General features: G+C 38.5%; 1 protein-coding gene across 1 annotated transcript; it reads right to left on the bottom strand.

Moving 5' to 3' along the window:
* Positions 1-68,450: 68,450 nt before the first annotated feature.
* HGF (hepatocyte growth factor) lies at positions 68,451-136,181 on the bottom strand. Its single transcript, XM_025169403.2, has 18 exons — positions 135,896-136,181; positions 119,021-119,183; positions 115,606-115,718; positions 114,630-114,744; positions 111,614-111,756; positions 110,298-110,418; positions 102,943-103,061; positions 95,667-95,841; positions 88,005-88,132; positions 85,482-85,584; positions 83,696-83,835; positions 81,157-81,195; positions 80,339-80,435; positions 79,772-79,849; positions 78,927-79,070; positions 78,366-78,472; positions 74,125-74,270; positions 68,451-73,494 (listed from the first exon to the last, which is right to left on the bottom strand). Exons 1-18 carry the CDS (start codon positions 135,960-135,962, stop codon positions 73,327-73,329), a joined length of 2,166 nt encoding a protein of 721 aa, XP_025025171.1. The 5' UTR covers positions 135,963-136,181; the 3' UTR covers positions 68,451-73,326.
* Between the last annotated feature and the right edge of the window lie 7,998 nt (positions 136,182-144,179).

Below are 144,179 nucleotides of genomic sequence, written 5' to 3'. Positions count from 1 at the left end.
ATCATAATAATGATGCATAAACCATCAGGGGGCATATTGGAAAGAAAATTATACTTTTTACTTTGGTTCTCAGAATGTTTATAGGCAAGGATTCCTTATAATGCTCAGAGACATGTGGTATCCCATGTTAATTATATCATTAATGCTCCTTACCTTACTGTTTGTAATACTAGCTTCTGTGCTTGATGCCTCTCAGTTGGGTCAAGAAAATAGAAAAACAGACAACATAATGGATTCAGCATAGGTAAGGAGAGCTTGAAGGATCTCTCTCCCTGTCTAGAGAAGATGAGCTACCACTCACTCTTCTTGAACTTCAGAAACTCTATCATACAGCAAGTGCATTGTGATGCTAGATTAATATAGCTAAGGGTTCAGTAGAGAGCCACTTGATGTAGTAGTAAAAAGCACTAGACTATAAACCAGAAGAGTGTGAGTTCTAACTCTGCCTTAAGCACAAAGTCATCTGGGTGACTCTGGGGCAGTTACTTTTGTTTATCGATGCTTTTGTCTGCTACTAAAGTTTTGCATTTTCTCCGAAAACAAGTTTGATTTCTTTCAACTACCATAGTGAGTCACATATGATCTTTCGGTCTACATTGGAATAGACAGTATTCTTAACAGAGAGAGAGAAACATACTGCAAAAAAAAAAAAAGGGGGGGGGGGAACACACAGATTTATATAAAATGTGTATGTGTTTATACATATACACACATAAGCATTTGAAAATAATTGTTATGAATAAAATGAATGTACAGTATAGTACAACAGCCCTTGTAACTGTTCTTACACACATGCTAAACTACACCTCTACTTTTCCTTTTTGTGGTTGTTTAAACTGGACTGAACAACGGTTTGAATAAGGAGACTGCTTTCTGGCAAATTTTAAAATCAGGGTCTGTCTGACCTCTTAAAATACAAGACATAATCATCCAAGCTAGGTTTCAAAGTTAGAAAAGCCTCCTGTACTTACCACAAACCAAAGTAAGAATCTCTATAGGATCATCAGCCAAAGTTTAATGAAAGGACTCAGTTGTAACTGTTGAGGTCAATCAAATATTTCAATAAACAGGTGCTTATATTCTTTTGTTTGCACTGATCTCATTCCTATCTTCTGACTTACCTGTTTATGGACCTTCTGGAGGAAAAGAAGTTGCATAAAAAATAAATTGTGAAAGACTCCCTGAAAATACTGTCTTGGCTGTTCTAATGCTTAATTCCAAGAAAGAGGAGGAGAAGGAAGCTATAAGAAGTGTTTAAAAACGTGCAAGGTTCGTAAAGTGGAAAGTTGGCAAAAGGTTTTGGTAAGCTGATTGGGGAAAAGTGTGAGGAGAAGTACTTGGCTAGGAGACCCACCACAGTATGGAACCCACCATTCTCCAGGTGTTCATAACTCTGTTTTCTACTATGGTGGGAAATAATTTTCAATGGTTAAGAGCAGTTGCAAAGCAGCTAGAAGCACTGTAGGTCCATATGGAGTCAATTTGGGACTTCTGGATTCCACACTGTAACCCGTGAGTTTAAGGAAATCATTATCACTCACTTGTCCAAAACCATGAGCTATGTCCATCTGTATTATTTAGTTCCTCAAAATAAGCCCTTGATCTGGGAGGTCATTCTTCACATGGAACATAAAATAATAGAAATGGGACAGTATTATACAAGTTCTGGCTGTTAAAATTATTATTTTAACTTATATGTATACTGTTTACTAATGTATGAAAAAGTCATGGCTATTAACTAAATATAAAGTTTTGCTGAAGTTGCCTGGGCTTTGCTTTAAGGGGCTCAGTGAAGGGACTACAGAAACATCTGTAGCAGTCTGCAAAGAAGAAAGGAATTCTTCTGCCATATATTTTGGCATCATTCAAAAATGAAAGATTTCCACTAATACATTCAAGGATACTCTGCCCAGTAGCCTATGCAGCTCTACTATTTTCCCACCACCATCCCCACTTTACAGGGGCTGGACCTCCAAAATAAACAGTGATTATTAGAAAGCTCATGGTTTGCCTGCTTTCTCTATTACACTTCTCCTCCTCCGCCTCCTCCTCCTCCTCCTCCTCCTCCTCCTCCTCCTCCTCCTTCTGTAATAATTTTATTAAAGATTACATTCTATAAATAAAAGTAATACACTCTACACAGAGTAAAAATATATAGAAAAGAAAAAAAAGGAAAAAAATTAAAAGTAAAAAAGCAGAGAAAGGAAAGAGAAAAAAGAAGAAATCTTCCCTTTCTTCTCAGCAAGTATAATCAATGTTAACAGCTTATCACCATCTCTTTAAAAAAAACCAAAACAAACCCATTACCTCTTCATCCCATATCACACCCCATTGTCTATAATCAAATCTTAAAGGTTTCATCTCTCCATCTTAAACAGCAAAAGTCCATCAAGAGTCATCAGAACTAACGACATATTTTACAAATTACATTAAACCCACTTTGAATCCTTCTTTTTACATTTATATCTCAAGTTCTATTTAAGCAAATTGCCCCATCTCACTTTTAAATAAACAAAATTATTAAAGCATCATTATCCAATTGTAATAAAACATCCATTAAACCTCACCAGAGATAACATCCCATCTTCATAAACACAGTCCTTAAAGCATCAAACCAAATGTGTTTTTTCATAGTCTATCTCTTCTCTCAGAATTGTTGGTAACCTTATCACACCTCTTTTATAATCCCAGTAACAAGAACCTATGCACATCATTGTTCATATTCTCACTATCAGTCCTCAAAAAATATTTGACAGTTCCAACAAGTCCTTTTTGTAAATCCATTATAGAGAAGTTATCCACATCACTCTTCTGGCTTGATATTTGTACATCTTGTGTAATTATTAAATCAGCATCCAGTTTCATTTGTAAATCCATTATTTCCATCTCTTTCTTATAGGCTGTCATTTTAATATCCACATTCAAATCAATTAAGGTTTTATTCAGTGGAACTTGCTCCTCATCAATATCATCTTCCAATTTGATAATAGCAGATAACTTTATAATTATGTCTTTAGCTCATTCATCAAAAAATTCCTTTAATGACACGATTGATACATGTGTTTCCTTCTAGTACCCTCTAGTATCCAACCTTCAAAGTTGTCTTATTGGTTGTTGTTGTTTTTTGTTCAGTTGTGTCCAATTCTCAGAGACTGCCTGGACAAGTCCCTGCAGTTTTCTTGGCGAAGTTTTTTTTTCCCCCAGAAGTTTGCCATTGCCACCTTCCTAGGGCTGAGAGAAAGTGCCTGGCCCAAGATCTCCCAGCTGGCTTTGTGCCTAGGTGGGACTAGAACTTACGATCTCCCATTTCTAGCCTGATGCCTTAACCACTACGCCAAACTGGCTCTCATAGATTGTTTAAATATAAACAATTTTTTCCCATGATAGAGGATTCTTTTAATTAACTCCAAAGTCTTTCTTTAATTCAAATACATATGAACCTTAATCCATTTAAAACTTCCTAAAATCAACACTACAATCACCCTTTTGCTGTATATTCCAAAAAAAAAAAAGTCTTACCAAACTTTAAACTTATAATTTTTCTTTCTTCAAGGGTTGAAGAAGAACTCATCCAATGAATACAACCAAATTCATAGTTCCAAAGGTATTCAATAAATTCAACAAGCAATAAAAAAAAGTAAACTCCAAAGTAGTTTCAATCTTAACAAGTAGTTAAAAAAAATAAACTCCAAAGTGATTTAAAAAGTGAGGTTGGTTGAACTCTGAGTCCATAAAAGGCTACATTAATGGCTCTGAGATGGTTGGAATCCCACAATCACAGCTGTTTGCAAGAGACCATGCACGTGTCCCATACAGATAAAAAAGGAGTGGGACTTTTGTGTAGTCACAGACACCATGTTGACTTTTTTACACCTGCCCCTTGTTGACACCCCTAATAGTTACCATGGTAATTATCAGTCTGGCCTCCATGTTGTATTATCCACTCTGTGCAGGTTCTAAGATATCAGAAAGGAATGGTGGATGTTTGGTTGACATTTTCCAGTGTGGACTTCTTTTTCTGCTTGGGGAGAATGACTAAAAAGTGAAAAAATCAGGAATTTTGTCAGAAAAATTATTTATGATAAATGATTATTCAGCTCCAAACCTTATGAATATATTAATGAAGCTAGGTATTTAATTAATTTAGAAGGCACCTCAACTGCCAAGGCAAGTCTAGGTGATATACAATAAATTAATTAAAAACAAAATAAGACAACCAATAAACCAATAATAGCCAGAACATCAATAAACACTAAATCAGGAGAAAATAACATAAATATGAAAGTGTTATAGTTTCAAAAGCACATTTATATTGTCACCATTGTAATGAATCCAGTATTGTTTGTTGTTCACTAGGCACATTTTTGCCTTCTAATCCAAACTGTTCTATAGCTCTAATCTATAGTAGTTTTGTACAGATCTTCTTCGTAAAACTAATCCATAGAATCAGGCAATAGGGTTCTATAAATTTAGAAAACTTTTTTTTTAAAGCATAGGTTGAGTTTATTCAGGACAAAATCATGTAATAAATATCATTCTTCCCACAACTAAAATAAGCCTCGTTAGATGTATTTATGTTTTAGTGTTAACTGTTTTTTTTTTACAAAAAAGCCACATTTGGATAACTGAAAATATTAAGACACAATTTCCAATTACCACATCATGTTTACCACATCATGTTTAGCAAAAATGGGAAACCTTATTAGAACAGGGAACAATATCCATTCCATTACAAATCTCATTGATGTGGTCTGTTTTGTGCTTAATAGCTAATCTTTCTTGCTTGAGATTTTCCCTACACACTGTTTTCCCTCACATATACACGCACCCATAAAAGTATGCTGTATATGCTGGAAGTGCTAAGAATATCAATTCTACTGAGAGTCTGACTCAGCCTAAGGACTGACAATGAGTCAGACTAACAGTCTCACTAGGCATACATCAGACAATAAGCAGGGCTTGTGGGTAACCTGCAAAAGCCATTGTGTGACCCTTTCTCCTTCAACTGGGCTGTCTGGTGTATTCCTCTGGTGCTGCAGGAAAGGAGAACTTGAAATAAAGCAAAACATGGCATCAAGGAGACATAATTGAGGCTGACGTCTCTAACATTTGCTAGAATTATTTGACTGTCCTTCAGAGAATACTGTGTCCTAATACTAAGCAGATCTCATGAACAGGTCTGCATTGACTCCAGGGGTGTAAAACCTGGACCCTCAAAATCTTGCTGACGTATCCCAGCAGAGTTACCGCCTGGCCGTGAACATGCATATCCAGATGGCCTCAACTGGTCTTGAAGCATAGCTCTACCTTATTTTGCATGTACACAGAGACCCACACATATAGCTATTTGCATTGCTGCATCTCAGTTCCATTGCACTGATTTTAATTATTTACTTACGTTAGAATATTATTAGCAATGGTTACTCTGTTAATAATTCTTGCATGACTAGTGATTAGGGAGAGATTACAGAATGCCGCTAAGCAGACATGTCTGCAGGGGAGCAAGGGCTGGGGAGTCTGATGTATAGAAACCATATTGTGGCATCGCAATGCAAGCCTTTTCTATGCAGGTTGGGATATTGTGTGCGTATCCAGAAAGGGGTGGAGAATGTGGTTCAGTTCCACAGCGTGTGGATGGCAGTGCCTGAAATCCTCAGTGAGAAGCAGTGAAATTTTTGTTCTGAAGCTTTACATGCCTCTGAGAATTTTCAAGTAATGTTCACCTACATAATAGCTAGAAAATTCTAGCTATTATGTAGGTGAAAAAATGTAGGTAAAAGTCCATTAAAAAAAAAAGTGAGTGTCTCAGCAACCTGAATGCTACACCCCATATTATGTTCTATGCATCCAGAGAAACAGGGCAACATGAGGTCATTTCTCCACTAATGACTTACAGCATCTTTAGAGCATCAATCAGCCATCACAGAAATAATTAAGGCTTACTGTTATTGCTATCATTTTGGCACAATTATGGTTGGATGAATCTAGAAGACACTAGTAAGACCATAGTTGACATTCTAATGAATTCTATTCCTTAAAAAGTAGAATTTTAAAGGATTTAAGTATATTATTTTAGAGTAGATTATTTCTAGAACTTGTGTAAGAATAAACAATGGTGTGGCTTGGTCATATATATGGTTCACATTGCCCTGAGTTGTGTTTTCAATTGCTCCAGCCAAAAGTTTCAAGAAAGATAATCATTATCTTTCTATGTGTCCCCAATATCTATTCCTTAAAGGTTTATTTTCTTTGCACATAGCTTTCCATGTAATCTATTCATTGCAGACGAAATTGAATTATGGGAATTACTGTGCTGGTATGACATGACAAGTTAGACAAATTGGAAACCTGGAAATCCATATTAAAATGAAATAGCTGGATTGCACTATTGCTCATCAGAATTGTTTCTGGGTTATACCACAATGCGTTCTCCCATCTTGATTACACAGGTCTAATTTCATTTTTGCTTGAGGAGTAACTTGCCTTGACCTCAGCTAACAATGGTTGTTTCCTCAGCTTTAGTTCTTAAATGTACATGAAAGTGCAGCAGAGGTAATGAACTTAAGGACTTCTGCAACTCACAGGAAGCCAAGTGCTTTAGTTTTTCAATGACTACCATTTAAAAATGCAGCTGTATCAAGTTAATGAAGAAGCGTGTGATGAAGAAATGCAAGCCAGTTGTTTTATATATGAATATGTGGGATTTTAAATAGAGAGGATGAGCAAATTGCAAGGTGGACATTTATCCTGGAGTACATAAATATGTCTACGCTACATAGCGATGTCCACATTACATATCAGAAACACCATTTTCTAATAAAAGTGTGATTGTGTGCTGCCAGATCTAATGATAGGGAACTACGACTAGGTTAATGGCTAACTCAGGTGTAGTTTGTGTGAATCTAATCCATATATTAGACTGAATATGGATCAAGTAATTATAGTCCTTGTATTGAGGAAATTAATTAGGACAGAATTTGGATTTCTAGGGAGCAAAGATGTAGATTGCACATGATATCTTCATCCTATAAGAGAGGCATTCAACCCAAGGTCTTCCAATATTTTGGACTTCAACTGTCTTCAATCCTATTGCTACTATAGGGTGAAGATCTATTACCATAACTGCAATCAGGTTTAGAATATCTAGACTTGATTAATGGTCATATTGCCCAGAGACTATAAACCTGTTTTAGACCTCCAAAATCTATATTATAGATCTATTAGGGAGGCTAATAAAACTCTTAATAAAGTTCATATATATATATATATATATATATATATATATATATATATATGTAAACTTTATTAAGTTATAAAAAGCATACAGATAAAAAGCAAACAAACAAAAATTAATAATCAAAGAGAGAAATAGAAAACAAGAGAGTTAGAAATAAAGAAAGAATACAAAAGTGATGAAAATTGAAGAAAAGGGAAAAAAGGAAAGGTCACGTAGCATCGAGCTGAAAGAAATATGCAAAACACAAAAAAATCCCATGCTGAAAACATTGAATGGTTTGCACTAAAATGATGCTTAATTTGTTTTCCTCTCTTTTTGCCCTGTGACAACTATTGTTACATCCTATTTAGAAATACCTTCTGAGGCTAAACCAGAGGTGCATTTTATAGCAGCCAATACTTGGCTCTATGCCATGAACTAGCAGAAATTCATTATACACAATTAATTTCAGTAAGATCCATGCATCGGGAAAGAGTCTGATTACTAGAACTCAAAATCAAATCTTTAAGAATGTTTTTTGGGGGTTTTTTGTTTGTTTTTTTTACAAATCTTTCTTGCTGTAACAATGCTGCTTTTTATTATGGAAGAACACACACACATACAGACTCTTTTGGGGGTCTGTGAGGTTGTTCAGTACAAGAAATGTGAGGTCTTTAAGTCCTGAGTTGTAAATAAAACAGGAGACATGGTTATTGTCTTTGTAAAAAATCTAGAATTAAAATGCTCAGTAGTATTGTTCACTTCTGTTACAATGTCATCCCACTGTCTGATTTGATCCTCGGACAGCATTACACTGCTATCCCTCCCAACTTGCCTTAAGGCCAGATCAGATATTAAGGAAACAGTCCAGCCTGACTAAGTCTCAATGACTGAGTTGGGAAAAATGAACCCATGCCTTCCCATTACCAAACTTAGGAAAAGTCATAAAAAAGAATATAACTTATCAGAATGGGGTGCATTTTATTGGAACGGTGGACCGTTATGAAGTCATAAAGCACACTACACTTCACAAAATTGGTCCAAGGACTTTTTGCTTTATACTCTATAGAAATATGGAATCACTATGAAAGTTGTTACAGGAGAGCTATACCATTATGAGAGGACTGTATTTCTAACTCTCAAGATCTTGGTCTCTAACAAAAAAGCTGTAATTGGTCTTACAGATGGAGGTCTACTTGCAAAGGAACTCTGACTGAGAATAGGCCTTTATCAGTTGTTTTCATTCATCTTTTCCTTTTCCACTTTCCCCCTTTTACAAAAGTGCTTTACATGGCCAAAAAACAAGGCTTACACAGCAAATTGAGCACAACAATTTGAAATCAGAGCCAAAATCCATGAAAATTCTGAATCGGAGACACTGAATGAGTTTAAAAAATGCACCTCAAATTTTTGCATTCCATGATGAATACATGTCTCAAAACACAGACCTAAATTTAACCCTTTTAAAAATTATTGTAGTTGGTTCTTGATTATTGATGTATGAAAAACTGGGTAAAATAGCATCATGAAATATATCCAGGGTGAAGAATGAAACCTCCATACCTAGATGCAGTAATTTACCATCTTTTAGAACAAGTTGCAATTTACCAGAAAGTTAGATCTAAAAGAATTTGCAAGCATGGGCTGGCCATTATCATTGTATATATAAATTTTACATTTGGAAATGTGTAAATATACATTATTTATCTACTGTATCTGAAATATCTGTAGGGTGTTCTTTGGGCACATTCTCAAATAGTTTGTTATTATGAACAAAATCATGATTTAGAAGAGACAGTCCTAAGTCATATTAAAACAAAGGGAATAAAATAATAAAATAGCAGCACAAGGCCTCATCAGAGCTATCATTGTCCTGGGTAAATAATTACCTAATACCTAAAAGCAAGAATGGTGCCAGCCTACCATTTGGAAGAGAAAAATCTCTGTGCTGGGGCCACTGCAGAAAAGGCCCTGTGACCTGTCATCAGGAACAGACAGAGGTCTATTTGAATATCTGAATAGCAACTGTAGGAAACAATGCTAAATAAAGTACATTTTGTCTGCTCCAACAAGGCTGTCCATATAGATGCATACAATATTAATAAATTATAAACCTGTTACTTTGTCTCCAGTTTTAGACTTACAATTCTAAATTCTGTCTTTGAATTCTAATTTCTAAAAGACTTGCTATTTCTTTATTCCAATTATCTTTAGAGTGACTCATAGGAGTGTAAGCATTGTCTCATTCATTGGAAAAGAAATGAAGAGTTACTTATTGTCAGCCAGTCTTCTTAAATGGGGATGCAGCCAACATCCTAATAGCTGTTTTGGCAAGCAGATTACACCAGACCGTTATATGATTCATTCAGATAAATTGGGCTTTCTCAACAAGCAACAGGGAGTGGAAAATCTAATAATTTGATCATTAAAATAAAACATAACCTGTGACAGTGGTTCCCTTATTATTATTTTTTAATGATTGTCATAATTCGTGATAATAGAATATCTTCTTGTTTTCATGGACCAAAACATGGTTTTGCATTTGTAAAATTGAACAACGTTATAGCTGCTTCTGCAGATCAATTTTCCCAAAGTGTACTATGAAGATGAGGATTGGGAGGGTACATAAAATATCAAGAACAATACCTTAGACATGTCAATAATAGTGAAATTAAATCTGGGTCCATTATTACAACAGCCTAAATAAGAGCTGGAAAATATAGTCTCTGAAGTCCAGCTTATGCAGAACATTTCATGACATCAAAATAGAGGAACTGCCTTGAATAATCTGTGTGGTAAGTTGGTTGACTGACACTATCTCAACTTCCTGCCTGCTCCACATAAGGAACTAGTAATAGGGACAGTTTTTATTATGTTAATTTGGTGGCATGCTGTTTGGAGCACCAAAATTAAATATAGACATAAACAAGTTAAAGAAAACGAACATTTAAATAAAAGCATAATATTGATTAGGATAATTAAGATTTAATAGAATAATTTTAATAAGATTCATATTTAAACCAAATAGAATTTTGATACTACATGTATCATGGTGGAACTTCAAATCTTCAAACAGCAAATGATTTAAATTGATAGCCTCAGTTACTCACTGGATTGAAGACCAGAAAATAAGAGAGAAAAGAAAAAGAAAAAAATAAAGCAAAACTACTCTATCTATGCTTTTGATAGATAGATAGATAGATGATAGATAGATAGATAGATAGATAGATAGATAGATAGTTTTGCTTTTGCTTTTGCTTTTGCTTTTGACTCGTATTTTCTTTTCAGTTTCATCAAATAAATAAAAGCAAAAAAAAAAGAGTTGAAAAATAAGACAATCACATACAGAATTCAGAATAAATAGGCTATGTTTGAGTTAGTTGGAGGGTCTCCTTTAATCCTGGTAAATGTAGCCATTTCAAATGTTGCAGCCATTTACTTTTGGGGTTAATCTTCCCAATCAGGTATCAGACATTGAACAGGACGTGGTTGCATCTGTGTCTGGCTGCCAGTTGTGGTCTCAGGACAACTGAGAACAACTGAGAACAAGCAAAAATTTTCACAAGGATGGAATAAGTCAACCAACATAGAAGATTTTGTTTTTTCTTTGAAAATGAACATGATCCTTAGCCACATTGTCCTATCCTGAGAAGGCAAACTGAACTCCTGTTTGCCCAACGGAACAAGCTCAGTTTCAAATCAAACACTTATTTCCATGGTTACAATAAATAAATAGAACATCTTTCAGAATCTTTTTTAAAAAACACGCATCAAACAAATGACAAGATTTTAGATAGAGATGGGAATTCCCTTTGCTGGCTGGGGAATTCTGGAGTTGAAGTCCACACATCTTAAAGTTGTCACAGTTGAGAAACACTGGCTTAGAATCAACTCCTACCATATCCATTTAAAATCTTCACTATCAAGGACATCTGCCAAGCCATTTGAGATCTGCTGCCAGTCAGAGTCAAGGATACTTGTCCTGATATACAAATTGACCTTGATAAAGCAGCCATTTATGTTCTTCCTCTCTTCTCTGAGAATGTTGGAATCTTTGGCTATGGTTTGTAAATCCATGGAAAGACTCAACAGAATTCTTGGTTTTCTCAACCAATCTCAAACTGCCCAAAAAGTTCTGGTCCATCTCCTGATACCATTTATTGCTGGTGGGCTATGTCTGTCTCTCTATGCAGCAAATTTGGCAACTTGCACCACTCATGATCAATTTCCTTTGAAATGGCTTTTTCTCCCTTTAAGTGTCAAATGTTAATGGGTGTATTGAGTAAAACCTTTGTATTTGTCCACAAGTTCATAATGTACTTATGTCTTTTCCACTGTGGACGTTCATGCTAGAGATGTCCCAAAAGGCAAATTTTCCAAAATATCCACATGTGTTTCTGATATATTCCTTTAGGGAAAGTAGAAACAATTACTGGCATCCTGTTGTTTAACCAATACACAATGCACCAGAAGAATATCCTGTTCCTTATATGGCATGTGGCAGCCCTGCATATTTTGCTGGAGATTTCAGATGTCCTGAGGCAAAGATATTGGTGACTTGTGAGAATGTCCAGAACATGAAAGGATCAGGAAGGCTTTCACATACACTGCTGGAACATTTTACAGATTTACAGATTTATCTGAGATAAAACTAATTCAGATATATGAAGGAATTCCTGAGCATGGAAGCTAGAGATGGGTGCTTCTTCCCTTCATATTTTAAAATCTCATGTGAGAACATATATTTTCCCAATGCAAGAACAGAATGTATCTACAGACATTATCATCTATCTATCATCTGTCATCTCTCTCTCTCTCATCTCTCATCTATCTATCTATCTATCTATCTATCTATCTATCTATCTATCTATCTATCTATCTATCTATCTATCATCTATCATTGCTGGTAATTAATAAGATACAACCTCTATCTATCTATCATTTCAAAAATGATACTTGAGTGACAGACCAAAGACAACCTTGGTCATAACAGCAAAGGCTATGATCTGACCATAGAACTGGTATCTTGCCTTTGGTGGGCTAATTCCCAAAGGTCAATGGGTCAGCCATTCAGGGCAACTGATACATTCAAAATAAAGCATTTCAGAGGCATTCACATTCACACTGTATCCTGGACTACTTACGCTGCAACCTTATTCAATGTTGCCATGTTATTCACCTCGCATCTAGTGAGAGAACGATCCCACTAAATCAATGACATTTTTTCAAGTTGATACTTTAGGATTGTTACAAAGAGCCAGCATAGTCTAATGGCTAAGAATAGGACTTGGAGCAAAACCTCCATCCCTCTTTTACCATGAAACTGATGGATATCCTGATTTAGTTCAATGTAATTTAACCTGAGATAATTGAAGTTATCCTAACCTAATTTAACTAAGTTTTGAAAGAAGAAGATGAAGATGAAGATGAGGAGGAAGAAAAGGAAGGAAGGAAGGAAGGAAGGAAGGAAGGAAGGAAGGAAGGAAGGAAGGAAGGAAGGAAGGAAGGAAGGAAGGAATATTCTTTATATAAAGAACAGTATATATAAATTTTCCTCCCCTTATTTGTGTTTTTGGATTGCTTCTTGGGCATGAAATTGTATCTTAGACAAGAAAAAGAAAGAAAATATGCATGAAATCTTCATAGAATAACATGTTAGATGAGACTCTAATAAAATCTGAAAGTTTAGGGTGACATTTCTGCTTTTTTTTCAGGATATGGAGACTGTTAAGAGAGGTCTATATATACTTACCTGGACTTCATTAATTTAAATAGCCTGGACACATGCTATTTTCTTATTTCAACATGAGACCCATATTTTCACAATAAGAATATTGCATCAAAGAGCACTTTGTTAAGGGAATTGGCTGAAGGATATTGCTTCTGAGTGCTCCCCAAGTATGTGTTTGAGATGACATTTAATCTACTTCGACATCTCTGTCTAGCTGCAAGGAAAATAAATTCTTTCTGCTTCGATTTCATTTTCAGAAGAAGACTGATCCCCAACTTGTCAGTCTTAATTCTTTTTGCTTTGCTTTGCTTCTCATGTGCATTTTATTAATAAATCTCACCCCCTTTTCTTTCATTCAGTATCCCTGACAAGGACTATGGATCAATATTGAAACAGGGGATACTTAGGGGACAACACCTGCACTTAATTTAATCACACTTGGTAGGGGGAATGTACATCATAGAATCAGCAAGTTCAAAAGTGCTTCAAAGATAGTTTCACTTCTTCCAATGCCAGAAATCCATTAATACAGTATTCCGGACTGGAAAGCATGCTAGCACTGCTTAAGCATTTCCAAGAGCTTCACCACATTATGAGCCAGGCAGAGTCTGCTGTCTTGCTAAATCATGCACACCATTGAAGACTGTTGGCACTGCCAAAAAATCTTCATAGTCAGTGCAATTAATTAATTAATTAATTAATTAATAGCCACTACTATTAGAATCATAAAATCATAGAGTTGGAAAGAGCCCATTAGACCATGATTCCAACCTCCTGCTCAGTGAAGGAATCCAAATTAAAACATTCCTAGTAGTCCAACCTCTGCTTCATCACATTGAGAGGGAAGCCCATCAGCCATGAATAATCTGTTCCACTGTCAAACTGCTCCAACTGTTTTAAAGCTTTTTTTTCTGACAGTCAGTCAGAATCTGCCTACCTGTATCATAAATCTTAAATTTTGTGTCCTATATTCTGAAACGATAGAGGAATGTTTTAACTTTTTTCGAATGACTTCTTTTCAGATACTTGAAGAGCACAATTACTGTATATTCCCATATATCCTTCCCTTCTCAAGGCTAAACATTTCCCCTACCTTCAACCTCTCTTCACAGAACTCAGTCTCTAGTCCCTTGATTATCTGTTTTGCCATTCTCCAAACTGCTTCTTGTTTGTCTGCATTTTTATTAACATTACAGTGCCCGGACATGGATATTCAAAGTGGGATCTCTAATCATTGCAGAAGAAAGTGAAACAGTTACATTTTTGTTTTGGAAATTACAATTCTGTTAACGCAACCTAGACTTACATTGGCCCTTTTTGCAGATGCATGATTTATATCCATGTTTACTCTGTAGTCAACTTCCAAGCTCTTTTCCACAAAAAGATTATCAAGGGAAGTATTCCCTTCCTATCTATGCATCTGATTCTGATTCTGTTTTTTTTTTTTAAAAAAAAAACATTGTATTTGTCTCTGTTACATTTCAGTCTGTTACTCTTAGTCTGATATTGCCCATTTCTCTAACCTATCAAGATTGCTTTGAATTTTATTTCTGTCTTTTTAGCTATCCTATCCAATGCTGTGTCATCTGCAAATTTGATTAACATCCATTCCATCTCTCCATCAACATTATTAATTAAAATATAAGGAGCTCGGGACTAAACCTTGTGGCATCCCACTCAATATACCACTCCAGTTTTAGAAAGATCTATTGAGGAGCACTCTTGAAGTATGATTTATGAGCCAGCCACAAATCCCCTTAATTTTCATGCCACCCAGACCTACTAATGCAGATCTGAACCTGAATGAATCAATAAACTTGTATTGTGTTAATGGAGGACTACAAAATCAGAGAAGGCAGCAACTGAACCACCAACAAATCACAGCACAGGGTTAATGTATTATCTTCTTTTGCCTTACAAATTGTACAGGCTTACACTGGATTATGATGCTCTGGTCTTTTATAGGATACTAACATACCAAATCAAAGCATAGGACAATATTTCCTACCAAGTGTTTGTAGATCTCCCTCATCCCTATGTTTCAGTGTATTCTGCCTGACAACAGCTCTTCCATCTAACAGACAATAGATGATAGATGATAGACAGACAGACAGACACACAGACAGAGAGATCTTTAATTGGGTAATCTTACTGTTGGATCTGTTTCATAATCCAGAGTTGTTTGAGTAATTTCATAGATGCCACTCTCTGTTGGAGACAAGAGAAAATATGTCATGCTGTTGGCTGACAAATTCAACATAGAAAACTAGTAAACACATAGTTAAGAAAGATATAAATTGCTAAGATTATTTGTTCTGTGCTGTTTTAAAGAATGCTCTTTGGAAAACAACAAACATGCGTAGTGACCTTCCTCTTGTGACCACCATTTCTATAAACTAACCCTTTTCTACTCATCCAGTTCCAAATATCAGACTTTAGGACAATTGTTAAACCCTCAGTTGTAGCTTTCCAATTTATTTCTGTTCTCCCAATCGGTTTCTTTGATTGATTTATTTATTTATTTATTTATTTATTTATTTATTTATTTATTTATTGCCTTCTGTGCTTAACTCATACCGTTTTTATGGCTTTGCAAATTGTGGGACTTGTTACCAAGGAGAAAGTCTGCTTCCCATTTGTGCTCTCTACTGCTTGAAATTAAATGCCAGAGTGAGAAATCTGCCTTCCAGATTTCCAGAGGATGACAGGAACTACACACAAGAGTTATCCAGGTTATGGGCCTCAAGTCCAGCAAACAGGGGAAGTTTGTCATGCTGCTTTACTGTTAGGGAACGATCCTTGAGTGTTGGCTTTAAAAATGAAAGGGAACCTAATTATATGCAGATGGCAGGCCCATGTTTATAGGAGCTTTAGCTTTGCCTACTGCACGCTTAAAATTTCAGGGAGCAGTCAAATGATTATATAAGCCACACCACCCAGCATTTGTTTCTCCTCATTGCACAGGGGGATTGTTAACCCCTTGTAGAGGATCTTTCCTGAACTGTATCCAGAGTTCAGGCTTTGATAGAGGGCTTGAGATAAAATGGTCAAATAGGCACCTCACTATCATCCAATTTATAGGTTACATCTGTGGCATTTGGTGGAGGAAACATGGAACGACCCGTTGGTTCCTTTCTCCTGACAATCACATGGGTAGGAGGGGTGTCAGATTCTGGAAGCACCCAAAAATAGGAAGGTGAATTTGGGGTCTCAGCCAAATCCCATGGAACTTGAGAGGACTGATCAAATCATAAGATTCATTTTAACTATAATGTCTCTTCCCTGCTTCCAACCAGTTATAACTATATTGAACCAGTAATGCCTTTATTGTTTTAGTATCTAACTGAGGCTGGCATCATATTAAGATTTACTATTTATTTATTTATTTATTTATTTATTTATTTATTTATTTATACAATTAAAAGAAAGCATTTATAAAAATAAAAATGTTAGCATTAGAAAAGGTGGCACATCTCATACCAGTGGAGGACCACAGATGGTGGCAAGAGATCGCATGGTGGACTTAAATATGATTTCTGAAATTCACCAGATGGCCTTGAGTTAGTCACTTTTTTATTGTAACCTAAGTAAACAGAAGTATTTCAAAACTAAACTGTGATTCTGACCTTCTCAGACCAAGGAAAGTACACAAACAGAGTTGCCAGAAAGGGATAAATATACGACACTGAAAGAACGGTTAGTTTAATTCTTTTGTTGTTCTACACTCTGTCTTTGCTCCAATGAGCTAAAGGCAGCATACATTGTTTACCACTCTGAACTACCCTCACAACAATCCTGTAAGTAAGTTAGACTGGAAAATAAGGACGTTTACAATGTTATCCAGATCCGATCCTACAGCAACAGATGCAGTGCTCTCCCAGTCAGTAGACTCACTATCACGTATGGGCAGCACACAGACAAAAGGGGTTTAGCTGCCATGACCATGTTTTTTTACTCCTCTGAATTGCTACAGAGGAGGTGAGGAGAATATCGCTTTCTGCCCTACATCTCTTTACTTTTCCTTTCCCCAAACCAAAGCTAAAAATAGTTCAGAATAAAATCCAAAACAGCAGGGTCTGTGGCCCACTTGACAGATTTGGGAGAGGCTGTTTCCAATCCCCCCACCATCACCATTTTTCACCCCAACGTGGGCATGGGTGAAAACCAAAACACCCATAGAAATGGATGTCTCAAAGGTCCTTGTTTTCACATGCCCGTCTTGTACTTCATCTCAGTTACTGAGAGTTACTGAAGAGGTAAAGGTTAGTTAACCTTCAGTCAGCCATTTATAACATGGCAGAACACAGGAAGTTTTTTCTTACTCCGAACAAAACTGAGTCTGGTTGGGGCAAAATCTAAGCCCTTCGGGATTAGTTGACCAGGACAACTAACCCATTTTTGGAATGTTTATAATATACTTTGCCCAATGATTCAGTTAAATATGTCATGGGAAGAGAGATGGAGTCAGATTTATGCTTGAATAGGATTTGAACACAACTTTTCAACTAACCTGACGTTTTATAATTGAACTACTATCTACACTGGTTTGGAGGATTGTAAACTAGCTACATCATTTGCTTCATGCTTTAAAAGACTACCACCTCTATGAAGTCTACAGTGCAAACTTGTTTGAACTATTCCTCTCAATGAGATCCAACCATGGTTTGTATTCCTGGGTCTGGGTGGATCCCATGAGCTACAGTTTATTGGTTCAATTATCAAATCAAGCTGTGGGCTGACAAACCTGCATATATCACCCCAACCATTGCCATGCACAGGCAGAGAAACTCTCATTTAAATTATGGGTCTAAGTGGCTCTTGGTGCTGTGCCTTTAGCCTTTTTCTTGGTGCTGTGGCTTTAACCTTTTCTACACCAAGGGAGAGCAATACAACCCTGCCACATTGGAACCATTTGAGGCCAAAGTAATGCTGCCACTACTGGAAATGGGTTCCTACTCTAACTTCGTTTCAGCAAGGAGAGTGCAGTCAAAAATGTCAAGATCTATTCTGCAAGTTTCCAAATGTCCTTCTACTGTAACTTTAAGAGTGGAATTGGGAGTCACGAGGGTGAAGGCCTGGATCTGGATTATTATTTTTAATTCCTGGTTGAAACTGATGTTTAATCCAACCAGCCTGGTTGCTGTGATAACAAGAGACAGTCTCTGTTCTTCCTGGAAGACAGATGTTAGAGATAAATTGGCTCCTTAAGGTCTTTCCTGGGTTGCTCTGCAATCCCCCAAAAACGAGCAACACAGAAAGTTTGTGAAACAGAGAAGTCTGGATGTAGAGGGGCAGCAAGTGATAAATAGAGGCCCAAGCCTAGGTATTCCTATAGTCCCAAGCCAGTTGACTACAGTCATTGACAAATGCCAGACATGACAGCATTTTTTTTTCTTTTTCTTTTTAAGCCAGGCTCAATAACTTAGCCGTTATTGATCCTCTGTTCTGAATGTTCTTGCCCTGTTCTCATGCAAAGCAGGATATATCTTATAATATTGCGATTTTTGTAGAGATTTTTGAGCCATCTTAATCATGCCTCTAAAAGATCAAGCAGATGAAATGAGGTAAATATCTCATTGTCAGATTGTCAAACCAACATTGCATGTTCTGCAGCCAGTTTGCTTAGCAGCCATAAGAATACGTATCCAGACATAGTAGAGAACCTGCCAAATATTTAAAACTGTTCAGATTTCTACTTGCCCTGCTGATGCTGATCTAATATCATCATCTTCATCTTCATCATCATCATCATTGTTGTTGTCATCCAGATTTGTTTAGAGGTAAAAATCCATATAGTCCAAATTAATCTCTTGACATTATATTAACAGGTTAATGTAATCTTTCTTTCCCCTTTAGAGATTTGGTTATTTTTATTTGTGATCCTACTATAATTTTTTACAACTTCTGAACCACTTCTGAAATCCTTCCAAGAAAACTACAGGGACTTGTTGAGGCAGTCATCAAGACTCAACACTGACTTGAAGGCACCAAGAAAAAAAAAAAAACAGAACTGTGATTTTTAATTTTCCATGTTGTTTTGGCTGTATTTGTGTATGCTATATCTGATTGGTCAATAAATGTAAATAAATAATGCTATTACATTACACCTAGTTTGGGAACATAACATTGCAGGGCATTCTTGAAAGTTCCACTTTCTTCTCCAGAACAAATTGATTCAGTTGATATACAGGGTGGTCCAGCAGCTAATCTTATGAACTGGAAGTAGTTTGTGATGTTCTAGATATAAACTCTGGAATACAACACCCAAAACACCACAAGCTACCTCCAGTTTGTTAGATTAACTTCTGGAAAACTGCCAGATCAATCATGAAGTAGCTGGATCAATATGATTAGGATGAAAAACACAATATTCCAAAATTCCAAAGAATGGTTCATTCCTATTGATGCTAAGTTTCCACATCACCTCTCTTTAATTGTCTCCACATTGAAGCAACTCCACTTGCCTAGATCAGCTTTCTCCTATGCATTGCCCTTCAGATGTGCTCACTAGGGTAATGGTTGACAGACTCATAAATGGGAGCCTGAATGGTCAAAGGAAATATATATGTAAAGCTATCCAGGATATCTCAGGAGCAAGGATGAGCAGCTGACAAACCACATTTCTGAGCCTAGTAGTACTAAAGATTGTTCATGTTTTGAATCCAAATTTCACAGAGGCATTTCACTGGTCACAGTTGAAAATGAAAGTACTGAACTATATGGATCTTGCACTGGGTCTAGCAGTGTTCTTTTTAAGCCTATTCCTCCCTGAACCATACCCCCAAAATCCAAAAATGTCCAACAAGCAAAAGCAGGTCAGAGAGCCATCTTGAAAATTCCTAAGACATTTTTTCAATGGAATGCTTTCCTCGTGTTTATCTGGACTAGAAACGTCTCGGATTGTTCTTGTGTTGTATTACCTAAAGAAAAATGGATTCTCAGATCCAGCCTTCTGTTATGACTCCAGACTGCTACATTAAGATGGCAAGAACAGAGGACTAGCATGCACTGAATTCCCTCTAAAATGCTATAAAATATTTCTGAGTCGTTTCTTATCCGCATATTTCAATTGTTTTGCCAGAATCTGGCTGTCTTGGCAGAATTGTGTAGACAGCTGGAGCAGCTGGAAATGTTTCAGAAACTGATAGAGAAATGCCTGAGCCATAGGAATAACAAACCAGTTCCCTTTAAAGAAGGCCATCAAGCTGAATGTATGCAGGAGCAACAAATGGTTGCTTTGAGTGTTGGAAAAGTATATGTTTTTTACAGGAGAAAGCAAAGATTGCTTCCACACAAGAGGCCTACTAGAGGGATTCTGCTGTCTTTGCACCACCAATAGCAGGTGAGTATCCCACTGATCGAATAATAAATACAGAATGTCAAACATCTAAACTGAAAGGAACATTGAACACAAGGGCTAAGTTATTCTCCAGTGAGACTGAGTGACATCTGAGGAGGCAAGACCTGAAACTGGACGTTGTACACTTTCCAAGCAAGCCAAGGAAAACTTGTGCATTGAAGGCTTTAGCAGTTTTGCATTGCAGGCAAAATAAGATACAACTCCTGAGTTCCCATCCATATGTGACAATATTTCCAGTGGTTAGCAGTGCCTAGACTGCATCTTTGTGGAAGGTCACAGCAAATCTTCCATATTTTCCATTTCCCTTGTATTTAAGTTGACTTCTTCATTTCTCCCTTTGGTATCTCACAGCATATTTTCAAACCTTTTGTTAGAGCTGGCTCAATTGTGTTTTCAAAAGAATATCAGCTCAGGACTTAGGATCTTCCTTCTAGATAGACTTTCTTCAGCATACAGCTAAGGCAGTCATCCATGAACATGCATTGATTGGACTTTTGCCCATCAGTGAGGCCCAGACTTCAGTCTGGTTAATGTTTGATCTTAGTTCAACTACATAAAACTTTATGAAATATAAAGATGGATATCTAGGGACATCTGAACCCTTCCCATTAAGTGCTGTGCTAATTTTATTTCTCTCAATGTTCTCACCAACACACCATCTCATTGGGAAATTCCTCAGGTTTTGATTTTGGTGAACTTCAGTGGATTCCCAACCAGGCTAGATGATTTTGAACAAACCACAATCTGTGTGTGAAGGAAAGAAGTTTTCATGGACTGTTATTGTTGTAAAAAGTATTGAGTGCCTATATAAGCAAAGAGAAGGCCTATAAATGTGCTATTATTTGACTAAACCACAGTCATAACATTTTAATCTGCCTTATCAAGCCATAGCATGCTAGCCATATTTGCAGTCATTCCTCTTTTCTCTTTTTTTCTATCTTTCCCCAGAAACTTTGCCTAGGTAAATTATAGATTTATTTCTTTGAAAAATATCCATACTAAGGCTTGCCTGTGAAGGAAAAAAAAAAAAGTATTTTGCAAATACTTTACAACGAAGCTGTGGATAGATCTCATCTGGAATTCTGTGTTTAATTCTGAGTGTTACATTTGACAAAGCAGATAGACAGATGGAAATGGATTAAGCAGTTAATCAACATTAGCAGGTATGAAGTGATAGGACAATTTACACTAATCTGGGCACTCTCTTAATGTGTAGATTTCAGCAGCCTGTTTATTCCTGGGAATTCTGGAAGGTGATATTCATATATTTGAGGGCTGACTAGGTAGACAAATAGGAGGGTAGGAATGCTAGGGCAATTGAGCTTCATAATAAAACTGACTACAGACAAGATAAATTTGCCTGCAGTTCTTGCCACAACCTTTTTAACCTTCTGATCTGCCTCCTGTAGCCTCTTGGGAATAAAAATGTTGCCATCCATTGATTTCTGACTAACAATAACTTCTGGATTCCTGCTGAGAAATCACCCAATCACACCTTCCTGAGAGTAAACATGGTTGAAACTCTGCCAAAACCTCACCCACCTGTTTGAGAGCCTCAAAAGGAAGGCAAGGCACCCCCTACTCCTGCAGGTCAGGATGACAAGATCCTCTGGCCCAACATTCCTTTCAGACATACATCCACCCTCCACTGGAAGCTGTGGGTCCAGCTCAGATGATCTAGGTAGATGGCAGTTTTTTGTTCTGAAGATCACCATGCAGAGGCTGGACAGTCAACAGTTGAGAATACTTGGCCTGATTTCCTGTATCAAACATACAGCAGCACCCATATGGGGAGATCAAAACAGGCAAGGTGGCAGAGATAGGGTTGCAGTGCAAACCCCACCCTTTCTGAACTGATGCCCACTATCTTGCCAGTTTTGATACTCTCCACCCCAACCCAGATGCTATTGCAAACACAAGTTGATCGTGTTGGCTTATAATACATAGTGTATGAACACTAATAGTGGGGACAAATTCTCTCTTAAAGCAGAGGCTAATCCTGAATTCAAGAGTTGGTTTTCCCAGGAATCCTATGTAGACTCTTCCTAGTTTTTATGCATTTTGCTTTACATAATCTGTGCCATCCTTAAAGTTTAATATACAGTTGAGACCAGAATTCTTCCTCTTGGTACTGATGGCCAAACAGCTGGAAAAAAGTCATGGAACTTTGTTTTTGTATATGATAACCACAGCGAGATTATTGTATGCACAAAGATGGAAAGATTTGGCAATACCTACAACGGAGGAATGTTTGGTGAAGATGATGGAACTTGCTGAGATGGCCAAACTGACTTGTTTGATTAGAGAAAAGAGAATATCTACGTTAATTGCTGACTAGAAACCCCTTATAGACTTTTTGCATAAAACAGAAAAAAAATGAACTGATGATTTATGGTTTTGATGATTAGATAGGATAGATTATAGAAAGAAGAGAGTCATGATGTAACTTTAGAGAAAGAGGTAAATTTATAATTGTACTTATAACTGCTGTAAAGAAAATGGGAAGTCATTTCTTTGTATCTTTTTTCTTTCTTTTCTATTTTTCTTTTCTTTTTTTCTTGCACTTTTAGCTCTTTCTCTGATTTCTTTCTTTTTCTTTTTTCTTTCTTACTCTCTATTCATTTGTATTCATTTTTATCTTTGTTTTTCAAACTTTAAAAAATATGTGTACCATCCATGCCTCCGCCCAGCACAGTGACTATGATGGATCAATGTCCCCTTCCTCTAGCTGTGAACAGTAAACAGATTTACTATCAGTACTAATCAAACAATCTAACAGAAATACAAATTAAGGCTAGAAGTCTAGATATTGTAGCTGAAGACATCTAGAGAGGGCTGTGCTTAATTATTTGGAATCTTGTGCAACATTTCTCACTTATCCCTGTAATATAGTGGAAGTTCTGCACATTCTCTCTTTTCTTTTCCGAAATGTTAGTAATGATGACAACCAGATTTCCTTTTCTTATGGTCAACAAACCTCAGCTCAATGAATAGTTCATGCGATATTTTAAGGAGCCCACTCATCAAAGTTTATGTAGCTCTTACAATAATGGATTTTGCACACTTAATTTAACAATAAGGAACCAGGAGAAAATGCAGAGAGACAGATGTTGCTTATATAGACCAAAAAAAGAAAAAAAAGCAACCCTCAATCGATTTTTTTTGTATAGAATTAACAGTGTACTTATTTGGAACGTGTATGTTCACACACATGCACACAAAGGTATGCTTTAGGAAGACATCAAAATATTTATACCGTAGATCAGTGTTGTCCAAACTTGGCCACTTTAAGATGAGTGGACTTCAACTGCCAGAGTTGGCTGGGGAATTCTGGGAGTTGAAGTCCACTCATCTTAAAGTGACCAAGTTTGGACAACACTGCTGTAGATGAACAATTAATAAATAGATCCAGATAGAGTTAGATATCAAAAATATCAAGTTACCATGAATACATATGCAATATTATATAGAAAGACAATATTTTTAAAACATCTATATTCAATATTCCCTCTAAGAAAGAAATTTGTAAAGTCAAGGTTAGTATCTTTGGAAGAATCCTGTTAATGTAGCTCAAAATGTATTGTCAGATTTAAATAAAACTATCCTTGGTTGTGGAGCTTTTCAATACTCTTCATTGTTGGGTTAATTTTTCAGCCAGTATAATTTTCATCATTTTTAAATTCTGCAAAGAATTCAAGGAAATTGTTTGATTTTCTGGTGCTTTACAATATATTTGGCAGCTAATACCATTTGCTGAATCAATTTTTTATGTTGCACCAGTTTATAAATCTCAGGAAAAACAGCAGGATTACTTAGCAAAGACTGTTGATTTTTTTTTAATGTCCTCAAAAACATTTAACCCAAATGAATAGCTAGCTAGGCATAGCCACAAATCTGTTAATATAATCAGATTTTATTTATGTATGTATTTGTATATCAAATTTGTCACCACCCATCTCATTAAAAAGTGACTCTGGCCGGTTTAAAGAGAAGATAAAATCAATTAAAATACAATATAAAAACCATCTTAAATAAATAATAAATATTTATTTATTATTTATCATCAGATTGCTTGCAACACTCTCCAAAAAAGATTCCCATTTACATAATGTAATCTGAGAGGAATGTAGTGCCATCTTTGGATCTTCACAGTCAGTTCTTGGCAATTTAGCAAATTTAAGCAGACGCCTTTGTAAATCTTTTGTAAATCACTTTTGGAACCGATGATCTCTGAGATCCCTTCCAAGTCTGTAACTTGCTGGAATTGATTTAAAAAAAGAAACAGATTCTAGACCATAAAGAGTTCCAAGCAGGTTCATCCAATCAGCCTTCCAGAATCTGTTGAGGTTTTCAAGACTTCTGTTTCTTGAATTACAGAAAATATTGAGATTGTTTTACTGCTTTCTTTATTTCACAGGACAAGGAGAGTCTGTATTTACTTAGAACTTTCTGTGAATGGCCAAAAATGCTGTAAGCATTTCTGCTGCCATTCACAACAAGATCCATAACCATTGACTTAGCATTTTCCTGAAGGCACAGATTCATTCAGATGGATTAGGTTAATGGTTAGAGTGACCTCTGCGGTTCTCTTTACAATCAATAAAAGATAGGGAAAACAAGCAAAACATGCTTATGGAATTCTTCCTAAGACCTTTTTCAGCAGGGGCCATGTTTGTGTGGATACATGTTTTTATTCTGTAATTCTATCTATGTGCTCCAGGAAGCACAGGATGGGCTACATTTCCTGAACTCTGGGAGACAGCGGGCTTAGAATGAAGCAGTTGCCACCAAAGCCGGTGCCCAGCTGTCTTCCCATGGCATGCATTAGGAGAAATGTTCAGGGTTTTTTCCCCTCCCCCTGTCTCTGTCTCTCAACCCAGAATTGTCACTCAAGGCACAAAGGACCAGGCTCAGATTGTCCTACATCAGACACATTCCAGCTCTCTGCAAAAGGCTCTAACACTGGGAAAGGTGGAAGGAAAGAGAAGAAGAGGACAACAAGGAGGATGGACTCAGTTACAGTTGTGATGAGTGTACCATTGAAAGAAAAACAGGTTAGGGATAGACCAGCATAGGGAAAATCTATTTATGTGGTCACTAGGAGTCAAAAACAACCCGATGGCACGTAGTCAATCAATCTCTCTGTCTCTTTCCTGAGCCCCCTTAAGAACTTGGGAGTGTCACAAGGAAAATGAAGCTGACTGAAGAATTCTAATCTCTCAGACTCCAGAGCCCAGCATTTTTATACCTTTCAGCAAAAGTTGAGAGGGGAGGGCACTTATTTATTTATTTAAACGGTTGGTATGGCCACACATACTATATAAATAACTCTGGGCAGATAACAGGAGATAAACAAGTAACGGTACAAAAATAACTCTCTTAAACCACCAAGCCCCATAACAGTCCTATCACAAAATCCAGGGTTATCGGCTCTCCTGACACAGCATCTGCAGGAAAAGCCTTTTGAAGTAAAGAAGGGTGGGTGGTGAAAGGGCTAAGGAATAATACATTTCACTTAGTTTGCAATGGGGGAGGAGACACCTATTTTCATTGTTCAACAGCAAGTACACTTGACCTCTCTAGGTTGCAAGGTACCAAAAAGATGCATGAAACTGGCTCTTTTTGAGCTACCTAGCGATCACCTGGATTTTTGCTGGTAGCCATATCCAAATATGAAGTTTAATTGGTGATTCAGACCCCGCAGAACCCACAATCTATGTTTCTAAGCCATGTTTAATACAGTTACTACTACAGAGCATTGGATGAAAAGGTGATGAGACTTCCCTTTGCTTAATGACTATTGAGCTTAAGTTCATGAGAAAAATCTGGAAAAAATGGGAAGAAGAAGTGAATAATTCTGCTTATAAGGAAATTGAGTTGGCCTAGTAGGTATTCTTGCTGGTGGAGGATGGAAAGTTGATTTAATACTGTCCTCCAACCAGGCCAAGATAATAGACCTTCCCTGTGGCCTGTTAAAATTCTCTCCATCCATCCTTGAGCTGGCAGCAAATTTAAACCAGGATGAAATATGCTGTCCCCATTGCCAATTCCTATCTGGCCTCTGTATCTTGGACTTGGACTGTTCTGGCCTGTTGCTCAGTGGTATATTCTGATTCATGGTGTGTAGAGCAAGTTAAGAAAAGCCATTGGTTAAACCCTTTGGCTTTGCTGTCCTTCATCCAGCAAAAAGCCACCTGTCAATCATAACACTTTTGTAATTACTAGAGAGATTTGATAGAGGGTAAGATCTACCAGGTTAGCCCTCTCTCAAATCTCAGCAGCTCTCCTACTTCTCTGAGGAGCAGGAGTTAGACTTATGTCCAGAGGGTACTGGGGGGCTTCATAGGTAATGCACAGATCAGGCGTCTTGTGCTCAAAGCAGTCTGATTAACAGCTGATGGATGGGGTCAGGACACACCATGCATTAGCTGTCCAGTAGCTTGTTTTGAAAGGGGCTTTAGTACACTTTTCAAATCGGGCTAAACCACACTCAAGACATGTTGCCTGACAGCTGATGGGCAAGGTCAAGGTAACTGACAAAGTGGACTTTACCAGCACCTTCAACCACAGCCATCAGTTACCCAGTGGCTTGTTTTAGATTGGGTTCAGTATGCTAAACTTCTTTGCCAGACAGCTCCTTCATCCCATTGGTCAGCTGTTCAGGAACTGCAGGTATAAGCAGCCTATTTTTTTTTATCTGCACTCAGTCGTTGCCAACTCTGCGGCTACTGCTTTTGGACGAGTCCCTGCAGTTTTCAAGGCAAGGTGTTTCGGAAGTGGTTTGCCAGTGCCTCCTTCCTAGAGCAGAGCCCAGCTGTCGAGCGCAGGAGGCGGGGTTTCCATTGCTTCGCGCCTTTTTCAGGCAAGCGCGGCTTCCACGCTACCGGCAACTGCTCCCGACTCCTTTTTGCAAGGCACCGCCAGCATTTTTCCTCCCACCGGGGTGAGAGTACCCATTTCTCTACTCACGTAAGTTTTCGAACTGTTGGGTTGACAGGAATTGGGGAGGAAGCAGGAGCTCGCTCTGCTGCGCAGAGCTGGGCTCAAACCGCTGAAGTGTCGACCATTTCTGGCCGGCAACTTTCAGCGTCATTAAGCCGCTGTGCCACCGCGTCCCCTAAGCAGCCTATAACCGTCCCCTATTCTTTCTCACACACACACACACACACACAAAAGAAAGAGAGCAGAGGAGAATGTCCAAGATCCTTGGGGAGAGAGCATGCACACCACCCAATCCTCTGTCCTGTGGATCACCTGACTGTACCACACTGACATGCACAGGGAAGTGGAGAAGATTGTCCTTACCATTAAATGACCAATGATTGCTCTCGGTTTAAGGAGGAAATGCTGTTTTTAAATTGGAATAACTAAAGATGGCTTAAGCTGGTCTCAATGATGGGCTGAGGATCCAATGAGAGAAACATCATTGGACATGGGAGAATAAAGGGGATGCATTTTCATCCTGCAATAAGATGCAAATGGTATCTTGTGTCACATCCTGACTATCTTTTCATGTCAAGCAACAGAACCAACCTCTAAGGAAACTGAATATGTGTAATGGTATATGGGAAAGATCTTGGGAGATGGGTCAATGAGATGCTGCCAAGGAAATGGTCAGATAAGAGACAGCATGACCCGCAGCTGAATAGTGAATAGGGCAAGAGGCTCAGAAGAGACCCTCCCTAGTTTCTCAGGCTGTAAAGGCAATGCAAGGTGGGGAGAGACTTGTACTTTCAGACTTGCAAGATTTTGTCAACGTAGCTTTACAATAAAGTAGGATTCATTCATCTGGTCCTGTTTCCAGTCTGGTCTACCTAGTAAGGCTGACAATATGTGGGGAAGCCCAGGACAATGAAATAATTCTGGATCCTGGGGTTATTATGCCACTACTGTTTAGTTTTACGCCTTGAATGAAAAGGATCAGTTTGAATAATTCAAATATTAAATTATACTTTGGTCTCCCTTCATGTGTAATGCCTGGAGCTTTGGTAGGGACATGTACTAGACGTTCTGCGTAGTGTTCTGGGCAACAGAGAGCTTGGTTCCTTTAATTTTCTTTGTCTTCTTGTCCCCAAACTTCCCTATTGGTGTCCTCTGGGCAGATCCTCGGAGGCAGCAGCCTGCTTTTATTGACTTTGTAATTTTGTAAGGTGCCATATATGGAATAAATTTCCTTTTGACCAAGATGCCTTGACAACTCAGCAGCTGGAATAATAAAAACGGAGCAACCAGGTGGCTGTTATCTGTTATGCGTCCAGGCATACGGCAATTATTACAAACTAATGGCTTATCAATTGAACATCTGCTCTGATGTGTCCAAGTCAGAAATGCAAAGGACCTATTAAAACATCAACTCATCTCCCAACAAGGGAGGAGATCAGTTCCAGACAATGGAGCAGATCTTAGATTAATGTGCTGATGATAAGACTCATAGACATTAAGAAGCACAGTTCAGGGACTCCTTACAGGCCTTGTCAATGCAGTAGCATCAATATTGTCTGGGGAACACAGCAGGATATTTGTTTTATGTCGATCTTCATTAGCCCCCACAGGGCACATGTTTTCTTTGGTGTCTGTTTTCATAAGACAGTCCTGCTCATACTAACTATTCAAGAAGCAAAGGCTAACACGATTCCTGTGCTTTCCCAAATTCAAAAGTGTGTGTGTGAGAAAGAAAGAAAGAGAGAGAGAGAGAGAGATTAATTGAAACTTACCACATAGGGATTTTTGTAAAAAGTTCAGTAGCTCTTCCCCAAGACACAAGTATTCAAGAGAGGCACCACAGAATAAGAAAAGCACCTTATGCTAAATCAGAAATGCCTTCCTTCCTTCCTTCCTTCCTTCCTTCCTTCCTTCCTTCCTTCCTTCCTTCCTTCCTTCCTTCCTTCCTTCCTTCCTTCCTTCCTTCCTCCCATCAGACTGTTCTGATCAGTACTATTTCTGCATTGTTCAGAATGAGGGTTGTCCCAATGCAACTTGCAAAGTTATTTCCTTTCAATCAACCAACCAAAGGAAGGGGGGGGGGGACACTTAATACTTGGGACAGAAGCAGGCATCTGAGGCAGAGAAGGGATTATTTTATCATTAAACTATCACACATTCCCAAATGACATCCTTTTAAGATAACACCAGAACATTGCATTAGGCATATGCAGATTTGTGTTTAATACTGTTATCATCTTCTTAGATTCTTTGACTTATTTGCTGATTAATATAAAGAATATAAAACATGCACGCACTCGTGATCCCTAAGGTCACATTCGGTTTCATCATCAAGAGACATTAGAAAGCAAAATGTTGCTGCTCTATCTTATGTATCAGTTGTCTTAGAACAGTGGTTATTTTTCATTTTATTGATCCTTTTCATCCCAGTATCATAGAAATTAGGTGTTTAGAACTAGGACCCTACACGGTCAACTACAGTGTTGATGAGGGACAGAATTTTGGCAGGCTATCTGAAGAACCGCAGGTAGTTCATGTTCTCTTTATTGGTAAGTGGATCTTGCTGGAGCAAACTTCTATGGAAAACAGATTTTCTACTTTTTGTGTTTCTTTTGCTTTCCAGATCTCTGCTGTGCAAATAGGAGTTCATTTGCCATCGTTTTGCAATCAACATGCTTGATTTGCCTGGTTACTTTGCAATTTTGGACCATTTTTGTCCAGAGCAGTGCCAGAGCAAAACAGCATCAATGCATTTCTAAAAGGAATTGAATTTGGATTTGCCTTCTTGTGTTTCTATCTTCTGCCTAGTTTAGATAATTTGCATGTTTAAAACTCTAAGGTCCTCTCTCTTCCTTGGATAATTATCTCTAAGAAATATATGATGATGGATAGGATTTATAATATACTATTTTTCTATATAGAGACCCAGTTTAGTGTAGTGGTAAAAGAAAAAAGGAGACTGTAAATTCTAGTCCTCCCTTAAACCAACTGGGTGACTTTGGGCCAATCATTGTCTTTCAGCTCTAGAAAGAAGAGCAAACCATTTCTAAAAATGTTGCCAAGACAATTGCATGGACCTCTCACCAGGAGTCACAACTGACTTAAAGGCATAAAAAATAAATTCTCCCTATAAACAATAAATAAATAGATAATGGTGGGAGCAAATACAAATTAATAGGATGGCATAAAAGAGAGTTAAACAACTTGCAGTACTCAGGCAATAGGAGAAATCCTTTATGAATATACAGTAGAAGTTCCATTCTTCCTATATTTATATCTTGCATATAAAGAGCTTCATATAAACAGGGACTTCTCTTTTTAGTTTAGTAATACTATTCTCCACCTACAAAGAAATATGAATATTCATCTCATAAGATGTATGATATAAACTGAACCACAGTGCGGACCTTTCGTAGATGATGCTTGCATAGTTTTAGCCAAACAAGAGATTAAATTCTTCCACTGGAAGAGTGTCCTTGGGTTAAAAAGAAAGAACCGTATGTCCTTATCACAGTCTTCAAGACAATACAAAAATGGCTGGATTGGTCATTCTTTCCAAATATCAAAGCAGTTGGTTTTGGTTTTGCTTCTCAAAAGTAACAAAAGTACCCAGATTTTTCCAATTCTACGTAAGATACCAGATTTTTTCTTTTTAGGAAAGTGCAACAAATGATTGTATTCATTCATTCATTCATTCATTCATTCATCCATCCATCCATCCATCCATCCATCCATCCATCCATCCATCCATTCATCCATCCATCCATCCATCCATCCATCCATCCATTCATTCATTCATTCATTCATTCATTCATTCATCCATCCATCCATCCATCCATCCATCCATCCATTCATTCATTCATTCATTCATTCATCCATCCATCCATCCATCCATCCATCCATCCATCCATCCATTCATTCATTCATTCATTCATTCATCCATCCATTCATTCATTCATTCATTCATTCATTCATTCATTCATCCATCCATCCATTCATTCATTCATTCATCCATCCATCCATCCATCCATCCATCCATCCATCCATCCATCCATCCATCCATTTAGTTTATCTTATGATAGTTTTGCCATGAGTTTAAAGGTTTTCATGACAGCACAGGACATTCAGTATTTAACTGACCACAGAAAGGGCAGCCTTAAACTTTAGATTGCACTAGAAAATATAAGTGAGAAAAATAGAATTTTGGATCAATGAATCCATCAAAGTATTAAATTGCTCCTTTAATACACTATAAGCATATTTTTGTACTTTGCCCCTAATTTGCCTCCTGGAGAGGTGGACAAATGGCAGTCAGTTTACAGTGCAACAAAAGATGGGATAAATGCTTGCTATAATAGCCATCAATAACCATCGTCCAAAATAGCTCTCTACCAACTTAAAAAACAGTCTTTACAAACACTGTCAGAACTGCATCTAGATCTAACAACAACGTAGCTCTCTTTCAGATTGCACAAACATGTCATAGAGCCTCTTGGTCCCCTTAAGTCTCAGATTTACAATTTAAGCCCCAGGTTATGTTGATCTGACCTTCCATTGAGACAATGGCTTTGAATTAATTTCCCTTGAAAGCTATAAGATACAATGCTACTGCTAGGAGAGAGAATACAATGGGCAAAGCAGCAGCAAGGATTTAACAATAATAAATGTTAAACAATTCTGAGGACTTAATTCCTACTTGGTGACCTTGGCCCAGTCACTCAGGATCACTCAGGATCACCACAGTTGTTTGTGAAGAGTGAAATATATATATGGCACCATGAAGAAAGGAACCAGATGAAAATAATAATTAAGAATAAGAATAATGTATCAGCTGGTATAGCTGAAGCACAGATGTCTTTTGCCATAGAAGGTATATTGTTTTTTTTGCATAGATACCCGTGACTATGTCTAGATGAATTCAGTGAGACTTATTTTTCAATAGACATACAAAGATGTGTTTTTTAATTGTCCACCTTGTCATATAGCCTCTCAGATTGGAAGGATCTTTTTGGACATTTTACAACCTGCTTACGTTTTTCACCATAATGCACCAATTTAACAAGTGCCTTTTCCTGACCCAAGATCATTGATAGAAAAATAGAGCATAATTAACATTATAATAATGTTAAAATAAAAATAAAGAGCATAATAAACATCCTGGCTGGATGTTCCTTCAGGAACAAACAATTAGAATTTATTTCTAAATTCTAGACTTTACTTGGGTGAACAGTTAAATAACCCCAGAAGAGCTCGCTCCAAGGAAATATATCAGGATCCCTTTTATGGATGTAAAAAATAAAGATGCTTCTTTTCCAAAAGAAAGATGAAACTGAATAATGCCACTGCTAACACTAACAGCAACACATCCAGCAACCCAGCTTCTGACATACACCTTCCTATGGATTTCCGCATGGGCTGGTACATGGGCCATATACACTGAGTGCTCTTCTGAACGTGCTCTGAAGATAATGTGACCCAGGGAGCTGAACCAAGGTCAGAGTGAGCCCACACAGTCCTGCTACAACTTCCACCACCTATTCTTTCAATGACTGGAGATATTTGGAAGTCTCATACAAAGCTCCTTTCCAAAATCTGTTTTGATCCATGCCTTCTCTTTCCTGGGACTGCCAACAGACCTTCAGGGATGGAACCTGAGGGATCCAGAGGCATAAAATCCAAATGACAATCATCACAATCATTAAGGCAGACAGATCATTCTTGCAGAAGCATTCCCATAACAAATTAAATATTTGAATTTTCAGATCAGAGACCAGTTTCTGCTAAATTCTGTACTTCACTAAGATTGTACAAAGGCCAGATTTGATCACTTTGATTTTCTAAACTGATTCAGAAGGGGGAAACCTCTTGAATAATCTGAATAATTTCTCTTGGTCCAATGAGATTTCACAATTTTGTTCAACCTTCCAGTTCTATTTGAACAGTACCACCTCCTACCTCCTCACCCCTCAAGGGTTGCAACTGAATTGGTCTCCAGAATCAACCCCAGCAGCTAACGTGTATAACAATGACAGTCATGCCTCAAATTATTGCTTGGCAGAGGGTGCCAAAATAGCCAAATGCCCTTGGTGCCATCAGAATTAACATGACGGCAACAGGAGGTCATAGAGATGGCCAACCCTATTCAACTGGGCTTTGAAACCCTTCCTAATGAAATGCAGTGGATTATGTAAAAAGGGAAGCTGGAAGCCATTTAGAATGCTGGCCTATGCTGGTAAATAGGTGACCTCATTCATTTTTTAAACAAAAACAAAAGACAGAGACATAATTTATTTCTGATGTTAAATGGGTTTTCTTCCTTTCACTTTAAGTTTCTTCACCCACGCAAAGAGACCACAGGACGGTGTATAGGAAGCAGGATGTGACCTTATTAGTTTCATCCTGGAGATGTTTGGGCCAAGTTTGGTCAATAGCATGAACACATCTACCAGGACAAAAAATAAGGCTTGGAGGTTTCCCTCTTGGTCATCAAGCTGACAAATAAAAGTGTTACATTGTCCAACCAACTATTCTGTCTGATGGTGTGATGGACAGATTGGTCTAATACAACAAGAGTCTTTTCAGTTCTTAAAATTAACATAACAGGGATATGTTTTTAGCAAAGCCTTCTGTCCAATACAGTATTTGTTTATTTTTTTCAGGGAGGAAAAATGCAACTGTCATTTGTATACCTGCTCCAACGTCTGCTGCCTGCACCACAGGATCCACCTTCTGATTTTGAGCTACAGGGATTGATCACGTGATAGGACTCCTCACCTCTCCCTTTCACTGCCACATTGGATGGCACACCCAAAGTGGATTTTTTTTCCCCTTCAATGGGAAGACCATGCTCTCACAACCCACATAAGCTCACATAAATCATGCAGTTGAGAGAATCTAGCATTACTATCTTTCTAGTATGGGTCATTTGTGGAAGACAAGATCAACTGGAGAAAGGTGATGCCACTGTGAGTGTCAGGTCAGGATATCAGAAAGAAGAGGCAGAGGAGAAGGAGAAGGAGAAGGAGAAGGAGAAGGAGAAGGAGAAGGAGAAGGAGAAGGAGAAGGAGAAGGAGAAGGAGAAGGAGAAGGAGAAGGAGAAGGAGAAAAGCTAGCACCCTCCAAGGAAAGGTTGGTCTTGTCAGGCATTATTTGCTGGCTGATCCCACCTATCTTCAAAGGGAAGAACATGAATCAGTTGCTGTCTCTAATGCTGGACATGGTTTGGATTGCTGTTTTTGTGTTAGGAGTGACTTCATTTAGGCACCTAGGGCATTTTTTCCTCTTTACACAGCTGATTCTATTTAGTTGTGGTGCACATGGATAAATCCAAATAGTTAGACAGAGAAAAGTAATGATTTCTTTACATTTCTCAGCTATTTTCTCCCAGCCATTCCCTTCCTCCCCTTATCACAGTAAAAATCCTAGACAAAAGAGATTGCTGTAGCTTTCAGATGACAAATACGTTGATGGAACAGGAGGGTGTTCCAACAAAAATAAACCACATGTCAAGCTGCAGCTAAGATACAGCCCCTACCTCAGCAAAAGAAAGCACGCTCAGTTATAGATCATGGAGTAAACACAGCACTACTTTACTCTAAGCAGTTGGTAGAGAAACAAACAGAAATAAGAGCTAAAGCTGAGTAAAAGAATAAACAGAAAACAGTGCCAAGAGCCGGTCACCACATGTCTCTTTTCAGCGTACCTTCCTGAAAGAAACAGCCTCGTATGTCTATGTGCCCTAGGCAATTCTTAATTAGTTTACCCCAATGATATATATCTTCAGATTACGTTTTGCTTGGCTTCTCCAGATTTTTCACCACCAAAGTGGCCACATTCAGTTGTGCTCTTTCTCACATCCAGAAATGCAACTGTAGCCCAAACTCTTGTAAGCCACACATGGAGAAAGTATATTATTGACTTCATAGCAAATAGGTGGAACATTGCAAGGACATCTATTAGAATGGCCTCTCACAAGCTCATGCATATATACTAGTCTTCTCAACCTGGTGCCTTCCAATTATAATGGGATTACAAGCATCCGAAATCCCCTCCTGTATAAACAACTACAGTAATGCTGACAAGTATTCGGGGACTTTGTCATGATTCTAAAATATCTGGAATTCTAATGTATCTGGAATTCTGAGATGTCTCATCTTAAGATACCTGGAGGCTACTAAGGTCAGGAGGCTGATGTAAAAAGGAATTGATAGGTAACAATATATTTAATTGTGCATTATATAAAAGTAGTAGAAATACAAAGAATCAACAGGAGTAAATTAGAAGAAAAATCACTGTATTCATGGAAAATAGTAATATCCAGTGAAAGCATTATTTGATTTGATACTCATAAGCACATTAAGAAGGGACAGTGCTAGTTAAAAATCTCTAGAGTATACCACAGTATAAATCTTATATTATATCTGGATCAGCACACAAATCTCCAATTAATTTGAAAGGAAAAAATTCTTCAATTATATCAGATTCTGGCCCTCATTCACCAAAACGTTGGATCCCTACTTAGAGATCTGTGTAATGGTCTTTCTCCCCATCTTTCACATGTACCATGGGGAAACAGATGTATCTACTGATTATCAATTAAATAACTAGCAATCTAATTAGCTAGCAATTAAATAGCAAGTAGACAGATGAACCAGTAACAGTCAGAACCATAAGGGTATTCCAAATTCCCAAACTTCACATTTCCTCCTGAGAATAGTTGAATCAATGGATGTCCACATCTATGATCTTATATTTAGTCAGTGGATCCACACAGTTGAAAAAATATGATAACTTTGCAAAGCATTCATTGCAATATAGGTAATGAATTGAAAATTAACTATAGTACCATGCATGACATGGGAAATGCGGGGTGTTATTGTTTCATCCTTGAGCTTGGAACAAAACAGCTCTACTCAAAACATGCTATCGGAATGATTAAACTGATTGTGTTCCATGAGAACAAAATGACTTGAGAATTTAATTCTGAGCTTTAGTTCTGAATTATGTATTGGGTTATGTGAAGGAGCTCAAAATGTTTTGCATATTCCTACTGCAATGTGTCACAGCAAGGACAACCTCTAACAGACCTTGGCTGATCTTGAAATAGCAGGGACAGATCTGACTAGTACTTGAATGGGGGAGAACTAGGAAATCCTTTGCAATGTTGCAAAGAGAAGAAATTGACTATGTCTACATAGTCACTCAAGGGAAGCTCTACTTCTACTACTGCAGTATAAATGGTTCTAGCTGCAAAGCAAACTCTTTGCAATATACACCAAAAACCAGAAGATGGCAGCAAGAAAGTTCCAGCAGCTCCTATTAGTTCTGCATTTTGGGTTGACAGGAAAAGTTAAACCAGTTTAGCCCAAGAACCTTCCATCTGTTCTGATTTCGGCAAAGATGAAATACAGCATTTCATAAAGCAGGATATGGATATAGTTCGGTTCATTTAGAGTCTCCAACAAGATACATTAGCAGCTTCTTAGCTCTATTATTCTTCACTTTATAAAGGAGAGCAATTCTTAGTATCCTTTTTTTGATGGAGCATTCATTGCAGCTTCACTGAGCATGTAGATAAGTTTATATATTTGGATTATTTGGGGCCTTTCTTACAAATAAAAGGGCATGCTTCCCCAATATAGTAGATGATGTTCTTCTCTCCACAGCAGGAGTGTACAATTTTTAGGTGGCGCTGGAGCCAAATTTAATGTTGGAGGAGTTGAGACCCACAGAATGGGACCCAAGGAGTTGGGGAGGCTCCTTGGCTGTTTTCACTTTGATATGTCTATTCTCCCCACCTTTCTCATATGAAAATGATGAGAAATTGTCACCAGTGGTTGTCTACCCCAGCTGTACAACTTTACATTATCTCCTCCCAGTCAAAAAATGGACATTTTGGCAAACCATACACCATAAAGTCATATCTGGGACATAACATCTACAGGCACACCAGATGAATGCTGGGTTTCTTCACAAACCAAGCCACTCTTATAAGTTCTGAGCTAGATGCCAATTAGACAGAGTCTACAGTGATGGCAAACTAAGGTATTATGGAATAATCTAGGATTCTTTTGAGTCTGCAGAGTCCAAGGAAGTAGGTCGGGTAAACAGTGGTTTGAATCCTGCCACCTTCAGGATTCATCCATGTCCTTCCAGGTTCTTCTAGATTGCCAGACAAGTTGTGAGTGGCTGGATCTGGGAGATTGCCAATACTTCTCTGGGGGAAGGTGTACTCGCACCTGCTCTGAAGGAGGTGGTGGTGAATCCTCTTCTGAATACACCTTCCCTAGTTCCAACCAAGTCTGATAACTTTTACCCAGTTTGTTGAGAAGGCGGTGGTAAATCAGCTACCAAGGGTCCTACAGGAAACAGATTATTTGGATCCTTCTCCATTAAGATTCAGGCCTGGTCATGAAATAGAAATAGCGTTGGTCATCCCAGTAAATGACCTGCATCTGGACCTACAGTACATTGGGGGATTGTGTCCCTATTGGTTTTATTATATCTTTTGGCAATATTTGATACTATCAAGCATGGTATTCCTCTGGACCAATCTGCAGCAGTTAGGCATCATGGCATTATTCTGTGGTGATTCCACCACTAGCTAAGTGGGCAGTTTCAGCAGGTGGTTATGGAGGGTCAACAATCAAAACCTTCGGAGCTCCAATGTGAGGTTCACTACATTCTTTTTAATATTTACATCCATCTCATGGGGGTAGTAGAATCCATCAGGTTGGGGTGAGATATCATTTGCATGTTAATGACAGTTGTCTTGCTGAGCCAGAGATACTGTGGAAGTCTTGAATCTGTGCTTGAAAGCTGTAAGGATCTGGATGAGACATAGCAAACACATATTATGTTCTACCACGTCAGAGGTAACACTGACTTTGGTCCTAGAAGTGACTTTGGACAAGCTCAGTCTCACTGGTGACTCTAGGCAAGACTGTATTCTCTCTGAAAGAATTGGTTCATGACCTAGGTGTCTGCCTGGGCTCTTAGCTCCTGCTGATACAGCAGGTGGAAGCTGTGAAGGGACCTTTGCCCAGCTCTTGGTGGTGCACCAGTTTTCACCCCATCCCTGGCAATACCAGCTCATGCCTGATCATTACCTGACTATTGTAATGCACTCTATGCGGAATTATCCTTAAAGAAACCCAACAGTTGCAGTGACAAGAATGTAAAATGATTCCAATTCTGAAATGGCTGCATATGTTACCAGTAAGCTTCTAGGCCCAATTCAAAGTGATAGCTATTGCCTTTAAACCATTTTATACCATAGCACCAGGTTACATCAGGCAACACTTTGCTGAGTGTACTCATCTGCTGTGGACACCTAGAGAGGTCCTGATGAAGATCCCTCTTTCTCAAGAGCTCCATAGTGTATGGACCAGATGACAAGTCTTTTGGGTGGCAGACCCCACTCTATGGAACCCTTTACCCCTGGAAATAGAGGCAGCTCCAACTATCTCTGTTTTTTGGAAGCAAGTTAAAACGATACTATTTCAGCAGGCTTTTGGCCTTTAATTGTGTTTGAGCAGTCATCATAGTTTATTGTTATGGTTACTGATTGTTTTTCATTTATTGTGTATTGGAATTGTTGTTCACCACCCACATTGGGGCAGCCTATAGATATTGTTAAGAAATAAGCTGGACTGAATATGTTTCTAAGCTGATATACCAAATTCTTCATAACCCTGTCTGCCATTTTTCCAGGAAAGTCAGCTGTTTCATTCTGGCTAAGAAAAGTTTGAATTGGTGATAATGACTGGGTCCCTAAAAGCATTCTGCTGTTGGCTGCTGAAATCTCAGATGGATTCAATATATCTATTTGACTCACCCATTGATATAACAAGAGATTCTCTGTTCATTTTCAAATATTTATGGCTTGATATGTGTGCATGAAGGATGCTAGAGATACTAGACACACTTTCTCTTGGAATCCAGAAACTTGCCCACATCAATCCACACTGTCTAGGGATAGTGATCCAGATTGAGCAACGTTTTCTATTTCAGAATAGTTGAACTCATTCCACCAGGTTTCTGAAGCACTGTTGTCTTTTCCCCCTTTCTGTTCCTCTTGCCGATAGAGGCCATGCTAGCTGTGAAAACTAGAAATGATTCTTCATCAGCACATATGGTGACTCAATAAACCATCTCCATTTGAGTGGGGAGACATACAAAGATGGAAGAAATCAGTCCTCGACACTTTTCTGAATCTAACAAAATGAATGTGTTATAGTAAAAGAAAACAGTATTTCAAGGGTTTCAAACCCTAACCCTTATCCCCCCTAAAGCAATAAATATTCCAAGCACTCCCTGGCTAATGCCTTAAAAAAAGAGGGGGAAGGAAGGGGGGAACCACTTGCTCTATAACTGTAGATGCGATAAAGGTTCACATTGGTACAGCTTAGTTTACTTTACGTGATTTAATTTTGAAAAAAAAATCAGCCAATCCGCACTTTCTTCCCCAATTCAGATTACTGAAAGAGCTTTCTGAGAACATAGATGATTTAACAATATATTTACATTCTAAATGAGTACTTAGAATTTGTGACTTCCTATTGGTCTTTGTGCTGAGTCTTTCTAACAATTTACAGTACTTCTTTTCCTCATTTGTCGAGGGCTTCATTATTCATATTCTCTTTCTAGCTCCAGACTGGCTATTTCTAAATATTTACTTTGTGGGTAGGCTTGTGTACACTCAAACAAGCTTCCATCACTGGGTTTCAACTGAGTTTCTTCAAAGATGTATGAGTCACTGAAGCTGTGAATAATCGGTTGTATAAACTTGAGTCATCAAATGCAAAAAGTACCTGTTTAGGAGGTCTACATGTGCATAATTTGTGTTGTTAGACATCATAGCATTTGGTCCATTAGCTTCTGGAAAGGATGGGTCTTCCACCTCACAGAGACTTTCTTTTGAAGATTGCATTAGTCACTCAGAAAATAATGGGGAGATGGTAAGTTCTGGTATGTGGTGAACACTATGTATGTCAAAATAGAAATGAGAGTCAAAAAAATATATATCTCAAAATATGCCCTGCCCATGTGGACAATTATGAGAAAGTTTCAGTGGAAAAAAAGGCCATTTCACAGTATCTTTGTGAAACAGTCTGCTCCTTATTTGTTTGTTTGGTGATGACCACTTTCCTTCTGATGTCATACAAGACAAAATGATGGCCAGGCTGCCATTTGAAACCACAAAGCATAGGAGAAACCATGGTACTGTCTCAGCTAATGGTGATTTCTAGGACTGTGTATGTTTCAAAAATGATTCAGGAGTGTTTCAGAATTTGCATTAGACCAAGCACAGCCCTTTCTGATATTCATGAAAGGACTCTGACTTTTTTTAGACCTCCACAGAAATAAAAGATGGGGCTGATGTAAAGAATCTGTTTATTAAGATTAATTAGTCTTTTCATTTTCATAGCATGCATACCCTAGTCATTTCTCTTTCCCTGTCCACAAGAATTCTAGCTGGACAAAAATGATGATATGGTCCCCCAGTTGCTCAGCCTATTAATAAGGTAGAGAGTTTCAAGAGGCTATATGTTCTATGATCAAAACCACTAGAAAAGGAGGAAGCAAAATCTTTGTTCCTCCTGGTCCTGGAAACCTCCTATGAGAGTTAGTTCTCACACAGTCAGTGAAAAGCAGCATAGTAACAAACCTAATGGTTGCAAAAACAAAGGAGAGATTAAAAGAAGCCAACCTACTCAATATAGGATCTGTTTCAAAGAGTGGGAAGGAGAAAGACACACAAGAGGTTTGAAATACTGCTTTTGTACTTAGAACTTGTTTTTCAATCACAGCATTTGCTGAAATTCTTTAGTTAGGGCTTCCTACCTTTCTTCAATAAATATTACTTATCAGAAGTTCTTGGTTTTCTTGTGAACTTGCCAGAGTGATTCATTCTTCCTGTGGGGTGAAGTTTGATACCTCCTGTTATTCTTAAAATGGGTTCTGAATCTGCTAAGAAACAGTAAGTCTTGAGTCTGTTCCAGACATTTTCTCATGGTTTTTGGAAGCCATACTTTTGACACTAGGAAATAAAACCCCAGTATTTGAGTTTTTGCTAATGAAGATCAAATGAGGAAAAAAATTCTACTTTTACTGAAAATAATATGTATATGTGGAAGGACCTATGCTGCCAATTTTTTTTTTAAATGTGATTTTGGGAGCCCATGAAGTTCATAGACCTTAGTTACCCATGAATACGTCAAAGGAATGTTATAGCACAGCCTTTGTAGTAATATACCTGCAAACATTCCAATTAATATTTTGAGATAATAGTTGCATTTGGGCATATGTCTATGAGAGAAAGGAGACTAAAACATATTTTTGAAAAGTAATTCTTAACATGAGGACTTGCAGATGTTTGTGGAGATGGAAGAAAGTTATGAGGGATGTTAAAGGAAAATAAGAGGGGTTAGAAGTAGATAAATTTGCCCATTGCTCATGGCATGTGAAAATAATCTCTGTTTAAGTGATAGGCTGAGTCCATTGCAATATAGTGGGCTGAAGGGGTGGGGGACTCAATAAGATGCTTTTAAGGGGTGCCATACACACAAACACTATGTATGGATAGAATGGGAGAACCTTCTGTGGGATTCCATTATTTTTTCAATGAAATCTTTAAAAATTCAACCAAGGGTGTGCCAACTGCTTGTACATAGTAAAGAAACTGTGGACCTCCTTGTAAAGCTAGCAAGTTAGGAACAATGCACATTAAGGAGGGAGGCAATTCAGTGTTGAATTTAATAAGATTGTTGAAACCATCACCACGCATGAATTGCCTTTCCTATGTGGTAACTTTTAGTAAAACCGTATGGTGTAATGAGGAGAAGAATGATGAATGTAGTGAAAGACAGCTTCCTGTTCTAAATAACTTTATGAACCTCCCAGGACTTTGCCCCCTCCCTTTTTCTGCATCTGGTGGCTGGTGATTAATGCAGGATAATCAAATTAGAAATCATTCAGACAGCAAAAGGTCTAGTGACCACAACATGGTCCATTTCTTACAATGAGATTAGAAGCCTGGATGTGTAAATCACAACCAATTCTAATCAACTCCAGATGTATGGATTCAGATAGGTCACTCTGAGGAAGATGTTAGTAAAGATTAGCAAGCAACCAAGTGGTTAGAAATAATGAAATCCAATCTGTCTTGGGTTGAAAAATATCTAGTGAAGGCTAGACAAATCTGGAATAAGCTTACAACGGACAATAAAAGATATTTATTATACACACCATAGAGCATTGCTCTCATTTGGGTAATTTATTTTTAAACATTTATTCATTGCACTAATCAAAAAAAGTGATAATTGTCAGCAAGGGGTGTGCTTATGGGTAAATGTTCCCTATTGCTACCTTCAAATTATACTTTTTTACTGTACTGGTTAGCCTCATCAAATGCACAAAGGAGCTTGTTTTCCTTCTCAGGATCATCAACACTAAGAATAATATTTACAAGTTTTGAGAAGTAATATAGGTCAAACAGCACATTAGGTTAAATGCAAGACCGTGTTGAATATATCCATGGATTTACAAAAAAATAAGATGAAGCTAAGAGTGTCAGGCCTAGCCCAAGGAACTCCAAGAGACAATGCAAAATCAGTTCAGCTGTTTATTAGCTACAACCTCTAGCAAGAATCTTCCCAGATTGAAACCCCAGCTCCCAAGTCAGCCAGCCACAACAGTGTGAATTCCTCAGGGAGGTGCCAGTCTCATCCTCATGCTCCTGCGGCGAGGAAAGAAAATGCTTATCTCCCTGAGCCTGGCCTTCATAATTCCATTCCATCACAGAGTCATGTGATGGCAACTTGGTATCAACAATGGAATGCAAATATGAAGGAAAGGGTAGCTCATCTTCTTCAACCACACTGCTCTACTGAAAATAACTGTTTTGTTTTTTTTTTTAATCCGCACTCAATCGTGACCGATTCTGCGGCGACTGCCTGGACGAGTCCCTGCAGTTTTCAAGGCAAGGTGTTTCGGAAGTGGTTTGCCAGTGCCTCCTTCCTAGAGCAGAGCCCAGCTGGCGAGTGCAGGAGGCAGGGTTTCCGTTGCTTTGCGCCTTTTTCAGGCACGCGTGGCTTCCGCGTTACCGGCAACTTAATCCCATCTCCCATGCAAGCACCACCAGCATTTTCCTCCCACCAGGGTGAGAGTACCCATTTATCTACTCATGTAAGTTTTTGAGCTGCTGGGTTGTCAGGAGCTGGGGAGGAAGCAGGAGCTCACTCTGCTGCACGGAGCTGGGCTCAAACCACTGAAGTGTCGACCATTTCTGGCCGGCAACTTTCAGCGTCATTAAGCCGCTGCGCCTGCTACCTAGAGGGGTAATTTCAACTGATGCCAATTTTAGTTTCAATACCAAAAAAAAAAAAAAAATCATTTATTTGAGTTTGTGTGACATGATCAGGATTGCAATGGAGAAGACAAGGCAAAATGGACCTTCAACAGTATGTGTGAAGATCCATTTTGGTCCCAAGTATGATCCTACTCCTTTGAAGATAATAATTAAAAAAAAAAACATGCTTCTTCAATGTAGCAGACGTTACTCTGACTTCTGCTTTTTCTGATCCTTTTTTGTATTGTCCATCTGGTAATCCATAAGAAGCAGAATGGAACGCAGGATTGTATAGATGAGGTTGGACATTTGTGGCCTTCTAGAAGTTTCTGGAATACAGCTCCCAACCGTTGCAACCAGAAGGATCATTTGTAAGAAATACTGGGCGTTATAGGTCAGAACTATCTGGAGGACTACAAGTTCTCCACCCTGAACCAGAAAGTTCTGAATGCTTCTCTGCTTGAGGAGTGAACATCACATTTTGGATGAAAGAGAGACCATGATGCATAACTAGGTAGAAACCTAAAACTTCTACCCATGAAAGCAAAAAATACTACAAAGTACAACAGAAGTGACTTTATATTCCATTTAACCTTTTCGTTTGCTTGTATGTTTTTGCTTACATTTTAAACTTGACAGAGGAAAGTATCTAACTTATATCCATTAGTGGACATTGGCTGTTCTAACCAATTGAGAGGCCAGCCTTCACCTTTTTAAGCATTGCTCTAATTTTGTGAGGCATAAAAAGAAATGCACCTCTAAAAGAAATGTACTTCTTTTTCCTGTTCTTGCTGCTTTGATAGTTTGAGATAGGTGCAGCAGTAGACTTTTAAACAATTCCAATAATTTTTCCAACACTTTCATAATCTACATGCACCGATATGGGTGGAAAAGAATGAGGAAGACATAAAACACCTTGAGTGCCCCTGGGCTGAACATACAATATAAATCAAGTTGACATGAAACTCATGCATTGTTCAAATGAGGAAGATACATACATTAAAAAGATTGTGGGGAAATCACACCTTTAGCTTAATCCCCAAATTTTCATGGTTCCTCCCAATCCTGTATTCAAGTGAACATATGGAAAGCTGTATGCACAGGTGTTTCTAACATTTCACTGTAGCTAGCTAGCTTTCCCTTCCTTCCTTCCTTCCTTCCTTCCTTCCTTCCTTCCTTCCTTCCTTCCTTCCTTCCTTCCTTCCTTCCTTCCTTCCTTCCTTCCTTCCTTCTTTCCTTCTCTAGATCATGAAACCATGTTCTCACAGGAGTTCAGGATTCAGGAGCCACATTCAGAAGATATGGGTGAAAGCTTCTTTATCTTACCTACCTTATTTATCCAGGTCAATATATAAATGACAGAATAATGCCAGGATGAACTGTGTGATGTTAGGTTGTGAAGGTATGACTGCACACTACTCCCCCTTCATCCACACAATGCATTTAAAGAATAAGTTTAAAGCATGCATTCCTTCTCATGTTGGTTCCATTGTAGTATTAATTTCCCTTTTTTTAAAAAAATGTATTTCTTTTTCATTTAAATAAGTACATGTTAATATTTTCTTTTTCAAAAATACACATTTTAAATGTAGACTTATTTGGCCCACTTGCACTCCACGCATTTTAGTTTCGTATCGAAGCATTTCCTACAGGGATTCATGGAGAACTAAATTCCTTAAGCATTTCAATCCTGACTGGTATCAAGATGCTATTATTTTTTTTCTAAACGTTACAGCCGTGTGATTTTATATAATAAGCCAGCCTCAACTCAGTATCATGAGCAAATATTGTCTTTGGGTTCAAATGACTCTTCCTCCAGATCCCTTTATAACTTTGCAACTTGTCAGCTGAGCTTACTTTTGAGTGAGCTAAAGCCAGATGACCTGGGCAAAAATATCTAAGAAAAACAACTGCAAATATTTCACTGGAGCCTTCTTTCTTTCTTTCTTTCTTTCTTTCTTTCTTTCTTTCTTTCTTTCTTTCTTTCTTTCTTCCTTCCTTCCTTCCTTCCTTCCTTCCTTCCTTCCTTCCTTCCTTTTTCTTTCTTTCCCCTTCTTTCTTTCCTTCTTTCCTTCTTTCCTTCTTTCCTTCTTTCCTTCCTCCTCCTCCTCCTCCTCCAGTTTAAGCCTATTTCTCAGTGAACTACATTGCACCCCCACCCACCCTCCAAATCATAGATTCTCTCAGTCTTTGCATGCATAGCACAATTTCAATAGCACAAAATGCCTTGAAAATAGGAATCTCACATGGTACATTATAGAAGCTTGGATCAAAGTAACATCTCTTTGTATGAGCATAAGTAGCTTGCTTGGACTGAAGTGGAAGATTATGCAATAGACTTTTCAGCATCATTTGCAAGACTTACAGAGAATTACAATTTGCATTGGGTAAAGAAAGGCAAACAGGTTAACAAAAACTGAGTGGCCAAGTATGTTATGTCACTGCTGTCACTATTTCAGAAATGTAATTCTCACACACATAACTACCTCTACACAGAAATCCTTACTGATTCCCAAAAGAAAGTGGCTTCTATCCTGTTACATCATGTGAAGTAGAGAAAGAGGTGTAAGACCTTGAATCTTGATTTCATTATAAATAGGGCTAGCATTTGTTACATGGCAGTCACTGAAATTCTTTCATTATGGCTTCATTACTTTCCTACATAAACTTTCCTTAACAGAGCTTGTCCCTTGGAAATCTATTCATGCCAGTTTCTTGCCCAGATAATCAAAATAAGACTGGCAGCAAGGTTGGCTCACTGCATTATGTTATAAACCATGATTTACAATCTCAATGGCTGGGTCTGCAAATCACAATATACCAAATCAAACAAACAACGTTAGGGCTTAGCTTGGGAACCCATCCTCTCTGTTTCTCCACTGTTACTCAACGTGATGTATTGCTGTTGACAGAGTAAGGAAAACTGCACATTTTTTATTGTTACGGTATAAGGAAGAATTCAACACAAAACTGCCATCTTGCAACAGCTTGAGCCATTGTCACATCTAGTACTGTGCTAAGTGTCTACCATTATTGGCATTTGAAATTATACTTTTGTTCAGATATTCATGGGTAGAAGGGGGCAAAAAAAAAGGCCAGTGAAAATTATTTACCAAGGAAGGTTCCTATTAATATATCAGCCTATGTTCCATTAGGCAAAGTCTGATGTGTTAGGAAAAATTAAGATCCACAACCTACCATTCTATGAATTAGAACAGGATATAAATCAAAGCTCTTCTACAATTTTCATTTCCCATTAGATGAAGACAAATTGAAAAGCATTTCAAAAAATACACAAGCTTAAAGTTGTTTGGTTTGGTTTTAAATCACTTTCCCACTCCCACCCCCAAAATGAATTTTAAAATAAGACATCCTCCAACTTCATCCAATGGAGCCTCAGCGGAACATTCGCCACCCACAAAATCAATTACCATCCCGGACGTACATGCTGTAAGTTCCAATACTGTCAATTGTTTCTTAACAAAAGCCTGATGTTTTCTACCACCCAGCCTTTCCCGTTAATATGGGAATGCATCGGATTCCAGAGAGTGACCCAGTTATAGCAGTGTAGTTCATTTTGGCCAGTAGCATGTTAATGACCTATACTAATCAGATACGCCTTGCTGATAAACAACCATTTGAAACATGATGCCTGAAAATTGCTAATAGTTCTGTTTTCCAGATGCCACTGGACATCTGGAAATTCTCTGCATTTTGGCTTTTTGCTGCTCTGCAATGGTTCTCCCTTCTAAACAAAGACTCTAGACTTTGTAGAGTATACATTCCTCTTTTGCTATGTGTTCTCAGCAGGACATTGGGAGAAACACAGTTCAGTTCTTCTAGCATTTCTTTTCTGATGGACCAAATCAATGTCATAAGGAATACACACACACACACACACACACACACACACACACACAGCTTTGCTTGCAAAGGAAGTTTTGCATAAACCACCATATATTACATGTAAAAATGTCTGCTTCCTTCAAAAGATGGAATTCCAGGTTTGAATCCATTGGCTTCACTTAATTGATTTAATTAACCCAAAGTTGTTCATCAATCCTATAACTCAAAAGCTAAGATTTATTATTTCTCTTGCTTAGCCCAAGCCAGGAAACCCAACCTCCTTAGAAGGAAAAGATGTGCCAATCCTGTACAGATTGGCCAAGACATTCAAATTTAGGAAATTGGCATGTTAACCACAGAATAGTTGACCACTGATACCATCCAAAAGGTAGAGGCCAAGTAAAAGATATAAGAAGATGGAAGATTGAGAATAAAATGTTGGGATGGTTGAGAAGTTCAAGTATATCTGCAACCCATCATTGCAAAGGATGAGCAAAGGACTAGTTAACAATAGTTAATATTTCAAACCAATTGCCTTTCTCAAAAAGGTGGGGTGGTATCAGAAGATAAAGATTCTGCAAGAAATGGATGGGAGCTGGGAGAACTATATCCATGTGGTTGAGGGAGATTCATTAGAGAAGAACATGAGAAGCTGAAAAGATTCTTGGAACACAGGACTGGATATATGTTCCAAAGCCAAACTGGATAAGGATTCTTAGTGTAACTGGTAACCTCCTGTCTGCTTCACTTCCATAGGCCAAAATGATACGATCCAAAACCAGGAAAGCTTAGTGAATGTTCTCCTCCAACAAGACTTCTTGCCCCCCAAGTTGTTTAAGCAGAGATAGATTTCTTCCTACCTATGACTTCCTGAATGAGGAAGTCATTCAAAAGAAAAGTGAAAAGTGAAAGTCTTGGAACTGCTAGGCTTAGCCTGAAATTCCCATCTCTGTTTGATGGCTCTTAGGCCAAGAATGTCTTCTGTCAAGGTAGAATGTGTTTTCTTCTAATGATGAGATGCAGACCTGAACCTCTTCCCATCCTTTCTCCATAACAGAACAAGCTAGGTAAGTGAAACTTAAAACAAAAATACAGAAGGCTTTGGAGTAGGTGAGTTTTAGATAACATATGGGACAGAGAAGGAATTCTAATTTTCATGGTGGTTGGGAGGTTAATTCAGGTTTTCTCAGAAGAGCAGAGCTGTTCCCTGATTTTGGAGGGAAACAGATTGGTTTATTTCTCAGCCAAATTGATATGAGTTGGAGGGAGCTCACCCATCTCTAAAAAGAAAAATACAGACAGATTTTTAATTTACGTTTCTGCAGATAGCAGCTGTTATTCTTCAGGAAAGATCCTAACAGAAAGCACACCACTGTTTATGTAAAATTGACACTGCCTAATTCAATATATCTGCTCTATCCATTCATCTGATTTAGCCAAGGAGGAAAAGGTGAACAGGGAATTCCCTGCCTTGGAAAGCTTTCAGCTACAGACTAGTTTTAATACAGTCCAATCAAACAGATCTGTTTAAATTCATCTCATGGATTTGGGTTCGCCTACTGGGTTAGAAATATTTTTTTCTTTGTTTTACTATAGAATACAGTACTTAAAAGTGCAAAGCTATCTGCAGATCCTGTCCCTGGGAATAAGTCCCTTTTAACTCACAGCAAAATGTGCTGTTAAAGTATTTTGGGGTATAGCACAGGAGCATAAAATCTAATAACACTAAATTTAATCTTATTTTTCGAACAGCGGGACGTTCAGAGGATAGTTATTAAGGCAGATCTGTTCTGTAATAAAACAGAAGTCAGCATAAATAAAATAAAATCAATTCTGAGTCACATGCTATAAAGATCAAGGCATTTTTGTCCCATTCAGTAACTTTGTTGGGATTTATATTATGCACTAGTGGATCAGAAATAGCTGTTATCTATTTCTGTGGGGAGAGGGGATAATAAATACGGTTAGCTTGATCTGGCAGGAAAACAAAGCAAGATGTTCTGGCCTGAAAAACATTTCCAAAATTCACAATCAGACAATACCTTTGGGATCTGAATGAATGAATGAATGAATGAATGAATGAATGAATGAATGAATCAATCAATCAATCAATCAATCAATCAATCAATCAATCAATCGGAAAGCATATGTGGTCACCAGATCTGATCTTCAGGCAAAAGGTGGAATGGGTTGGAGAAGCATGGAGAACAGTTATGAACAAGTTCCACCCATAGATTTGTATAGTTCCCACCCTGATGATGTTCAAAACATCATTGAAAACTATTTTTGCAGGCCTTGGGACATAGTGATGGTTCAGCCACATAGCTTATTTTATTGTTATTCAGAGTCTGTGTTCTGGGCACTTATGATCTGTTTTTCCTTTACATTGCTCTTTTTTTTTAATATAAGGGCCCAGAGTCACCTGAAGTCAGGTGGCTAAATTAAATAGACAAACAAATAAATGTCTGACTTGATACTGACCTTATGACATCTTCAAGGTTAGATTTCTTAAAATTGTCCATGGATAAATAGGTTAAATTCCATTGGTTATCATGGTACAGGACTATAATGGGTGAATTCCCATTTTTGAACATATTACCTCCAGTTCTGAAAATATAATGTAGAAATGAACATGAAAATCTGTATGCATTTTGTGCTTTCTTTTTTAACTACAGTAACAGGTACAGAAACAGATTGAGATGAATTTTAAGATTTAGTGAGAAACCAAAAACTGAGCAAAAACATTGACACCTTCACCCACCTCTACTCATATATAGAATAATGACATTAAAATTTTTCACTTTTGGTTTCTTTATTTTCTCATTTTTTAAAATATGTAATTTGGTTTGTCAACCTTGACTTTTTTGAAAGAAAAAAATGAACATATGTGCATATATTGGTGCACAATACTCCAAAGTTATGTATTTTTGCTTGCAGTTTTGCTTTAAGTACAGAGGTTTTGTAACTACTTTCCTTAAGATAATGCATGTTATAGACTTTAAAAGATTCTACAGACTTTTCCCTAATATGCTTAAAAAAATTATTGGAGTTACTGCACTGCAAAATTCCAAGAAAGCAAATTCTGAATATTAAACTAGTTATAAGTTTTGAACTAAGTATTAGTACAGAAATGCAAAATTAGGCAAGAAGTCCTCTCCATCAGTAATAGAGATCCTTTGCAGAAATGATCACGAGAAATCAAAAAGAATTTCTTAATTGGGTTTTTTTCATCAGTCAGGATAAAACCAGTAGGCTGGCAAGAAAGTCAGCATCTTTAGGCATGTTACCTGTTCCGTTTTGAATCTGTACCCATGCATCTTTGTATATATCTCCACTGACATTGAAGGATAACCCTTGATGTAGCAGATGAACTGGGCTCCAGTGCACAAATTCCTACTTTATAATAAATCTGTTAGGTGTCAGAGTGCCAGAAGACTTTTCAAAAATAACATATCTTTTTCTAGTCATCCCATGCTTCCTTTTCTTTCCTCCCAATCCTCTCTGTACTTTATTTATGCTACTTTAATTCATGAATTTATTTTTTGATTCCTATTGACATTTTTCCACATATTCCCTCAATATCAAGATTTTGGAATAGTCCAGTGTCCAACTGGTGTACTGCATTCAGCTCGTGATTGCCACCCAAACCCACTTCCCTACAACCAGGGGAAATCCTCTGTTTAGATGGCCATAGTCCAGTACTTGGGTGGGGAACCTGAGGTTCTGAGCCATATGTTGTCTCCAATTCTTCTTCTTGAAAGCCTTAGAGGCCTCTCTGATCATTGGTGCTGAAGATTGATGGCACCTTGAGGTAGGAAACACATTATTATAGAAACACTTTAATATTACCACAATTTATAGGATGTTCAGATCCAGGAAGGCTTCCAAATCATATAAAAATAAAAAGAATAAGAAAGAAAACATAACAAAAATCCCAAACCTATAACAACAGTACACCTACTTGTCCATTAACAGCCCCCCAAACACAGCTGTAACAGCAACAGTTGCATACAGCAAAGGAAGAACACACCATTGTATCAGTCCCCAAAGGCTTTCTAGAACCGCAAGCTCTTGGTGGCTTTCCTGAATGCTAAGAGGATTGGTGCTAACCAGCTCTCAGCCAGAGCACTATACCAGAGGAGAGATGTAGCAACAGAAAGGGCACACCCTTACAGTTCCTGTGGATGATAATCCTTCAAAGATGGAAGTCAAAGTGTGCCTTCCTACTAGACCTTATAAGATGGTCAGAAACCACTGTGAGAAGATGCTCCCAGAGGTATCCAGGTCCTGAACCACGGAGGTCTTGATTTCCACCCAGAAGAGCATTAGCAATTAGCACAACTCTTGCAGTAGTGGCACTACTCAGGCACTCTTAATTATTTGAGCCCTGTAGTCTTGACCAGCTGTAGCCTCCAGGTGGTCTTCAAGGGCAGCCCTACATAGAATGAATTGTAGAGTGCAGAGTAGGCATGAGCTTTTAAAGAACCAAGGAACCCTCCCTCCTAAAAATGTAGGAGGAGATTGGGAAATCAAACCTCCTCCACATTCATGATGGTGTCTGGACATTTTGCAATATGCCGTCCATTGTGACTCTCACCCAGCTCAGAACAAGCAAAGCCTTCGATCAACAAAACATTGCCTAACCCTGTTTAAATGGAAAAGAATTAAAGCATCTGAGGCCTGACTATGTATACAGTATGTCTGAATCACTATGTATATGTCTGAATCACTCGTCCTGCTTAGTGGATTTTTATGACTAAAAATAGAATCTCAACTCATGGGTCATCCCTGTTCACTATCCTGCTCTTCCTGTTTTGAGAAGTCTAAAGTAAAACTTAAGTATTCATTCAAATGAATTTTGAACCCTCATTCCGAATTGGGAATCCCAGATTATCAGTGTTTCTTTTCTTTTCATGTTTGAACCAACAAATACTACAAAGGGGGAAAAAAACAACAACAGCATACTGAAGCAAAAAAATGAAAAGTAAAATGCATGCAAAAGGAACATTTAGGAGTGTATCTAAATATATTTCAGTAATCTTCAGGAAAGATATAGAATTTTAAAAATTAATGTTCAATATTTCTCTCCAATGAGGTATTTATATAGATGGAGGTAATTTATTAGGAATTACTTTGTTGATAGGTAAAGCATCAAGGAAAAAAATCTGAATAAAACGATCATTAACTAAAGGACTTTTCAAGTTTCTTTGCTATTGTATAAATTTGTCATCAGCGCTATTTCCCTCATTTTAAATACCACTCATGCAAAGAAAAATATACTTTAATTTTCCAATGTTTTGCCAAATCTGGCAGGTAATCATTAACTGTGAAACAATTTCTTATGTTGTACAGCTTTATACGTCTTGGGGGAAATGGGTAACTATCCACACTAGAATTATTAACTAAACGTAGATAAATATTTTCTTCTAATTTCTTTTTTTTTTTTTAATTCAGCCAAAGTGAGTTATTTAATGGATATCACCACCAGAGATGCTAATAAGTACCAGTTTAATTACAATCCTCCAACACAGTCTAGAAAGATTATAAACTGTAATTTTGAGAGAGTATATTATGTCTGTGAATGATTATCACCACTTTTTGAGAAGCCATCAACATGGATTGAAAGGAAAATTTAGTCCAAAAAGACTCCAAGGTGACTCACCAAGTTCAAATTTCCTTTTTCCCATATTTTTTACAAGACATTGAAGAGTTTCTTGTATTTGCTAAAGCACGGCTTTTAAGAGGTTCTTCTAATTTTAAAGGAAGTGGCTAAATGCAGGTTCTTCAAATGTAATTATAGATACTTCTAACATTCTTGAAACTCATATGGTGCCACGGAAACAATGGTGCCACATGTCTCAAAACTAGGTTAGCAGTTCTTAGGCAAGATCCAAAGTTCTGACCACAGCTTTACTTCTACCAAGTTTTAGCCAAATGTATGTAGAGCTTTTATTCACACCTTCTTGCTCAACAACACAAGGAGGATGGGAATGAAATGAAGGTGGTGGTGTTTGATGCAGGAACTTTACAGGTAAAGCCAAAGCATACATTATCACACCATTCCTCCATACTAGTTTGAATTTTCTGAAGAAGACTACTGAAGTCCTGGCTGAATCCATACATTGGTGTGCCTGATACAGAGACGTAAACACTACATGCCTCTTCGTTGATGCACCAGTTGAAGGCCTTTAAATGTTGCCTTCACTGCATAGTTTGTCAGCCAACAAGAAATAAGGCCAGGCAAGCAGAAACCCCAAAGGTGAACAAAATTCAGTTGAAAGAAACTTTGGAAGCTTAACTCCTTGGGATATAATGGCACAACAATTCTATTTTCTTCTGCTTGTTTGTTTGCTTGTTGTACCTTAGTGATCATTTTGGATCATCCAATGTCGTCTTAAAGAGCTAGGTAAACCGTGCAAACTAGAAAGCTTACCCAAAGTATAATTTATTCTTTCATTACAAAACTGATTATCACACCAGATTGACTCAAAAGCTTTTCTTTTTCCTTCTCTTGGGCTCTCTTTCAAGAAAAATCTGGCTGCCTTTATGTGAAAATAAGCTAAAGCTGCATCACAAATTGCATCAGATTGGATCCAATTTACAACTGTGGATAGAACTTGTCATTTGAATGTAACATTTTCAACTGAAAACCCTCAACTGAATATTTACTTTTCTATATGCCACTGTGGAGACCTTGAGAAATCTGTAAACAGCATTAAGTTTCTTCTTAATATAGTTATATAGTCTCATATCATTTCCTTTCTAGGCGGTACATTGTATTTGTTTTATACCATTTGGGTCAGTGGGTGCCATCTGTGCAGATGTGAGCCATGATTTTTCTCTTCTTTAAAAAATGACAAATACAAGAGTTCTAAAAATGTAACATCGATTCAGGCAGGTTTTTCATTTCATACTATGGGATCCACCAGCAGCCATTTGCAAGCTATACAGTGTGTTGTGTAACATCCATTTCACCCAAACCCAATTATTCTTAGATGATGTTACCAATCATTGGACATCTTCATTTCACCAATGTGATTAACTTGGTGAAAATCTGGAGGTAACCTGACCTAACTTACCTTATTTGGTGTTTCTCATCCATAATGGACAAGTGTTGTGTTTTCAGAGCCTACTGGCACTCTGGGTAAGCAAGTGTGTGCTATGGACTTCTTGGATTCATTACTTCCATTTCTTAAACACTTCTCATCATTCTTAGCCACCTTTAGGTATTCCTATAACTTTATAGAACATACTGATATGATGACAACATAATTCCAAATAATATTGGAAGGATCACTCAAACTAGATCCAAAACTAAATTTAACATAAAATGTTGAAAGTTTGGCAGGAATGTCAACAGTCTTCAGGGATAAAGCCTTCCATCTTTCACAGCCGAAGTAAAGGGAAGAACTACGTGTTAGAAAGAAGTATGTCGTTAACTTTACCAAAACTCCTTCACAATTAATTAAGCTGTCATGTTCTGAGAAAAATGCCCACTCTGAGAGTTATAAGAACAGAATATTGCTGTATGCAAGGATAATACCTTGCCTTAATCTTCCAGCAATGAGTTTTAAAGCTAAAGCATAGGCAAACACTGAAATTAAATTATTCAATTTTATTCACAATAGAAATGACGAGAAAATATTTCATTTTTTAAAATGTTATAGAGTTCAAGTTGCACAAAGCACATGTCAAGCCCAAAGAGGTTAAGCAGCAAAGCAATGTTTATGAAATAGGAAAGATGAATTGTCCAATGAGTTGCTTATAAGGTTCAGGTTCAGGTTCCTATCTAAAAGCCTGCAAGACAAAACTGTTACTCTCATTGTTTCAGCACCACCAAAATAGTCCAGACAGAATCTTTTATATAGGAGGCCTAACTCCCAATCAAGCCCAGCTAGTGCTAATCATCATGAATTAGGAAGCAGATCCATCCAGGAAGAGCTTTTGATTTCCCATGGTGACCACCTTGAATTGTGGATTTCTTCCTCCTTATGAAGCCTAACTTTTCAATTTAGCCTTTAGAATTCCTTAAAATTTGCATTGTACAATAAGATTTTAATGAGTTATCTTTAATGCTACTCTGGAGATCTATATAGAACCTTAGAACCTCTAGGATAATTCATGAAAGCGGAACTTTTAATGAAAGATTTCAAATGCTTCTTCCCAGTTTTCTTACCACCTAGACTAGGTTGCCATTGATGAGATATTTGCTGGCAGGCTAGCTTTCTGCTCCTGATTATTTTTCCCATTCATTCCTTTCACAATGTTCTCCTTATCTCTCATGGATTTGGAGGTTGTGTCATTTCAGTGGGCCATAGCATAGAGAAGTAGAGATGATGGGATCTTTGAGATCAGACACAGCAAGCCTGTCACTCCTCCTTGATGACTCATCTGAAGTGGACATGACGGTGAGAATGTGGCCTCTCGGGTAGGGCTATCATACCATAAAAACTATTGTATGTGGGCTGCAATGATACAGGTAGCCATGAGATGGCATGAAACAGATACAGAAAATTCTCACTCTATCCTGACATGTAGAGGTCATCTAGATTTTAGCAGCCAAGATATGTAGCCCTACCTGAGAGTTGTGCAGTGATTATATCCTAGAATGGGACCACAAAAGTTTCCTACCTTAAATCATGTGAAAGTGCTACAGGACAAAGGAAATTATGCTTAAAACAAAGAGAAGTCGGAGAAACAAAAGGTCGCCAAAACCAATTTAAACCATGTGGTTTGTTGACAAGTCCTGCAGATGCTCTTCAATTTCCAAACAAAATTCAAGAATTAAAGAGTGGTCACCGCAACCACTACAATGTGTTCAATTCAGTTTTACTACATTAGTGAAATTTCGTTTTCTGCATACTCTTTCAATTCAGTTCAAGATCTCATAGATACTGGAGGGAATTCAAAACCATGAATTGAGTACCTTCAATGAGCCCCTTTAACTCCAAGTCTTTTCTCCTTTGATAGTTCCCTTCACATCCTTCATATAAGTCAGGGGTAGGAAAGTCAAAGGCCACTTTTTCTTAAGATTAATAGGTAGTGCTTCACATATCAGAAGCCCTACCAAGATGGAAGGCAGACAGACCAAGAGAGAACATTCTTGATCTTTTTCTTCCTCTTTCTGACTCTCTCTGTCTCGCATTTTCATTTCCACAACCACCAACAACACTGACTACATACAGTAAGGAGAGATTTTTCCTTGCCAGCTTGCTAAATTTCTAGCTAGAGGACTTAAAGTCAAGATGGTGGCCACAACTATGACATCAAAGCCCTGCCTCTTTTTAAAATTGCATCACTCATTTTCATGAGGTAGGGCTTCAATTGCATTGTTGTGGCCATTTTGACTTTTTTGACTCCCACCACCCATGGATACCCCTGCTTTTGAAAGAAGATGACAGTAGCTCTAAAACCACAGCAAGCAAAGGCTTAGGATAAGGGATGGTTCTCAGGAAAGACAATCTGGTACCATTCCAGCAGCAAGTGGCAACTGTTTTTATTCCTCCAGATTTTTGCTTTTATTATTATTTTTGAGATTGCTTTTACTGATTGTGTACCAATATTACTGTGGCAGGGAACCATTTTGAAACGTTGCTTCAGAAATCACCATGGGCTCTGTCTTGTTCAATTGCAGTGCAATCCCTGATCCTACCAAGGATTTAAGGGTACGTGCTTAGAAATGTGAGCCAATTCAGATTTTGGAAATTACCAGAGAGAAACACAGTGGTAATAAAAAGTAGAGGGCCAGACTGAAAAAATGTTTCATCTCTTTTGATGCTAATGAAGTTTGCTACAGGATCCCATCCCTTGCAGTTAGTGAATGAAGCTTTTCTACAGGCATAAAGTATGTCTTCATAATCTCATTTTGTGTTGGCAAGAGGAACAGAAGAAAGAACAGGTAACATTGTTCCACAAGGACTTAGGTATTCTCCTTGCCATCATAAAGAAATAGCAGAGCTTCTGTTACACAATTAGATTTTTATAATGATTAGCCTAATAGAGTTGATGGGTTAATCAATGCTGGTCTTGTGAGCCCAGCCAAACTAGGATTTGCATGTATGTAGAGTCAGTGAAAAGCATTCTCAGGCAGCTTTTGTTGATATCATTTATTTTTAGTGTATGTTGCTGGGTTTGAAAGCTGTCTTAGGCCTCATTAAATCATATTCCAGACACCATGGAGCATCTTACACAAACTTACATTGTCATTTCCATCCTCCTCACTGCCAACAGCTGTTTTGGGTTTAAGTTATTCATGTGGACATGGGAATGAAGGAGAAAAAGAGAAACTGCTCCAGACAGTACAAAGGCAATTTGCTCTCAAGGTTTAGCTCAGAATATTAAAGTTTAGATTAGATTAGATGCCAGTTTGCCTGCTACAAAAGAGAGAAGATTACATGTAACAGTAAACAGCTTCTTTGGAGTATTAAAAAGCTGAGTTTTACAGGTCCAGTAGGGTACATTTTCTGAAGCAAGTCTTGAGGCAGCAAAAGTTCAGCTTACAAAATTTGCTTTTATTAGAAATGCATGACCAGCCTTAATAGGATGGCAGGCAAGCAGCGCACAGTTAATCAGATGGTTACTTCAATCCAGTGATGAAAGAAGATGTACAAATTTAAATCTAGAGGATAAGGCAAGTACCTCTGTTCCATCTAAAACAAGGAAGTTCAGAAGTACCCCACAACCAAATGTATCACTTTCAAGGCAGATTATGAGCTCTCTTAAACTTGGCCCTGTTTTTGTTTTTGTTTTCCAGATTGAGAGCAAATCATCTAATCCAGTTGGGCCAGAAGCCTGGTTAATTTTAGTTGTAATCATCATAACTGCCAAGATGGTACGTAATCCTAATCTGATCCTATAATTCTAACTGATCCATAGTTTGGTAAATGAGAGTTAGGGTAAAAAAAGGTGGGCATATAGCAGTATTGATCATGAATAAATAGATTAAAGACAGTACCTACCATCAACTCTAAAATTCTGCCATTATCTTGAACACCATTTCCCTAGTCACAGAGTTTCCTTTCCCAGAGTATATTTTAATAGCAAAACCTTCTTTAAGGGAGACTGCTATTTATTCCAAGACTGTCCTGAGCTAGTACAGAGACTTGTGTTTAACACTGAATTAGTGCCATGAGACTTGCAGAACATTTTGATAAAAGACACACTTGAGTCCTTGGTGAATTTGAACTGAAACAGAATGTCAAATGAGTTTTAGGTCCTGGAATTCTCATTACCTCCATGTGTAATCACATATAACCTCCCTGCAACACATACACACACACACACACACAGAGAGAGAGAGAGAGAGAGATCCATATTATATGCACCTAAGCTTTGCTTTCTTTGCATGAATGCCAATAAACCACTCCAGCTACGATTTACCAAAAATTAAAGGAAATCATGTAGGTAGAAGTCATGCATGTTATTTTATGTTATCCATTATGGCCTAATGGATTCCTTTTTTTTTTCCAAAGGAAAACATACTTTTTCTCAAAGAATTATGAACCTTTCTAAAGGCGATTGAACATTTCTACTATAAACATTCTGCCCCCCCTCTTCCAAACATGCAGTGTTTTTAGGATGAAACTTCCTAATGGTGTGTTGTATGAAGATTTCTTGTGTCTAATCTCCTTGCAATTAGTTTTAATGGGTGGCCTGGAATTCTCTGAGAGTAACAGAAAAAACTCTGTATCCATATTCAAGTAGTGCCCACTTACCATCCGCAACTGGGACCAGCAACTCAGTTGCTAAGTGATGCAGGCATTCAGTGAAACATCACATGACTGCATCCAACTTACAACATCACTTCCACTGTGGTTGTTAAGTGAATCACTTGCAGTCATTAAGCACAACTTCACGTGACCGCAACTTGTGACTTACTGCCAGCTTCCCCAATGACTTTGCTTGTCAGAAACCAGCTGTGAAAGTTGCAAATGGTGATCACGTGACTGTGGGAATCTGGAAAAGCAGTAACTAAGTAAGTAATCAGAAAGTAAGACCAGTAATAAATCTACTTTTTCTGTACTGTTGTAAGTTCGAACAGTCACTGAACGAGGCAATTGTTAACCAAGGACTACCTGTATATCTCTGTCAACCTAAATTCTAACCTGAAAGCCCAAAATATCATACCTTCCTTCATAGGGAAGTTGCTCTTAATCATTTTGGTTGAATTTTAGTCCTTCCTTCCTTCCTTCCTTCCTTCCTTCCTTCCTTCCTTCCTTCCTTCCTTCCTTCCTTCCTTCCTTCCTTCCTTCCCTCCCTCCCTCCCTCCCTCCCTCCTTCCTTCCTTCCTTCCTTCCTTCCTTCCTTCCTTCCTTCCTTCCTTCCTTCCTTCCTTCCTTCCTTCCGGAAATGTAGTTAACAGAACTATGGACAGTTCTTCAACATCTCACCCAAAAGATTTTCATAATCAGATGATATATTGCCTGTTTTGTTTTCTAATGATTTGTAGTATAGAATTGGCCTCCTTTACAACAGTGTATGGCTGTTCCTCGCAATCTGTTTTGAATAGTTATTTATTTGTTTTTATTTATTTATTTATTTAATTTACTTATTCAAAATATATGGCTGCCTGGCTCACATTTGCAACTCTGGACAGCTAGAAAATGTTTTACTACTCTGAATAAATTGCTCCTATCAGCGAATTTGGCTGTGCAATTGCTCACTCCTAATTCCAGATCATTTGTAAACAAATGAAAAAGAACTGGTTCCAACCATTGTCCCTGGGGAACTCTTCTTGGAATATTCTCCAGTTTGAAAATTGTCCACTTATTCCTAATTTAAGGTTTAACCCGTTTTCTGAGAAGGAAAGGGGAAAAAAATAAGAAGGCGGTGGTAAACCACTTCCTTAACAGTGCCAGAAAATGGCATGGGTGAAGTCAACAGGTGATGAGCTGAAGATGAAAGCATCCTTGCCTTTACTTTATCAGTCTACTTGTCCCCTTATCCCAGGACTGCTAAATTTGTGTAGCCTTTGGTGAAAGACTTGCTCCAGTCCTGGGGTATCTATATACACACTACTGATTTTTAATGTACAGTACTGAGTTAATGGTTGGGTTTTATATGTGTATTTTGCTTAATTGTTGTAAGCCACCTTTAGAGCTTACATAAGCAGAAAGGGAAAGTATCTATTGAATGATATGTATGGATGTACCCAGAATAAAAATGAGCATCTCCAGAGTGGGTGGGGCCAAATTTCAGCCCCTATTTTGCATATTCAGAGCAAAATGGGTGCTGGAAGTTACACCCCTAGGAGGAACGCATGATGCTCCTTGAAAAGTCCCTTAATTCCACCAACAGTTGTGTGGGTTTTTCTCAACAGGGAAGGAGTAAAGGATCAAAGGTGATTATTTGAGCCTCTTCGTGGCTAAATGTGCCAATTTCAGTCCTTAAACTCCCACCAAACAAAAGAATCCAAAAATAACTACCCCGCCCTCTCAGCTTATATTACAATTTTGCCCGCTACACCTTCTGTAATGTTCAGGTAGGCTAGAAAGTCAAAATGTGGCTCTTACCTGGAAAAAGCTCCTCATCTCCTGCCTTAAACTTTATTCAAAAGCAGTGTTTTCTCAATCTCATCAACTTTAAGATGTATGGACTTCAACTCCCAGAATCCCCCAGCCCACATGGCTGGCTAGGGAATTCTGGGAGTTGAAGTCCACACATCTTAAAGTTGATGAGATTGAGAAACACTGCTCTAAAGGGTAATATAGAATAAGCTTTGAATAACACACACCGTTTATCTAGTACCCTTTATCTAATTATTTTAAACAGAATTAAACAAAACCCCTTCAAAAAACATCTCTCTCTACCCCCTTTTACCTTCTCCCAAATGTCCATTACACACACACACATACAAACACCCCTTTTTTCACTGTCCTTCCATGCCATCAGAGGTCTTTGTTCCCATTTCTCAGTTGCATCACAGATGTCTCCACAATGCCATCTACTACGTTCCTTTTCATCTTAAAGAATTATCCTTCCCAGCTCCCAGACCAGACCTTTCTCCATCTCCATTTTGGCTGTAAATAAGTAAATAAACCTCCCTTGTCTCTCCTTCCTTAGCTTCATCTTTCCACCACATTCTCATGGTCCTTTTCTTTCTAGACTCCCACAGCACTTCTCCACTGGACCCTCCCTTTCATTTTCACAGAGCCATCCCCTATCTGACTAATCTTCACTTTCTTTTAAGCTTAGATTGTCTCTCCTGCTCCTCTCATTGACTTTGGTGTCCGCATCATGCAGGGCTTTCACTACCAGAATTTTTCATATCACAGGAGGCTCTGTAGCATGGCTGGCAGATGCCTAAACTTTAAAACCTGGCAGCTACTATTTCCCTCTTCTAATCACCCCAAGCAATTTACTAGAGCGATTTGGGACATTGCGTACCACAATGAGATGCTCTCATCTTCCCACTCATAATGACTTCCTCCCAAAGGAGTATTGCAAATAAAAAAGATCAGTGCTTTTTAGGCCACCATTTATGTGTTATGTGCAGATTGACACAATCTAAACCAGCTAGTGCGCTATTCTAAGAAGAAAATCAAGAAAAAGAAAACACACTAATGCTGTATATGCTCACTGAAACTTAATGACGCTAATCCCAAGTGAATAAGGTTTTCAGATGTGCAGAATAATTCTATGCACATTGACTTTTCAGTAACACCACTTTTCTTTTTTCCAAAGGACTTGACTTCCATGGTTGTTTTATTGTTGGAGCCCATCATGAAAAACTAAAAACGCATGTAATAGAATATAAAAAGTAGTTTATTTTTCCATGCTTTTGCTGTTCTAAGCCACCAGGAAGAATCATAAACTTAACTCTAACTCTATCCCTAATCAGCAAATTAACCAATGAAATTCATCAGATATAAACAGCCATTCGAGTTAATCTTAGAGCTTATGTGGTTCAAACTCCTCTATGGTACCCGAAATTGAATTCTTAAGCCATTGTGTTTTATACAGTGCAAGTATACATTGCTTCTTGGTGGTCTTGAAAGCCTGACAGTGTTTCTTCTCATATCCGAAGATATAAAGATGGGGCAATCTTGAGTTTCTGTCTCACATATTCCTGTTTCAAGCTGCTGTTTTCTCAACCGTTAGCACATATGTTCTTCAAGGCCCTTCCCATATTCTGCTGCAAATATATATTGAAAATATCTCCCCTGTGGAGTGGTGAAGTCACGGAACCTCTAGTACGAGGGCATGGCATAAGATAACATCTCTATTTCTCTAGTCTAAGAACTCAAATAAGGAAGGTGTACACTAGTCATAGATTGTCCCTAACTAATAAATAAACAAATAATAACTAGAGGCTCACAGGTTTTGCACCAGCTATTTTTAAGAACAGAGTAGCGGAGAAGATAGGCTTCTTCCCTTCTTCATTGGTTTCTTCTGTGGTAGTAGTTTGTGGAACATTTTGAATCTTCCTTAAAGAAAAGGGAGTGATTTAAACTTTAAAGAGAGGAAACCAGACCACTACCAAGGCACTGAGAGAAAACAGCAGATATACAAGATGCCAAACAATCTTGAATAAGCAAGGGTTGGCAGAGAAATGTGTAGCGAATGAACCTTGGATGGTAAGCAGTTCCTCTACGGCAAACGGCCATCATGGAGGCCTCAAAGAGGCTGTGTACAACTCTGGTCAAAGGCTGCACATGGATCTTATAAAGCTTACCACCTGGCTCTCATATTACCATAAGTGCTTATGGAATAAACATGAGAAACCAGGCTGTGAGCCAGCTGAAGACAGGTTTCCACTGCCTTCAACAGGGCAGCACTCCGAAAAGAAATTCTACCCTTAAATGGTTTACTGGAGACAGATAAATTTGTTCAACCTGCTTCTGCCGCATAGTATCATTGAAGCAAGTGGGCCAGTCTTAAGTGGCTGACTTTCCCCAGTGGCATGGAAGATACGCTTTCAGCATGAAGCAGAAAATGATTTTACAGGCAGAGTATATGCATAATGCTTCTGAATAATAGGCATGCCCTACCATTTCTTCAAAGGAACATTTTAAAAATCCAAATGTTACAGGGCTATTGTGCTGTAGATTATCACACTGTAAAAGTGCAAAGCTACATGAAAGGAGTTTTCATGTTTCTCCCAAATGACTTACTATCATATTCACCTTCTTATAGTACCACATTTCTTCCTCCCCTGTAATATTTTTCTCATTCAATTGAATAGAGTTGCCTAAGAGCCTGGCTGTTCATACTTGAAGAAAGTATTCTAGGCTGAAGATTTTAAAAAAGGACAGCTTCCTGGGCCTGATTATACCTTTTCCGTTTTTGATTTTTAAATATAATGATGACCTCTTGAGCCGAAATATGGAGGCTACATTTATGACACCCTTAAGTCTTACATCGGTTGGAGTGACCAAAAACCTGAAAGTCACCAGTCTTCTAGAATGGCAGTGAAAACAGTAGGCATCTTCTTAATAAGAAGAAAACCCAAAACCCTGATTTTTTTTTTTCCTCAGTTGAATTTAGAAGAAGCCTTGGAAAGTCCACTGTGCAGCTCTTTCCAATGAGCATTTTCTGTTGAAAGTAGAATTGCAGAGGTAGAAGGGGCTTGTGTAGGCTACTAAATCCAAATCCTTGCTTGGTGCAGAAATCCAGACAAAACACTCCTGACAGATGTTTGCTTGCCTGAACACCTCCAGTGAAGGAAGCCCACCAACTTTCTGAGCAACACAATTAAACTGCTCCTACAGTTAAGAAGTTTTTTGTTTTTATTTTCCCCTTAACATTCATGTGGCATCTACCTTCCTGTACCCTTGATTGCAGCTATTTAGAGCTGAAGCAGGAAACATGCTTCAGATCTGAAATGGGTGTTTGAACCCAGAAAAAGGCACAGCCTCTTGATAGGCAAAGTGGGCATGTCCAGACTGGATACAAAGCACTTTTCCTGCTTCATATTCAAATAATGCATAGCTCTACTTCAATCCATTATTCCATGTCCTGCACTCTAGTATGAGAGAGAACATGTCTTGACCTTCTTTTGTATAACATCCTTTTAGGTCTTTGAAGATTTGCTATCATATCCCCACCCCACCTCCTCAGTCTTGTCCTCTCAAGGCTAAGTCCCTTCCATCTCTCTTGATAGAAGTTAGTTTTTAATCCCCTAACCATCCTCGTTGGCTTTTTCTGATCCTGTCCCAGTTTGTCTGAGACCTTCTTAAAATGTAGTTCCCTGAACTGGACACAGTATTTGAGCTTTCTGACCCAAGCAGAACATAATGGAATGATTGCATCCTGTGATTTGGAAATTATATTTCAGTTAATGGAGCTTGAAAATTGCATTTGTCTTTTAAGTAGAAAGATAACACCACTGGCCCATGTTCAATTTGAAGTCAAATATTATTCCAGATCTTTTTCACAAGATCCGTTATCAAACCAGATAGCCTCCATCTTTTACCTGTTCATTTGGTTTTATTTCCCTAAGTAAAGTACATTGAATTTGTCCATATTATATTGTATTCTCTTTAACAATTTTTATTAACATTTAAAAATACACAGATAAAAAACTAACACAAACTAAGAAAAATATAAAAAGAAAAAAAAAAGGAAGAATAAAAAGGGGAAAGGGGAAAAAAGAAAAAAATATAAAGAAAAAAGAATATATAAAGAAATGATTTCCCCCTTCATCAAGACAAGCACAAACAATTTCAGTAACTTATTACCTTCTCTAACATTTCAACCAAAGATCTCTTTATCCCATATCTCATCTTTTATTTATTAGTCTTAATCAGCAAAAGTCCATTAAGAGTTACCAGAAATAACAATATATATAAAATTTAAAAAGTAAATCACTTTCCTTTCCTTTCCTTTCCTTTCCTTTCCTTTCCTTTCCTTTCCTTTCCTTTCCTTTCCTTTCCTTTCCTTATTTTACTTTTTACTTTCCTTTCCTTTCCTTTCCTTTCCTTTCCTTTCCTTTCCTTTCCTTTACTTTACTTTACTTTACTTTACTTTACTTTACTTTACTTTACTTTCCATAGTAACTTATCATTTTCTGTAAAAATACAACAAAAATCTCTTCTTCCCATATTTTATCTTATATCTATAAGCAAAAGCTCGTTGTTCAGACTTCTCTTCTCTTCTCTTCTCTTCTCTTCTCTTCTCTTCTCTTCTCTTCTCTTCTCTTCTCTTCTCTTCTCTTCTCTTCTCTTCTCTTCTCTTCTCTTCTCTTCTCTCCTCTCCTCTCCTCTCCTCTCCTCTCCTCTCCTCTCCTCTCCTCTCCTCTTTTCCCCATATCTTATCTAATAGCAAATCTTTAAGGTTTCATGATTCAGTCTTGGTCAAGAAAAATCCATTAGAAGAAAAAAACATCATAAATTTTAACTTTGATTGGACAAACTACTTTATAATCCTTCTTTTTGGTTTTAAAAGCCTCGAAGTTTATTCCTTTTAAGTAATGTTCTAAAACCTGATTTCTTTTCATTCTCTCTTTATATTCTCTCAGAAACTTCTTCATAAGTGTAACACATCTCTTTTTTAAGTTCAAAATAAGAAAGTTGTCCAAGTCGCTCTTCTGCACTGAAATCACATATCCAATCACTCTTCTGATTTATTATTTGTATGTCCCTTTTAGCCATTAAAACATCAGCCAGTTTCATTTGTAAGTCTTGTATAGTACATTCTTGTATTCTATCATTTTAAAATCCATATCAAACCAGCCTGATTCTCAGTTGTATCCTCTGCTATCTCCTCTTTTAAACTCACTTTTATTGTAGCAGACAGTCTTAAGAGAAAGCTCTGAGTACATTGTTGCCAAATATTCTTGAAATCTTCCAGAGTTAAAATACTTTTCTCCATTCTGTAGTAGTGGATTTTCTCCTTTAACTGTAATCTTTAGTTCTTTCTGATTGCCTCTAGTAACCAGCCTTCAAGGTCTCCTCTTATCATGCTTTTCTCTAATCTATACCATTTTCCCATGGAAAGATTTCTTACACTTAACTTCAAGATCTTATGTTTTAATAGGATTTTAAACAAACCATTCTTATAGTTAATTTCAAAATCTTATTTCCAGTCAATCTGGCCTCTTAGTCAATTTATAACTTTCCAAATCAACATTCTAATTACACTTTTGCTGTTTATTTCCAATTTTTTTAAAAAAAATTCTTTAAGTTCTTAAACTTACATGAAACTTCTTTTGTTGAGGATTGAAGGAAAATCACCCAGTGAAATAAAACAGGTCTTTCTGAAGGTTCTTAGTATCCAAAAAGCATTTTACAAGCCATTTACAAAAGTGATTAAGAAAAGAAGTGGGCAAACCCAGTGTCTCTTTGAAGGCTCCAAACCGCAGCTTCGGCAAGCTGACTCTCCCACCTCCCAGAGCTCTAAAACCCGCCAGAGACTGCTGTTTTGAGCAGGATCTTGTCCCAGGAAGCCTCTGGTAAGGACCCCAGTGAGTGCTCCCAACTCCTTCCCTTTGTCCAGGGAGGAATTTCAAGGCACCAATCTGTTCATCAGCCCCTCGTTCTCCCATGGTTGTGGGCTCCACTAAAAGTGCAGCTGTCTTCAGTTCGCCATTGCTTCCCCAGAATTCCTGTTATATTGTATTCTCTTACTTTCATTTCAGCCCATTTCCCCAACTTATCAAAATTGACTGAATTTTAGTATGACTTCCAGGATATTTCTTATCCCATTCAATCTTGCTTCTATGGTAAATTTCCTCTAGAATCCTTTCAGTCATCAGTGCCATATTGGTCTGAGGTTTCTTCTCCTTTTTGAAGCTGGGGACCATATTTGCTCTCCTCCAGTTCTCTGAAATGCTACCAGTTTTCTAGAATTTCTCAAATATAATGCATACACCATCAGCTAGATCTTTCAGTACCTTGGTCAGGTGATTTAAGCTCAAACCAGAGCTAATTTGGTCTAGTGGTCAAGGTGATGGACTAGAAGGAAGGAAATCTGAGTTCTTCATCTGCCCTAGGCATGACAGCCAATTGGATGCCTTTGGACCTGTTATTCTCTTTCAGCATTAGGCAACGATAATTGCAAACTACTTTTTAATATGTCTAGAAAACTGCATGGGCTTGTCCATGTAGTCTCCAGGAGTCAAGTTTGATTCAAAGACAAAAAGGAGAGACATTTCTTGACCATGCTTCAGTCTGAAGCTTCAATTCTGTCTCTTCATCTTATTCTTCACAATGTCCTGGTGGACATTTTTTTTAATTAGAGAAGACTGAACCAAAATAGAAATAGGTCTTCCTTTTCATTATTAATTATGAATATTTTGACTTCTTCATTAAGCAGCTGGGTTCATTTATTTTTTTGTAAATTCCCCCCAATTTAAGTATCAGACATATTCTCTTATACCAATTCTTTTCTTTTCCTTCAACTTTTCTGCACACAGCCACCAGATGCATTGAAATGGTTATAGCGGTGCCATTATCCAAGATCAAAGCAACTTTGGACTATCCCTAAATAGGATCTGTCTTAGGACACATTATGCCACTGCAGCCTGTGAGGCCCTGAGCTACTTGGGACCAGGTTCCCTGATTGACCTGCTCTGTAATAATGAAGATGGTCTATTGTTAGGCCCTTGGAGAAGTCCTATTGCATATTCCTAGAACTGTAGGGTGCCATTTTTGTGGTCACTTATGGACAGGCTTTTCTGTGGTGGGATCTATGTCCTTGAAGGACCCATGCTCTGAAATCTGCATAATGCTTTCATACCTACTCAAGACTCCTCTGTCACCAAGGGCTTTGGATGAACATGGAACGAACATTATGCCTTCATTTTCCTTTCCTACCACTTTTTACTGTTCATATATTTGTGGGAAATATATTTGTATATTTACTCTGTGCACAGGCACCCATACATAGACACCCATATGTACATATATACACCAACACGTGCATACATTTTTAGTTTATTGTTATTATGTATTTGACATTTTGTATAAATGCATAAATCACTTGGAATTATTTTTGTATAGGAAATGGCATAAATATATTAATATATTATGTATTAATGGTAATATATTAATACATTATTGAGATTTTCATGCCATTCCTTCTCAACATGTTGGCCTTTATATGATAAATAAAGGATATATTCAATGCTTTGATAAAATATTTTATTAATATTAATCAAGATACAAAAATATCAACTTTAATGGCTAAGTGATGTCTTTACTTACAGAATTATTATAAAGTCAGAGCCATAGTTTTAATACATTTCCAAGTGTCACATCAATAAGCAACTTCTATTGGAAAGTATCAAGGAAAACAAACCACTATTATTTACAGCACTTAAAAAAATGGAGTGACTCTGTGAATAATGAATTTGCAAAAATTAACGAGATTTCTTTCACTGGTGGGCCAACATTCATGAATTAATAATATTCCCATCAAGATGGAAATGTTTTGTTTTGTTTTTTAATATGGCAAAGTATATATGAATCAACCCTTCCTGGCAATAACCTACTCTAATTTCTAAACTAACAGGAGTCAAATATTTTTTGCTTCAAATGACAGTACAGTCTTTTAAAAACACTTTCCCTCTCTGTTGCCTAAGCAGGTATGTAGTAGCAATTAAGAAAAACAATAAATTAAAAGATTTTTCTTTAAAAAAAATAAAACTTAAACAATCTATGGAGGACAAGTTCCACCCTTAAGACATGTCAATGCATTTGAAACAATGAATTATACTTTTAACCTTAAACAAAATCTCCTGTATAGCCCCTCAAATGGGCCCAGGTTTGGAAAGAAGCTGTACAATTGTTGGTTATAATTTTCTCTGCCAGGGAAAAGAGAGAAATTGCCTTTTTCATAGGAAAATGTTCCATCGGTCATCCAGGTATGACCAAAAAAAAAAAAAAAACTTATTAAAGACATGGGTGCAGGTTTTAATTGCAATCCTTGCATCATGCTGAAGAATCATGGTGCTAAAGCAAATATGGACATGAATAAATGAAATATCATCTGTTTCTTTTGCTTTCAGGTACTATCTCTACAAAAAGCTTAGGGGTAAGGAACGATAAAGAGGCTCATTTTTACATCATCTGATTCTTTCTCATTCACATGGGAAGACTTGGAACAAAGCTAGAGGTGGTTCAGGAGGCCACCAAGAGGTTCACAGACAACCAGGTCTAAGATACGGTATTTTTTATTGTCCCCAATGCTCTTTCATTAATGAATATTGACCTTGCAACTTCGGGATAGCAGCTTGGCAGAGGGGAGAAGCCTCTTCAAAGAAAGAATAATTGCTGATGGGTAAAAGAAAAATAGCAGGACATGCCTTCTTTATCCCATCTAACGTGGCCCACAGAAAAAGAAACAATGATAATACTACTTTTGCAAGCCAAACAAAGGAGCATTTTGATTGGTTTTTCTCAAACAGCTGCTGACCCCCAATATTTCTGAAAGGGAGGGCAGTTTTAAAATGACTTCACTATGTGGCTGTGGGTTGTTTAAAGAAAAGCAGGAGAATTCTAGAGTCCAAGCTAGGAATACACCAGAGGTGATTTTGAAGCCCTATCTGTAATTTGCAGAAACCAGGCATGATAATTCTTATGGCGTTCTTATAGAACGTTCTTCTTCTTCTCTAGCATGACCCAGGAACACATGATAGCCTGCAAGAGTTAGTGATGACGTTTGCAACTGACAGGAAGACATTGAAATAATGTATACTTTGGATTCCAACATTAGATGCTTTTGAACATTTCTGGGCCTCAGCTGCCTGAACTGAGAAAGTTCACAATAATCTATTCATCACAGATTAATTCACCACCATCTCTCTCTCTCTCTCTCTCTGTGTGTGTGTATACACACAGAATCCCTGCGATCTCCAGAACACATATTACATTTCTCCACATGACAGTATACTAGAAGATGAACAGGACAGGAAAAATAACCCATGAAAATGAATTCCAGAAGATGATCTGATGGACCAGGAATTTCAGAAGTAGTCAATTCTGAATTATGCACTCTATACAACTCATTCTAATGAGACCCAGTTCATAGCAAATATTTTAAGAAGCCTTACACATCATGTAATAATACCCCTATACATATTTTATATATAAATTCATATTGTCTTCTGCCCAGCAGAAGCTTATAATATTTTAGAATAATTTTTATTACACCAAACAGAATGCCTGCATACATAATACAAAATGCCTGCACATATTACAGAGAGTACATCAACCTTGAAAAAAAATGCAAAATGAATTACATTTATAGTGTCATGAATATTCTTTTCATGTACATAATACAAATATATACAATTGAAGAGGGATAGAAAAGCAGAGAGGGAAAACATTTGCCAAATAGCCTACAATTTGGAAAAGTGACATTAATTTATCCCGGCTAAAAAAACTGGCTAAAACCAAGATTCTTGGTGCACAAGTTATTTCTTGCCTTGGATTATACCCCAGTTCAGAGCTAAGTTTACACTGAAGTATTAGAAACATTAATTTCACAACTCCTACCCCATTTTGCATTTGAGGTATTTTAGTTCACTGTTTTCATAAAATTCTGAATATGTCACAACATCATGAATTACAAGTCCTTTGAACAAAGGCCAGGAGAAATATGCAAAACCCTTATATAATTCTTTAGTTGATTTTTGTCTCATTGTTCTGATATTAGGAAGATGATATAATAGAACATCCATATACTAGGAACTGGTGGAGTACGTATGACTGTACTGGAAAATATGGAACGCTTCACACATTACATGTAGAAGTGTATACTTAGAATATATTTAAAATGTGAAGGCAAGAAGGACATGTTTGGAAATCCATGTATTAAACAGATACATCCACTAAAGAACTAAGGTTAGCTATGACTCTCTTTCAATTTACACTTGCTGTCACATTCGTTTGCTTCTGTACTATAAACATCTGTGTGCTTCTAAAATCTGAAAACAGTCTTTCAGGATGTGATTGCAAATAGACATAAATATACTGAAGAAGACGCATCATAGTTCTTTCAAACTACAAAATGGATGTCTTTATCATATTAAAAAAATAGGGTCCAATATCTGACAGTTTTTTGTTTTGTTTAGATTTTTTTATCCCACCTTTATTATTTTTATAAATAACTCAGGGCAGCAAACATGCCTTAATACTCCTTCCTCCTCCTATTTTCCGCACAACAGCAACCCTGTAAGGGAAGTTGGGGTGAGAGAGAGTGACTGGTCCAAAGTCACCCAGCCAGCTTTTGATGAGAATCCACATATTTAAACCTTTTATCTTGAAAAACTAAAGCTTTAAAGTGCAAAGGTTCATATAGTATCCTTTAGAAGGGACTTACTGTGGTTTACGGGTAAGACATACTCCTATTTTTATAAAATCAGAATCTTGCATGTTGAAGGAATGGTAATTCCTAATAAAAAATAAACTTTGATCTAGTTATTTTCCTTGCCTAAAGACAAATCAACAAACATCAAACCAGGAGGAACTAAAAGAAATCCTAGGAGCTCTCATCAGATTCTGAGTTCTCAGTAAAAAAAAGGTCCGAGTATTTTATTTTATTTTATTTTATTTTATTTTATTTTATTTTATTATTTTATTTTATTTTATTTTATTTTATTTTATTTTATTTTATTTTATTTTATTTTATTTTCTGGGATTGAAATTACCTGCTCCATGATGTGTGTTGGAAACATGACTGTAAAATAAAGGTTTAATTTAATTTTCATTCTTGATCTGCTGGAATTTTATATGGACAGCACATAAGAGGTGTTAATGCTCTTGCCATTTCTATGGCATAACTGAAATTTCCATCTCTAATATTATGTAATGGAATGATCAGCAGTTTAGAAAACTCTCTACCATCCCCTGCTTTTTCTCCACCCCCAAATCCTAGATCTATCCTTAGATTTAGAACCTCATGTAGGTCTGGCAAACATGCAGGAGTGGAGGAACGAATGAATGAATGAATGAACTAATCTTTATTACAGCCAAAGGTCAGAGATAGTGGGAGAACCGTTTGGAAGGCAAAGTGGTTTAGAAAGTTTACCTTCTAAAGGAGAAGCAATAGCTGAACTTAAAAGAAATGGGACAGAGTGAAATTTGTAGGTACAAAAGAAAAAAAAAAAAAAAGCTTAAACAATACAATATGCTTGGTCTCCAAAGAATTCCTTTATGTATGCCTAGCAAGATGTTTGCCACTTTCCCCCCACCCCCCTAATGGTGATCCTTCACCTCTCTTTGTCATGCATCAAGAGCTTTTTAAAAGGAGATTGCTCTCAAAGTAACAATAGGTATCCATTGTTCAATCACCACCCAACCATAATAGATGTTGGTTCCATTTATGGACTCCTCTAGAAAAATTACATTCTCTCTATTGGAAATATGTCCCATAAAGAAATTGGGATGACTTTCACTACCATTATGGAATGTACTTCATGAGTTAATCGCTAAACTGGGTTATAAATCCACAAAGCCATTGATAAGTGTATCAAAATATAATTAAACGATTAGGGGACAACATTGTCCCTGGCTTATGCACACATTAAATGCTGCTTAAAGATGAATTCAGAGCTGTGAATGGTAAGGAACAATACTGCAAAGGGTGTTTATGTCTAATTAACACGCTATCCTAACCAGCAGCCTAGAAAAAACTGGACCAAGGGTAGAGAATGTATATTTATCCAGCCATCATATTAGCAATTTTGCTTTCCCATTCAAGTATCTTCAGGAAATAAGTCACCACATTTGCTTACCCCACTGTTCACTTCACATGACGTAGCCAGAGGCAGAATGGGACAGGAAGAGCCATAAATATCAGTTAAACTTGACTATTATCAAGTAAATATTTGATGGATGACATTTTTTTAAAAATCAAGGATTTCTCTATTACACTGCAATTTCCCACTTTCCACAAATGTTCCCAGAATGGGCATTTTCTTTTCTGGCTGGGATCTTCAGCTATGACCTGTATGTCATTAAGATCTTGTGTATCCATTTGGAGTAGAAGGCCACCTTGACAAAAATCCCAGGCCGTTTGGGAACTGCACATCCTCGCCCGGGGATGATCACTCCCATGACTATTTTAATTCTATTCTGTTCGCAGACCAGTGGACCACCATAATCCCGCTAGAAAAAGAAAAACAGAAAATCGATCACACATACATGTTTATAGAAGAGAGAACAAGAGAAGAAAAGTACCCCAGACATGCCTTATAAAACAAGGAAGGACCAATGTACTTTTTACAGTATCATGAGAATGTTTGATGGCAAATTAAACTTGATAGACTAAAATGAATAACAAATCAATGGCAATAGGTCATCTCTTCAAAGAGACTTCTTATAGATTCAGAATGCAAATATTAGCCTGAATCTCTTTTGCTTCACTTCTAATCTGATCTGGGCTGGGGGCAGTGGTAGCTAAATTAACTATATACAAATTTATCTTATACAAATGTTGTATCTTCTCTTCTTCTGATGGAAGTCAGAAGGTCTAAAACTTTCTAAATTAATGCCTTCATTGGTGACTTGACATGAAAAATAAATTCTACTTATTTAAACATAAAAGAAGTTATTCTACAGATTTTTAACATAGTTATGTATACAGAAAATTCCATATGGGGTCGTGATTAGAGGAACTGAGGGCAGCCAGGTTAAAAGCTCCAGTTAGCTACTGGGTGAACTGGAACCTAGCTCAGTCTCTCACTGTTTTGAGGATTAAATGGTCTGCTGGAGGAATGGATATCCATCAAGAAGTACCTCACAAGTTCCACTGCCAATGCTCTCAGCTCGAGCACACATTTCTGATTCTTTCAGGACTACGTTTCCTCCAAAATCCTGATTGCAGCGCTCATTCCCCATAATGATCATATTTGCTTCTTGAAGTCGCCCATCAAAGGTTCTTGCTGAAATTTTGAAGAGAAATGACTGTGTAAGAAACTGCAATGCTCAGTTCCCAATCAAAGCAACTCCCATTGAAACCAATGTAGGTTTGAAGAAAAGTTCATTTATTGAGAAGTAGTGTACAGTTCTAGAGCATTGCTGAAACTAAAGCCTGCATGCACCAAAAGTTGATTTTATCCCCTTCCCAGTGCACCTCCCCACTACTGTCTCTCAGCCCCTCTTGCACATGTTCACGGTTCTCTCCCGGTCTCACGTTGGCACGACCTTGGGCATTCCTGAGAACCAGATAACAGTCCAACTGCGCCTAATAGTTCACCTTCCAACCTTCCCCCCCACCCTTTCCTTTGTAATGGCAGAAATGAACCAAGCAAACTAGCAAGCCGGTTGATTGATTGTGAGGATTCTGACAGACTGTTCTTTACCCCATCTCATTGATTGATTGATTGATTGATTGATTGATTGATTATTTGCCATCAAGTTGGTATCAACTTTTAGTGACCGCATAGAAAGATATTCTCCATGACAAACTGTCAACATCTCCAAAAGACATACTTTCCCTTAAACACACCCTACTTCCACCCATGAAAATGTCATTTACACTGGTCCAATTAAACCAAGAGTTAGTTCAAATAATGATACAAATATTTCATTGCAAAATACTTACGTGATCTGAAGAGAAACCATTCTATGCAGCTTTCATAGATTTTAAAGGAGCTTTTAATTTGATTTCTAGGTCCAACCAGTGGCACAAATTACAAAATTCTTCTATAGACAGAAGGCTATTATTACTAATCTATGATAAAACCACCATAAAAGTTAGATGTAGTTCCCAGGGATCTCATTGACACTATACCAATGAGATCCCTGTTAATAGGATCTCATCATCCACCAAAACTAGCAGAGAAACATTTCAATCCTATTATATTTTGGATGACAAAGTGTTACTTTCCCAGACTCTGGGAAGGGCACTGCAGGCATTGGCCAGTCATTCTGTTTCTGGAACTCAGGATATTAACTCAACAAGACCAAGGTGGTCACCTTTGCGAAATGCTCTAAATGACTTTAAATCATCATCCTAATTGAGCAGCTTAATAATTTATATACCTAGGCACAGTTTTCCATGCCATGGCTTCAAGTAGACTACATAGAGAATATATTGTAGAAAACATCCAGAGAGCTGCTGCAGCTTTGCAGTAATTTTTTTGAATTTTAATAAAGGGACTTTATTCATCCCAGCTGCACTCTGAAGGTACTCAGTTAAAGTTAGAGCACTGCTGTTATTTGGTGCCCAGTTAGGCCCTATCATTCAGAGCAAATTTCTTAGGCACATACTTCAAGTCCACTGGACTGTCTCAAATATATTTTTCACCATAAGCCTGGCATCAGCAGGATTGAAACCAACACTTGGTTATACATTTTAACACACTGGATCAAAATATACTTTACCCTTGTAGGTCCAACCTCTTTATTGATTACTTTGGCCCAAAGCAATAGACAAAATGTTGGAACTCCTTGGATTGTCATTAACCCAACTTGGCACATTCAGGTACAAGCATGCAATAGTAATATTGAGGCAGTGGATTGAGGACACTGATATTCAGGTACACCTGGTATCTCTTCCCAAGGATATATTCCTGGCCAGATCATTCATCCTCCTTAGATCTGCTAGATACCTAGGTCAGATTAGAATCCTTAAACAGTGAACGGCATTCTCCTTGACTCAACCTGATGCCCTTCCTACTGCGGTCATAGAAGGGAGATACAAACGTATCCCATTTAGGCGAAGGTTTTGCCCGTGCAGCAAAGGGTCCATCAGAACTGTTAAACATGCTTGATTAAATTGCCTATTTTATGCTGCCACATGGTCAGAGTTGATAACTCCACATTTCAGCAAATTTCCCAGTAGTTCTAATCAATTTCACTTACAGTTTTTACTATTCACAACCCCATTACTCTAAACGAAGCTGCATTCTGCTACATCATATGCAAAATACATAAAATTGTAAAATTAACTGGGACTATCAGTCAACTGGCGGCACATTCTGCATATGATATAGATATGCAAAATGTGCAGTTTATATGATATATATAACCTGTTTTATGCCATTTAGTTTCATTATGTACTAGTCTTTAACCATAATAAAGATTTCTTCTTCTTCTACATTTCATTGCCTTTCTTGAAAAAGGGAGTGGATTTAAGTTATATTTTATTTGGAGCCTGTTTAAAACCATGTCTATAAAAGCTATCCCCATATACACAATTTCACTGAAACAATTTTATCCAGTCCTGGAAAATCAACCTCATTAACCTACTATGAAAAATTAGTTACCATTCTGGCTCAACATTTAGGAGAATATTTTTTCTGGATTGTACACTGTACAAAAGTATAACCAGTAGCGCTTTTCCTGCTGGGTTTAATTAGCTGAAATCATAAAATAAATTTCATGATGCACACAGTACATTGTAATAATATAATATATCTTAGCAGGGTCCCTGGTAAATTATGCTATGAATGTGCTATGTTTATTATCTGTCTGTCTCTATTCCTCTGTCTCCAGCATTAGGTGCATTGAAAGTGCAGTGTGGACAAATGAAGGGCCCTACATTGGTCCCTGAATGTCTTTTTATACTGTTCTGTCCATCATAGCTGAAAATTAGCAATGATAAACTTAGCAAGCCTTGTAATATGGAAGGAAGGAAGGAAGGAAGGAAGGAAGGAAGGAAGGAAGGAAGGAAGGAAGGAAGGAAGGAAGGAAGGAAGGAAGGGAGGGAGGGAGGGAGGGAGGGAGGGAGGGAGGGAGGGAGGGAGGGAGGGAGGGAGGGGGGAGGGAGGAGTCCATCTAAAGCTAGGAGGAGGAGGGATGGGAAAACTCTAACTGTGGCTACATGACTCCCTTTACTTTTTATCATTACCCCACACATTGAAGTAATCACCCATGGAATATCTTAAGGCTGGGACTGAACTCCAACATATTCCTCTCCCTTAAGACATAGTTGATGAAAGGATCTTCTATGCATTGAAAAAATAGAGCTGGAACTGGAATTACTAAAATTGTTGCGGTTCTTTCATAGGGAAAAGAAATCCATGGGACTTCAAAGAAAGCCAGAGAAAGAAGAGGGAAAGACAATGGATTTCTTTAACATTGGTGTGCAGGGAGAAAAAAATCCAAACAATTGATACTTGATGCTAGCAAGCGTATAGTTCTCAAATCAGCTTATTACCAGCACTTTGAAAACTTATATGAGCAATTGCTTAAATCCAAAAACATCTGTTGCCCCACAGTTGCGGTTTCCAGAAAAGATAATTTTCTTCTCAGTCTTTTGAATAGTTCCTTAAACAAAGGCCAGATTTTTGAAAAACAGTGCCACTGAATTCAATACTTAGGGCACAGAAATCATTTGATAAGGCCAGGAGACCAGGGAACACCACCTATCTTTTGATGGCATCAAATACTTTCAGCACCAAAACAAAAATAAGTCACAAAATTGGTCTCTTTACGCTCCCAGGAAACAATCATGTTAAGTGAAACCTATTTCTGACACGTTTACTGCCCGACATAGGGTTGCCCTTTGATTAAAGAATGATGGGAAAATGTAAGGTACCTTTTAAAATCAGATTTAAGAAACCATATGTATGTGTGGGCTTGTGTGTTTTCTTTCACAGATTAACAATGGGGGGGGGGGATTTCCCACAGTAATTTATATCATCTTCAGAACATCCTTTTTTGCCTCTCAAAATTCCTTGGATTTGCCTCCCAAACAGGAACTTCCTAATTTACCTTCTAATTTCCTTTTTACCAGGTGTAACTACTGCATGTCCAAACCATTAACAGCAAGTTTGTCTAGCACTTTTTTTCCCCATGCATAGACCTGAGGAGGAGCATCTGCAAGGTGATGGCAGCCACAATAGTATATTCAAAACCCCATCCATTTTTATATCTGCTGCTTGAATGACATATGTAAAAAAGGGGTGGGCTTTGATTGCATATATACAGCCACCACCTTGACTCCCCCTCCCCCATCCCACAGATGCCTCTACACATGCACACATACAAACTAGGATCCGATGTGCCTATTCAGAAGTTAAATTACTTACTTCCTGTGTGTCCCCATCCATAAACACTGCAAGTGGTACCATCTGGAATGGTGCAACCAGAAATGGGCAGGCGGATAATAGCTACAGCATTATTGCTTACTGCTGGCCTAAAAAAAAAAGTTTTTTTTTTTTACAGATGGAAATTCTCATAGGTAGGTAAATTTAAGGGAGACAGTCATGAGACAGGTTAGTTTTACCCTATTGATGATGTGTTGTTGTGCTAGCAATCCTGCTCACTATGAGAGGAACTGCATGTTCAGACTTTGGTCTATGTGTTTGGCTGAGGAGCCAAATGGGCGAAGCTACCATCCTGTGGGATCATGACTGAACATCTTCTAGGGGCATTGTCACATTATGGACTCCAGGGCATATGTAGAGTCAACGGGGTAGGTCTTCAATTGTGTGACTGTGACTGACAATTTCACTTTTTTGACACCCCTGGTTGCATACAACTTAAACCCTTCAGCTCCCATCAATAGCATGGTTCTACACTTCCACTGACTCCAGTGGAAGTGGTCAAGAGAGAATTGCCTATAAAATATTGGCGTAATTGCAACCAACCTGGAAAGTTTTAGCAATACTAGGTCTGATCCTTCAGGGCCATAGACCAATTGGGAAATATTCAGAACTTGTTTATGCTTTTCTTCATGAGCTCTTTCCACATTATGTATTCCAAGCCAAGCCTGATAGTCTTTGAGATTATGCCTAAAGAAAGCAAATTTCATTGGCAATTGGATTATGGGTCAATAAAAAAATAAACCAGGATGGAAGGTAGATTAGATATTATCTCCTCCATAGGCTACTTTATCTGCTTATTTCCTTTGTAATAATATACTTAGAGAACCACTGCTCAATTTAAAGAAAGGTAGTTAAAGTAGAGTCAGTCTCCCCTCTCCCTGCAATAAAATAAATCACTGAAACCATGAAGATGTTGCCATATTTTAGCCTCCAAAAGTGGAAACTGGAACTATTCCAAAGTTCACATTGTGAAAATGTGTCATCTGTACTAACCCCTTGAGTTTTTACTTTGAACATGCATTGAAATAACAACAGTAGTGCAAACAGTTTTAACCCTGCCATTATTGAAGAAAAACATGTTCAATTCCTAGGCATGCACTGGCTAACCAAAAAAAAGGAAACTTCTCTAGACAGAATGTAGAACATTTCCAAGAAAATTCACAAACTAAAATAAGTTTATGGTTCTACAGTCAAATGCTCTGAATGTTCCAGAGTTGCATCTAGATACATTATTATATAGAAGTTTGGGATATTTTAACATCCCCTCCCCCCGCCCCATTGCCTTTTTGTGATATCAGAAATTCAGCATTGATGCCACTCTTGTGTCAAAATTCAACTGTAAAAGATAGGATCCTATTACAAGCTCTTGTAAAAAGTGAAATAGATACCTAGAGAGAAAACACTGTTTTGCTGTCAGGACCCAATCTTCTTTCACCAGTGAACCTCCACAGAAATGTCTGCCTCTGCTGGAGAAACCAATGCATGGAAAAGTTACTTGGGGTCCAAACTCTAATATAAACTTCACATCTATATCATACCATTTGTACTTATTCCATTTTGCTTTAGACATTAGACATTAGGCTTTGCTCAGACATGGCTGGGAAAATGTAAACAGTGGATTGCTTATCTGATGTTAGCCAAGTGGGCAAATTTAATGATTGCAAAATTTAAGATGGCACTGCTAATTTGGATTAATGGAGAGAGCTAGACAATACCTAAGCCATTAGTTGAGACAGATTTGGAATGGTCCATACACCAACCTGAGAAACAATCCTTGAATAGTTGCTCCTCAAGAGGGGATAATTGGCTTCTTGCAGAAAGAATTTAAAGCTGCTATGCAATCCATAACTAGAATTTCTAGATCTCAAAAATCATTTGATGTAGGAATTTGTAATGTGACTTTATGACAATGGTGGGAATCAGCCTAGGGAAGAGAGCTATACCTCGGTTCTTACCTGTCTTTCAAACTAACCATCCATCCTTTGTCAGGTTGGGTAGGGATTCCATTAACAACTCTTAGCTGCTTAGTAGAAGCACAAGGAATGATGGCAACTGAAATATTCATAATTGATCAGGTTACATAATATCCCCACATGAAAACTCACCACATTCAGCAGTTTATAGAAATATGTTTAAACTTTAAAAAAAAATGAACAAAGCATTTTCCCAAAAATTCTGTAAGCTGTTAACCAACCTAATGATTTCTGTATTAAACTGTCTAAATCAGGATTTCTCAACCTCAGCAACTTTCAGATGTGTGGGCTTCAACTCCCAGAATTCCCCAGCCAGCATGCTGGCTGGGGAATTCTGGGAGTTGAAGTCCACACATTTTAAAATTGCTGAGGTTGAGAAACCCTAGTCTAAATCAGTAGTGTCTACCACCATGCAGTTCTTATTGGGGTAAGACAACCATAACACAGATCTTACGCTTAAAATATAAATCAGAAAGTATGAGTGAAAAAAAGAGTTGTTGCTACATAGTAAAGAAAATAGTGCGATAGCCTTGGTTAGAATCCTCTCATTCATTCACTGGGTTCCATATTTTCTAATTTATTGGACTTACATAAGCCCCGCTTAAATTTACAGCCATAACCAAGCCCAGTCATAAAAAATGGCATGTCATCATCTTCATCACATCGTGATGGAATCATGTACTAGAGTCATGATGTCAGACGCAGTACATAAGTGGTGTCATCTATGAGATGATGTCATTATTTGTGTCATCATTGACCTCCCCTTGGCCGTCCCATCATGGAAATTTTTGATTACTTACTGTCTAAATTGCTCATCATAGGAACTGGATCATTCTCACCTAAACAGACAATGCAATGCAATCATGTCATGATTAGCTTTACTGAAGGCACTTCATTTAACAGCAGGAAATGTTTCATGTCATGCAAATGGTATGTCTCTACTGCCTTGTCTGGGACATATGTTCAAGAATTCCTTCCTTTGTAAATATTTGTGTGTGTTTCCTAAGAAGAAGAATCTGGTTTGTATTGTCAGAAAAAACCATTTAGATGCATGCACTAGCTTCAAGTGGAAGAACCACGCTAGTGTAGAACAAAGACACTCATTTTTATTACTTTTACAAGTGGCCCTCGGTGTGTGTTTTTCAAATTGCAGCTAGGGAATGTTCTTCTATCTGGGTGACATTTTTTTCCTGAAATATCCCACAAATGGATGTTCAAAAAAGCAAGGGTAGACTATGTGTAAAGAAAGATCGGTACAGCAGGAGAAAAAATTATTTTCACCTTCACAATGCTTTAGTATGATGCTTCATCACTGCCAAAACTGCTTTCAAAGGACACTACTATTGTTGTGATTGTTGCAGAAGCCCTTTGCTATTTTCAAATAATGACTTTCCCAGCAATTTTACAGCCATCTGTCCTCACTGTCATTTTTTCATCCCATTTCCCTTTCCAATTTTAGCTAAAAGTTCTGCAAAAATTTTACACTCCACACAAACAGCCAGTATTTTAAATTTTCTACACATTTTTACATTCATCAGTGTGGGCTCTGTATCTATTTCCACACTTTCTAAGAAGCACACCATATTCCTTGAGAGATATTCCACAACACAACACACAGGAAAATGAGGAAATGTACACTTTAGTTGGTGGAATTTTCCCACTATGATATGCTTGTGTAGAAACTAAAGATATATGCTATATTATTCACTCTATACTTTGTAAGTGGAATGATGATGTTTGAGTTGCTCTAAGGTTTTTTGGGGGGGGGGTCATACAATATTTATTAGAATTAATTGAATTTTGCCATCATTTGTAGACAAATATATTGTGCTGGATTTCACAATGCCCCAAATAATATCCCAGAAGCACATAAATGAACTCCCAAGAATTACTGAATATTTTGGTGTAATTATTAGATAATATCCAAAGCAGATTTGGAAAATGACCATGGTGAGTAGTATATGTATCTCTATTCCTGAGGGTGTATACCACTTTTTGGAATAAGTTTCAAAATGTTGTCTTCTTATTTAAAGTAAACTAAAGGATCTGTTCATAATCCGGTACTTGCCGTTCATTTTCTTTTCTTTTTTTTAAAGAAAACTGTATCTCCTTGAGGAATTAAATTGACAAGAGCTAAAATAGGTTAGAATTAGTGCCATGGGGGTAATAAGGAAGAACTAAGCCGCACGCCTGCACCTAAACAAATTTGTATTACAGGCTGATAAATATTCCAGAGATGGTTGGATAAATAGCTACAAAGTTCTCCCAAGAGTCCACCACCTCACCAATCCACAGAAAGCTATTAAGAAGAACCAGAGAAAGTCTCTGCCCTGAGATATTTCAGGGGATAAATTAGTTCTGTTTGAGTAATAATTCCATTGCTGAAATTCCTGTACCCCCATCCTTCTCAACTTAATAAATCTTATTAATGAAAGCTCTGCGAGATTCTTACTTTGGAAGTGTTACTTTCAGTTTGAGGTAGCTGCCAATGGTAACAGCAATTCATATTGAATTATTACTCATATTGAATTAGTCGATACCCTAAAATATCTTAGGGCAAACAATTATTCCATTTCTTCTTAACAGTTTTCTTAAGGAAGTGGACCTCTTGGCAGATAATGAACAACCTTGCAGCTGTCTGCTTACCAACAGTCTTCTGAATATCAGCCTGTGAGCTAACCATTGGACCACAGCCCCCTTCGAGCCTTCTTCTCCTCCCTCATCCCTCTTGGAACTGAAGTATCCATTTCCCTCTCCCTTATTTTGGGAAAAACCTGACTGAAACCCAACAGAAGGCTTGAAGAGTGACCACACATTGTACAAATCTAGCCCAGGATATATTTCACTGGGTCCTGTATACTGTAACTGCAACTACTAGACATCTCTTAAAGAATCACAGAAAGTTCTTATTGGCTTTCATTTCCCCTTTTCAGATTAGCAAGTTTAAGGGGAATCTGTATTTCATATTGCCAGTCCTGAAGATTACCTAAGAAAATTGCTAGTTGCTAAGCTATTTCTCTTTCTTTGAAAATCGCAGAATATGACGATTTAAAGAAAAAAAATTTTTTTTAAGTATTTGTGCAATATTTTTCATTGCAATAGTGTATATGTCGAGTCCCATTGCAAACTGCGATGATGTCAAAATGACCACATCTGCATCATGATGTCATAAAGCAAATGCCACTCTTACATATTTTCATCCTTGCCATAAGACACAGCCCTTCCTTGATGGCATTGACAAGCACAATGCATAATTCCTCCCATCAATGGACCCCCATGTATATGCCTTGCATTGACATTAGGCAATTCCAGCTATTTTGGTGTGATCCAGGTACATACATCTAGATATACGACAATAATCCCAAGGGATCTGAGGATTACTAGTATAACACCAAGGACCGTGTGCATCATCATCGGGATTACGACAGTAATTTTTCTTCAACTTGCTTATATCTGGGTCTTTATATATAGGTAGATGCCTAGAAGGAAAAAAAAAAAAAACCACACAGCTCTAATATCAACAGTTTTTCAGAAGTATATACGTTATCTAATTAATAATGTAGTTATGAAATGAAACAAATAAATTGAACCTTGCTGGCATTTGGCACAATGTTAAATCAAATTATGATGAAGGCGATTCAGAAACCCAAGAACCACAGAAGCCAGAAGATTGTTTCAGGAAAATAGGACAGCAGAATTAGAAATTAAGAGTGACAAGATATGCCACTTGCTATATAACCATGATTTAAAAAAAAGAAAAAATCTGTTGAAATGCAGATGCACACACATTAAAAATGTATTTCATGCTCTTTGAGATGGGAAACATAAAGAGTGAAATCCTTTCCAACAAGTAGAAGCCACATTAAATTTAATACCTCTTCCAAATAAAGATGCAGAAGAACCAGTAAATGATCTGGAATAATGTGTGTGTGGGGGGGGGGGGACAGCCCCTTCATGAAGCCACTTCTCAAATTTGAGGCCAAGATGTTGTGGTGGAAAAGAAAATGCATGTATGTACGTGTGTCTCAGAAGTGAGGGTGCCTTGGTCTGAGTGTGCTGAAAGAGTTGTGAATCTATGTTCGTAAGTGTACTGGAGTGTGTAAGCCACAAAAGAACACCATGTATTCAAAAGTATATTTATGTAAGGGCCAGCAAACTGTTGATAATTGCATCAAGCAATGATTAGTTTTCTCCCAACCACATTGTAGAAGACTATTGCACTTGATTCAGAGAGGCATGGATTCAAAGGTAGCTTAATCCTGAAATAAACTTGGACCAGTCACTATCTCTTAACCCTGGCCTATCATAGAGGAATGATAAAATAGGATACAGGCATCTAGTCCGCTGTAGTTTCCTTGGAGAAATGCTGAAATGCCACTGTAATAAATGAGCCAGGGACAATAGATAGCCTTGGTAAGAAGATCTACGTATGAAATCCCACCTGAAAGAGGGAATCCAGCAACATGGATTCGAAGGTGCTCACAATACCTCCAGAAGCCCTCAGTGAAATGCTAGGTACAGTGAAATCTCAGAAGATTTTAGGAGACAACTCTACAATCTTTCAAGCTTTGGGGAAAGTATTCTTGAGAGTTCAAAGGGTGAGCGAGCTGAAATCTCACATGATTTACTAGGATTTTTTTTTTTTAAATAATATTTTAGAAATTGCCTAAGATTACATGATGATACTCCAAAAACAGTGAAAACTCTGAAGCACAAAAGGGAATTTGGTGTTGACTACTGAATTTAACTGTAACTCTTCCTAACTCTTTTCCTCAGACATGTAATCTAATTTTTTTTTTTTGGGAACGACCATCCTATCTATCTATCTATCATCTGTCTGTCTGTCTGTCTGTCTGTCTGTCTGTCTGTCTGTCTGTCTGTCTATCTATCTATCTATCTATCTATCTATCTATCTATCTATCTATCTATCTATCTGCGTTGACAAGAAAGAAAATAAATGAAGGCTGGTGTGGGTCTTCCGGGCTGTGTGGCCGTGGTCTTGATGTCTTGTAATAAATGAAAGCTAAAATCGGAAACCTGGAAGCCATCTGAATGATATGTTACAATTTTCCACTCTGACTAGGGTAGAAAATAAAACATTTCTTTTAATTAATTTTGTACATACCTTCTTAAATCTTGAATGTTTTTATCCCACATAGAGCAAGTCAAGCCAAACCGTGTCTGGGCTAAATTGCCCATATAATTCGTCCCATTTCCTCGATAACAATCTGTGTGTTTTTGTTTTAAAAAAAATAACGTCAAATTCATTAAGAGAAACTATTGAATTATCATTACTACTATTTGAGATAAAGAAATTCTTTCTAGACCTTTGTGAACTGAAGTTCAAAAATGTTTAAAATATAGAGTACACTGTACAAGATAGTATAACACAGAAATACAGATCAGTTGAATACTTTAATAGGAAATATGTAAAAATGTATAAAAATCCATATGTATATGGATACAAGAGAGGTCTGTAGCTAAATAAATATGTCTCAGGATATAAATAAGTAATCCAGGAGTAAGTAAGTAACTTGCTCTTGCCATCTACTGCAGATACACTGGAGATGTTTTAGTTTAAATGGTAATTTGTTGACTGTGAACTTGACAAGGTCAGCCAATGCATTAACGTATCTGAAAGCTGCCAGGATATCTCATCACTGTAGTTTAAATCCAGATGTTCTCAGCAGGCTGCAGCAGAAATGGATAGTTTTTACATTTGTAGGAGCAGCTTTGCTTATTTGCTAAAACCCAGAGACCACCAGCTAGATAAAAGTAAAGAATCCCTTGAGTCAACTTTGGTTCTCGGTGACTAAATGGGCAGGTCTATGTAGCTTTCTTGGCATCAGTCCAGAAGTGGTTTACCAATGCCTTCTTCCACGTTTTTTTTTAAATTTACTACTTTAGTCTGGGATTTTTGGGTGGTCTCCCATCCAAATATAGCTAGGTCCAACCCTGCTTAACTTTTTCAAGATCAGTCAAGGTTGCCATCAGCTATAGCCAAAAAGTAAAGATTCTATAGCAGTGTTTCTCAAACTTGGCAACTTTAAGATGTGTGGACTTCAACTCCCACTATTCCCCAGCCAGCTTTATAGGTAAAGTCTTTCTCTCCCTTTCTGTGCCACTCAGTTGCTGTTGGCCACGTAATTTGCTTCTCAAATGGATTGCTATTTCCTTCTTCCATAATATTTAGATACATAGAGATGCATAGATGCACATACACACACACATTTTCCCAGGATAGCCTACAGCCATAGCAGTTCACAAAGGTCTCCCATGCAAGTCCAATCTTGGTAGCTTTCTGACAACAGCTAAGCCAAGATCACAAAAGTGTTGCCACCTGATTGCTGAGCCTATCAACCAGAGCTGTTTACAGTATCTACTGAACCATTTGCTAAACCCTTCAAGAAGTGGGCATTTATCCCTCTTGTTCTACATCAGTGTTGTCCAAACTTGGCCGCTTTAAGATGAATGGACTTCAACTCCCAGAATTCCCCAGCCAGCATGGCTGGCTGGGGAATTCTGGGAGTTGAAGTCCACTCATCTTAAAGTGGCCAAGTTTGGACAACACTGTTCTACATCTAATAGCAATCTCTAAATAGCTCTAAATAGAGCTGTGTAGACCACAGACTTTGCCACAGGCAACCAGTTCATATCCAGCCAGTTGAGGCACACTGAAGCCAAGAGAAAAATGCTTAGTAGAAAGAAAAGCCACTTTGTTACTTACTATTATTAAGCGACTAGGTAACAAAATGGCTTTTCTTTCTACTAAGCACATCAATCAGGTACAAAACATTCCTGGCTCTTACCAGTTCATGTATTTTTGCCCACCACTGTCCTAGAGAACTTTATTCCATAAAACAGAGGTTAAGAAGCAGAGGTAGTAAAAGACACATGAATGCTAATCTTCATGATAAGGCAATGGTGCCGGGGACAAAATCTTTCTATCATCACAACATAACACATTATGGTCTATTTTAACACAGATGACTAATCAAATAACATGTAACAGCTTTGCAATGCTGATGAATGTATTATGCAACCGCATCATTACAAGCAGTTCAGCACAATATGAAAAATGTAAAGTCACGCTGTGAGTCACACTGGACTCTTACTGACTTCATGGCCATGTAGTTTTCTTGGCAGCCAAACAGAAGTATTTATTGACTTCCCAGTCTAGCCTTCCATACAACTCAAGCCCAAACCTGTTTAGCATGGTTCAGCCAGATGCTACATGCACACTCTATCAGGAACACTGAGTCAAAGGGATATGTATTTTAAGAAGTATAACATGATATGTTGATGCAGTACCCTGAAATTTCAAGTGTGCAAATATGCCCATTGCTTGTGCAGATGAGGGAACAATCCAGGCCTTGGATACTACCGAATCTGAACTGCAATACGTGTATATCAAATACTATTCAGGAAAACTTAAAGAAGTATCTGCAAAGAAATAACTAATTGTCATAAAGACAAAGGGTTTGTGGGAGCTTCAGCTTAACTACAGCATTATATTCATTTTTCCTACAGTCATCATGCATAACAAAATCTCTATCATACTCCAAGTCTCGAGGATCACTTTGGGGGAGATTATAATAATCCTTAGTATGTTATTTTAAAGTATTCTTATCTAAGTAGCTGGTGTTACCTTGCTCAGTGGACACATTGCATTTTGGTATTTGGGAACAATCCCCAATCCGAATGTTTGGGTTGGTTGTAAAACACCAGGGTACCTCAGCTCCGTCTGGGTTTCGGCAATAGTTCTCTCTTAAATCCCTGCAAAAAATAAGAAGAAGAATAAAGATGAAAAATGTGCTAACATATGTCTGGCAAACTGCTGGGTTTCTCTCACATAAGCAAGAAAAGTTACTTGATAACTGTGTCACTAACTCTGTACTGCAGAAAAATGAATGTGTTAAAACAACAATAGCAAGTGTGCACACACATTTTTGTAAAACAGGAAATTCCAAATGCTAGACAGCTAATAACATCATTTCAATTCATAGTAATATAGGCTTCTGCAACACTGACAGAAATATTTCCATTCTGTGCATTCATATCCAGAAACTGTAAAATCAGTGCTGCCCAGGATATTTTCTCTCTTTCTTTCCAAGATCTCTATCCTACCTCAATGCTAATGGGTGAAGATAAAAGATGTAATACAGAAACCAAAGGAAAAAAAGGGAAATGCATAGCATAACGAGACACCATGAACAACTAAGGGCCAAAAGGTGCTCAAATAAGATGATTTTAACCTATTTGTGGAATAGGTTAGAGTAGGATCATCCATAGCCTGAGATGGCCACCGTAGAAATGAATTATTACTTTGTTCCCTGAACTTCCAAGTACCCTCTCCAGCTATCCAGATGGACTATCAGTTCCTATCCTGCAAAGCATTGTTTGATACATCCCAGTGCTGTGCTGTATACGTTTTAAAGATAACCAGCACTATGAATTGAGGCTAGAGAAACAGCAACTTAAGAACTGGTGATACATTATTTTTTTGCCTATTGCAAAGGCTTCCATGCAAACCTCAGATACATCTGAAACTGATTATTAACTCCTGCCTTCAGGTTTACATTAACAAAATAAGCTCCCACCTATTGTTCTGAATGGATCTTCATGTTATATAATCACCCACACACACACACACACACCCTTAGTTTTATCACTGATTTAACTAGGAAACTGGAACCTGTGTGCAGAAGATACAGCTTCAGAAACTTTCTGCATGTGTTACCATTTCAGCCAAGTCTCTAATCTTTGGGTAATCTCTTTAAAACAAACTCTCTGCTTATATTAAAGCATCAATCTCTGGAAAACGCAAATATTACTCTCCGTTCCCCCACAGAGTTCAGTAGAGCTTTCCATTTCCAAAGACTCTTTTGTCACCATCCAGGACAATGGGTGATAACTGTCTATAAAGGAAATGTACCTCTAGTCTGAGTCTGTTTCCAACATCACATTTCCCCATATGCATTTTTAAAGAAATTGTATAAGGTAACCAAAAATCCATGAAGACTGGAAGTCATAAAACCCCTCAACTTTCAACACTTCAGCACTTTATATATTGAATATTTGAGCTTGAATTTTCTTAGTTTCAATAGCTGAGACTTTTTTTTTAAAATGCAGCTAGGAAAATACTATATCATCAAAAGGACACTGAAATTGACAGCAAGATTGTAGAGTTATACCACTATTTTTGTTAAGATACAGTCCAAATAATATTTCAAAGTTTCTAAGGGATTCCAAGAGAATGAATTGTCTGAGAAAACTACAGGACTAGGTCCTACCTTCCTTCTTGCATGGTTTCAAAAGGTTTCTGAAGAAAGAATTTATAGAAGATACACAAACTAATAACTACAATTTATTAAATTTGGCTAACTATTATGAGGAGGAGAAACACTCTCAGATTTGTACATGCTTTTCTTTAAGGCAAAGCGTTACACACATCTGGCTGAACTCTTGAAATAACTCACTCCAATCCTCCATGATTGATTGACGTAGGACAGTGTTCAGAGTAAAAGCCCAGAAGACTACAATAAGACTTTTACACCCTGGTTCCTTTACACACTTAATCTGAAAGAAAGGTCTACAGAAAACCACAGAATTTACTGAGCAGACATCTACAGGACTGCAGTGAAAAGAATCGAGTTCTGTGACCTGAACATAGGTCTCTAACTCCTCATTTTATTCCTGCATGCAAACATCATCAATCTAAAATCTGGACTCTAAGTAGAAGTTTCTAAGAAATTCTCTACCCTTTGGTGGGACTTACTTCCTTAAACCAATCTGAACTCCTGCTGACTATGCTGTTTTCTTGGCAATAGGTACGGAAGTGGTTTTCTATTGCCTTCATCCAGGTTTTTTTTTTTTTTTTTAATTTCCCAATCTCACCTATAGCTCTGAAATTTCATGGTGGTCCTTCATTCAAGTATTAACCAAGTCTGACCATTTCTTAGGATCAGTCAAGGTCGACTAAATGTTGCCACCTCTTCTGGGTACTCCTAATAATTGTGCTTAACCGTTCTAAATTTTGAGCAGCTGCATAAATTATCTTCAACATTCATTCACCAAACCAACTGAGTGGAGTTCCAGAGTGGTAGAACAAAAGTTTATACGAATACAATGGTTGTATCAATGTTCTAATTGACTTGTCCTGTTTTGAGTTTTAATTCTTCAACATGTACCCAACAATAGCATCAAGGCAGTTTTTGATGTTAACTTTAAATCATATGCTGTAGAAAGCAGATTACTGTTTTCTTTCCCAACAATAGTCATAGTAGAAATGATTTTATCAGGCTTTAATTGCAAGTAGGCAAATGAAAATGGAAAATGCAATGCCAAAATGATAACCTTATATCTACATTAAATGAAATATGATATCATAGATGAATGCAGGATTGTGCCCTCCTAAGTTTTCTTCTAATAAAGTATAAGTACATAAATCAAAGTCTTGCTAAATGGCAGCACCTAGCCAATTTGGGCTGACCTTGAAGACCTAAGCAGGGTTGAATAGGATTGTACTCAAATGGGGTACATTTTTTCCAGGGCTGTAGGTTTCAATAGGAAACAACTCCTATATTTTTGCCAAGGAAACAACCTGGAGACACCAGGAATCAAGCTCAGTCTGAGGAAGTCGTTAGATAGATGAAGCAAAATTGCTCATCTGTGGGTTCCTTCTCCTAGCAGGGATAATGTTTCTTTGGAGATAGTTTGTGGCTTAATATCTAGGAACTCTTCCTCAACTGATTGACCTGCAGGAGTATAGACTATAACATGCTCACAGGATAAGACTGGAGCTGTTGGGCATGGGGTTGGTTAGGGTGATGTATACTACCTATTCCACCACCAGCAGTATTCTCAGAGCTATCCAATCCTGTTTGTTCCCGCAGCATCATTTTTCGGTGACATCAATCATCTTACACACATAAGCATTCTGCTTTGAAATCTATGCCATTCCTCTCTCACCAAGGCAAGAGAGGGAGACAAAACCCTTCCACGACAATGATTTACTTCACAAGGAAGTCTATTCATAATCAATAGGACTTCTTCCCACATACGAGTGGGTAGGACTTTCAGTTTTAAGTGAATTTAATAACACTGAAATGGAACTTGGAAAGAGAACCACTTCATGGAGAATAAAGACAGTTTACAGCACCCTAATTGTAGCATCCCCCTAAATAACCTCCTACCTATTTTTCAAACAAATGTTGGTAAAGAACGCAACAACAAAGGTGCACAATGCAAGTTCATGCTAAGTTTCCTCATTAGTCCATCTTTATGCACTGCATGAAGATATTGCTCCATTACCACAACATCAGTGCAGTGCAAGAAGTTAGCAATAGGACGGAGTTGCACGCAAAGACAACAGATACCACCCAGAGATACATGGGAACAACAGAACATAAACACAGGGCTGGCTCCTGCAGTGGTGCAATGGGGAGTCTGCCCAAGAATTTTGGGCCACAAGAACATTCTCTAGATTATTTCAGCCAAAATTGAGAGTGATGAATAAACACTGCAGATATGAACCTAGAGCATCCCATATGATAAGATTCAATAGGAGAGCATGTGATGTCATTCCTTTGCTGTACTTGATTAACATCACACTAGTACCACCATTAAAAGCAACCTATTTGAAGGCCAAGGATGGAGCCCATGAAATGTATGCATCCAGCAAAACCCAGAAAGAAAATGCATGCCATACTTTCACTTCCACCTTATGGAAAAATGTACACAGTTGAGTTTTTTCCAGTGTCATGTCACAGGAGTTGTGTCAAAGGACCCATGTTATATGCCATTGTAACAGTGTCATCCATATGAAGTTCTGCAGCATTGTGACTGATATCACAACTACCAGAATAAGTTATAGTTGAGTGTATGTAAGCAGCCTTGCAGCCCAGCCATTCCTTGGTGATAATGAGACCCTTGATGAATATTTGTTTGTCTTGATTCTCTTGGGTGGATAACCTTTCAAACAAAAAGGGAATTTAAAAAGACTTCCAAACACAGTTGCACTGTCTAGGATCACCTCCATGCACCTGTAGTTCCATGATATCCTCTCTTTTCAGCAAATGAGCTGATTTATTGTTGACTCTTTGCAACTCTATGGAGCTTGTGGGTGGCTATTTCCCCATTTATAGAAATCCTTGCTTCACTCAATTTTCTGGTTCCTGGGCTGCAGCCTAGCTGAGAGGGTCTTTGAAGGGGAAAGGTAGCTTGATGGTTTTTCAGCTCTCCCCATACAAATTGCTGATTTTTTGGGGGGGAGAGGGCTGTCAGCCATACAAATAAATGCAATGTGAAGTAATGATGTATATAAGAAAATACAAGTATTTTTTTCTACTTCCCTTTAGTGTGGAATGAAGCAGTTTTGTTGTTGATGTTGATCCTATAGTGGTACAGGATGGGGAAGTACTTTCTTCTTCCTGTTCTTAACATTTCTGAGCTGGCAGAAGTGAAGATGTTTGCAAACTGTCTTCAAGCTATTTTTTCAGGGATCCATGGCAAAACAGAGATGCCCCAAAGTTAGTGAGACAAGATGATCTGTAATTGGTTCTTTCGTCTTCTTATATATAAGAGTAGGAAACACAGGTTGCCACACTTAGCTGAGAGTAATTGTAATGAATGCATATAATTAACTAAAATGAATATATTGAGGATGCCAAAAACAAAGAAGGCTCATTAAAAAACTGTGCATTGCTATGCCAGCAATTAAAAAAACAATCAGGGAAAGCTGTTAATCAAATGCTTAGTTTTCTTTGAATGTGTATGCACTGGAGACTTAACACCATATTTGTAGCTTTCTTTTTATTTAGAAACATATCAAACTCTAGAAACAGGCAACAGACCTTCCATCAAGTTCCCAAAGACCCAAATTGTTGAGAGGTTCCATGCCAGTCACAACTGATTCCAACTAAAAAGTGTCTCCCTTTCTTTGTTACCAAAATTCCAAGTGCAAGTTGCTTCCATTCCCATCTTCACCTGTGGTATTTAACCTTCCAAATTTTGATGAGTGTTGCATTTCAAAGGATGGACAGAGATTCCCAGCTATCAGTAACATCTCTCCCCTAGATAAAGCATTCTGGGAGATCTAAAATCCATTAATGTCCCTAGCATCCACACCATGTCTTTTATTCAATTAGCGCCACTAATTCCACTGTATTCAGCCTGGTTGGAAACTGATGACTGGGTCCACAAATGGAGTAGCTGAAAAGTGCCCGGACATAATGTTCAGTGGAAGAACAAGATTTGAACAGAACCTGGATTGTGACAATTGTATCCTAAGATCTGCATCTTGGATGTAGACAAATGGCACAATGTTACATTGAGCGTCCTGGAAAAGAAACAGAACCACGATAACTTCTTGCTTACAACTCTTGGTTACGTTCCCCAGATTATATGAAATTTGAATTAAAAATACTAGAACTTCTCTGCCATTTCTATTCTGGAGCTACAATGATGTCATGGTTCTAATTCTGAATCACAATGGATGACGGGATGAGTACCTTCATTCACACTTGTCTTTCTGTGTGCATTGGCTCCCCAACCTTCACCCTTTTCTTCCCCATACAGAACCAGATCCTAAGAACTAAAGTTTTTTTTTTAAAAAAAAAAATGGGACAACAACAGATTGAGCTGGGGAAAGAATTCATACAACAGGCCCCATAGTTAATCCACATCTTTCCATTATTTTTGTAAAACTCAATATAAAATGGAGCATCCTTAGGTGAACAAGTGGAATTTTTGACAAGGCTAAAGCACTCATAACAAAAATAAAACTGTCTGCCCATTTTGCCTAGCAAACATGCTTTCACAAAGTCATTGGTCACACTTTTGGATGATCTCTGGCGAGAGCAGGATGAGAGTAGTACATCCATCCTTGCTCTTCTTGACCTCTCGGCGGCTTTCAATACCATTGACCATGGTATCCTTTTGGGTCGGCTGCAGGAGTTGGGGCTGGGTGGCACAGTTCTGTGCTGGTTCAGCTCCTTTCTCCAAGGCCGAACCCAATTGGTGTTGATAGGGAGCGAGAGGGCCAACCCACGGCCCCTGCTCTGTGGAACAACCTACCCAAGATGCAATACTCTCATGGCCTTCAGGAAGAACGTGAAATCTTGGCTATGTCAGATGGCCTGGGGGCCACATGAGGGCTCATACCAGTGGAAGTGGCTTGTGGGGTAATTGATTTTACTGCCCCGTCATCTTGAAGGTTTTTAGTTTTTTATGTATAGGGCTTGTTTTTGTAGTTTGACTTTTTAATTAATTAATTAATTTTAATTAAGTAATGGGGGTGTTTATTTTTTAACTGTTTGTGGGTTTTACTTTCATTGTGAGCCACCCAGAGTCACCTGCTGGGGGAGATGGGCAGCATACTAAATAAGTAAATAAATAAATAAATAAATAAATAAATAAATAAACAAATAAACAAACAAACAAACAAACATATTAAGCCTCACTTACCCCCAAGCAATATTCTGGCCACTGTGATGTCATGCTGAAGATTGAAGATATGGAGAGTGAAGCTTTCACAAGAAACAGCCAATCAATTTAAGTGGTGAAGTATGAACAGCTGCAGGAGATCATGGTTCCACACAACCAGCAGCAATCCTAATTAGGAGGGGAAGAATTGATGGTGGGGCTTGCACCATTTCAACTGATTTATCCACAGGTGAATAGGGTTGAGAGAATGGAGATTCCTTCAGAATAACTAAGCATCCAGTGATGGGAGAAGGCAAAGCTGTACCTTCTCCCAAAATACAGAAAGATGGAGAAGGAAGTTGCTAATGTCCAAGATCAGAAAAACCATGTGTCTTCACATAGCTCCTGTGCCAAATAGCTCTCCCAGCTGTAGTCAACTGTGGGAATGTTGGTCCATTGCCCAAACATGCACATATACAAATAACCACCATATTGCAATTTACAAGACATACTATGAGAAGTCATCTGCTCAAGGAATTTGCCACCAATGAATATAAAGAACACAAGATATTTCTGCCAATATTGTTGCCCCACCCCAAAGGACCCATTAAGAGTGCAAATTGGATTGCTCACAAGTCTATAACATTACAACACTACACAGGAAACTATGAACCATCCCCAAAATAGATATAATACCTAGAAAGAGAGAGTTTATTTCTTACAGCACAAACTACATGTCAAATTGTTGAAGAAATGTGTTGACAAAGAATTCCAAAAGACGTAATAGCACTAATTTCTGTCTTTGGATTAGAAACCTCAATGATTGCTTTCAATATTGTGGTCAATCAATTATATTTAACTTGTGTTACTTATATGGGCAACTCACTTGCATTTAAAGTTCTCCCATGTGAAGTTATGTTGGTGAGGCACCTGAGAGTCCCAGCGTTGACATTCAATCCCACTCCAGATGGTGTTCACAGTACCACGGTAGCCTTCTCCTTGCCCTTGTATGCACTCAGTTGTTTCAATTACTACTGCAGAGTTGTGCACCACATTCTGAGCTAGAAAGAGAGACAGGACAACGGTTGTTTCTTTCTGACAGCCAGCTGGATGTAAGAAGGCCTTTTAGAACTTTCCCTCATTCTTGCAAATCCAATGAAATAAATTTGAGATCTCCTAGAGAAGAAGGCAATCCTTAAAAACAGAAAGAATTATCTTGTTGGAGCAAATCAAAATATAAGCCAACGTTCTCCTCCAAATTGATGTCTTCCAGGAATTTAGGGTTTTAGCTCCCATAATTTTTAGAAAGTTTGGGAGATATGGGAATCATAGGCACTTAAGTCTAAACAGATTTGGAGGGTATAAGGTTGCCAAAAGTTGGTCTAAACTTTTTATTTCCCCAACAATAAGTCATAAATGATGGATATAAGTTACATTTTTTTGTCTAATACAGAGGCAGGTGGTGTTTTTGCAGCTGGGGGAGATATTAAACAAACAAACAAACAAACAAACATTAAGGGGACTTAGAAGACTAAGCAAAGAAGAATGATACTGAAGTGGTGACATCTCCATAAGGAGTAGGGTCAAATTTGGTCTCTTTTTCGGGGGAGGAAGTTGGATTTAGATTTGATCCTTTATGTTTGTCTCAAATTAGGTCAACTGAGCCTACTGAAAGCTTAATCGAACTATTTTCAGCCTTATTTCATGTTCTTTTAAACAATCATGCTGCTCACACTTGATCGTTTCCTGCTGAATTTCAATGACACAACCTTGGGAGGCATAAAAATTACATCAGGGATATTTGCATCCCTCGGGCTACGCATTAGCTACCCTACTCTAATCCTTATTTTAAAAAAGGATTTGTACCTAATAGATACTGCCATACTAGACAATCCTGGAATTCCAATGCCCTGTACTGATGAATGAATTAAATTAAATTGAAAAGTGTCTGCTGAAATTCTTCCGCTCTTTAGGGATAACATGGATAATTATTAATTACATAGGTTCAGTTCTAAGACTGAATTGAAATGAGCTACTTATTTCATTATTTTTGCTGTTTCGCTTTGGCCCCTTCTTTTATTAACCAGAACACCAATATTTGATTTGATTATTGCTGAACAACAACATAAAACCCTTGACACTAGTCATCTGAAACTGGACAGGACATACACCTTTAGAAGAGACAACAATGCCCCCCCCCATTTCTATTCTGCCAGTAAATAAATAAATAGGTCTCTTTAATGGTGGAAAAACATCATGTTGTCTTCAGTTTGGAAGGGGTCACTGTCTCATAAGAGGCCCTGAGCAATAATGACCTTGCCTCATCTACAATGCTCTCCCCCCATTTTCAGCTGGGGTTAGTGGAAGAAATGCTCTGTCTGAGGAAAGCTTTAGACCAGTGTTGTCCAAACTTGGCCACTTTAAGATGAGTGGACTTCAACTCCCATAATTCCACAGCCAGCATGGCTGGCTGGGGAATTCTGGGAGTTGAAGTCCACTCATCTTAAAGTGGCCAAGTTTGGACAACACTGCTTTAGACAGATGAAGCAAATGCTCCAGGAGGGAACTTAAAAGTAGCAGGCAAATGAGGATGCCTCCCCTTTCACTCCCAGCAGCTTCCTCCCACCCAGCCAGAAGGGTAGGAACAACAAAGTGAATGAGATGTGGCTGGTGTCATTCAAGACTTCCTGGTGCACCACCATTGAACAATGCAGGACAGAAGTAGGAAACAAAAGAGGTGCAGCCTCTCAGCAAACCAGCTCTCAGCTCCCGTTTTAGCTTCCTATGAGGACCATGTTTGTGTTTTTTGGTATTAATGACTCCTGCCTCAAAATGTAGGAAGTTAATAGAATTATGTGCTTGCTTGACATCTATGAGGATAATCAGGACCAAATGTTTAACTGGGAGCACCGATCAGCATTTGCGCTTGAAGGCTGCTGGTCAGCACAAAGGAATTCTTCAGGGGCAACATTTCTTGCCATAACCTCAGTCCAAAACAAACAAGCCTATTAAACCTATCTGCCTCCCTTGAGTCCAAGGAAATGGACATGAAACATTAAAGTCCTGAATTCCTGTTTTCGTAACTGCAGAACCTGGATGTGTCACATGGAGATACCTAGTAAAAGAAATCCTCTAAATTAATGTTCCAAAAGAGTGACTGAGCTAATATTTTTGCACATGAAAAAATGGCCATGCTTCTGTAAGATCTGATATCAAAATTCTGTGTAGAGCAGTATCTTTGGAGAAGCAGCCAATGTTGGGGTCTCAAGATCTTTTTGCAGCTATCTCTGCAAGCTGCAGTCAGTCTTGGAGAGTGTTTACTGCAGGATCCTTGAAAATGGGAGTTAGAATGGCAAACCACTTTCAAAATACTGTCAAGAAATCTACAGGAACTAGTCCAGGCAGTTACCAGGAGTCAACAAGGACTCAAAGAGCACCCCCATGCACACACACGCACACACAAATCTTGCTTATAAAAGCCCACATTTTAGGTAAGATTGTCTCCTGCGTTTCTGCAGTCTTGATATGCATTTCAGCTGCTATTCGGTTTCTATTTTCCCTGAGACGTTACTCTGGCAAAAGGCAGAGGCAGCAAACAGATGCCATTCCATTCACTTACTTGTAACTTCTGTTTATAACATATATTCCCAACCCCACTAGTGTTTGTCAACCCCACATAGCACTGTGCCATTCACTCCAAGAGCCTCCAACAGGAAGGTAAAGCAGTATTATTGCACTTCCATTCCACTATTGCTCTGCCCCTTTTGTATATGCACCCTAACATCACACACTGGTATGAAATGAGTGGAACTTGTATGATTTTGACAAAAACTGTGGATCTTGCACACCCACACACACCCTGCCATATTTTTTCCAATTAGTTACATTCATGTTTATGTGGTGATATTGAAGGAGCAGGACACAGCCATCAGTTGAAGAAGAAATTCGATAAAAACCAAAACTTCCTGCAGAGAAGCACGACATACTCCTGTTGCTATTCACATGTATCAAGACACTTTGCAGTATATTGATGCTTTCCTGAGGCTCAATTTTATGTTTCCCCAAATGCATATAAATGCTTTATCACAGTCGTCTTTGCATAATTTCCTGCCAGAATTGTTCAGCCTAATTTCCTAAGGAGAGTTCATGATAAAGAATGACATGTGTACCTAAGGCTTGTGAATTCCCAATGCATTCTGAAACAGGAAGGATAAAATAATTGCACCTAGATTCTCAAGGGCTTACAAGATCAACATACTTTAAAGTGAGATCCGTTTTCTGGAGTTTTAAACACTTCTTTTTTCGACCCACCTCTTCTACTCATAAGTTATTATTAATGCTGCCACACTGATGGAACGTTTGCATACAACTTTTGATTTTTAAGCAACTTCTCTCTTTAGATCGGTATTTTTCAACCTTAGCCATTTTAAGATGTGTGGACTTCAACTTCCAGAATTCCCTAGCTAGCAAGCTGGCTCGGGGATTCTGAGAGTTGAAGTCCACACATCTTAAAGTGGCCAAGGTTGAGAAACACTGCATTAAATAAACAACTGCTTATTATTTAACAGAGTCCAAAAATGAACTTTGCACAGAGATGTAAAGTATCCCAAAATTTCTTCAGAAAGCCTGCAATTAAAGCCCTGCCCCTTTTTTCTCATATATGGGACAGAGTTCCAATTACATGGTAAAGGCCTCCATTTTGATTTTTTTAACCCACCTGGTGGATGCTCCTATCACATTTGTTTCCTGATGTCCTTTCATTGGACATTCCAATGGAGCTGCTTGAGTTACTCTGCTTGTTCCTACTACAACTGCCTGGTCTTTTTAAACTGTTTCTGCTGCTGGATTTTTACTAGATTCCATTTCTCTGGAGGGTTTATTTTCCAAATTTAACATCTTCTCTAAATCATGTTAATGATAACTAACAAGACTTAAAACCAAGGTTCAGTTCTACAAGTGTCTTAAGTTGTTTTTGCTAAAGGCTGACTAAAACAAACACTCAACATCTGCTTTGAGACTGAACACCGAACTCAACATCTCAACAACTTCTGAGCAGGTAATGAACATGTATTTATTAGTCAAAACATAACAATACCAAAAGAATATGTAAAATAAATATATTAAACCCCAAAACAATATAACACCTGGTGTCACATCCTCTGGAAAAGATCTGTTTTCAATTTTTTCCAGAAGGTAGGTAACGTTGGGGACAAACTAACCTCCAATGGGAGGCCATTCCAGACAGCTGGGTCCATCACAGAAAAACAGCATTTCCAGGCTTCCTTACCCCGTAACCTTCTGAAAATGGGGACAACCCGTTGTTTCTCCAAAGAAGATGCAGTCCTGTAGGTAAGCTGGTGCCAAGCCATAAACTGAATATATATACGCACACACAGACCTCCCTACACACAAATCCATTCCTTAGATGGGGACAACCTGCAGATATGCAGGTTAGGTGCAATATAATTGGAATATACCGAAGAAGAAACAAACCATAAGCAGCAGTGTGAGCAGGATGGGATGAACTCTGGAAAAAAGCAATTCTACAACATGCCAAAGAAATCTAAAGATAGTTCTGTGACAGGTGAGTATGGGCTGCCTTTTATCTCCCTGTTAGCAGGCAGAGGCCCAATCCATACTGCTATAGACCCAAGATGAAATACATTAGAAGGACTTATGGCCTTAGCCATGGTTGCAGCAACTCTATTGGCTAAGGCACTGGGAGGAAGAAAGCAAGGGCAAACTACTTCTTCACATACACCACAAAAACTCACAGAAAGAAACTCAACAAGAAAGAAAGTCTAGTCGATAAAATATGGCACTGGAGGTAACTAATTGGCCACTGAGGAAGAGCAAAGAGCTCTAAGTCTAGGCAGTCTGATGCAACTAGAAGAAAAGTTTGGAGCTTGGTGAAAACCCTTAGGATGGGAACAGTATCAACTAAGAAAACTAGTATATTGTCAAAGCAGAAATAACATGGACTGGAATAAAAAATCAAGAGTCTGGTAGCACCTTTTCTGGCTAACTCGTTTTATTAAAAGGCACAAGTTTCCATAAGCTCCATCAGATGCATAGAGTACATCTATTAGTACACACATAGAGTACTAATGCAGGATTTCAGCTGGGGGATGATGGGGGAAAATGGAGGGAAGAAAAGGTGACTATGCAGATCACACCTGAGAAAGATCACTACTACCTTATCAATAAACCACTGGGTTTATTGAGACCTTCTGAGATGGCCTGAAACCTTTTGAGATATGCAGGTTCACCAATCTCTTGCTCCCTTCCCCCACCATACCCCAATTTAAATCCTACACCAATCTAACCACTCTATGCCTCTGACAAAGTGAGCTCCAGCTTTTTATAACAGAAACTGTAGGTGTAAGTGAAGTAAAATGGACAGGACTTGGACAATTCCAATCACATGAATTCAATTTTTCTATTCGGCATATGAAGCTCACAGAAAAAAAATGCGGTAGCAATTATTGTCCCAGCTTGTGTAATGGGACACAACACAGTTAATACAAGTTCCTCTCCAACTTCACATTTCTAGGACAGCTGACAGACAGACAGACAGACAGACAGACAGACAGACAGACAGACAGACAGACAGACAGATAGATAGATAGATAGATAGATAGATAGATAGACTTTCATCTATTTGACTGAAGAATTCATGAATCAGCTCTGATTGCAATGGTATAGAGACATCTCTCTCTCTCTCTCTCTCTCTCTCTCTCTCTCTCTCTCTCTCATCTAAATTATATGTCACCACAATCACAGGACCTCTTGGTAGCTAATAAAATAAGAAAATGTAAGAAAATATAAAAGCATATCAAAACATAATAACAACAACAACCATCTTTAGAATTCATTGCTAAAATACTGAAATTAACAAACACATTCTTCATAAGCACAATGGCACGCCATACGAAAAGGATTTATCTATAATGCGGATTGTTCATGAGGCCTCTTGCAGATGTATATGGAAATATGCAGATAATTAAACACGAAGAAAATGCAGATAATTTCAGGATCACAGTTGAAAAACACATGCTTAAAATCTCTCATATGTATTGTGTTAGAAAAAGTCTCTTAGTCTGATCAGTTTCGTTTAGAAGTTAAACACTGAGGTGCATAATATCCAGACATCCATATATGCACCAGATGTTTATATTCTCAAGAGAAGTCTTCCAACTTTGCTTTACGTGTTAACAGCTAGCATAAAAATAACACCTGTTAGACAAGGCATGTAACAATTGCTTCTCGGATTTTTGCTACTTCAATAACTTGTTGATAGACTGACTCATATGCATTGCGCAGACTGCATGGGAAAATTCAGCATTTGCTAGACAGATGCAAAACCCTTATATTCTCTTACAGCTGAATCAGTGGTGTATTATACTAGTTTCCTCTATTTTCAGGAATGTCAGAATACCTGAGAGCCATGAAGGATTTTTTTTTTCCTTTTAAGAAGACTGGGAACAATGCAACCATTGTTATAACCCACACACACACACACACACACACACAACAGCTTTACGGAAAGCTTTTAAAGACTGTCTGGTGCTTTATTGGAAGTGCAATCTGGAATATGTTCCAGATCAAAAGCAAGCAGATGGAATCTGAAGAGCAGTGAGCCATGGCTCTTAAATAATGAGAGGCAGAATTCCCTTTCCCATATGATCTGGGCAAAGGGATCTTCATGTGCTTCTCAGGACTTAGAGCAGTGCTTGGCATGGCCCAACAGCCCATCTTATCTGCAAAGGAAAGGTCAAAGCAAATAAAGCTCTTCAAAGGCTGATTTGCATGAAGCATCAGCCTTGTGTTTTGGGGTTCCTGCTCCCAGAAAAGGCTAAGTATATGTACTCTTTACCCTGAAGATGCTAAATGTATAAGCATTGATGGTGGGACTGGGGAAGCTTTGAGACCACAAGGGATGAGCTGGTGACAACAATTCTCCAACAATTGGATATGGACTATTTTATACATATATCACATGTGTCAAGTGTGAAGATACTGACAATAATAGAAGACAAGACTTTATAAAATAAACCTAGGTTATCATGCAATACAGCACAGACAGGATCATAATGAGTTTACTGACATTTGGGCTTTGGAAGAGAAAAATGTTTCAAGAAAGCATCTGAGGTTAAACTCACCACATGTTTTAATTGAGCAAAACTCCCAGGGGGTGTTTGGGTCAAGAGTGTAACACCATGGCCTCGGTTTACTATCCGGATTGCGGCAGTAGTTATCATCAAAGCCTTTGTCAGGGTATCTGCAAGCCACACCAACAAGCACGTTAACTGAGTCAGCTGCCAAGAGAAGTCAAGCAGATGCAAGATACGTTCCCAATGACCTCCAGCCTAGAGAAGAGTCCAAACGCCTTTGCTACTGATTGCCTACAGAAGTAGGAGGAATATAGCCATCAAAACAGTCCTCAGCAGAAATAATATCTTGACAAGAACCCATTTTGGTATGATGTAGAACATCCAAAAGGGTCAATCTGCTGATTTCTCCCCATTAGTGCCCAGTCTGACACAACAGCCTTAATTTGCTTCCTTTGGATGGCCCAATTAAGTGTGGACAATATAAACATTTCATGGCATGGTAGACTCATTAAGCAAATGGATTCTTTAGTTCAATAGCCCTGGGTTCAAACCGAAAGCTATTTTCAACAAACTCCGCTCTATTTTTAGAAGCCAGCGTTTGTAGAGGCCATGACCTCATTTCCAGCACTGTGAGGGGAAAAAAGTCAAGAAGAAATTAAATTTCCCTTTGCCCTCCTTTATCTTGTCAGAGTTGTTGTTGTTTCCCCCCTGCTTTTAATTACTTCGATACTCTTTTCCTAGTTATTGCTGAAGGAAATCAAGGGGTGGTAGAGTTACAAGACAATAGCAAGCTTCTTGTATGAATAGCATTTCATCATTCATTTAGAACTAATTGTTTGTTTGTTTTACATTTATTACTTCTGGTCTGCTGGTAGGTGAAGATTAGATTTTTAAAGGAAGGCACATAGGAACTACCTTTGACCTGGAGGCCTTTGGGAACTTCTACAGATGTGGTCCTCACAGGAGGATCAAAACTTGATTTACAGTTGCCTACTGAAGAAGGTTCTTTTATCCTCAGAGGTCTAAAAAAATGCCTTCCCAAAATTTGTTTGAACACTGTAGAATTCTGCTCCTTTAAGAGATGAGACTCAGCACGTTTCTTCCTTTGTAACCAGGCTAGGAGGACATGATCAGAACCTCTTCTGACACTATACTTTTGTCCCAGAACTTTTAAGCAACCAAAGCAGCTGTGCTCCAGGGATATACATGTGGCCTCAATGTTGCTGACCCATAGAAAATTATCCATTTAAAACAGTCTGTCTTTCAATAATGCAGGCTTTTATTAAATCTGTTCCAAATCAGGATTGTAGCCCATCAGTTATATCCTACTTGGAAAAGTCAGTCCCAAAATAACTTCCTTCCAAGTAAATGTGCCAGATGGAAATATCTATGAAGAGTAAAGATTATCATGAAATACAAGCAATGCCCAGCATTAAATTTGATTGCCAACTTATCTTGACAGAAGGCTGCTGCTAAAATATATAAAGACCTGGACTTACATACCTTTTCATAGATACATTCTACTGACATTTGAGTCTATGGGCTAATCTCGCCATATAATAACATATCTCGAGGTTGGCCATCATTTTGTGTTTCTTTAGACAACTTGTCATATTCCCTACTCTTCATTTATCATTTAAGGAAATATTGACTCATGCTAATTTCTAATCTTAAATAATTCCTTAACATGAGAACCAACATGTTCAGAAACAACTATCTACATGTCTCAGTTATTCCTTTCCTTAATAACTGTTACGCCTACTGTTGCACTTAATTAAGATATTCAAAATTGTAATCCTCTCCGTACTTCGCAACTGTGATCCTCAGTGATCTCAGTGGGATTCAACCACAGGCATCATGGGAAGAGTAAGGGGGCAAATGACATCATGCATGTTATGACATCATCACATTATGTAATTTGCATCTGTTACATTATCTGTGATATCATCATGGCTTCCATCAGATGCCTACAGACTCAGCCACAAAGTACATATTCCCAGGGCCTGACTGCAAATGAAGTTGGTTGAGATCCCTGTGAAATGCATTCATCTTCTGTGTATGCAAAGTACAGGATTAACATTTGTTTTTTTACCTTTTTTATGGTTCCCACTCTTTTATTTCAATTTACATTTTGTGTTAAAGTTGAGTAATTTTTAAAAATTTTCCTTTTTATATAATTTTATTATTTTTTTATATAATTGAGTAGATTTCATGCTTCCCTTTGGTTCTCATTATTCCTAGATTCCAGAAAGAATAATTAATCTAAGGCCTCCTCCTTCTTTTGCTACTTAAGCTGCTATCTAGTTAGTCACTGCAATAGGATAGTCAGCCAAGCATAATTGATACTTCTTTAGTGAGTGAAATTTAAAGTGTGCACTGCTGAGGTCAGCCCAAATGATAATCCACCAATACAAGAACTTAAAATAAATGTTCTACAATCTACATTAATTATTAGGATTCAGAACATGTTTTTTTTTTTAATTTGCATATCCAGAAAATACACTTTCTGCCAAAAGACAATTAGCAATGGTAAATCACAGATCATAAGCAAAAGACGCAAGCAATTTTAATTTGTGCAAATGTGTCTTTCCAACCCTCTTCTGCCATCAGGAATGCCTACAGGAGGAGTCAAAAAAGTCAAGATGGAAGCCACAACCATTCAGTCAAAGCCCTGGGTTACATGTAAAAAAGGGCAGGGCATGGTTATAGCTGCCACCTTGACTGTTTTGACTTCAGTGCAAATTCTCTTGCCCGCAATAAAACCTTGTTATCACCCTCCCTATATTAAACTAGAAAAACCAATACCATCTGCTCTCTTAATTTAGGATTGGGTAAATTGGTTGTAAGAGAGAGAAATATTAAATGCCCTCAAAAGATTCCTGAGTCTGAACTAAGCAAGACTGTCTCTGTTGTACCAGATACTCCAATTGTGACTACTCTGCTGCCCTTCAGTTCCAAAAAGGTGCTCCAGAGGGTGCAAAAACACAAACAAAGCTCAGCAGCTCTTGAAAGCAACTGCATCCTTTTCACAGGCACATGGTCTGCACACAATCACAGGAAAAGACACGGCTGTTTTAAAGAACTTTTGGAAGAAAAAGCAAAGCAGAGCAAGGACGACAAAGATTTTCCTCAAGTAAGAGGGGGTTCTTCAGCTTATTAAAGTATCGATGTGCTTTATTTGATTCATGGTTTGGCCTTACCTTCATTGCATTGGCTTTTTGGTAGTTAAAACAAGCAGGCAAAATGCTTGTCTGTCTGTCTGCCTGTTTGAGTATGTCTAAGTCACAAGTGTATTGTGTTTCCAATGAAGCTGTAATTGTTCAAAGTTACCAAAAAATGAAGATAGATGGATCCTAGGGTATGACATAAACTTTCTGCTCCTCTGCGCCTGTCCCAATTACTCATTTCTGTATTAGTATTATTAAAACTTCTTGGCATTACTGTTTCTCCAGACCACTTGGAAGCTAGAACCTATAGCTCTCATTGTTTATTTCCTTCATGAACATGCTTATCCACTTTTAACTCCCAATCCCGTTTCAGGTTTTACTTAACCCAAATCTGTACTAAAGAAAACAGAAGTGTTAATTAAAGGTCCCTGCAGCGTGATGTTTCAAATTCTCAGATTTTGGGGGATGTTTCACCCAAAATTGCAGATCCCAGTGACATCACCAATACCCTTGGAGTGCACGATTGCAGTGCACAACCCAGCTTCGCTGGCCTAGCTACGTCATAAGTTCCCTTCTTTTACAAACTCTTCCCACAGATTATTTTCCCCTCATCTAATCCACAACATTCTACTTATCTACTTTGCAGTTCAGCAGCAAAGCTTTCATATTAATTTTCCTATCACCCTGCTAAAGTCAGCTCTGTTCAGCCACTGTGGTTGAGTACCGACAATGTTTTGCCCTGTTCAGAAGGTGGTACCACCAAACTTTCATTGTTGCTCTTTATATTTAATGGATTTTATTTGTCTTGATTTGATTTATATACTATCTTTTGTACAGGACCTCAAGATGGCAAACTTAGTGCTCCCCTCCTCCTATTTTTCCTCACAATAACAACCCTTTATGGTAAGTTGGCCTGTAAGAGAGGGACTGCCCCCAAATAATTTGCTGAGTTTCCATGGCTAGGGATAGGATAGAACCTGGATTTCCCAACTCCCAGTCCAACACCTTAACCACTATACCACACTGCCACACTGGCTCTTCCTTGCTTATGACCTGTCCAAACCCATTTATTCATTTTCACAGTATGTAAGAAAGGAAAAGCTTGCTCTCTGAAGTAAGTTAGACATACCCCAGTTTCAGTTCAACAGTCATTGAGCTTGTAGCTTGTCATGAATTATTTCATCGGTTCTGCTTTCCCAAGGTCTGAAAGTTTCTTTCCTCTGGGGAAAAAAAGGTTCTGTTTTTCCACTTTATTTGGGGGAGCTTGAGAATTTATTTAAAATTTCTCTTGACAGTGCTTTTGAACTGACTTTATTGTTGGAGTTGGCCAAGGATGTTCCTACAGGAACTGCCATTTTCAATTACACATTTTCCAGATCTCCAGTGCCTGGGATTTAATGATAATGTGGGAAGTAATGAGAGATGATTGTTTAAGGAAAGACAGGTCATTCTCACACCCCACTTTGTTATCTCATAGCTAAATATGTGTAAAAACGCCACTCTTGTGAGAATGAGAACACAGCATCCATGAGAATTTTGGCAAAACTCTTCCCTGCTCTAAATGAAAACAAATTATGGAAACAAATTACTTTGCCCTAAATTTAATGGGAAGTGGTGGGAGAAAAAGCAGCCATGTTTCTACATGGCACTTATATTTAGTACATTTAGGCAAACAGAATTAACTGTTATACCAGCCTTAATATGCATTAAAATGAGACCTTTCTTGGAAATAAAATACCTCAGTTGGCAGGTGAGAAAATCTGATATTTGGGAAAGACCCACGGATCCTCAATAATAAATGCATGAATTTCACCTTGAATTTCACCTGGAAGGATCCTGATGAAACCATCATAAACTACCCCAAACATTGGTCTACCACCAGAAAAACTCACCCCATGGTTTTTTGCATCAAAGGTAACACATGGATGATATTACCATGGGGCATTATAGCTTATCTATCCAGAAGCAATTAGTGAAACTCCATATAATCTTAGAATAAGACTGTATCCTGTATTTCAGGTACCAGGTGTTAGAGGAAGAACAGGGCTAGATTTGTGTCCACATCTGAATAATGATGTCTGCCTGGTTCAGAAATAAACCAGTTGGGAAAAGGAGCAAAATATGCAAGGGTCATAGCAACTCTTAAAATTTGCTGTAGGACATGACCGACCCTGTAAAGTCATAACTGCAAGAGTTTTCCAAGTAAGTCACAATGCAGTTGGAAAGCAAAAGCCAAAGGGTAAAAAATCAGATACAAATTCCTTTATTTCTAGTTCTGTGGGCCAGCACTGACTATATAATGGTCCCCTGTGTTTGAAATTGCCAATGGCCTTTTTACTCTATAGTCTTCTCACGCCATCTCTGACTCTCACTTTGGTATTCAACTTCATGGCATGTGGAACACTGCACTTAGCCATTCATCAATACTGATTCTGCTTTTGAAGGAGGTGGGGGAAGAACAAATAAATAAATAAGTACTGATTAGACAATTTGGCATGAACATATTGTAACTTTCATAACAGAGATCTCAACATTTGACAAGATGAAAGTTGGAAGTATTTCTATAGAGATTTGTGTGAAAAGGTTAAGATCATAAATAATGAGAATCATTTCAGTATCTTCAATAAAGTGCTTCTTTCAAGTTATTTTTAAGTCCTCCTTCCTGAATCTGTGACTGTTCTCTTTCTCTTTATTTTATTAAAATCCAGCTATCTGAATAATAATTTGCCTTCATGCCTTTAATTAGACATTTCGTGAGTGCCAGCTTAAAAGAGATTTCTTTCTGGTGTACAATTAATATTAACTGTGAAAATCTTTAAGATGGAGCTAGATTACTGTGTCAAATTCACTGAGAGAAATGTATCATACAAGATTTAGCATCTGGTAGACTTCATGGACTTTATGAGATTAGATTAATAATCAATTAATAAAATAATTATAATGGATGACCATTAGCTTTGGCTTGTCTTTCGTGGATGGAAATGTACGTGGAGTTTCTGAGGATTCCACCAGTCATCTCCCCAATACACTTTTCAGACCTTTACAAAATAGTATTTCTGATTCAACTCCTCCTTTTATTTGTTTTCATGGTGAAAGTCCATTTCTCAGCTAGTTGAAAGAGCTGGTTTCAAGCTTGACTTGGGACTGCATTTAATCTTGTCCAAAAACTAAGTGCTTTTTTTTAGATGCCCATTATTAAACATTCAACTAACTTGGGGAACCTTTTCACTGGTCCCCAGTTACTGGATTGATCAATCAGTGTTCATTTGATCCTTAATTTTCTAAGGGGATTTTTCACATAGCTTCATTGGTACCTAATAAGTATCCTCCTTAGATTCTGCTGATGATATTTTGGTAGTTTTCACAGTTAATGTTTATGTCAGGATTTTCATTCTCATGGGAAAGGATTCATCCCGTTATCTTTACAACAATAACAAATAATATTTTGGCTATAGAGATCATGTGAAAAACACCTGTTATTGTGTGTTGTGTATTGTGCTATTTACTGCCACCTATTGGCGTGTGTATGCTAGGTACCCAGTGGGGGTGGCATAGAGCTATAATACAAGGAGAGGAAAATGTGCAGCCTCTCTGAGTAGTTGTTAGTTGTTTTAGTGTTAGCCACTATGTAGGTTTTATGGGCTACGTAGTTGTAACAAAGTACCAAGTAGCGTACCTCTTCTCTTAAGAGTTTGTAGCTAGAGATTTTGTTAAGCTTGTGTTGCTAATAAGTCTTGGATGCTACAATATAATGAGAAGATGTGTTTTTCTTTATATTTTGTATGATATTTGCATTTTATGGATGATTGCATTTTTATCAATAAACACCAGTTAGTATATATTTTCTGACTGGATTTCTTTGGGAAACAAGAAATGGACATTGTATTGTGTTTGCTTTCATGGCTAATATTTTCCTGGAGTTTTTGCTGCGCTCTGCACAAACAGGAGTGTTTGTGATTATCACTCTGCCTGACAGTTTACTATATGTATAATTTTCTTTTTTCCTTCTTCTCTGGGAAGAATTCATTTGAAGGATGGGGCTTAAGTAGTATAGGAATGGTATCAATCTATGGAGCTGTATTTCACTAAATAAATGATAAAGATGAACTTGTCCGGGTGCTCATGAAATACTCTAATGCTTTAATTTCCTACAATGCATAGGTGCTATCAGTGCAAAAATTGAATGCCACTCTGTTTCACGGATTTATAAAAATGCAAAAGAATTAGCATTTTTACTTCTCTGGACGAAAAGGATGTCTGTGTGGTCTTTGAAGGTCCCAGCGTTGACATTCCTTGCCTGTTTCAGTATGATCCATTGGGCCTCTATAGCCTTCTCCATTGCATGTCATGCACTCAACTGAAATGCAAAAAATACAACAATCTCAGTTGTTGTTACAGTTACAGTACAATATTTCATTTCAACAACAAGAATCAGTCAGTTGAAATGCATAGGTTCATAGGCTTTTCTATGGAATCAAGACTAGAGTTATCACTGAATTTTAACTTGAAGAAGGTCAGGATTTTAATTTGAAGAATTTAAATTTAGACTATCAAGGGGGATCCACAAAACATAGATTTGAAAAAAGTAATTAACTTCAATTTAGGGTCTTTTCCACACTTGTTACTTCTTCTAGAATCATCCAATCTCTGTTGTGTCAACCTATCAGTAATGAGGACACAGGTAAAGTGCATGTTATATCCACACAGATATAACAGTCATTAAGTCAGGCTTCATGTAGCTTCTATGATAACTGGGTTAATTAAATTAAAAGATCTACTGTGGAAGCTTAAAGGACAAATGCCCAAGTATGTATTTTTATATTTTATAAAAATATTAAAAAATATATTTTATAAATTCACCAGAATCAAGCCTGAATTCTCCATAAGATGGTAAGAATGATCAAATATTTTTGAAACAGTAGTGAAGTTTTAAGATGCATCAAACTAGCCCCCATAATATGATTTGCAATTACTGGGGAAGGGAAGGGAAGGGAAGGGAAGGGAAGGGAAGGGAAGGGAAGGGAAGGGAAGGGAAGGGAAGGGAAGGGAAGGGAAGGGAAGGGAAGGGAAGGGAAGGGAAGGATAAAAATATCATCATAATTGGGCTTAAAGTCTCTCTCTCTCTCTCTCTCTCTCTCTCTCTCTCTCTCTCTCTCTCTCTCTCCTTTAAGCCCAGTTATAACAATTTTAGAAAAGAGCTCCTAATTTTGAACATCAGTCCCATTGCTCCAAAATAGCACTGCTATATCTTCAACATGTTTTCTGTGAGTACTAATGCCTCCTTTCTTATGGAAGAGATGGGAGAAACAAAAGAGACTGAGGACCAGGTTGTGCAACGTAACAACAATAAACTGATTACTCAACTATGTAACATAACTTAAAATTAAAAAGTCATATCAAGTTGTAGAGACGTGCATCTGAACCCAAAAGCAGAATGGGATTAGTAACTGCTAACATAATATTTGTGATATTCAACATTTGGTTATGCTCGAATAGTTTCCAGTTTTCACACAAAACTGAGTTCAAACAATAGCCAATGTTCTGAGCATTACCTTCAGAGCAGAGGGGGATCTCACAGACTTCATGACGTATTTTTGGATTGCTTGTAAAACACCAAGGGCCACCTTCTTCTCCCCGTGGATTCCGGCAGTAGTTTCCTTGAAGATCTTTACCTCGATAGCTCGAAGGTAAAAAGCTAGTTTTAAAATGATAATCATTACAGTATAAGAGCATGCACATTTTGATGTGAACCTTTCCATCTTCATGAATTAACTATCTGACTATGGGCTTCCTTATCCCACATATATGTGGGTGTGGATGTGAAAAACATTGTCAGATTCAGACATTCCCAACTGAAATGTTCCATCTGACCTCACTGAAAATGTCTATTCTTGTTCAGTAAGGTCAGAATTCCTATTTCCACCAGTGAAGTCAAAACAGGATGTTGTAAGGTTGGAACATCTTGGTCTTGAACTATTGTGCACACCTTTAATCTCTACCCCCCACCCTCCAAGTATACACACACACAAATTCACACTCATGTATTACATTTAGAAATTTAAATTTAGAAACCATTTTAAACTTCTGGAGCAAATCAGTAGGTCAAATATATGATCTAGGATTTAATGAGTAATTTTCATTTACATGTATTTCTAGAAATACACACAGAGACCAACTTAAATTGTACCTCCCCTGAAGTTGCAAAGTAGAGGCATCGGGGTACTTTACAGGTTAAAAGGCAAGCGGTATCATAACTATTACTTTATATTACCAGATTGATACTATTTAGAAGAACACATCCAATGAAGTTGGTTAAGAAGTCCTATTGCTATGCAATAAGGGTAAGGGAGTTTCTCTCCAAAATAACATGCAACCTCAGTCAATTTAGCAGAATCTTTACCCAAATATGGCACTTTTGTGCTTTTACAATGAGTTTCTTCCCTTAAGGGATGCAGGTCTAAAAAGTAAAAGAATGTTTCATCTACCAGCCAACATTCCATGCCACAATGGGTAACTCTAAGATTTCCAAAGCCAACTTATCTGAAAATTCACTACTTCTCCCAGATGCATGTTTTAAAATACCATCCTAGATGGTACACTTGGCTGTGTAGTGTAGTGTAGTTCATCATAGCTTTGTGTAAGGAAACTTCAGGGAAGTTCTTTTGATAGATAATTACATTTCATGTTTGCATTTAACTGTGGTTTGCTCTTGTAGGGTAGAGTATAAGGGGAATTTCCTTCTCCACCTCTCAGCCAAAACTCCTAGGCTGGGAAAGATAAGCACTTGCTTCAAGTTAGCAGCAAATAATCCAGATTACCCTAAATACATCATTGTCCTTCAGCCTTGCCCAGAAAGATTCTAATAAGATTATCTACAGGAGCAACAAAAAGCAAGGAATTTGAGAAGATAAAATCCCAGCAGTTAGGAGAATTAGAAACCAATATATGCCACAAGCTTTCTCGAGCTCTGCTGGGGTCAGAACCCGGGTCATCTTGCCAGTGGCGTGAACAACCTTTCAATATGCCACTGCACCAGCAGGATTTCAGGGAAAGGCAGTACTCACATTTTACTGCTGTTGCAACCTGAACAACTGGACTGGCTCATGAAAGGGACTGCAAACATGGTGCGGGCGGGTAGTCTTTTACCCTCATCACTGCACCTCTTTAACTCTGCCTGCTTCAAAACCAGTGATACGGAGCAGGGATCAGCAGCTTTATCTGTCCTGCTAAAGCCGAAATCTTAGAAAACATCAACATCTCAAGAGATGTAGGCCTTCTGCCATGAATCCTCATGATATTTCACAATACTTCAGAATGTTGGCTTTTTTTTTTTAATTACTAGGGAATAAGGCCCTCTTGGGGACCTTCCAATTTCCACAAAGCTAGCCTCTGTTGCAGAGTCACAGACGGGTAACTATTTGTCCTTGTCCTTTTTCCTTTATCTAACTCCTCTGAATTTAAAGCGTAGAGCCTGATAGAGACAGATAGCAAATTCTAAAAGAATGAGTTTCTTAAAAAAAAAAAAAGTTTTAAATCAATCATCCAGCCTGTAAGCATCTTGCTTTTCTCTTTGCCTTATATATTGAGAAAATTAAAAATCATAAAAAGAACACATTATTTAGCTGAGTCCTTCTCCCTCCCTCAATTACTTTTAAGTGACAGGATAATAACAAGCAATAAAATAATGGCTTACTATCAATACAGCATTTTTGCCTAAGCCAAATGGTAATAATTTACTCAAGGCAGTCTGCATGGAACAGAGCATGGGCTGCACACTATTTATTCAAATTCATTGATTTTACTCCTTCTCTCTTTTTTTTTTAAAGGTGTAAAGCATGATGGTAGGGTTATTTCCAAATATTTCCTAGCATGCTAGCTTTACATGTTTATCTTTTTATTTATGAGAAGAATGTGGATGCCATCTGATTCACTAGACTCTGTTGCACTTTCTGAGGGCCACTTTAATGATTAGCTCCAACAATCTAAAAACTTAAATGCAAATTCCAACCAACCCTTCAGGACAAATAAGGCTCATCGATTCTTCCAGATTCCTTGGAATAATTTCCCAAGTTACTTTGTCACTGTACATTCTTGAAAAGAAAAATGACAAAACTGTTTTCCTAGTGTAACAGCTGATCTAATACTGATCAGTTAACCCTTTTCCTCATGGAATAGTGTTCCTATTTTCGTACCATGTAACATATGTGTTGGTCAGCGCATTGATGCAAGAATTTTCTGTCACACTCAAACGTGTGCATAGAGGAGTCAAAAGCTGTGGAGTCCTGGGTTCCTTCTGAGCTTGGTGGTTTACTAGCAGGCAATGGAATGTTGCAAGCCAACCACCAAGCTTAGAGAGCACCCAGGACTCCACAGTTCAATCCTGAGCTACAGATGTTCTCTTCTATTGAAGGAATCAAAAAAGGCAAGAAGTTGGCTGCCACCAAATGATTACCATCTTGACTTTTTTCACACACACCCCTGCAGACACCTATGATCATAGTCCATGTATTTAAATATTCAAAGAACAACCATTGATGGAAAAGGTAGGGCTGATCCTACCAATCTTACCTGTGTTCGTGAGGTATTGTAGAATTCCAGGCTTGGCACTCGATCCCACTTTTTGTGACTGATATATTTCCCTTATATGTTGCTCCTTTACCAGTGATACAATTTCTAACATAGTCTGTTGGAGAAGAATCAGTAAAACAAAGCAAAGGAGAATGTGATCATTTTCTGAAGAGCAGGGTGTAGAAACCTAGCGGGTGATAGATAGCTTCAAAAGTCTGTTCCATTCAATTTCTGCACATTTATTCAAAACCCATAAGCATGCATTTAGTTTCATACAACATTCCTTCATTGTATACATTTCTCAATGCCTCTTTTGTACATATATATCACACTGGAAAACTGTATCACAATTTTGGGAAAGCGTGCAGACCAAAGGAAAATTGTCTTCCTATCCATGTATTGTTAGCAAAAGTGAATAGAGGAGAGTGTCAAAAGCAGTTCAAAGAATGGTTCTGATTTTTTTTTTAGATAAATAACAACAAAAATTGTATCTAATACAGATCACTGGTTTTATCTATATTCATTCATGGAACATTGATTATGGCCAAAGAACAATGCTCTGTTTAGTTTCATCAATCTTCCTTTAGTTTCACTTCATCCAGCAGAAGTTTATTTTCTTACAGGAACACAGAGCTTTTAGGCAATATTTTGGGGGGCCACCTGCTCTTTGTAAAGCTTTAGAATAGATATAAAGGAGAAAATTTACAATTGCAACAGTGAAGGTTGGGCATTTTTTGTCCTTGGGGGCCCTCCAAGCGTTCCCCCCATTTCCCACCATTTTAAGGCAGGAAAGAACACAGTGGTGTAAGCCTGCAATAAGCTTCAGTGAGGACACAGAAAACCCCCGTCTTCTCCTAACCCACACCTATGACCTAGTCCTCCCTGCTCTGCATGATCACATGACTCACCGAAACCCTTGTCCAACAAAAAAATGGTCTTATCTCTGCAGCATGGCTAACCCAATTGGGCCACTTACCTTTCTTTTCATAGAGAACGAATGCACTGTCATGTTTCTTCCTGACTCCATTTTCTAGGCTAGTAAAAGATAACCAATGGCAGCGTTTGGTCGTTTTGTCAAATGCGAAAGCCCTGGATAGAAAACAAAATAAATTGAACAGTCAAGTTCTCCTGGGATATATGGTTTTCATTATCACCATAATTACATGGGAGAAAATCTCAGAGACTAGACAGAATTAATGTATCTTCAGATAACACCACATTCTTACTTTTTTTTTTTTCCAGTTTACTGGACATTTATGAATTTGTTGCCCTTCTTTCAGACTCAAGAAGATTAGGGTGTTCAGATTCTACTTTGGTACAGATAAATGTAAGGCAGTTTTTAATTATGAAGGTCGTATGGAGAAAAAATTGAAGAGGCATTTGGGATGCATAAGTTGCTTTGCTGGATATACATTTATATATACATTCATGCATATTGATGTGAGGCTCACTAGTACCATGATCTATAGAAGATTTTCCTCAGTGCTTTTCTCTAGCTATTTTTATTTTAGCTGAACATGGATGAACAGCACTCAGCACACAGGGAATTCTAAATTAAAAATATTTGTAACTTAATATTTAAGTTACTATCCTTACCAATATTAAAATGAAAAAAAAAAAAGATCTTCTGAGTTTTGGAAACAATTTACAAATGATATTGCTAGCAATAATTACAGAGTTGCTTTCAAAAGGCAGGCATTATTAATATTATTAAATGAAATCATTGATATTACTAATATTATTAACATGAAGTATAGTTACTAATGATCTCACTAAGAATCAGAGGCATAAGTCAAATTCCAGTTATGCAGGCCATGAAAGGGCATAGTGGAGAGATTCGGGTTTGTGTCCTCAGTACGGCTCTTCACCAACTTTATCTGATCTCAGAGACCACCAGGGAATATTATGGATGTCAGCTGGACTGAGAGGTAAAAGAAAAATCCCCCCAAAAGACAATGGCTCCATATTTTTGGGAAGAAAGCCATGCGCATATCTCCATGAAGTCACCATGAGTCAAGTACAATTCAAAGGAGAGTTTATCTTTTGTAGGATTGTGCCACAAACGTTTGTTGACTTTCCAGTTGCTCAGGGATGAAAAAGAGTGACTTCTGATTCTGAAAGAGATCACAATAATAGTTCCTGAAATAAAAAAGGGGCTTGAAAATCCCTTTTTAGGATCTAGTGTTTTAGAAGAGAGACAGTGTGGATGCCTTACATCAGTGTTCCTCAACCTTGGCAGCTTGAAGAAGTCCACACATCTTCAAGCTGCCAAGGTTGAGGAACACTGCCTTACATGGTGGCACTTCTCCGTGACAATTATTATCATACTAAGTTGAAAAAGTGATTCTGCAGGACAAATTCACTGCCTGAAATCAATTACTGAGAGGTACAGTAATACTGAGGAAGTTCTCCGCAGATGGCAGTACCAGGCTGACCTTTCTGCTCATGGAAGGAAGCAAAGCATGGTTGGTTCTGGTTAGTTCTAAGAAATGCCAGGACAGTAGGCAGTGACAAAGAACTCAGAAGAAGACAGTGCCCAACCACTTCCAGACTGTTGCTAAATAATTTCATAGTTGTGCTCATGTAGTTACCAGGAGTCCAGTGTAACTGTACCTTTTTCTTTTTCTGGGAAACAAGCCTGTTTCCCAAAAGATCCTTTATTGATCAGGCCCATTTCTCTAAATTCCACAGCAACAGGATGACCTTTTAGTGCTTTTGTCTTCCTTTTGAAATACAGATGTGAAGTTTTGAATCTTTGTATTTTTGAAAACAATTGTCCATATAAATGAACTTTTGAGCAACTGTTTCATCCTATACCTTCCTTCAAATCTGGAAGTGGCTAAGAAATAATGGTGACCACCATCAACTTTCAGGCACCAGACTAGCAAGATTTTGCTGTATTCAAAATGTCTGGAAAGGTCACAATGCACCAACAAGCTTTGAACAAGCTTCAGATCCATCATAGCTTTGCTCAGCCAATGATAGCGGTCAAAAATGTACTTTCTTTGAATAAAATGAGGTTGTACCTAATAGACAGAGAAAGCACAACTCAAAGAATGTAAACAAGCATCTACTTCACTCCAGCTGGACCCAGTAGGAAGGACTGTGCTGCCGAGAATTTAATTTATTAGCAGAGGAGGTCCCAATGATCTATCATCGGGAGCTTTGACTCTGATTTCAGAAATGATTATATGAAAGGCAAATATTTTTTTCTTTAAAAAAAAAATCTTGCACAAGAGTAAACTGTGTGGGAGTAGAAAATGTTACCCATAACTGCTAGAGTCTTATTATCCTTCACTCATTCTCAGTCTCAGCAAGATGAAGTATCAGTTGCATCACAAACTACTTCTAGTTTTAGCCCAGAATCTGTCATACTCAATGAAGTTTGACAATCTCAAGCTTTTTATCCACCCCCACATGGAGTCAATACTATAAGCAGTGTGTATTTGCTATTTCCACTGGATATTTTCAAAACAGCTATAGACTTTGTTTTTGTTTCTAACCACTGGATGCATGAAAATCCAATCTCTACAAAGCTAAATGCAAGGTAACAAGCATTGCTCTAGGACAGTGTTTCTCAACCTTGGCAACTTGAAGATGTGTGGACTTCAACTCCCAGAATTCCCCAGCCAGCAAGGCTGGCTGGGGAATTCTGGGAGCTGAAGCCTACAAATCTTCAAGTTGTCAAGGTTGAGAAACGCTGCTCTAGAATCTTGAAATCCCAATTCTTAGATCTTTCCTGTCTGTGGATATGCGGATATGAGTCTGTGGATACACACAGGCTCACTTACATATTTTTTAAAATCAATTCCCCCTTTTTTCTAACTGGGTTGAAGGCCTCAAGCCAAGGCAAGCCAGAAGTAATTTGGACCCTAGCCAGATTGAAAAGAAGACTATCTGGTTCCATGGGGGATCTAAGTTATCTACTGCTATAGGTAAACTAAAAGGACAGGCAGGTATTGCAATACTTCCAATGTTACAAGAACTGCCTAAGAAAACACAAATGCACAAAGATGAAGTTGATCTGGTCAAGGGCTTGAAAACACTTCTTTCTTGGCAGCTCTGAATTCTGAGTTCAGGGCTTTGAACCATTTCTCCAATTCTCTGTTTTCTAATTAAATTCATAGCAATATGAAGACCATAATAATCATAAATGCAGATAGAACCAAAGGACCTAAGAGCAATGGCCCTGTTTAGAAGTTATCTTCACTCACCTTCTGGACTATATTCAGGGAAAAAAGATAGAGTTGTACCATCCTTCCCAGAAGGAAGATCCAAACAAAGTCCAAGTCATACAAACCTCTAGCATTGGGTCCATCAGCCTGCTTCTTTTTTAGGCTACTCTCTTAAAAAGCAGAACCTTTAGAGATGAAAAGTACAGTATTCCTTACTTGCAAATGAATAAAAGTCCTTTACTTCTGTTGCATCTCTTGGCACACTGTTCTGCAGTATTTAGCAGCTTCGTTTTCACTTTCAGTGTCTTGTCTATTCTTATTAATGAGGTATCAGCTGTTTTCCGGTAATCATGAAGGGCATTTCTTTTCCCTTTGCTCTCTGTGAAAGGAACCAATAAACAAATCCATGCATTCATCATCCAAAGAAAGGGAACTTGATAAGGAATAGCTATATAATATTAATAACCCAAGTAGTGTTTTGTCCTCACTAGCAACTGGGGACAGGTAATACATGTTTTAGACCAGAGTTCCTCAACCTTGGCAACTTTAAGATGGGTGGACTTCAACTTCCAGAATTCTCCAGCCAGCAAGGCTGGCTGGGGAATTCTGGGAGTTGAAGTCCACCTGTCTTAAAGTTGCCAAGGTTGAGGAACCCTGTTTTAGACTGCAGCTTGTAGCATTTCTGGGGAAGGGGAGAACAACTTATTAAAAGCCCAAGAGTTTCCCTTTAATCACTGTATTTAAATTGCAAAGAAAAACTAAAAATCAAGTCACTGGTGCAGGCTGGAACTCTGTGTGGGAGGAATGACAGACAAAAGGGAGGTTGGACATGATTGGGGAAGGAAAGTAGAGAAGGTTGCTTTTACAGAAAATGCTCAAGGTGGTTTGTTCAACAAACAATTCAAAGCCTCCATGGATGTTCTAGGCCTGAGGTCTCTAACCTGTTCCAGGCGTGTGCATATAGGAAGCCCCCCTGAGAACACTCCTTCTCTTGTCTTGCTAAATTAGGGCAATACAAATCTGACAGTAAATGCATGAACTGAAGTTATGTGGTTTTTCAGGGAGGGATCAAGGTTGCTCTTCAGGTTTCTGACATGTCATGGAAGGGAGTTAAGTGTTAATTCATGGTCCCAACTAAACTGACCCTGCCCCCATGTTTTTAGTTAATACCTGGAGGAAACTTCCACTGGCACCAGTGGAGGCTATACCAGTAGGGATGTCAGCAACTACTAAGATTGTGGAAAACTTCTGTCAAATCATCCCATCAAAGGTGATTCAGACATCAAAGGAGAAACCTGCTTTCCTGCAGCAAATCAAATCAGGTGGCCTGAGAGGACTTCTCATGCATGCAAAGGGCTCTGCAGATTTCATGGCTTCCCTGATTCCTCTGGGGTTGTTACCCTATACAGTGCCTAACCCTAAACTGAAACTAAAACTATAATAAGAAATAATAAGACACCACGTTGCAATTTTACTTCTGTAAGTAAGCAACAAGGAAGAAAGGATTTGAATAGTATGGTGGGCTCGCTGATCTTGACACACATTGCTGCCAATGAGTTTTACCACCTTCTTAATAGTTTTATTCTTTATTCGTGTGATGTATTATTCCTCCTCCAGGAACTCAAGCAACATAGATCATACCCCTCCTCCAATTTCCCCCCACAACAATAACCCTGAGAGATAGTTTGGGTTGAGAGCGTGAGTGAATAGCCCAAAGTGAGCTTCTGGGACTAAGAATGAGCTTGAACCTGGGTTTCCCCATTCCTAGTCCAACACCTTCACCACTATACCCCTCTGGCTCTCCGCTAAATTCTCTGCCAATTTGGGGGTGACAAAGCTAACATTGCTTTGGTCTTTCTTCACTTTTTCAGTTCTCAGCTTCTTGTGCTAATGAACTTTTACTCTTCTATGCTGGTCCTGCCAACCAGCCAGGAGTTGAAGTCAGCTCTTAGCACTCTAAAGATGGACTCAAGGAGGCTGGTCCAATCCAATACATACTCTTGAGTCAAATCTGCTGGATGCCTGAGGAAAGTCTCTTATTAATGAGTCAGTGGATGCCAGGCTAACATTTCTGGGCCCTGGACCAAATGTTTTAAGAATACAGCATGGCAAGATAAAAATGGCATGTTTTTCATACCAGCTGCTTTCTCTGCAGCCTGCCTGTTTCTGAGGCACTGTATCTCCCTACGTCAACCTGTTTCTATTGTCCTTATTAAGTAAGTAACATGGAGGAGATTATAAGTGAGACTTGCTCAAAAGATGCCAAACGCTACCATTGTGCCTTCCCAGTTTGGCATTCCTAGAGCTTCCTAACCAGCTTAGGTTATTTCCCTGGCACCCCACAGAAACCAGGGAATAGAAACACAGCACCATACAACAACATCTCAGAGCATTCTTCAGTGTCACGTTAAGCCTAGCATCCAAGAAAATTAAGAGCTTACTTGTTGAATGCTCTTGGAAAATATATTTTTAACTTAGAATAGAATCCTTCAATAAAAGATCTCTGCCATAAGATCTTTGTTAAATAATTCAGGGATCACTGCGCTATTTCTGCTTTAAAAGAGGTACAGGGAAACAATTCCAGCAGTGAAACCCTTGAAGAGCTGAAACTTGGCACAATTAATGTTCTCTGAAGGATTTCTACTACTTTCATCCACTTCTGCCAGAAATGAAGCAGCTACAGTTTTGATGTTTTCCCTTTATAGCCCAGGGACCAATTTTTCCTTCAAACTGAATCTCAAAGTAGATCAGATCAAATCAGATTACCTTTGAATTTCAAACAGCAAACTCAAATCAAATCATGTCTTCTTTCAATCTCAGAACCCCAGCTAAAATCAAACCAGGGCTGATTCATGTTGGCTTAGCATCCCTGGGTGGAAATGTTTTCAACAGGACCACAGTAGAAGAAAAAAATACAATTCTTTTCCCCATACAGTGCTATTCCAACAAAATCTTCTCTAATTTCACTATTTCTTTGAAAAATCCAGTATAAAATAACAGATAAAAGAACTTTTGACTTTCCCTCTGAAATGGACAACCACCATTTTGAGAGTGAAAATAATACAGGGAAAGATATAGGGAGAACAGTTCTGGGTGCTTGGGACTAATTTGTATGATGTTGGAAGTAGCACTGGCTTTAAAAACCCCACAAATTCTTTTTCCTGCTGTATCCCCATGAGATTGCCTTCAACTTGTCCTTCACCCATCAGACAGGCATAAATCCTCTGTAGGATTTGTCCTTACAACCTGCTAACTGCAGTCTAAACTGCTGTCTTATCCTCACTAACCATTTTTAAAGGGCATATCCTTATCACGTTGCCTTCATTTCATCCCCAGCCCACTGTGTAGCCAGTGTAGATTCAAATTTAGCTCTTCCCATAGAAGTAGTGTTTTCCCTCTTCTCCTGACAGAAGTATGACCATACAAACAATCTACCCAGCTCTTACTGGCCACTTGAAGCTGACTTGGTCACTCTGCACTATCCTCCATATCCATCTTGACTTGGGCTACATTTGGCCCAGAAAGGAAGCTCAGAAATGTGGAGGAGCAGCCATGGAAAACCTTTATTTAAACTGATACAGAAGCTTTGCTAAGCTCAGAACTCAGGAAGCCCATCCTTGATGGAATTCCAAAGGGTTTATTCTTGACTAAGCTCTTCTCTGAATGACAGTGTTAAATGTTAAATGTCCAGCGGTACAGATAGAACCAAATGGGCCATTTTCAACGTTTGGTAACTGGTTTTGTTGCAATTAAATTTATTTCTTTTTCTAGGGTTACAACTGTGGTCATCTGGAGTAAGTGATTTCTCCATTTTGGGGGCAAGGCGATTTTCAAAGAAGAGTCTGAATGACTGAAATTATTGGGACTTCATGCAATTTACTGTATTATTTTGAGCAGCTGGAGTACAGATTTGATCCTCACCCCCACAGAGCAAAGGGCACCTCCTTTTAATCTGTCAGTAGGCACTAGCAAATCACATTAGCATAAAAATATAAGGTTAGGATTGTGTGGGTGGGCTCAGAGAGCATCGGCCTTTTCAAGGCAAGTTTAATGCTCTTCTGGAGCAGCACTGTTCTGGCACTGCACTATTCTAAAACAGCATTAAAACCCTTTGAGCACAACCACGTAAAAGACTTGCACAAAAACAGAGCGAGGTTCGACACCTGGTTAAACTCACAGCTCTAATCCTCTGTTAAAACTCACCTCCTTCTCAGACATTCAGGAATAGAAGTGGTGAGTGTTTTCCTGATGGCTAATGACTTTTGGTGGGAGGGCAAACAAGACCAGTGGCACCTACCAATTCCTTTCTTTAAATTATCCTACATTATAACTATTTAAAGACAGCATCCCTTCTTGGCCACATTACTGATTTAGCAATGGGAGTAGTACAAGCACACTGCCATAATTTCCTGCCTCTTCAAAGACTGGAGGATGTGGCCATGAGGATGATCCCTTAGCTGTACTAATGCTAGTCTTTTCTTCCTAATTCTCATGGGGACCACACATGTCATGCCTGCATGGTTTTCTGCTGATTGAAGGGTGGGTGGAGAGCACTTCAGTACGACAGCACGGAAAAGTTCTACATTCCCCTTTCATATCTTGTCTAGTCTAGTCTACCTGAATTTCTGAATTTGTAAATAAATAGCTTTCCTTGAATATGACATCCTTCTGAAGCTCAGTTCAAACATCAAATTCCAAATTAGGAAAGGATTCCTAAAGGCCTTGTACTCCACAGGAAAGGAGAAACACTAGAAATACCCAAGTATTTAAAAAAATTAAATAGCCAGGGAGGGCAGAGTTTTACATATGGAAACTCCAGATTCACATCTTCCCTTAGCTGTGATGTTGAACTCACTGGGTGGCCAAGACCCTTTACAGCCTAATTTATTTTTCCAGGATTACTGCAAGGACAAAATTCCACTCAGAGGTTCTCAAGGGTAGAATTCATGCTAGTGTAAGAAATAAACACAACCAAGAACTACCAGCACTTACAAATGGGAAAAAGCACCCAAATGAAGCTGTTTCTTTTATTCCCTGGTTTGCGTTAGGATCTTTGGAAGATCAAGCTGATTTCATTGTAGCAAAGAAGCTACATAAGATGTTAATCTAGAAGCAACTTAAAAAGAGCTCAGTGCCAAGAAAATGTCTCACTGCTGCTCATAAAACATACTCTTGTTTCTCCTTTTGCAATCGTTCCTTCCTTCCTCTAAAGAAGTTGCAACAGTAATAAGCCAAGTGTATGTCAGAAGTAATCAGATTTCAACAGAAGTTTCCTAGAAGGATTTTTTTTTTTAAACAAAGCAACAAACCGTTGAATTGCTTGTATCACTGCCCCATTAAGTCTGAGTATACCAAGGAACCATGATATCCTCAGAAGCTGAAAGGTAACACTAAATCACAACTCAGGGCTCACAATGCACCTTGCAGATTATACCAGAAGTTGCAACTTGTTTCAGATTTGGCCCTGGGCCTGGGATTCCATGGAAGGTTAGAAAGGTTGGCTTGGTTTAACTACAGATACTACCATAACATTGGTGCCACCATTTTATTTCCCACAATAACCCGGCATTAGCTGCCTTTCAAAGCACTCAGGGCAATGGAAATGACTAAGCCAAGACTCCAGGCCTGGAAAATTCCAGAGCAGTCATTATCCAACACAACAGTGGATCTTGGTAAAATTTCCAGAGGAACCATTAAAATTTAATCTTTACCATCTATACCTAACCCCCTCAATATTAGGGCACCAACGCAGGTGTGAAATTTGGAACCATCAAATCATGGGCACTCACATCAAATGGTTGTCACAGTGGGTGGAACAAATCACAAAACACAGTTTCAGCATCTAGGATTCTCCCTATCAAACAATTCTATCAAGAATTGTTTCTGTTAATCTTTTTCCCAGGGAGATGGATATTTATTTATTTACTTACTTACTTACTTACATATTATATGGCCACCCATCTCACAACAGTGACTCTTCCAAAGAGCGTCATCATTTTAATTTTATAAGAAAGCTTCTAGGACTCAGAGATATTCTTGGAAATCAGGATGATACTGAAGGCTGGTACTTTGCTTGGCAAAATACCAATTTCCTGTACATTAATTATTTTCATGAAAAGATTTAAAAAAAAATTAGTAGTGGCACACAGCAAGGGCCTTACAATCTTGTAAAATCAACTGAAGCCTATGAAAGTGAAAGCTGGACTTTGAAGAAGCAAGAGAGAGAGAGTATGGATGCTTCTGAACTTTGGTGTTGGAGACCACTCCTGAGAATACCTTGGAGAGCCAAGAAGACAAACAGATCAAAGAACAAATCAATCCAGAGTTCTCACTGAAAGCACAAATGACAAGCTCAAATTATGATATTTTGGACACATTATGTGAAGTCCTGGTTTACCTGAGAAATGCTGGGAAATGTGGAAGGAAAGAGAAGAAGAGGACCACCAGCAGCAAGGTGGATGCACTCAATTATAGTGATGATGGGGGCATCACTGGAAGTCCTAAAGGGCCAGGTTGGGGACAGATCACCCTGGGAAAGATCTATCTATGTGGTTGTTAAGAGTCAGCATTGACTTGATGGCACATAATCATAATTACAAATAAGTGATTGCACTCCCCTCAACTTCCATCTCGTCCTCCCCTAGCAGTCAATGTATATTCAGTGAAACAGTGAAAATTATGAAAATAAATGAAACAATCTGTACTTCCAGGAGCCCACAGACCTCTTTTGGCCAAATGGAGCTGGGATCCAGAAGCACTTTTGGTCCAGGGGCTGTTCTTTATCTTTTAAAGGGTACACTCTAGAAAGTGGGCAGAGGGGAGGCATAGATATTGGTGTGGTTGCAACAAAAGCCAAACTTGATTTAATTTCAATTTAATTTTCAGTACAAGGTTGACCTTAGCTGATCTCAAAAAAGCTAAGCAGGCTGAGACTTGGGTAATGTTTGGATGGAAGATCCAGAATGGTAGGTTAGACTGGGAAGTAAAATATATCCCAAAAGAAAACAATTATAATTTTTTTCCAGATCAGTACCCCAAAACCTACATGAATGTACCCATGTATTCAACAGGAGCCGAGCTGAGGGAGAGTTTATCTTACATTTAACTTAAATTAAGATGATGTATTTAACAGGACTGTTCCCTCCCTTGTGAATTTATTTATGTTTCTCATATTAAATATTATTATGTAATGCTTTCAGAGGGGCACTTGGGGCACCACAGAGGTCTGGGAGGATCTAGGCATTCGTATGTCCCCAACTATATATTTTAGTATGTCAGAAAATTAATATTTGTATCACTAAGTGCACATTCCCGTATTGATGTTGCTGACATAAATCAGGATTCCAGAGATACATTTCTGAATAAACATGCACAGAATTATGATGTTATCCACTCATTCCCATGCTTCATTGTCATATTTTTTTCTAAGATTGCCTTTGGGCATCAGCTTTTTTTACATTTTGTTTCAGAAGAGCTTTTGACAATTCCCCTGTCAACCCAACAAGATAGACCAGACTAAGAAACCAATGCCACATAGGTTAGGTACTATGGTATCTAACATATGTTAGGTTTACTTTTATGGTAAAGCTACAGTAACAGCACCTTGCAAGTCTGCAGGTCCTTCCCCCACCCTCACCTTATCTTCATGTGAACTAGGGAAGGGCTTGCCTGAGACATTTTCTCATGTTGCTTTTTGGTCCAGGCTCAAGCCCCTCTTATCTGACTATTGCCCTGGTAGTAGCTCTTCCTCTGTCTTTCAAGGCCATTCCCTCTTCCCCCTACACTCTCAGTGGAGATTGGAAATCAATAACATGCCACTCTTGTTAGGTGCTCCATTTTACTCCTTGTTCTCTATCTGATGTCAATACTGATCTCCACATCAATACATTTTCAATATCATTAAAGAAGGAATCAGCCTTTATCAGAAAAGGAAACAATTATTTTTTGGTATTTCAGAAAAATATTCCTTTGTGGAAGTTCCCACTATGTCCTTCACCACCAGCATGGTCCATGCCAAGGTGTACAAGATTATATTCTTTGGATCATTTTCATCATTTGCATAGACCATACAGCTGTGCTGAATATTTATGGCAAGGATTTTCACTGCAGACGTTCAGGCATGCCTTTGGAGAGCTGTCCCATGTTTTTGACTGACTCCTGAAACAGGATTAGAGAAACAAAAGGCTGAGAACTCGCTATTATCACTAGCAAACTCAATCGACAAGTACCAAGGGCAGCCTAAATGAAACACAGGAAATCATCAGAACCCCAATGTTTTAAAAAAATGCAACATGGCGGGGAGGGAGGGAAGAGAATTTACTAAAGCAAGAATTGTACAAGATACCCCACCATTTGAGAACTAAGCATATTAAAACAGCTAGGGGTCTCTGCAGGCAGAGGCCAAAAAAATCAAGATGATGGCTGTGGCCATTCAAAGTCACACCCCTAATTACCATGCCCATAAAAAATGGGGTAAGGCTTCCTTTGGGTGGTCACTGCTACTATTGTCTTTTTTTTCCTTTTTTTTTTTTGTGATCCATCGGCAGATCCTCCTGTAAGTTTGAGTGTAATGGAAAGGAAAAGAAAAAAACTAGACAGGAGGGAATTGGATGCGCTGCATGAAATCCTTCTGGCTACATAATCAGTAAATGATGTCGTGTTTGGAAGCAGGAGAGAGCGATAACATTACTATTTTTTCTAACCTAATGGGATGCTGGAAAGAATGTACGGAAAGGGAGTCTTTGGGGCAGAAGCTGGGGGGAAAAAGAAGTTCAAAAATACTTTGGATCTATCTAGGACCTGCGGTGAAAAAAAAAAAATGCAACCCCCCCAAAAGCTTCTCCAATGAATCCCTATGGAAAATGCACAGGAAAAAATGCAACCCCCCTCCCCCCAACAATTTCTCCAATGAATCCCTATGGAAGATGCAGAGGAAAAAATGAAAAAAAAAAGAAGTTTATCCAATGAATCCCTATGCAAGATGTAAGCGGGTATCGACTCAGACTGCTGCTGACTGCTCCATTCTTAAACTACTTCCCTTCTGGTCACATGACCTCCAGAAACTGCTATTAGTTTGCTTTTTCTGCCTTGTATTACATCATACTTGATGATGTCAGGATGAGCTTCAGTGTTTTATGCTGGAGTTCAGATAACTGAAACCAGTCTTCTGAGGAAACTTAAGTAGCTTATAAGGGAAAGTTCAGAAGGGGAGACACAACCTCTCTCAAATTCCTCAGCCTACAGGCAACTATAACAGAAATATAGAAGTGGTCATTGTACACAGCTTCCAGATTTTTCTTGAAATTCAGCAAAACTGAAGGCATACCAGACCAAAAGATTATATCTTTCACGTTAGTGGCTGGAATTCCAGTAGATATTTATCTACAGGGAGGGTTACTGCCTAGCCAGTAGCCATCAGTTAATGAACCTTAATCAAAGGCACTTTCTTTTTTTAATTAAGAAAAGAATGTCAGTTGGTGCTTTGGAGAGTCTTTGTCAAATGAGAAGACTGATCCATTTTGACCAAGCCGATTTGCAGGCGGATAACAGATGGATAATTCAAAACCCAGTGACCTGAGGTGAAATGAATCATTCGGTCCCAGCACAGCTACGGCATAGCTTTATAACAGACATTTAAATGCAACCCCACAGCTACCCCACCTGAATCCCAGCTAAGTCCATTTTCCTGGAAACCGTCATGAAAACACCAGGGAGAAAATGCGGGAGATGCATGAAGTCTGTCAAAGCGTTTGCATGTTTAAAAATGTTACCTCTTTACATCCAGGAAATGCATATTTGCCTAGTATTTATAAGGTGCAATTGGGAACAAAATCCTATTTTGTCTGTTCATCAGGCTGACGTTTTTTAAAAAAGCGTAATAAAACCCTGCTTTGAGCAATTGTGTTGCTGCTTTTGGGTAATGTGTCTCTAACCAGATTTGTGCTGCTAGATGCAGCCTGGAAATACAGGTTTCACATCGAGCCTGCCTTCTCCCCCAGCAAATGCTTGCTTTACCATTTTCGTCAAGAAGATTGCCAGCATGGAAGGCACCAAAGCGTGATATTGAGTTCTGCACCTGGATGTTACCTGCATTAAAAGCCAGCGCCTTTTCTCCTTCCTGGAAGGAGATATCTGGGCAGAGGGATAATCAGATCTTGGCAGAAAAGTTTGTTATGACTGTATTACTTTGTAGCATCTCCAACGTCCAGAGAACGCATGCCAGGCTGATTGTCCCAGACCCGTGAAATTAATACGATTGCTAAAAAGAAAAATACTTGCCACAGCATCAATAACTACAATCTCTTCATGTGCTTTTATCTTTTCGTAAGTGATGGTTTCTAGTAGGGAAAGGCAGTACTAATAAATACGAGATTTATTTACGATGGTTGCAACATCCTGGGGTCATGTGATCACCGTTTGCAAAGATTTCTGGGATTTTACTTCTCTGCTGCCCAAGGCCTTATCTCCATTTGAACCTCACCTGGACATCCTGGTGCAGGGGGGTCTGCAGGGCATGGGCAAAAAAGTCAATATGGCGGCCGTGACACTGCAATCAACATTCTGCTGATATATATATATATATATAAAAATGGGCCAAACTTCGATTGCATCATCATGGCTGCCATATTGACTTTTTTGCCCAAAGCCTACAGATATCCCTGATGGAAGGGACTAAGAAGCCAAGGCATTCAGAGTCAAGAAGAAACTGCAAACATCACCATTTCCCATTGTGCTCAAGTGGTTCTACAGTGCTCTCACAAAAATGGCTGAGGGTCCATTTGGTCCTTCAGAATCTGAAAAGATGAATTCTTCCCTGATGCCTTTTCCTACTCCCTTTCCCATCACCCACTCAACTTTGTTGAATGCAGGTTTTTGGTTTTGTTTTTTTTGGCATGGAAAAATGAAGGCTAGCAATATATATATTAAAAAAAAGAGGGGGGCATCTGAATCTACAAGATGAGTTCCATTTTCTATTACCACCACAGAAGGACTTCATAAAAATGTTAGCTCACCAGAGCAGTTTCTCAAACTATGTTATTCAAACAATAACCAACCACAATCATGCATACCAAATTAAGCCTCAGAGGAGGGGAGAATGGAGGAAAGGGGATGAATCAGTATAATCTTTCCTCTCTGCAAGATCAGGAATAGCCAAATATAGCTTCCATCTTTCCTAGTATGTATCTTTATAAGCAACAAGCTTTCTGGTTGTATACTTAATATGCTCCTGTATTTCATACCTGCTTCAGTCCTTAACAACAGCAAATCCAACTGCTGCTCTCCCTTAAATTTGTGGAAATCTGTGAAATGCATGTACACACACACACACTACCATAACATTTACATTCCCCTGTCTTTAAAATCTGTCACCCTGCAAATGTGATTGGTCACATTCAGACATCAAGCTATGGATTAGGAGAATGAAGGTCCTTTCTCCCCAGCTTCTTCATCTGACTCCAGGAAGATCAGAAGAAAGTACAGGTAGTCCTCAACTGATGACCACAATTGAGTCCATAGCTTCCATTGCTAAGCAATGCAGTCATTAAGTGAGTCACACCCAATTTTATTACCTTTTTTTCTATGGTCGTTAAGCAAATCACCACAGTTGTTAAGCGAATCTGGCTTCCCCCATTAACTTTGCTTGTTGGAAGCCTCCTGGGAAGGTCGCAAATGGTGATCACATGACCCCGGGATGTTGCAACCATTGTATACATGCCGGTTGCCAAGTACCCAAATTTTGATCACATGACCGTGGGGACACTGCAACAATCATAAGTGCGAGGACCGGTTGTAAGTCACTTTTTTCAGTGCTGTTATAACTTTGAACAGTTGTTAAACAAATGGTCGTAAGTCAAGGGCTACCTGTAATACAAATCTTCCACCAGTTTCAAGTTAAGCATATACCTGGTTCACATGTTATGGAAAACCAGAGTTTATTAAAGAAACTGCAGTTCATAGCTGCTAGGCCTTCACAATGGTTAACAGAAGGTCTGAGGTTCACGTATTGCAACCACAACTGAGTGTCATCTGGACACTGAACTTTGGTTGATCTTAATATTGAATAATGAAAACACGCCAACTTTATGAAGTAAGCCTTGATCTTGCTTTTTTTGTCATGAGTAACTGCAATCTACAAAAAGATCCATGAGAAATCCCTTTACTTAAAAAGAAGCTATGCTTTTCTTTATATTGAAGGCTGTGGATGTCTGTTCCAGCTTTTGATTGTGCTGTAGAAGGAGATATGCTTCCCCCACTAAGAAGCTTTCTTTTTTAAAAAAAAGTATAACATCAGTGCATTTTTTTTTTTGCGATATACAAATATTGACCCCTTCAACTCTAGGATGCTCATGTTGCTTTGCTCCCAAAGAACAGGAAAAGAACAAAGAGGCTGTGTAAAAGTGAACTAAGTGGTTGTTATGCTTTGTGGTAGAGGATACCACAAGGACACTAGGTGTCCTTGACTGAGTATATGAGACGGGCTCTGTTAGTGAGGTGAAGATTTGAAACTGGCAGAATATCATTTTCACTGCTGACCGCATATGACATAATGGTAATCTAAAACTGAGATGATAAGTCACACCAGGGCAACAAATACATGTGGTCACACGAGCAACCCCTGCAAGAGAGAGATCTACAAAAATGAGGAACATCCTTCAGCATTCACCAAATTCAGCTTGTCTTTGTCCATGAATCGTTATCGGGTTTGGCTCCTGTAATGATTTCCTACCCCTTAATAAAACTGTCCTCTGGGTCACATGACCTGGAAGAGGGAGGGAGGGGCTTAGCATGGAGAAGCTGGCAACATTTCCAGCCACAGCCCAAAGGAACCCATGGGGGTATTTTTTCCTGAATGTTCTTCCTTGCAGCCCCTGGCCAGATCCAGCCTATTTTTGAACTTAATCTTTCTTTTGTCAACTTTTGTCTTCTCCCCAACACCAATTTTGGTTCCATTCTCTTCAGCTTTTGGAGAGTGGTTAAATTGGTGAGAGGCAGAGAGAGTCCTGAGTCTCTTTCCATAATTTATTTCCAGCGTTCTTTTGGATTGGAAAGAATAACAAGGAAATGCTGCAAAAATGGGATTTGATCTCAGCATGTTACAGGAAACTCAGGTACATACATAAGAGTAGTTTCCTCTCTCCTTTCTGGGGCCATCAACTTTGTCATATTTATGGAGGAAAGATCCAGATGACATTGTTCTCCCTGTGTCCTCCCACTGATTCTTACACATTTCCCTTTTCCCTTTCCACTGTGCAGTCTATTAAGGAGAACAAAGGCAAACAGCTGCACGGTGCAAAATACTTTCATCAGCATCAAAGCCAGCAACTTTCACTGCTCAGATATGATCCAAAGGAAAAATTGGGCTGCTTAAAGATATGAGGTTGGTGCTTAACTCAGAATAATCTAAGCACCCATTATATGTAGAATGACTGCTCAGATCTCTGATCTTTCACTAAAAAAAAGTCATAGTAGAAAGAACCAGAAAACTAAGGATTAGAACACTAAAGATTTAAGACTAATTACTCCTCTCCAAGGGTGTTATGAAGTATAATTCCATACAGAGCTCCTAGCAGGGTTAGGGTTAGGGTTAGCATCATCAGCAGTTCACAGGGTTGTTATGATGGTTAAACTGGTATGCAAACTGATTTTTGAGTGCAATCCTATGCCCTCAGAAAATAAATACTTCTGAGTTCAAAAAGACTTATTCCCAGAAAATATGTGTAAGATTGAGGCCATACAATCTGTCCTTTGTCTCTTGTGCAAAAATAAACTGCTACCAACAATTCCAAAAGTCAGACTTTTGAAAGCAAAGATATCATGTTGTTCTTTGCACTTGCTGAAAGTTTCACGATGCACACTAAAATGTAGCTTCTTTTATACAAGATGAATGTCTTTAAGGTTCAAATTCCTGATCAGATGTTTAATTCCCAAGATGGCCTTGACTAAATTGTTTTCTAACCCTAATCTACCTCAGCAAGTTCAAATAAGGCTATAGTGTTAATCCAGGATTTTAGAAGATAGAAAGTTCGACTGATTTTGACCCTTATGATTTAACTGATCAGAGATATTTAGTTAGAAATAGGAAAGTGTTTAAATAGGCAATCACAAAAATCTCTCCTAGAGTGATTATAGCCTGCAGATTTTTGTCATATGGAAAAAGAGAGAGAGAGAACAGATTGCAAAAGAAAAAAAGGGAAAAATATTCAGGCCGATTTGCACATATATTCCAACAACTTGAAGATACCAGATTTGAGCTGCAAAACTCCAGATGTCCACATGATGGCAATGAAGAGATACAGAAAACTCCCTGATGCCACCTTGGAATCATTCAGGGTTTTGCAACCCAAATCTGATAGCTCTACATCATTTAGTTTATTATATTAAAAGGAATTTGGGAAACCACTAATTAAAACTTTAGGAAAATGGTGAGCATGTATTTGGTTCAGGATATTTTTTTTCCCCACTGTGTGGTGCAGCTATATACAAATCCTGCTTTCAGCTGTAGCAAATCAAAACCACTTTGGAAACATGAAATTACTGCTTTTTTACAAAGCCAGTACCAAATAGAACTATTCCCCAGCAGCAGAAAACTTCTAAATGAAAATAGCAACACTCTTCTATTTCCTATTCTGAAAGTTCTTATTGATTTGGTTCTAATTAATGTGAATAATGAAATGTTCTGAAGTCTTACCATCCATAATATAAAAATAAGAAAATCAGTTAGGTGTAAGAGTGGGCTCATATTGTACACACACCTCAACTTATTGTTAGATGTTCTTCTGTCCCCCACCATGTTAAAAAAATGAGGTACTAAGACTGAAATAACATCCAAGGGATCCAAAAGAAAATATTGAGACTTTGATTCCTCTTAGATAATGTTAATAATGGCATTGCTTAGCTGGTGAAGTTATTTGGAAGAGGACAGGATGAATAGGGAGGAAACCCCATCTCCAACCTCATAATAGATCCATGCCACAGGAGTTCAAGGCTACGTGAGCAAGCATCCACTAATATTTTGAAAGAGCATAGAGTTTGATTGAGAAAATTGTTGAAACCGCATAAAATTATCAGCACAGTTTTCATGGTGCATAAACTATATTTTATATAATGGTTTCGAGGGTGAAAGTAGAGCCAACCCCTGGTACCTTCATGGATGCAGCCATGTAGTCTTTGGGTCAACAATATGGAAGTAGCTTTCTCTTGCCTTCTGGGAAGCTCTTCAGCTTCCCAGTCATGACCACAAGCCTGGGATTCTCCAGTGGTCTCCCATCTAACTCCCAACTGCAGGGTTGATCACAAGGTATGGTCAAAAAAGTCAAGATGGCAGCCACAATGGTGCAGTTGAAGCTCCACTTGGTTTTCACATGTGAAAACCAGGCAGAGTTTTGATCACACCATCTTGACGTTTTCGACCATCCCCTGCATTGTAGACCTGACACACCCTCAGCTAACTAGACCCAACCTCATTTTGCTTTATGAGACTGATCAAGGTTGGTGAGATGTCTCTACCCAGGTGGCATAAGACAAAGTCAAGTCCTGATGACTCCTCAGCATGAACACGTTGCTACTATTTTTGATGAGGACCTCCCCCCCCCCAAAAAAGTCTTCCTAGTCTAGCCCACAACAACAAGATTTCATCAGCAGCATTGATGGGTCCCTTACATGCTTCCTGTTTTTTCCCCTTTAAGCTCCTGTCAACAAACAGATCTTTCCCTGCGCTTCGGGTCCTGTCTTGTCTTAACTCAGCCCAGTGGAAAAAAGAGAGACAAAGAAGCAAACTTTTTTTTTTGAAAAGGTGCACCGTCGCGATTCCATTGAAGACCCTCAGAAAAGATATCAATCGAGCGTTTGCGCATCGCTCCCGGCTTCGCGTTCCTTCTTCCTACTTTCCCGAAGATTGTGATTGGCTCAGGGACGAAATGTTAATTAATTGGCTCCCAAAATAGACAGCGCCGGGCACGCACAAGGACGCGCCGGCCGGTTCCTGCCAAGCGCTGGAAGCTGGACCGGTAAAGTTAGGAGGGTCAAGGTCCTAAGCCCTGCGCCAGCGGACAGATCCCTACGGACCGGGACGGAACAAGCCAGGGAATCCTTGGCTTCCTTCTCAAACGGCTGAAGCGATCCCGCCCCGATCGGAGCGCGGAGATGGACCCCCGCGCAGGCAGAAGCGGCTCGTCGAACAGCTGGAGGAGCTCGCTCGCCTATGCACGTGTAGGGCGGCCGGCCGGCCGGCCGGCCAGAGGGAAGATCACCGCTAGCGTTACAGCCGTGCGCCTTTTTCAAATTACTGGTGGGATGCACACACAGACCCAGAGGCACGCACCCATATACACCCAGGCGCCCATTATATAACCCCCACGCGCGTATGTTTCTGGTTGTATACACGCACACACATACAAACACACACACAAACTCTGCAGGAAACGAAACACACTTCGGCTGGGTCTTTTCCAAGACATCCAGCCTCTCCGTAGCGCGGAAAAGAGCACACTGGGGGCATTTCTCTGCGATCCCAACGGGTCAAAGTTTCGTTTGGGGACTCGGAGCAGGTCAGCTGCCCAGATTTGCCTCTTGGGTCCCGTTCAGCTGCTTTCTCCGGCCGCCGCCACTTTAGAGGGAGTCGCTTTTAAACCTGTCCCGGGAAGAGGCGTCCCACCACAGACTTAACCCCTGCGCCGCCAGGTTTCTTCTCCCGCTTCTCCGCTCTCCGACTCTCTCCGCAAAAGCTGGCCCGGCAGCAACAGCAGAGGACCCCAGCAAAGTTGTTGGACCCCGACCTCGCCCGACCACAGACCCTGACGCGGTTTCTTCTAAACGCCCAAACCCCCACAGACACGTGCGTGCGCGTCTCCACAACCGCAAGAGAACAGCCTCATCGCCCAACCCAACCTGGTCGGACAGATGCTTGCTCTCCACCCAACGCACCTCGCGGCGTTTACCTCGACACGCCCGCGAGCGCCCAGACCTCCCCTCCCCCCGCGTACACGCGTGTGCGCGTCTCCACGACCAGCCCCCCGCAGGCTTTACCTCGGCGAGCCGAGATCCGCGAGCGTCGGATCACGAGAGCGGCGTCTCGACGAAGAGCAAACTAACCTGCCAAAGGGATGGCCAGAACGGAGTGGAGGAAGAGTCCGAGAGGCAAAAGCTGGTGGGTCCACATGGGTGGGGGGGGCCTGGCTACCTGGCTTGGTGTGGAGGGGTGGGGACCCTGTTCCCTCTTGGGGGGCACTATCCACAGGTCCCCAAAGGTGGCAGAGACGGCAACAGAGAAGACCGAGAGCGGCGAGCTGCTATTTATTGCGAGCAGCCCAGTTTTTGGTGTGTGGTTAACTGGAAAGCACTGGGTCCCAACTCCCTCTTACGGTAAGAAAGCGCTTTAACAGCGTCGCCCCCACCGCCGCTCTCTCCCCGCCTTTCCTCCGAGCCAGCCCAGGCGGGGAGGGAGAACCGAGGGGCACAGGGACCACCGCAGCGCAGCCAGCAGGCCGGCGAGGGCCCACGTTTCCAAAGGGGGCTGGCGCAGGGGGGACCCGCGTCCCAGTCCTTCAGGCGACACGGAGAAGCCGCTCGTGCTCACGGACGGCTGGGATCTCCGGGGTTGTAGCAGCTTAATCGATCCGGGATCATAGCTTTGGAGGATTTATATTTTTTTAAGAACTCCCTGCGTGTAGACAGCTAGCACGTCAGCCCAAAGGGGTTGATTTGGCATTTCATCCATCATGCTCTCCCGTCTATTGAGAAAGTTGGTTGATGTTGAAGATTTGAGATTTACTTGGTACCCAGTCGGATCAAAAGTCCTGGTATTACAAGGAGATCCCTTGTGATACCTGGATTAGTTCTAAAAAAAGGTGACGGGAAGGGGGTGCTTTGTAACAGAGGTCTCTGCTATTTCTTTGTAGGGCATCAGATCTGGCTGGGCTGCAAGAATTCAGACAACCAGAGAGAAACAGGCAGACAGACAGACACTTCTCCGTGTCTGTTTGTCCAAAGTTCTGCAGCCTCAGGTAGACCCCATATCAGCCAAATGAATAGCAACTGGCTCAATCCACAGCTGGCTCAATCTGGGTACAGAATTAACCCAGTTCTCAGATCCACACAGCTCATGGAACACTTATGAATAACCAAGCTTAGTGTATGGTTCAAATCCATCTGCTAGGAGTTTCATTGTTCTAATGCCCATGACTCTTGTCTGCATTACAGTACATGCCTTAGGAAGAGAGGGGAGGATGGAGTAATGCATAACTATTTATTCATTTTTATTTACCGTTGTTTATACCGATAATCAGCCACTTTCAAAGAATTGTTCTTCTGAAAACCAGCAGATAAATAATTGTGATAAGTAAATGATAATCCAAACCCACACATCCATTTCTTCACCACCTGTAAAGATTATTTTAACTGCTTACTCCAAAGCCCACACCTGAATTCTACATAAAAATATTAAGTTTCCCTTGAGTCAACATAATCCTGTTGATTATATGTCTAATTATCTTGGCAACATCATCTTCTCAGACTTTTTTTTTTTTTAACTTCCCAGGCTAACCTCAAACTTGGATTTCCTTGAGGTCTCCCATCCAATTACTAACCAACTCCTATCCTTCTTACCTTTCTGAGATCCAATGATGTTGGCTGGTGCTGCCAGTCAATCATTTTATTTGCAGCATGAGTGCCACCCATCTTGTTTGCTTTTTTCTTTTGTTGTATTTAATTCTCCTTTTATCCAATGTCATAAACGGTGTTTCCCCTGCCAGGTAAGTACTGTATAATTTATGTGCAATTTTTCCATTTTTAAAAAGATGATCTTTTCTACAAATAAAAAAAAAAAAAGATGCAATATTTTCCCTCCGGCACAGATTTTATGATATTTTACAATCAGAGTCTTTTTTTCTTTTAAATTTGAAATCTTCATATACTGTTTAGCTAATACTGTTTGTAATGTTCTCCCTTTCCTCTCTCATTTCATTTGTTATTGTTTAACTTTGTTTATTTTTGTTTATACTTTGTTTCTGTACTTGGTTTTTTTTTTCTTTTGCGTAATTTGGTTGTTTTTTTAAAGCTTGCAGTAAAATAAATAAAGTTTATTTCTTTAAAAAAATCAACATTTTTTTCCCCTTGATTTCCTCATAGATAGGGCAGGAGAGGACATAAGGAATAATGTCTTCTCCTTGGCCAGAGGTACTATTCCACTGGATGTTTACAAAATTTCCCTTCAGGGTATATGAAAGGCATGGTCTGAAAACAAACATAAAAGCCTTCCTTAAGGAAACATGAGTGATGTTGACCAAATTTTGGGACAGGCTTCTCTGTTTCTTATAAGGTGGTACCAAGATGAAGACTTTGAAGATTGTACCACCATAGCATCTCTTCAAACATCCCATTTGAAAAGTTTCTCTCATGTTTTCACTGCTCCAAGAACTAAGATCCTCTAAAGAAGACAGGGAATATAGATATAGGATAAGAAACTGGAATTTGCTGTATTGATTTCTACCCACACGATACATACATACATACATATGTATGCATGTATGTATGTACAATTTAACTAAGTACAGGCTTCTAATTTCTTGTAGCACCTTAACAGTGCCAAGCTATTTTCAGGACCATCTGTCTCCAGTTGCTTCTGCTTGCCCTGACAGATCTAACTGGGAGGACAGGCTTCAGATCTCCTATATTAAATAACTTCATCTTCCTTAACATCGGAATCATGACTTCTCTTCTACAGCGTTTGCCCTGTGAAGCAGCACCCCCCCCCCCCCCCCGCAAGATTCACAAGGCCCTCACCCTCTCAACCTTCCATAAGGCACTTAAAACCTGATTGCTCTTACAGACATTGGGCTGGGAAGTTAACAAGTTCTGCTGATTGGTGGGCTTTAACTGCTTTGTGTGTGTGTGTGGGGGGGTTGTTTCTGGCCCTGAACCTTGGGTTATGTGGATGACAGGTGAATTATTTTATTGTGGTTTGATTTGAACTTGCTATACACCATCCAGAGTCATCGTGATGAGGTGAGCGGCCATATAAATTGTTTAAATAAATAAGTTTTGCAAGGTGAATTCTTATGGCAAATTAGCTCCCATCCTAAAACAGGCAGAAGGAGACTTTTAAAAGGGTCCCTGAATCTTCTTCCTTAGGAAACTGTTCTACTAGCTTTGCCCCAACTGGGCAATGATCTTCTCATCCCACACCCAAATCTCATCCCCATATAACATCTGACTTTTCACCTTGGCAGGAAGTATTCTGAGTATGGTTGCTCCTTTTAACTGATTTTTATTGAAGAAGTTTTTTACAAAGTAAAAACAATACAAATGTAAAGGAAAAAGAAAAGAAAAGAAAAGAAAGGAAGGAAGGAAGGAAGGAAGGAAGGAAGGAAGGAAGGAAGGAAGGAAGGAAGGAAGGAAGGAAGGAAGGAAGGGCTTCCAATCTTTGTGCATACAATAATCTCGCTGCAGTTACCATGTACAAAAACAATTGTCCATAAGTCTTTTCTAGTTATCTGTCCATTAGTCCCAGCAAGAAAAGTTCTGATTTCATTTGAATAGCAATCTTTAACTTTTTTGTATCACTGTATATATTTGAACCCAAAATTTTCTAGCTTTTTTACAAGTTCACAATCCATAAAATAACTCTTCATGTTTTCCACATTTCCAACACAGATTTGAAGTACTGTTATACATAATAAAAAGCTTTTCTGGTGTCATATACCAACAGTACATCATTTTGTAAAAATTATCTTTTAAATTATAACCTAATGTGAAAAAGGCACCTTCCTTCAGGAGCGCCTCGTCTAGCTGGCTGAGTTTACCTGTGAGATTTTTCTTAATCTCTCTCCTTTTGGTACACATTTTTGTCCAAGATCCAGCGGGGATGAGATGCTGGGAAAGCCTGCATCGATATGTTTTCCTCCAGAAAGTCATTTCTTTTCTCCTTCATTGCTTTTCTTCCATCCATGTTGCAAGCCTCACAGAAGAACATCCTCCTGTGTACAAACTGTGAGCCAAAAAAGAAAATTAAATGGAAGTGAAACTTGTAGTGCAATACTAGAGTTGGCTAGAACGGATAACGTTCATTGTTTTCATTTAGAACAGTCTCAGATTTCTTCCTAGTTCCACCCCATACTGTAGCTGGCAAGGAAGTTAAAAACAAGACAAACGTGGATGCCTTTATGTTAAATCACTTATTTCCTTATTATTGGCCTTTTTGTTATTAGACCATTGGCAGTACAGAATTTAAAAAGTAAAGTAATCCACCAAAATAAACGTCAGCAACTGGCAGTTTTTCTATCTTTCGTAAACTTCACACGAGTCTTTGCTAAGGCCTTTAAAAGAAATTGCAAGTTTTTTTACATATCCTAAAATCCTTATTAAAAAAGGAAAGCTACCATATTTACAAGTACTGTATAGGCAACTTAGAACATATCTGAAGTAAACTGGATAAACAATAAAAGGACTATTAAGTAGTGCAAAAGGTATCTCACTTGGAGAGTTGATTTAGATACTTAATTCTAAATTTAAAATCATGTATTTTCTTCCCCAAAAGACACCCAGCCAAACCAGCAGTCTCCGAGGAGTTATTGATACCATTCAGCATCACCACTTTGATTGTCAGTCACAGCGGGGTCCCTAAACCAAGGGAGGCAATTTCCTTGATATTCAACAGCTCCCTGTTTTCCATGACATTTTCAGGAATTCTTCAAGTTGGCATTTATTTCTTTGATTGCATTTCTAGCCATCCCAATCTCCAAAGATTGATGCTTTCAAAGCAGTTTAGAATTGTACCGAAACTGCCATTAGTTCCGCAGATATTCCTTCTTCAAGAACATGTTCTTCTCGCCTCTCTGTTCTTCTCAAATAATGCTTTGTACTCATTTATCCAAAGGAGACAATCCTTGGCCTTTATTTCCACAAATGTCTTTTTTAAAGGGGAAAGACAATTGTGGATGCACATACAAGTTCACATGAGAATTCTTCAGAAGCCCTGGAATGTATGTTGTATGTTGTCATTGCCTTATTCTCCTCTTGTCAGTAAAATGTAGAACTTTATCGATTCTCAGCACTGTTCGCCCAAACAACAAGCCTGAAAATGTAAGGTGAGACATCGGTTTCTGCCTTTCATCTTCTGTCAAGCATTCCTTTAGCCTCTACAATCTCTGCAATTTATTTGTTCTCTCTTAATTTCCTAGACATCAATCTTAACTATAAACTCCCATCCAAAACAAACCACAATGATTTCAATGTGACATGTACATCATCACCTCGTTGTACAAACTGCATGCTTATCTAGCAATGGAATGACATATGACCTAAGTGCACAGGTCATCATGTTTCCTGATGATTTCATCCCATGTTCCCATGTTGCCATTCATCCCCCCTCCTTATCCCCCCTCCCCACATGCCCCACATGCCCTTTAAACTATGTTCCTATGAATTTAAATAGCATTTTATCGCTGGTCTTAATGTTATTAAGAATATGTTCCTCAAAATCTTGGCGGAGGGGGCTTTTCATCTGCAAAGCTGGTGTTCCTTCTTGTTCTCTTTATTTAGGCAAGATGTCCATTTTCTGAAGGAAGTGAGCTTTCTCTAATAGCTTCTTTGACAGCGCTCATTAATCAAGTTGGTGACCTCTTAGACCTAACGCTACTAACCTGAACTTGGCTAAGTATGGTTTTGAGTAACTTTCAGGCATTCTGGAAAGCTTTGAAACACTTAGTATTTCTGTCCAATACTATGTTTACCAACCTACCCAACACAAAACCTTTCAATGGATTGTAACTATATTTAAAGATGCTCATCACGAAGGACTTTTAGCATACAAGTACATTTTGTGATGTTCCAGGTTTAATCATTATAATTTGCTCATTCAGTATGAATGTCTAAGCTCAGACGATATAGGATGAGTTATTTTTGATGACCACTTATATATGCTAGTAATCATGATTTTACAGATGAGAAATTATCAGTGTCTGTGTATGACTTAGACATTCTTGAATGAGGGACTTAATTTCCCTGTCACTTGAGACTAGATGAAATTTCAGCAACTGGTGAGCTTTACAAATGGGCCACATTTGGAACATAGCCCTGAATCATGAATTTGGAGGTAAGATTATGGATATAGCCAAGCCATCCTGCATTTTTTAAAGCAGGCAACAAGAAGGGCGGCTACATAAATGTGATGTATAAACAAACAAACAAATAAATAAGAAATAAACTGAGTATCTGTAAAAATTAACCTAAACATATACAATTCAACAGGACCCTTGCATGTGAACCAGTGAAATTTCTTCACTGATCTTTGGATTACCTTACATACTGGCAATGCAGCAAAGAGCAAGAAATCAGTATGTTCTGATACCTAATGGAAGTCCGTTGTTTCCTATGAACATTTTGCTTTCTCTGTCTCATATCTGAAGCCCTTACACTGCATGTTGTATCCCCTTGCTCTCTTTGATATGTCCAGGAGTCAGAGATGATCAAAGGTCAAGCGTGTGTGTTGGAACAAGTTGAACAAGGCCATCTCAAGTCTAGCATTTATAAAAATTGCAGTAACATGAAATTCTATGTTGAAGTGTTATATCTCTGTTATATTGAAATACAGAGAGAGGTAAGAAAGCACAATGACTACTGGACACAGAGAAGCTACGGAACTATAAGCTTTGCATACAAGCTAAAGAAGCTGATGGGCCAATGGAGGACACGTGGCGCAGATGAATTGGGGACTCTTTTTTTCTGGAAGAGCAGAAGAATCTGGGTGGCTGGGAAGAAGGGAGAAATGCAGACCAGGATGCCAAAACAAGGAATGCTGGATAGCAGAAAGGACTAGAACTGTGATCCAGAGGAGAAGCAAGGTCTAGGAAACAAGGCTAGTATCACAGAACTTTCCTAGAAACTTACCAAAAAGTTTTCAGAAGTTAAAATCTTGAGAAATCCCCAGTTCCACATAAGTGATACTGAGAACCCCTCAAAAAGTCCAGAAAAAAAAAGGGGACAAGACAACTGCTTGTATACAGGATGGGGAGCTTCATGAGAAGGAGGTAATGAACAGTATAAATATATGTTTCAGAGGAAGCTCTAGGGAGCAGCTGAGTTTGTTACTTTTGTACCAACCTCCCTGTTGTGCAGGAATATCCCTGCCTAACTGCTGACAGGCTTTGATCCCATGGTTGCAGCCACCATCTTGATTTTTTGACCTCCCGCTCCCTGCAGACATCTCTTTTTATCCCTGTTGAACTATATTATAGTGCATAGTTTTCAGAGCTAAAGAAAAATAAATCACATAAAAAGCTGTGCTTTCAATTTGATGACATAGATCTTTGATTAAGCCCATATCCCTAATCACATTAACAACTTACATTTGGAGCTAGAAACAAAGTTATGAATTCCAAACTGTTCAATATGAGATCTCAAAAAATTTCTGGGTATTCAGTTATGCATTCAAGAGGCCATACATAACCAGGTGGGGTTTTTTTCTCCCCAGATCTTCTAATACTTGCATAGAATTTAGGCTTGCAGGCAGCCTGTCCATAGTTCAATGTAACATCATGTAGACCTTACATAGAATGGAGATCAGAATTTCAATTTTTAGAATAAAAGAAGTGTGCAAGTGAGAAGATTCAATCTTACAATTGCTTTCCTTCCAAATGACTCCTCTTCCAATGTGAAATTTGGGCAGAAGAAAGTACCTTAGGTTTAGGAAAGAGTTCGACATTTCATCTACACTTTTACTCTAAAATTGGATTCCTACATCTAATTATATGGAACTGATGTAGATCCAAATTTAATCAAACCTTTCTGCCATGATCATTGTCAGTTTAAGCTTTTCTGATTAAAAAAAAAATCCTAGAAGTTTTGAAACATTTTATCTTACCCTGTTCCATTGCTTTCATTACTTCTATCCATGTTGAATAACATGATCAACTAAGGATGCCCTGTGGGCTCAAAAATACTCCAGTTTATTATGGTTGGCAAGCCTTGGTGAAAAACAGGGCACTGTAATTTTACAGAAGGATTCATCCATTGAAAGACACTGATGGATCCAAATGGTTTTCTGATTGGTCTTGCTGAAATTTTCCATCACATACAGTACTTAATGAAATGTTAACCAGCCTCTGAAATGAGAAAATAACTCATGTAGTTAATTTTTGGAGTGAACATTTTCTTCTCTGAGAGCAAGAATAAATAATTTCTTTAGAAATCCTAAATACTGGGAAGGTGGCTAGAGTCAGGAATGGGAAAAGCCTTGGGTCAACTTTGATTGAAGACAGATTGTGTTTATACAGTCAGGGCAGATCTCATATGATTTTCAATTCTATTTATTTTAAACGTTTTCCCCTGCTCATTAGCTAAGAAAGTCCAGAATGGCTAACATGCAGACTGTGAAACTCAG

This window comes from Python bivittatus, unplaced genomic scaffold, assembly GCF_059951505.1.
Source record: "Python bivittatus isolate LINGU-HERP-01145 unplaced genomic scaffold, Pbiv_v1 ctg000120_np1212, whole genome shotgun sequence".
Classification (NCBI taxonomy): domain Eukaryota; kingdom Metazoa; phylum Chordata; class Lepidosauria; order Squamata; family Pythonidae; genus Python; species Python bivittatus.
Note: the sequence above shows the minus strand (reverse complement) of the source record. Positions and strands in the feature narration are given on the sequence as shown.

Excerpts from the sequence above, each read along its gene's own strand:
- HGF (XM_025169403.2), bottom strand. The coding sequence starts at position 135,962 with ATGTGGACCCACCAGCTTTTGCCTCTCGGACTCTTCCTCCACTCCGTT. Across the intron at positions 95,842-102,942 it reads TTGCTCAATTAAAACATGTG|CTCAGAATGTGGTGCACAAC; the intron begins GTGAGTTTAACC and ends CTCTCTTTCTAG. Across the intron at positions 73,495-74,124 it reads TTGGCAGTGGAACTTGTGAG|CGGGATTATGGTGGTCCACT; the intron begins GTACTTCTTGAT and ends TTCTTTTTCTAG.